Raw genomic sequence first — 126,365 nt, 5'->3', positions numbered from 1 at the left:
GAGCAAATATCTGGCCAAAGAAGTCATTAGCGTATATGTTATGGGATATATTTTGGATTGTATAAGCTAGATTGAGTTGCGCGCGTTTATATTGTATATGGCAGAGCGTAATGCATTCCCAGCGTCATATAGCGGCGCTCATCTTTGCGTGCGATCGTCTTTTATACTTTAAGTATCCGGAAAGAGTCGCTGGCGAGTCAAGCGAAACTGATTCCGCATGATGTGCAGTCGCAGAGCTTATTCGCAATCCTAACAGAAGTAAATACAGTAGTTAATATAAATTTTAAATTAATATATAAAGAGAAATCAGACTGTGATTCAAGATTGTTTTAATAATATTGTAACTTGTGAAAAAAAAGTTTATATAGATTTAATAAGATTTAATATAAATTTTATTAAAATTAAATAAGATACTAACATTTTAATAAAATTTATAAGAATTTATATAAGACTTTAATAAGAATTTTATGTAGATTAATATAAATATTTATTTTGTTTAATTTTTATAAAAACAATAAGACTATATAATACTTAATATAGATCTGTACATAATTAAAATTAAATATTTATAATTCTAATTAAAAACTGAGTTTTTATTAAAATCTTATTAGTATCTTATTTAATTTTAATAAAATTTATATTAATCTATGTTAAATCTATGTATAATTTTTTTTTACGGGAATAAATTGTTTTATATAATTATAAAAGCTTTAATTTGAGTAATCTAATTTTGTGTTGTTCATAATGGAGATATTATGTTTTAAATGTAAAAATAAATTTAATTTAATTGAATCTTTGATAGCACATATTAAGGGACGCACAATGGATCGAACAACGTTAAAATGCGGACATAGACCTCTCCCAAAAAATTTGTTTACATAAAATCCCTAACAGCAAATTTAATTAGTAAAAAGGTTATAGAATTATTATATCATCATTATTTTCAAAATTGTTATCAGATTCATATGAAAAATAACCTCGAATATTATGATTTATACAAAGACGGATTTTTGTCTAATTTCACGCTAGTATATTTCATACCACTTTAAATATTATGATATCAACTTTTTTCCAATTTATAGGATCTTTGTTAGCTTGAAAAAACTTTGTATCTCGATTAATGAAGGTATTAACGTTTGGCAATCGTTTTTACAATGTCATAATGAAAATCCTAAAATGTGAACTTTCTTTTAACGGTAACAGAAAGTTTTATAATATCTTGAACTTTGGCTGGTAATAATGGATTAAGAGCATAATCTATTTTATAAATTCATTAATTTTAGATGCTACTATCTGCTACTTTACAAAATAAGTAAAAAAATTATCCGACATAAGCCAGAGGGATATTGCGCCATAGGAGTAATTTTGCATCTTGTAAGTGTGTGCGCGACATGTCTCTCTCTCTCTCTCTGTGTGTGTGTGTGTGTGTGTGTGTGTGTGTTTGTGTGTGTGTTTGTGTGTGTGTGTGTGTGTGTGTGTGTGTGTGTGTGTGTGTGTGTGTGTGTGTGTGTGTGTGTGTGTGTGTGTGTGTGTGTGTGTGTGTGTGTGTGTGTGTGTGTGTGTGTGAGCGAGCAAGTGAGGCGCGTAATAAAGAATTTCGAGAATATAGGAAGTAACATTCACGTAAAATTTGTATAACAGCCACGAATTTCGTTTTACATCAATTATTAATTTCATCGGATCCTTTAATTTCTAGTTTAAGAACGAAAACATGTAAAAAGAAACAATAAGATTTGCTTCCCGAAACATTGGAACTTTTAATATAAACGTACACGCACATATACACGCACGCATGCACGCACACACACACACACACACGACACGCATGCATGTACACTAGAGAGGGTTTGGAGTCTCTAAATACTATAGGAGTGACGAACCGTGGGCTCCTTATCTCTACAGTGACACACACACAAACACACACACACACAAAAATGCAAAATCCGACTCCCCGTGATGCATATCGGGTAATGCTAATGGCGGTAGCAGCCCATACAAAAATTGTTGCTAAAGTTTATTGTTTAATATAATAATGCGAGCAATAATTATTTTAATCATCAAAATACATTTAAAAATACATTTTGTAATTACATATAATATTCACAATTGTAAAACGTTTGTTGTTGTATATATCGTTTCCAAAACAACGATGTCCGCACTTTACTATCTTTCGATCCACTGTGGGGCGGTGGGAAGTACATTTCCACTTAATTTTCTTTGGGTTTTTCAATATAACTGAGGTCTGTTACATCGTGTAATCATGAAATTAACTGTTCTATATTATACTTGTTACCCTAGTAGCAAAATACATTGGCAGTATATTGGCCATTATTGGCTAATATTGGTTAAATATTGGTTATATTGGGAATGCATTGGCCAATGTTTTTCCAATGTTTCCCAATGTAACGCCAATATTAGTTATAAAATATTGGCTCCAAATTAAAATGAAATTAATGTCCAATATGAAAAATCGATTGGTTCAATATTGGCCCAATGCTGAACCAATATTGAACCAATTAATATTTCTTCTTAGACAAATTGGCTAAATAAGATTAAACGTCAACTTTACAATATTGGATCAATATTGGGAATATTGTTTTTATATTAATTTGCAATATTGCGCCAATGTTTTTTGTTACTAGGGTAATGTTAGAACTATGTACTACTATACGAGTTACTATACATCAGCCATGCATTTCTCAATTGTTATCAAACAAACAATGACGAAAAATGCTCTTTTTTCACGATAAATTTGTTCTAGAAGATTCTTGAATGTAAATAAACTTCCAGACCATAATTTTAGATTCTACAGTGACGAACTAAGTCATATTAAGTTGAAGTTTCAGAAAGTATATTGTTAATATTTTGTATTCAACAAAATATGTTGCAAAAATGCTATTTCCCAATCAGCAAGCAATATTTTTTAAATATTTTTCAAATATTTATTTTTAATTATTTTTACATTATTAATGTTTATATATTGTGTACAAATGTACAAATAATATTTATTTAATATTTATTTAATATTTATTTTATATAAATTATTCATTTTAAATGATTTAGAAAAAATATTTATAAAATGTTTATTTAACGTTTATGTAATATTTAAAAATAATTAATTTTTTATTAAAAATAATAGTTTAAAAAAATTATTTACGCAATATTTATTTAATATTTATTTAATATTTATATTTCAATCATTAAGTATTTAAAATAATAATTTAGGACAAATCATCATTTCGATGTCGATTCGACGTCGAATTGATGTCGAATACATTATCATTTCTCGCTGGGGTGTGAAAACATACAATGCCAGCCATTGTAACTTATAGCGTCCATAATACATTTAACGCATGCGCAGAGAGGGCAAGTATCATGCTATACCTTTCACTCTCGCACAGATTTTGGACGCACTTGCAGTGCTGGCATTCCTCCTCCATGTATAATATACTCATAGAGCGCCGCTGCCTGTGTTTCGCCGCCCTCGCGTCTCGCCGCATCGCGCCTACACTCGCAACGATGGCCGCTACGCACATTCACGATTACTTGACAAAATTAGGAATTAACAAAGATAGGATAAATTAAAACCGTAATAAACTTCTGTGATTAAGAAAGTCGAAAGAGAGAAAGCCTAGAAACTTATGGAATCTACAAATAATTTAATTCCTATCGTAATTGTGAATAAGTATAAGTTAATAAAAGTTTTTCGTACATTTACGATAGATTCTTTCTTTTTCTTAAATATCTTATTTACAGTATCATACAATTCTAACTTTGTTTCTTATTAAATTGTATCGTACTGATAAATCCTTGATCAAAAATTGATACAAAACATTGATAAAAAATTACCACACGGAAAGAATTTTCTCTTAAAAATTACTCTAAAAATCGTAGTAATTGTAGGACAACGTAAACCTTAAAGAATTTTACTATACTTTTGACAAAATTTACTAAAATTTTAATAAAATTTGGCAAAATTTTGTAATTTTACTATACTTTTAACAAAATTTATATACTAAAACTTTGTCAAATTTTATTAAAATTTCACTAAATTTTAGTAAATTTTATTATAAGTATGGTAAAATTCTTCAAGGTTTACGTTGTCTCACAATTATCACGATTTTCAAGGTAATTTTTAAGAGAAAATTCTCTCCGTGCATAAATTCACGATTGATTCTCAAATTGACAATTTTATTTTATAAGTTTATTATAATATTTGCCGCATCGAATTCTCTCATCGTTTCTTATCGTTTTTTTTAATGTTAAATTAACGAAGGTTCATCACGATTAATATCTACGATTGATTCTTCATACATTCTCTTTTCGTAAATATTTAATTAGAAAATGACAAAATGCGTGATATATTATGTCCATATAATATGTTACACTCTTTGTTCATAACATGATAGAAAAATATCTCTTGATGTAACGATTTCACAATAGATTATGTCTTCTACAATAATTATGCTTAGAGATCGATGTTCAATATCAAGTATTGTTAATACAACGACGAATTTTTCTTTCATATCAATAGAGAACTTCGAGTTTTTTTTATCTTCAATTACATTACTAATTACGACAAATTTTCACTGATTTATTTAGAATAGATACCAACAAAAATACGAGAATCTAATTGATTTCTCTTTCGTAATCCATTACTTCTCTGAATAAAAAAAAAAGAATTTCAAGAAGTGATATCATTGTCTATCGTTCTCTTGTTTTCTATTAGGATAGTATATTTGTGATGATAGTATATTTGGATGATAGTATATTTATCATTGGAATATGAAAAAATATCTACGAAGACATCGTGTTTAATAGTTCTGTTGGAATCTATCGTAATTAATAATATATTAACGATAGAAGAAACTCTATGTTCTCTATCGTATAATTACGAAAAAAAACGCTTTGTTGTTAATAGTTGACATTAATATTAATTTCCAAGTATAATTATGGTAGAAATCGCATCGCATAATTTATCACGAAGCCGTCAGGCATGAGTACTTTTCTATCGTGTTAAGAAGAGTATTATGGACAAGTATTTTGTGCATTTTGTTATTTTCTAATAAGATACTTACGAAAAAAGAATGTATACAGAATCAGTCGTGATAGACGATCCGTTAATTTACCATTGTATAAAAAAAAGATAAGAGACGACGAATGAATTTGAGACGACAAATACAATAAAAACAAATTCTACAAATTCTACATTTACAAAGGACAACCGCGAATTTGCGATTGATAGCTTCCATTTGTCAGTATATTACAGTATTTGTAGCATCAAAAAGTACCCATAATTCGATTGAATATTGATTGAATATCGATAAAAAAAATTTGTACATGAAAACTTTGAACATTGATATCAGAGATACTATATAATGTAATCAAAAAATAAGGTAAATTTTTTATTTAAACTTCACGAGTACTATAAAATCATAAAATTATTTTTTTTTGTAGGTTGGTAGTACTGTCTTTGACATCTATGCAAAGTTTTATGTTAATATATTTAATTGCTGCAGAGCTACATGTGTTTTTGTAAACATACAAAAATGAGTTTTTCGATTTTTACTATGTTTAATTTTGTTGGTTCTTCGAGAACATTTCGCCAAAAACTCGACCCATATCGTTCCACAACCACCGTATTCGTCTGATTTAGCACCGTGCAACTTCTGGCTGTTCAACAAACTTAAAAGACTGCTCCGACACCGTTTCCATTCGATTGAAGAGATAAAAGCCAAATCAAAGAAAGTATTTAAGGCCATCCCGGAAAAAGACTGCTCTGACTGTTTCGAGGATTGGAAAAAACGTTGGCATAAGTGCATTGTGTCGGACGGGGAGTACTTTGAAGATGAAATTGATTTGGAAGAATAAATAAAGATTTTTCATTTTATAAACAAATTCACCTTATTTTTTGATCACAGTAGTACTTGAAGAGAAGATTATTGGAGTAAAATATGTGCACAACAAGATAGAGTCTGCCATTTTCCCCTACCATGTATGCCGCCAATGACTAGACTGTTGCAGCGCTATCGTTAGTCGTACGTTCTACGTGGTACAAGACGGACGCATAATGTGGAAGAGTACGACCGTCATCTTCCTTCTTGCTTACGGCGTAGCTCTTTTATTCCGGTAAGTTCTAATCATAAAATCATCTCTTATCAAACCAGAGTATTTACAGAATAAAACATTTTGATTGATGAAATTATGTTTCTTGCATCGAAATTATAGATAATTTACTTACAATCAGTGTAACTTAATCATAACAATTTAATATCGTAGGTCTAGTCTTATTGATAGACTCAACTTGCCTGAGACATTCTGAGGACCGGAAGAAAACAAGGGAGCCTCGAAGAAAGTACGACGTTTCAATATTAAAGTATCAAAATCGGTAAGTTTACGATAATTAAATGCTATTTATCTTTCAAGACAAGTGATACGCTTTCAATGTTGCATTGTATACCTTCAACTGACTCGTTATGTAAGATATTATTATGATGTTACGAACAAAAATGTGATTTATCTGGTTATAAATGCTAGTTTTATATCTTTAAATTTTTTAAATAATTATAAAGTATATGAAACACGTCTAAAACATTTCATCAAGTATGTATCTGTATAAACTTAAAATAAAATATTCATATAAATTTAATAAAATCTTAACTTAAAAATCTTAAAAAATTTGAACAAATTAAGCAATTTAGCAAATTTTAATTTGAAGAAATTGATTGTAAACGAGAAAAAGGATATATTCTAAAACTGTAATTTGAAATCATCAATAAATCTTTCGTAGAAAAATTGAAAGAGTAAACGAGGAACGCGCAATTATTCTCAACTAAAATACAGTTTCTTGAATAAGGTAATTCACGACCTAAATGAACGGTTGACAAAAAGAAGAGAGCTGGTGGAACCATTAAAAGATACTGCATGGACTTACGGCATTAGTACAACGTACTTGAAAGATGTTCTTGAATATTGGGCCACGAAATATAATTGGTCTGAACGGGAAGCGTTGCTCAATAAGTATCCTCAATACATGACCAATATACAAGGTAATAAATCTTTTTGTCGCGGTCTCCTCAAAGAGTCACGTAATTATTTTACGATAGTTGTGAAAGACTTGCGCAAAAACAAGTGGCAGCATCGCGTTCATTAAGTATCTTTTTAATTTTTAATTTAATTTAATTTTTTTCTTTTCTCGGCACTCGTTGTTTTTCTTTTGTCTATTATTAGCGGAGAAATATAATAAATACCGGTCCAGATAACTTGACTGCGGTCCAGATTGTAAATGTCCCGTTAGGGTATGTTAATACAAAAATGCAAATATTATCACACAAATTGATCTTTGTGCAAAAGAAACAATCGCTTGCATTTAATATGTTTATGTACTAATAAAATTTTATTTGCGAGATGCTAATTGAATAAATTAAATAAATTAATGTCTACAGGTCTGGACATACATTTTTATTATGTGAAGCCTCAAATCCCGCCGGAACGAAAAAACATAAAGATTTTTCCATTATTGATGGTTCACGGCTGGCCAGGATCCATAGTAGAATTCCAGAAAATTATTCCCATGTTAACGACACCGCGTTCCGATAGAGACTTTGTGTTTGAAGTAATCGCACCTTCACTTCCGGGATATGGATTCTCGCAAGCGGCCGTACGACCAGGATTGGCCACACCGCAGGTAAAGTTTATAGAAAAACGCTGAATAGTCTTATTTAAATAGCGTGTTGTATGTTGTAGCAAAACTATTTTACGCGTCAAAGACAATAAAGCGAGCGAAAAGAAAGAATATCCTAGCGCAACAAATAATTACTGCAAATTGTTTTGTTTGTTACACTTTCAGATAGCTGTTATATTCAAAAACCTCATGCTGCGACTAGGTTTTAACAAATTTTACGCCCAAGGCGGAGACTGGGGCTCACTCATTGTTACAGATATATCAAGTCTTTTTCCAGACAAGTACGTACCATTAATGACTTGCTTAATAATACAATGAGATTACACGTACATAAAGTATTAGAAGTAAAAAAGCAACGATTGTTTCTTTTCAGCATTCTTGGCATTCATACGAATATATGTGCGGTTATGACTACGTCCAGTATAGTGTGGAGTTTGATCGGTTTGATTTTTCCTTCACTTGTTGTCGAGAAAGAACATGTCGATGTATCCTTTGGGACATCACATGAGTCGACTGCTTGAGGAAAGTGGATACATGCATATGCAGTCTAGTAAACCAGATACTATAGGTATTTATATAAGAAAGAAAAGTTTCTTAAAAGAAAATCTTTTAATAGGAATCTGTGTTATTAATTTCTTCAAGCATCAAATTAACTTGAATTATGTAAAGTTAAATGTAAAGTTGTAAATTAGAATAATGCAGTGATATGCTAATATTATTTATGTATTTAAAATGTTTAAAATAATATGCGAGATAAACTTATCTGTTAAGTTAAGGGGGGCAAGTCATGTAACGCGCTGAAAATTGAGTGATATTTTGGAATTTTGTTTGAGAAAATTATACAACCAATTTTTTTTTAATTTTCAGGGTATGTCATTATAATATTGAACTACTAAAAAAATATTTTTTGACAGAAAAATAATATTTATTTTATAAATAATAATAATGTAAATCTAATGCGTCGACGTTGAAGTCACTTGTCGGCGTGCAATGTAGCGCTGCTTGTATTCATCTGAAACAAAAAACCAAATAGATTTCTTTTTTGTACGGTTTGCGTTATCGATTGAACATATTGTTAAAGAAAATAATGCAAAATTGTAAAAATGGCAACACGTAGAAAAAAAAGTATTGACTTTTACAAAAAATTTTCGTGTTAATTATGCAATAAAAATAATTTATTTAAATAATACAATTACAAATAAAGGTTCAATTTATGAGGAAAGTCTTTATCTAAATGTATGCACAAGGAGAACTTAATCGGATGAATAGTTTTTGAGTTCTTGCACGCCAATTTTAAAAAAGTAGTTTGGAGAAAAATGCGTTTAAAGTTCGAGTAACAAAATCGTGAAAAAATCATAATTTATTTTAACTTACCGCACTTTTTTGCTAATCTGCGATTCCAGGGCTATAGAGCAGATCTTCCTGTTTTTCGAACATTATTCTAACACAACCAGATTAACATTTATTACAGAGGGATCGAAAAACTGAGTTTCCGACTCATCTACACGAGTGCTCCGCCCAATTCGACCGTTCACTTTTCGACGAAAATAAGATAGAAGGAACTTTCAAATCGGTTTCTACTATTTTTTTCATATTTTACGAAAAATTTCCTATAAATTTAAGCAAGAAAAAAAATTGCTAAAAAATTTCGATTTACATAACTTGCCCCCCTTAAGGAAAATAAAAGTAATTGAAAAATATTTTTAAAGGAACCGCTGTGGCAGCCTCGCCAGTCGCATTAGCAGCATACCCACATAGAAATTGGCATCCAGTGGATGTCCAATGGACGTCCATTAAACCTCCATAGATCCATGGGACGTCTATGTCCATGGTGGAAGTTAGATGGACGTCCATTAGAGGTCTAGTAAACTTCCTTAGCTCCATTGGAGGTTTACCTCCATGGCGGAAGTTAGGTAGACGTCCATTAGGGATCCAGTAAACTTCCATGGCTCCATTGAAGGTTTACCTCCATGGCGGAAGTTAGACAGACGTCCATTAAAGATCCAGTAAACGTCCATGGCTCCATTGGAGGTTTACCTCCATGGTGGAAGTTAGATAGACATCCATTAGAGATCCATTAAACATCCATAGCTCCATTGAATGTTTTCTTCCATAGTGGAAGTTAGATGGATGTTTATTAGGGATCCACTAAACTTCCATAGCTCTATGGAACATTATTTCCATGATGGAAGTTAGACAGACGTCCATTAAGGATCCATTGAACTTCCATAGCTTTATGGAACATTTATTTTCATGGTAGAAGTTACCCAGACAACACGCTCGTCAGAATAAAAACTTTAAGAGGACTTTTTAAAGAAAACATTTAGATATCTTGGAAATAATGTCCAAATGGTAACATTTATCAGAGACGTCTACTAAGATAGGTCTTTGAGATATCTCATGGAAGAGTTTCATTTAAGTTTCTTGAAAATGTTATCCTTATGATATCACAGCTAAATGATATCAGCTTAATATCTCATAAAAGATATCACAATGCTGTCCGATTTTTGAGCCGTCCATGCGCGTCGTAATTGACTCAGAAATCAGACAACACTATAGCATCCTGAATGAGAGATCTATTTGATATTTAAAAAAATTATCATAAAGATAATGTTTTCAAAAATAACGGTTTGTCTACAATTACTGCGCACAAAAAAATGCACAAAATCTAAATTTATCATGTACTGAATACAAAAACAGAATAATAAACTATTTAATTTTTCTTAAAATATATGATCTATATGGTTAAAATTATCTAATTAACCATTTGAACGCTTCAAAGTATTAATGCTAAATAGATCGCAATTTCCATCAAATTATTAAGGTTATGGAAAAAGATAAATTTAACAATGAAATTAATAAGTAAATAAATTAGTGCTATTTATTTTTAATGTTTTGCAAAATTTAATTGCTTTTATAAAAAATAATATAATTGCGTCAGTTTATAACATATATGTATATCTAGACAATAACAACCCAGTGAACAGATTTTATAGCGGCAATATAACATGGAAGTTACATGTAATTTAACATTGTTATTCTTGTGATATGTAGGTGCTATATGACATGGAAATAACCTGTTACGTAATATTTGTTATACGCAAGTGATATAGCTGTTATACGTCGTTTTGGCGTTACAGTTATTCAACAAAAATTGTATAATCGTAACATACCACGTTCGTATCAATGTTATTACGGAACGATGCGTCGTAGTTGACTCAGAAATCAGACAACATTACAACATCCTGAATGATAGATCTATTTGATAATAAAAAAAATTATTATAAAGATAATGTTTTCAAAAATAACGGTTTATCTACAATTACTGCGCACAAAAAATGCACAAAATCGAAATTCATCATGTGCTGAACAAAAACAGAATAATAAATGTATACTATTCAATTTTTCTTAGAATTACGATCTATATAGTTAACCATCTAATTAATCATTTGAACGCTTCAAAGATTAGTGCTAAATAGATCGCAATTTCCATCAAATTATTAAGGTTATGGAAAAAGATAAATTTAACAATGAAATTAATAAGTAAATAAATTAATGCTATTTATTTTTAATATGTTTTGCAAAATTTAATTGCTTTTATAAAAAATAATATAGTTGCGTCAGTTTATAACATATAAGTATATGTAGACAATAACAAGTACCCATATCGATGAGTCAAATTGGCGTAGCAGGTAGAGTACAAGATTTGTCATCCTAAGGTCCCGGGTTCAAACCTAGCAGCGACAAGTAAGAATAAAATAAAAAATTACATAATTTAAATTTAATTAATTAATAAAACTTTGTCCTAAATTTAGTATGTACTGTTGATAAAAATAATTTAAAAGAAATAAAATTTTTATTTTAAATTTTTATTTTGTCAATCATCCATCGAGGCTCCGTGAAGCTTTTATTAATGATCCACGAAACGTCCGTAAGTCATCCATCGAAGTTCCGTGAAGCCTCTGTTAATGATCCACACAACGTCTAAGAGACCTCTTTGACGACCTCTATTGAAGGTCTAATAGACGTCCACAGTGCGGAACTGTGGATTTCTAATGGCTCTATATTGGACGTCTAATGGACGTCCACTGGAAGTTTAAACTTCCATGGCAGACGTCCATTAGACGTCTACTGGAGGTTTCATTTCTATGTGGGTATATTTTGGAAAAGTTTAGTACATGGACAAATCCAGAATATAGATTTCGTCCGGATGGCGGTCTCCTGGAGAAATACACTTTAGATGAGCTCTTGGATAATCTTATGGTTTATTGGGTTACCAATTCTCTTCCTACGAGTGTTCGACTTTATGCCGAGAGTTTCAGCACGACTCTCATGAAAAGCAAGATACACCAGTGTGTTTTTTAAATTGCAATTCTTACTTTTATAAGAATTTTTTATGTTTAAAAAAAAACAACAGTTTTTTTGTTTTATTTCCAACAATATATGTTTTCAGATTGCCTGTTGATGTGCCATCAGCGTGTGCGATATTTCCTTACGAGATATTTTATCAGTCAGAAAGTCTTCTTCGTGACAAATATACTAATCTGATACAATTTAATTATTTACCGCGCGGAGGTCACTTTGCTGCGTTTGAAGAACCGACTCTCTTAGCGGATGATATCTTCAAGTTTGTGTCCACGGTTGAAGATACCACTCAAGCAGAAATAGCAAGTCAATTCGACATCGATTCAACGTCGATTCAACTTGCATTTCCGACTGGGCAAGAAAAAAATAATGCCAAAAACATGCCAAACACGGAGAAGAAAATAAAAAAGCCTACAAAAATTTGAAAGAATATTTAGCCGTGCTATTTTATCTAACAATAAAATGTGAAGTAATAGACACTAGATTTTACATAAAAACAATGCAGTTTTGTAAAATATTAAAATTTTTTAAATAAAATGATTATTTTTCTAATACTTTGTTCTTTATTTGATGCTATTTTTGCGACATACGATTATATATTAAAATTTTTATTCCAAAAATTATTAATCTTTTTTAATCTATTAAAAGATAACACTTTCTAAGTGCAAAATTTCTTTGTCTTATTATTTATCAGAGTTCACAATAATATTTTTTCAAAAGAACATGCTCCTCTCTGTAAATATGTTTCTTCGTATCGTGACTCTTGAAAATTAAAGCTTTCCGATCCATTCACGGACGACCCTCGACAGGCGGCAGATAACAAAGGACCTCATAAGAACTCTGTAGAAGGAGCAGCGACAGACCCTCTTTAATTCCCAAACGTGACGCATGATGCGTGCAAGTGCGAGAAAAACGAATTATATGTATTGGACAGTTGTGTGACACTCGCAGGGACTTTAATCATGGTTAGCTTACTTTCGGTCACTGATAGTGACGAATATTGTATTTTATGATTAAAAGCTGTTTCAGTGAGTCACATTAAATTTATATTGACATTTCGTATTACCATCGCATATAAATATACAAAAATACTTTTGTATGTGTCTGTGTGCTTAATTTTGTACATATTAAAATTAATTAAAGCTTAACTAGTTCTCCGTTTTTTTTCCAAAACCTGTGGAATCACGGTCCATTCTTTAAAACGGCAAAAGGTGATATACTTTTACTATATTTTTTTTCTAATAAGATACAAAGACGAATGCACTATTCTTCTATTTCTGATGATAGCTTTGATGCGCATCATTTTCATCATACGGGCCGGTTCTTTCAACTTCTTGGTAAACTTACTCATCAGGTAAATACATACATATTTACCTGATAAGTAAATTTATCAAGAAGTTTACCAAAATTAATTGTAGTTTATTTCAAAATTTAGTTTCGATTCCATCGCTGAAAAATTTTTCGTGACTCACCAAAAATCTGCCAAAAAAAGATTAACCAATGGATCGCGTTCTACACTTTGGAAAGTCCTGCATTATGTATCTATGGCCTGTTTCCACCAACGTAGATTAACTTTAATCTCGGTTTAATTTACTTGTTATCTTATTCTAGTTCCAAAAATGAGAAAGAGATAAAAAGTAAGTTAATCCAAGATTAAAATTAATCTGCATTGGTAGAAATAGGCCTAAGACTGTATGTCTAAGAAAAAACAGATCGATCAATCATTGATTATTTGGGAACAATTCTCCAATGTGAAAGTATTAAAGTACCGATATTATGGTCTGGAATCTATATATATATTCAAATAAATATTTGTTGAAATTATTAAAATAGTCGAAACTTGAGCATGTTTGCCTACAACTCGAGAAAAATCATTAGCCTTCTACTGGCAAGCGTATAGAATGAAGAAAGAGTTCGAAAGAAAAAGGATGTTATATTTATACAATAGATAGTTTTACAAGATTGTACCCGGAGGGGTCAGGCAAAAGACCATTAAACGAAAGTTTGATCAGTTTGTCGCGGATTGCCGACGCGTGGTCTACAATCGGAGAACTTGATTGCGCGTTACTTAATAAATTGTTTCTCCGCTCGTGCTGCAATTTGTCATTGCTGTATTCGATATATTCTTACATATTCTTACGTAATTCACGATACAATTAAAGGGATCGATATCACCGACGGCATACCGTAAACATCGGGTAAACGGGAGATTTTATTTCACCTGACTGAAAATCGTTTGCGAAGCAAATACATTAGGAGCGTCCCAGATGCGCACAGTAATAAACGGACACAGCAGGCTGAGTGAAACGGACACAGTAACAAACGGACACAGACCAAACGGACACAGTAATAAACGGACACAGTAACAAACGGACACAGACCAAATGCGCACAGAGCGAAACGGGCACAGTGCGAAATGGACACAGTAACAAACGGACACAGACCAAATACGCACAGAGCGAAACGGACACAGTGCAAAACGGACACAGACCAAATGCGCACGGACCAAATGTGCACACTGCACATGCGCACACTGCACGTGCGCACGGACCAAATGCAATCCATGTACATTGCAAGCAGAGTAAAGTCCACTTAGGTTAGCGACTTGGACGGGGTGGGTGCGGGAGGGGGGCCCGAAGGCCCCCCTTGCACCCCCTCCGTGTGTGTGTGTGTGTGTGTGTGTGTGTGTGTGTGTGTGTGTGTGTGTGTGTGTGTGTGCGTGCGCGTGCAAAGCATTCACTGTATCACATGGGTTTGCGACTTTCCGTGTATGCATTTGGTCTGTGCAGTGTGCGCATTTGGTCTGTGTCCGTTTCGCTCTGTGCGCATTTGGTCTGTGTTTGTTTCGCATTGTGTCCATTTCGCTCTGTGCGCATTTGGTCTGTGTCCGTTTGTTACTGTGTCCGTTTCGCACTGTGTCCGTTTTGCACTGTGTCCGTTTATTACTGTGTTCGTTTGCTCTGTGTCCGTTTGTTACTGTGTCCGTTTCACTCAGCTTGCTGTGTCTGTTTATTACTATGCGCATCTGGGACTCACTCAATACGTTACGTATCATTTGCGGTTACGTGTGGTTTCTTTCTTTGTCAACGAGGGACATTTGGTTTTACCGCGTGTGAGTTGCGCAGCGATAAATTCTAGCCAACAGCGTGGGACAATCAGTTTGAAACAAGAGGGAACCGCGTCGACCACGTGACGGACACAAAGTGCAAGACGCCAGCGCACAGTAGGCCAGGAGACCAGAAAAAGTGCCAAAAGTCAAGATTTTGTCGGATTTTAATAAAACTTTATATACAGGGATTTTTGAGGTCGCTAATAACAAATATAATGTCAAAATTTAAAAATTCAAAATGGCGAATACAATATGGCGACCAAAATTAATAAAAATTGGTCCGTTTTAATATAAAACTGGATATACGGCGGTTTTGGAGGTTGCTAATAACAAATATGGTTTCAAAATCTAAAAATTCAAAATGACGGATCTAATATGGCGGACACAACATCTTTATCAAAAAATGTAAAAACATGGCAATTTTAATGCAAATTTTTTATTAGAAGTTTTCGAGGACGCTGATTACAAATATGCTCTTTAATTTTTTAAATAAAAAGAAACAAACAAAAAACAAATGGAGTCCGATAATGTTCTGCAACCTTCTCGCAGTAGATCTCAGAAACAATAGTTATGTAGGCTAATCGCGGGCAAATTTGATAAAATATTTAATTAAAATTTTTAATATCCTATTTTCATAGACATCCGACCACATTTGTTTATATTACAATAGACATTTTTTGCCACTTTGATTTTGTCATTTTGAGTTTAGAATTTAAATAGTAAATTTCTAATTAAAGACCTCAAAAACACTTGAGAAAAAATTTTTATCAAAAAACGACAAGTTTTTGCATTTTTGATCTGCTATTTTGAATTCACCATTTTAAATTTAAAAAATTGAATAACATGTTTGTAATCAGCGTCCTTAAAAATCTCCGATAAAAAACTTGCATTAAAATTGCCATGTTTTTGAATTTTTTATCTGTTATATTAGATCCGCCATTTTGAATTTTTAGATTTTAACATTAATCTACAAAATATATTACATATTATTCAACAATTCTGAATTAAACTTAATTTTAACATTAATATTGATATAGTACACAATGTGCAAAAATAAATTCTTTACATCTTACATGCGCGTACAGTCTCGAATTATTATAAAAATCCTCAAATTATGCAAAAACGGGCAAAAGTAGGCGTCATATTTTTAAAATACATACTTAAAAAAATTCAATACTACTCGATTAATGTTAATAACTGGCGGAGTTTAGGGGAGCCATAATTTGAAAATATGCGCAATCTATCAAATTTCAATAATAAATGAGTATAAAGATATACCATTTTTTAAATGCTTGCACTATTTATTTTAAACTCCATTATAATGATCTGTCTATATACAGGGTGTCCCAACGCACGTGGACCAATACTCGTAAAAAGGTAGAAGGGATCGAGATAAACATAAAGATCCAATATTGTCTTGGGTTAGGTATGCAAATAATCGAGATATTAATTTTTTGAATTGTGCAAAAAATTTTCAAAATAACTACTTTTGACTATCAATATTAAGACAGGACATTTGTCTGATCTTACCCATACAGCACAAAAGCTTGCAGCAACATTGCTGCAACGTTGCAACATTGCATATTGCGATGTAATGTTTCAGAGATATTGCAAAGACATTATTTTACAATATTACTTCAGCAATGATGCAGCAACATTTTAAAATATTATTAAAATAGTGAAAATAGATAAAATTAATATTCAATACAGTTTGAATAAATATATTACAGTAACTTTTCAAAAATAATGTAAAAGTGATCGTTCTATATTATTTAAAATTTTTCATCTATAGAGATACATGCATTCTGGAGTAGTTTTAATTTGTGTGTAAAACTATTATTATGTAGATTTGTGTATAACAAAGTACAAGGTTATTCAAAATTATTTTAAATAACTGTATTTTTTAATTTAACAAATACAGAGTGATTATAGTGACATCAACCAAACGATCATCCGATCAATTCATTCAGTTTTAAATAATTATATTTTGAATTTAACAACAGAGTGATTACGTCAACCAAAAGATAAATTTTGTAAGTTTTGTCTCTCTTATCTTATAATGTACTTATATAAAATAAAAGACAAAACTTGCAAAGTTTATCTTTTGGTTGAAGTTTTACTAATCACTCTGTATTTGTTAAATTCAAAATAGTTATTTAAAATCAGATGAATTATTTTGAATAATCTTTTTCTGAATAATATTGCATACATATTTTACTGCAATATTGCTACAATATTACGTAACAATATTCTAAAAGCGGACATTTTACCATTGCTGCAATCTTGCAGCAACCTTGCAGCAACATTTCACAACGTTTATGCAATATTGCAATCTTGCGTTGAAATGTTGCCACAATGTTGCTGCAATCTTTTTGTGCTGTATGGGTATTTCTGGAATAGACTTTTAGCCACTTTTTCTGGTCTCTTGGCCCACTGTGCAGCGCGGTGTAATCATTTCGTTCCGGTGATATGACAGGCGGGAGGATGGTAGCAGAAGGAGACCCAACGTCGTAAAAACGTCTTTAGAAAGTCCCGATTGGACGCGGACTTGATTGGACACAGTCCCGATTGCACACCATCCCGATCGGACATAATTCTGATTGGACACGGACTCGATTAGACACGGGCCCGATTGGACACCGACCCGTTTGCACACGGACCCGATTAAGCACCGACCCGATTGCACACGACCCGTTTGCACACGGACCCGATTGCACACCAACCCGTGTGCACATGGACCCGTTAGCACACGATACGATTTCGCATCGCAGAATAATGCAAAAACAACCTAGATAGCACAGAATTTAGCATAAATTTTTATAAATATTTTATAAAATTTATTTTTAAAAAATATTTTTTAAAAGATATATAATAATTTTTTATAAACCATTTAAAAATGATACAAAAATTATTATTAACAATATATAAAATATATTTTTTTAATGTACTGAAAAATATTTATGGTATATGAACTCGAAATATTTTTCATATTTTTTTATTATAATAGCAAAAATATTTATTTTTAATTTTATCATTTTAATATTATCATAAGTATTTATCATAATTTTTTTATACCTGGCAAACGCAGACATAAAAATATGTACAAAACATTTATTATAAACATTTTTTTTTTTTTATATATGTTTTATAGTCGCAAACCCATATGGTGCAGAAAACGCTTTGACACACACACACACACACACACACACACACACACACACACACACAGGGGAGGGAGTGCTTTGCCCCCTTTCACACCCACCACGTCCAAGTCTCCGCTAAATGTACTATCTGCAATGCGGAATCGTATTGTGTGCAAACGGGTCGGTGCGCAATCGTGTCCGTGTCCAATCGGGTCTGTGTCCAATCAAGTCCGTGTCCAATCGGGACTGTGTCCATTTGAGAAATACTACTGTATTCAATCGCTTATGTGCACAATCGGGACAGTCCCTTCGTTTGCACACAAATTTTGCAAAGGTGCCCGATTACCTACGTGCCCGATTGCCTACATCTCGATTGCCTACAGCTTCGTGTGCACACATGAAATATATCATGTGTGCAATGTGTATGCGCATAATAATGTTATGTGTGCAATGTGTATGAACGTATTAATATCATGTGTGCAATGTATATAAACGTATTAATATCATGTGTGCAATGTGCATATGCGCAATAATGTCACGTGTGCAATGTGTATAAGCGCAATAATATCATGTGTGCAATGTGTATGAACGTTTTAATATCATTTGTGCAATGTGATAATATTGTTTCTTTAGCTTATTTTTGCACTAATGTCATGTGTGCAATGTGTATGACACAATAATGTTATGTGTGCAATGTATATGTTGTGGTCAAACCCCGTTGCGCAGGCGTTACTAGAGGTTTGTTCTTTCCAGCTGCACTGGTACTGCACTAGTTCTGAACTAGAACTGGCAAACATGGCAGAAATTTCATGAGTGCAGGAACTCGGATAGGAGTGGAAAGAACGTTATAGTGCAAGAATCAATATGGAGCAATACGTGGTTTTTGACGCTTCCTCAGATGAAGAAGATTTTATTCTTCCTCCAGCACCATTATATGAAGAACCTGTCAGGGACGAAGAAAATGATAGTAATTTCTATTATTCTATAGTTAAATTCATTAAATATTGAAAAGATAAAAAATTTCCTAATCTAACCTAATAATCTAACAACCTAATAACTATATTTTAGTTTATGACGAGTTACAAATACTACATCCAGTTTTTGGACGACTTCAAAGGATACAGCATGTAAAAATATTGAATTATGTAGAAAATATTGTTAACAATTATGACAATATTGATTTTATTATGCACTTTCGTTTGTCAAGGGAAAAAACATACGAATTAATAAATAAATTTAGAATATCTGAAATATTTATTTCTTTGCAAGGTATGTATTTTATTGTATGTATTTGTATATAAAATATATCTTATGTATGTATGTATGCTATAACAAAAAAGGTTATTTTCAATATAAAAGAATTGACATTTTATTTTATATTTAGATGATGCTGGGCGACCTAATATAACAGCAGAGAAACATATATTGTGTTTCCTATGGTTCGTAGGTCATGAAAGTGCTTCTTATCGCGATGTAGCTGACCGATTTGGAGTAACAATAAGTACTTTGTACCACATAATAACTAGAGTAACAGATTTTATAATGTTACTAGCACCAAATGTTATTAAATACCCAACTTTAGCAGAAAAAGAAGAAACTGCAACATTTTATAGAGAAAGAAAAGGATTTCCTGGTATAATCGGTAATCATGTTTATATTTATTACTTGTATATCTTTAGATATTATGTACTCATATTTCCTTTCTTTTAAGGTGCTATTGATGGTTCGCATATTAGAATTGATAAACCAATAGAAAATCCAGAATCATACGTCAACCGAAAACAATATTTTTCTTTGCATATTCAAGGAACAGTGAATCATAAAATGCAGTTTATTGATGTTTTCATAGGATATCCTGGTTCTGTTCACGATGCACGAGTTTTTAAGAATTCACCATTGCGTAACGATCTACGTGAATTGTGTGCAGGTTATTTGAGAAATAATACTAATAACATATGTCAAAACTAATAAAATTGATATTAAAAATCGATCCTTTAATAAATTTTCTTTCAGATAACTATATTTTGCTTGGAGATAGCGCATATCCATGTTTGAAAGAATTAATTGTACCGTACAGAGACAATGGACATTTGTCACGTGCACAAAGAATTTTTAATCAAAAACTAAGTTCCTGTAGGGTAATTATTGAAAATGCTTTTGGATGTCTAAAACAACGTTTTCGACAACTATATTATTTTAAATTACGTGATATAGTACGCATGGTACGTGTAATACATGCGTGTTGCGTACTTCATAATATGACAAGTTTAGAAGATTTACAATATCTTGAAGAACCTATAAATGATCAGTATCCTGATATGGGAGCACAAAACGTATATATTAATATTAATGAAGCAGTACGAGACCATGATACTGGAGTACATATCCGAAATGAATTATGTCATTTATTATCAATAAATAATAATGAATAAAATTAAAGAAAAGCAATCGACTTTTTATGTCTTCCTTTATTTTATCTATTTTTTTTTAACACAAAGATATTTAATATAATTTAATAATTAATAGAAATGAATAAGATGCGCAATAAAAAATAAATAGAAAAACTAAGAAAACGTATAGTAGATACTGAAATACAATGTACAAAATAAAAGATTTATTAACTATTAATATTTTTTATAAAAGTAATTTGCATTTTGTTTAAAATAAGTGCTAAAAATATAAAATACTTATATTACTAATAAAATAAAAATACTTATTTTTAAAAATACTTTTCTTATTTTTAATAAAAATAAATAAAAAATAAAAATATAACGTTTAAATAAAATACAAATAATAAAATAAAAATGCAATTTTTTTAATGTCCAAGTAAAAAGAATTCTCTACTGTAACATAAACTATGCATCTGTAACTTGTACATTTATAATTTTATACTGTAATATAAATTGTACCTCTGCATCTAACATTTTTAACTTTTGCAATTTTATAACTGATTTTCTTGTTTATTTTCAAGAAAAATTTCTTTTAATAATCGATTTCTTTCTTCTCTTAATTGATTTGCCTTCATTAGTTGTTCCTCTATTTTTTCATTGATTCTTTATAAGTATTTCTCATCTCTTTATATTCCGTTATTAACTGTTGTTGTACTTCATTTTTTTTAGCCTTTTCTTGCTGAATATTATTTAAAAGTTGTTCCATTGTTTTGTGCCACATTTTTGAAGGTCTTGTCGTATTACTTATTTCTTTTCTTTGCCTATTATGTGATACTGTCTGCAACTTGTATATGTTATAAGTTATAACAATTATATTGATATCACTTATATTAATGAAGAAACTGTATTGCATGCTTACTTGATTTAAAGAGTTATTTTCAATGTTATTTATAGTTATATTCGAGATTTCTTCTCGAGAAGAGGATCCCCTTGGCGGAGGTTCGACATTTTCCGATATAGTGCTTGATGTTGTTGATTCGGTTTCCAAATTGACATCAATTTGATTTTCTGTAGTTTTGTAGTATGTGTATAATGAATAAAACAGTTACGTTATCTAAATATTTTACTAATTATATATTTATTATATATTTATATATTTCATTTAGACGTATAGAAATTATTATATTACTACCAAATAATTAATACTTTCTATATAAAACTTACAAAGATTTGTTAATTTGGACATCCTCTCGTAAAAGTAAGCTTTGCTTTCCAGATACTGCCAATGGACGGATGTTGTGCCTATGACCCATAAGTTCAGTTAACTGCCTACAAATATAATCAACGCATTATATTCCATATATAGTTTTTCATAAATTTTGAAATAAATAATTAATGTTAAATAATATGTATTTACGTTTCATATGGACATGATATGCGAGCTCTGCCTGTTTTATTATTATTTAAAATCATATTTTTGTAACTTCTTTCTAAAGATTTATACTTGTTTTCTACTTGTATAAGTGTAATATTATATCCATATCTTTGCATACTTTCGGTTATTTTTTGCCATAACATTTTCTTGGTTCTAATTTTTCTATTTACCAATAAATCACTTTTTTCTTTGTATAATTGCAAGAACAATTTTGTCGTTGCATCGTCCCAAAAAAATGTTTCTTTTTTATCTTCATTTATTTTATTACCATTGTTTTCTTCATTAGTATTATTTTCATTAATATAATTTTCATTATAATCATTAATGTTCTCATGACCATAATTTTCATCATTTTGTTGATCATTGGTATCATTTGTTGAGTTTATGTTTTCATGTAATTTAATAAATATTAATTGGTCATCAACAGTACATTGCAATGTATCGCAAGTAAAATCTATTTCCTTATATTTTAATAGAAATTGTACACCTTCTACAAAAGTATTGTATTATATTATATTAACATTTTTATCTTTTTATCCATAAATTTATAGTTATCCCTAATAGCCAAATGTTGACAGAATGTCGACAGACTGGCAACAAATTTGATTAGAAATGTTAGCAGACTGAACTCATCTGTTTCATTCTGTTAACATTTTGATGACAAAAATCCAGCAGACTCTGTTGTTTTGCAGCAGGGTCTGCTCGATTTCTGCTGCCAGTCTGCTGACATAGAACGTCAACAGATCCTGTTAGATTTCTGGTAGCAGTTTGTTGACATCGTTAGATATTAAAGAGTCTGTTTGAAGTCTGTCGCCTTTCTGGCATCAAGTCCTAACAACAGACTCTGCACATAATGTTTCTTCAGATTTGGCTATCAGGATACTGAATAGCTATTGATATTTACATAAACAATATCTGTTCATAATTTATATATTTAAATAATTTTAATATCTTTAGATTCACACGTAACATTTCCATTAATGTCTACTAAAATATTTCCACTTGCATCTCTTTTAATATATGAGTTTATTCCTTTTTCCATATTCGTAAATTTTTTTTAATACAAATAAACTTGAAATATACCTAAAAAATACAAATATTAAGTATGAATCAAACATACATTATATTTTCTCTTTTAGGTTACGTGTTACATATTTCAAATTTACCTCGTATTGTACTGCTTCGTACTGCTTTGCACGCTGTGCACTACCTCCAGACCTAGGGCAAGCAGTTCAGAGAACTCTTGCACTAAGTTCTACTGCACTGTTGAAAAGAACAGTGACTACTGACGTCATTTCTGCTAAAAAGAACGCTTTAGTGTACACTTTTTAAACTAGTACCAGAAGTTCAGATAGAAAGAACAAACCTTAGGATTGACTGGTCAATAACCGGAATAACCAAGCGTTTTGGTCAAAGCCCGAAATAGTTTTGTATTTCGGCCTTTGACCGATATGTTTTTAGTCCATCCTAGGAGTGACTAACATGGTTGGTCAAAGGTAGAAACTGAAAAAATAATTTCGGACTTTGACCAAAACGGTTGGTTATTTCGCGCATTAACCAGTCAATCCTAGGTATGATTACAATAACGCCGTCTAAGCCTGCTATGTGTCTTGCGGGTGTTCTAATCTGTCTGCTATTCGTGAGCGATTCACGGCACGAATGCATTGCTGTCTAGCACAAGCCATGCAAAAAATGCGCGAATTTCAAATGTCTATATGTATTTTTATAAGCATCTCATTTAGCGTGGAAAGTCGCAAACCCATGTGGTGCAGTGAATGCTTTGCACACACACACACACACACACACACACACACATACGGAAGGGTGCAAGGGGGGCTTTGGCCTCTCCTCCCGCACCCACCCCGTCCAAGTTGTTTACCTATGTGGACTTTAATTTGCTTGCAATGTACATGGATTGCCCATATATATTGCAAGCAAAGTAAAGTTCACATAAGTTAACGACTTGGACGGGGTGGGTGCAGGAGGGAAGTCGAAGGCCCCCCTTGCACCCCTCCCCCGTGTGTGTGTGTGTGTGTGTGTGCAAAGCATTCACTGCACCACATGGGTTTGCAACTTTCCACGCTAAACGAGATGCTCATAAAAATAATACATATAGATGTTATGGTCAAATTTCGTTGTGCGGGCGTTCCTTGGATTGACTTGTCAATGCGCGGAATAATCAAGCGGTTTGGTCAAAGCACGAAATAGTTTCGTATTTCGGTCTTTGATGATAGCGTTTTGATCAAAGTCCGAAGTGATTTTTTTCAGTTTCTAGCTTTGCCCAGCTATGTTAGTCACTCCTAGGGATGGACTAAAAACATATCAGTTAAAGACCGAAATACAAAACTATTTCGGGCTTTGACCAAAACGCTTGGTTATTCTGCGCATTGACCAGTCAATCCTAGGAACGCCCGTACAACGGTTTGACCATAACATATATGAACGTATTAATATCATGTATGCAATGTGCATGTGCGAAATAATGTCATGTGTGCAATGTGTATGAGCGAAATAATATCATGTGTGCAATGTGTCTGCGCGCAATATTGTCGTGTGTACAATGTGTATGGGCGCAATAATGTCATGTGTGCAATCCTACTTCTGTACCTTAATTATTTTCATGTGTGCAAACGAAGCTGTAGGCAATCGAGATTATAGGCAATCGGGAATGTAGGCAATCGAGCAGTTCTGCTAAATTTGTGTGCAAACGAAGCTGTAGGCAATTGGGATTGTAGGCAAGTGGGATCCCCTCATTTTATATTACGAAAAAAGTATATATGGTATGCACGTTACTTTACAAAAAATAAAGAAATTTTTATTTAAAACGTTTTGGTTGAAAGGTCTTTAGGCGCATCTATGGTATTCCAATTCTTTAGTTCGTCCAGAATCTTCACCAAGAATGGATTTCCACCTAAACGTTCAATTTCAGCCCTTGCAGTCGAGTCCAGTTCTTCAAGTACGTTTCTCGTGTATTTAAAAGAGCCAAATCTTTCCAATAATTTAATGCAATGACGTTTCATCTCAATATCCTTTGTGTGTTGTTTTAAAATATCTTATCAAGTATTGTTAAAGAAAGATATAAATTATAAATTGCAAATTTTTTAAAAAATATATAGAGTAATTAGTAATAAAATTTATTAATTATATAACAAATATTTTTGAAATATGTATCGAATAATGCCTATAAGAGCCAACACTAGATATTTGTGTACTCTCTAAATTTTATAGAGTGAAAATACTGCCACTATAATTTTTCAAGTAATTTTCTAATTCGAATAAGAATTAAAGTGCACTTTATAACAGTTTTACTTTTTTTGCGTAAACTTTAACTCTTATTAAAGTGAAAAATTATTGGAAAAAAATGTAGTAACAAAATTTTTCATTTTTTAAATAAAATTTAGATACTACAATAATTTATTTAGTAAACATTTTAATAGAATATAATGTAGTAATAAAGTAAATAAATATTTAAAAAAAATAAAAATAGCATTTAATAAAGGATACTTATTATTTGTTTATCTTCAGGATTGCTCATAATCGCATGAATAATTGGAAAGTTGAATTTTCCTTCGGTCAAATCTTCACAATAACCTTTATTTTCGGTGTACTGTAAAATAAAAAATAAATTTAGTTAATTCAAATTTATATTTTATTAGATCAAATATTATCGCTTACCTCACCGAGACATAAGTTGCAATTATCATCACGTATTTGAAAGTATAATCCCAAAGTAGTTATTAGCGATGAAAAATCTTCTTCACAAGTTGAAAACAATTTCATCAATCTTACCGCTAAGTTAAAAAGCCCACCACACTCTACAAAATTGATTAATATTTAAATTTTTCTACATAAATGATTTTCTCATACATATATGTAATAAATGTTTGTACTATGTAAATATTAATAATTACTTCTTATTATCATAGTCTTATAATCTTCCTCAGTTGGACAGATAAAATTATCTCTCCAATAAATATCCATTCCCTGACCTCTATGAAGCTCCAGCAGTTGTTCCATATATACTTTTGTTGCCTAATAATATTATTATACTATTACATTTTTTATTTCTTATTTATTTAACACATATATGTAATAAGTATTAACTTAAAGATGCATGATAACATTTCAAAATATTATCAAACATTTTAAATTTTTACAAATTATTCTATTATTACGTTTAAATATCTCTGTAAAATTGTAATTTTTTTGTCTTTTGGGCTCTGTGTATAACAAATAAAATTTAAAACACTCAAAAGTAATAGCTGGAGATATTGGTACTGTAAAAAAATAATGTGCGTCCTTGGAAAATTTAATTTTATAAACTTTAAAAAGAGATAATAAAAATTTTTATATGTCAATTCTTTATATTGTTATTTTTATTTTGCAATATATGAAAACATTACCAGACTCATAAAAAATCAATTTCAGTTTTATTAGTTTTTTAATAACTCAGATCAAAAGAACAGATAAGTAAAAAAAATATTAAAATATGACCAAGTTGTCATACTCGTCAAAATTATTTGTCAAAATAATAAACGTTGAAACATTAAATTTTATCAAATTTTAATGATTTCTTAATCACAGTAAACAAAAACTTTTTTTTTCAATTTTGTCTTGTTGCTAAAATAAATTTTATTGATTAGCTTCACATTTTTAAATACATACAACAAAATTAAAAGATGTACTAAGAAAAGAATTCATGATTTTCTCAATCAATCATTTATTGGTCTAACAATAACCCATATTATATATTTTTATAATAATAAGCATATTTATTATATACATAATCAAAAAACTATTTTCTAAAAATAAAAACCACATAAGAAAAAAAGAAATTAATAGAAGGTTATTTTTAAAAGATTTCAATCATTATTAAAAAATGACATAAGCTTATTAAAATGATGTCAAATTAATATTATTTTGACTTTTCTGTTCTACTTGAGAATATTTATCACTTGCAATGTTTCACTTACCATTGGATGTTGTAAATTTACAACTCGTTCCAAAGCAATAAATAATATGTAACTTGCAGCATTTAATGCACTAGCAATTCCGTAAACTGAATGTGCAACGGGAATACCTCTGCGCATGATAGAATGGTCTTGAATATCGTCAATCCTGCAAAAAAATTAAAAAAACTAATTAGGTAATTCTTAGAAAGCGATGCGGGGTAGGAGCGCGAAGCTAAATATCGTACGTTATCCGTTCCACTGCTTGCAAAATGTGGAGAATATTTCTGTTTAAATTAAAATTGTTTTTCAAGGAGTTACAATTCTTATATAATACAGAATTTATTATTACAAACAATTGGAAAAATGTGTAGAAAAGAGAAGGCAGTTATATAAACTAGAGGTAGAATTGTAAAGTTCATGATATTTCGTATACTTTATGTTGAATTTAGTGAAAATAGAATGTTATATTTATACAAAACGCCAAACTTACACAATGCTTGAATTGTGAAGCATATTTACTATATCATCGATCGCTTGGAGTTTCTCGTCTGATATTCTCAGCCAGTAATTGAAAGCCTTTATTAATTTCACTCTTATTTGTTTTCCAGGAACTTGAAGAATGTACCTGATTGGCTCTAACAGTTTCTGGACGAAGTTTTATTTACATTATTTCTAAATTTAATTTAAATCTAAATTTTAAATTGATAAAACATTAAACAAACATAAGTAAAATCGTTAGACTACGTAAAATTTCAAAACCGTTTTAAAACGTCTTCTTCGAGAATTTGGTCACACACCATACGATATTATAATAAATAACAAATAATATGTATTATTTTAAAACAAATAAAACAAAATAAAAGAAATATTTCTATGATACGTTTATGATACATATTTATAAATGTTGATTACTATTTTTAAAAATACTATATGAATATTTTCTATATATTTTATACTTATATAAGAGAATTATAAAATTTTTATTTAATATGAAATTAAAATATAAAAAACAGAGAAAGAGACCAAATATTTTATACAACATTTGTAAGTAAGTAAAGATAAATTGATATTATACGAATATTAAATATATTTTTACGATAAATATTTATAATAACCTTTATGATATGTTTAATGTACGATTATAAAGATATTTATATATAATTTAGGAAATATTTTAGTAAACATTTATAAAATATTTAAATAATTATTCTAAATACTTTGTAAAATTATTTGTAAAATTATGTGCTATTTGAGTAAGAGTAAAAATCAGGAATCCCAAAAATTAAATAAAGTAATCAAGACAATATAATTAACAAATGGATTTATTTAAAAATTTCAAAAATTTTCTAAATTTCCGAGACATTTAGATTCCAAGAATTTGAAATTTCTAATTTTGTAAAGTCGATAATGTATCAAGAGAATTGATAATAAACAATAATCCATAACATGACATTAGAAACATTTACTATTGTAAATTTATTTAAATAATTTACTCCTGTATTTCATTCAAATATTCTTATAATGTTGGCTTTGAATTAACATTATTCTATATATTTTTTATTTAATTTTTTAGAATTTAATTCCTGTAAAGTTTATTTTATCAAGTAAAAGATCTATATATGAAAAACAAATAGTGCGCGCTTACGCGCGCGCACATGTTTTTCTTTGAGAGAATAAAAAAATAATATACAGTAGTAAAAACTAACCTTATCTTCTTCTCTGATGCCACTCATGGAGTAATAAAAAGGATTCGACTTATTGGAGTTCATCGTATTAGTGATATCTACCTTCCGGAGAACTAAACGCAAGTTATATAACTGCTTCGAACAGTCAGAAATGCAAAATATGCGATGACGGCTGAAAGCCGGGTACAAGTTTCAATTGTGACGTCTGCAAGCGTCTGCTGCGGGAAACTGGAGCACAAACTTGTTTTTGTACATGCGGAGTAAAGCAAACGTTAGCAAATAGCTATCAGAAAATGTATTTAGATAACCAAGCGTGATATTGCATTTTGAGCAAACCAATGTATTGCATTTGTTGTTATAGATTTGCTATGCAATTGTTAACATTAAAATAAAACACATTACGAATTCAGCGACATGATTACTTATACATGCAATCAGTTGAGGACATTTAAAAAAGGAAACTGTCAGCGATAATGCTACATTATATTGTTTGCGATATAACAGCAACATGTCAACAACAAATAAATGATAACAAATTGATGTTGATACGTTACTATCAATTTTTCATTGTTAAAAATAGAATTCATATGGATTCAACCTAACAGACATAATGCTGTCTCACCTTATTCCGAGTTTGTCAAAATTATAAGTTGCTGCACGATTGTTGGCAACATAACTGAAACATCAAGACCATTTTGGCTGGGTATATATAGAAAAAAATAACTCACATTCTTGAGAAAATATATTATATTTTCTCAGGAATGTGAATTATTTTTTTCTATAAACTAAATTAAAATTAAAGGAATGCTGGAGTGACGAGCACATTTGATCGCGGTATTAAAATATGAATTAGTACATATACTGTTCATTCTTTAAAAAAATTCTGTATATTGCTCTAATCAGATGCAGATGACCATGGATATACCTACATACATATGCAATATTAGAATTTCAATTATGTGTATTATAATGTATTTGTGTATACCTACGCCCCAATCAGCAATAAAATGTTTAAAAAATGTTTTTAAAATATTTTAAAATGTTTTGAAAAACATTTTAAAAACGTTTTCAAAAACGTTAAAAATAATGGGATAAGCGCCCTTTTTTTGCGCGCCTTATTTTAATATTAAAATTAATGTTTTTTAAATGTTATAAAGACGTTTTTCTAAAGATTTAAAGAAAATGTTTTTTAAACGTTAAAGAAACATTTTATTAAAATTTGCAGAAAACAATTTTTAAACGTTAAAAAAACGTTTTTTAAGATTTGCAGAAAATGTTTATTAAACGCAAAAAATATGTATTTTAATGTTTGAAAAAATGATTTATAAATCATTAAAAAATATTTTTAAAAACATTTTTAAAATTATTTAAAAAACGTTTTTTTTTTATGTTTTTGAAAACTTTAAACATAATGGGATAAGCGCCCTTTTTCTTATTAAAAAAATGTTTCTTTTAACGTTAAAAAAATTGTTTTTTAAACGTTATAAAAACGTTTTTTTAGATTTGAAGAAAATGTTTTCCAAATATTAAAATAGCACATTGTGCGTCGCGCGCAAGATTTGGTTTTTCCGCTCGTGTGAGGTTTATTGGATGAACCGAAGGCAAGTACATACGATAATCATATGAGCGAAAAAATCATTTTGCGCAAGGCACACACCGTATTTTTTGCGAGAGACGTGCAAAAATTAGATTTTTGCAAATTCAATAGATAAAATATCGCCATTTTTGTGCGCTTATCATAAAAAATGTTTTTTTAACATTTGCAGAAAATTTTTTTGCACTATAAAAAATTTTTTTTTAATTTGTAGAATAAAATGCTTTTTAACTCTATATAGAATAATACATGGTGTGTCATGTGTGAAGAGTGTACCGCGCGGTTTTTCCACGAATGTACAGTTTGCCGTACAATCGAACCGACGCGAGTACGTCAATCACATGATCAGTGGAAAAGACATCTCGTTCAAGATACATATACCGTATTTTTCATAACTAATGCAAAAAAATCGCGATTTAGCGAGCTCGACTGACACGAAAAATCGTTTTTTTTTTGCGTACATGTTACAAAAAAGTTTTTATGTATATATACATATACGTAATGTAAGTGATAAATACTGGTACGCGAAAAAATTTTAAAAATTAAAAACTAAAATAATAATAATTAACATAGACAATTAATATACGTGATATACATATAATAAATGTCAAAAAATTATATTATTAATATAAAAATAATAAAATTTCAAGTTTCTAAATATTCAAACTATACTTACGGTAAAGATACTTGTTAATGCAAATATATGATGTATATTTCATACATATCAAGTTAACACATTTAAAAGTATGTATAATGAAACTTGTGTAATTAAAAAAGAAGTAATTCTTTAACTTATACAAAAAGGAGTGAAATTCCATCAAAAAATCTTAAAAAGGTAAAAAAAATACGCTAAGTACATAAACGCGTGCTTTCCAAAATAAATTTGAGATCAATGCAGTTAACCAAGTAGATTAAAAAAAAGACTTCAAAAAGTTTAATAAGCATCTATTTAAAAATTGTTTAAACAGGCTTGATGATTAAATGACTAAATGATTATCAACTAACGGGATTATAGTGAAGCAAAAACTTGGCGTACCCGGCTCGTTAAAACGCAATGACCCATCAATGTTATACAATATGAAAATTATTTGTACGAATAAAATAATAAAAAAATAATAATCTATGAAAAACTTTACAAAGTTAAAAAAGATATGTCAAGTATATAAACGCATTAAAAAATGGTTCTATTAAAAAATTATTTGAAAAATGGGAATATCAATAATAACATATAATGAAGCAAAAATTGACAAATAGTAAAACAATATCCGAGTCACATTAATTGCATTCTTGTATATATATTTATCAATATCAATAACATAGAGCTTTGGAAATTCAGAAAAAATACGAGTCGGGCACGCCAAGTTTTTGCTTCACTATAATCCCATTGGTTGATTTTAATCATTTAATCATTTAATCATTTAATTATCAAGCCTGTTTAAATAATTTTTAAATAGATGTTTATTGAACTTTTTTAAGTCTTTTTTAAATATACTTAGCTGACTGCATTAATCTCAAATTTATTTTGGAAAGCACGCGTTTATGTACTTGGCGTATCTTTTTTACCTTTTTAAGGTTTTTTGATGTTTAACATTACCTAAGATTAAAAATCTTATAGAAAAAAAAAAATTAGTTCTTTTAAAGAAACGGAAAAATTTTAAGTATTAGGTATATATATTATAATATCCGCGCAAAATTTATTATATTATAATATTTAATATAATAAATTGCGTGTAGAATGAGATGTTTCATTGATGCAATTTATCCATTAGTATTTTTAATTACGTTAATTTAATAACTTACTACTAAGTATTGAATATTTAAAAGGAATGTTATTTAAAAATATAATATATAGTCATGTATAGATTATTAAAACATACAAGTTAGTTTCTTAAGTACAACTAAATACCACATATAGATTATTTCTCAAGACATTATATATGCATATATGTAGAAAATAGATTTTTTAGTAACTAAATTTCAATAAGAGAAAGATTAGTATATTGTGTTTTTCAAATTACTTTACCGATTACGTACATTTTCATTATTTTCGATATGAAAAGTATATAAGATTAACTAAATCTTTATCTCTGTTGTCTCGATCCATATTGATAAATTAATATGGGAAAACTTTTGTTGTTATTAAAAATAAAATAATAATAATATATTACAGTATAATATGTTAAAACTTTCGTTAAATATTCTCTGTTGTATTAAGAAATGTTATATTAACATATGATTAAGAGAACTAGTTGAAAATGCAATAGCTATAATAACATTGTATTATTATAAATCATATTTTTACCAATTACATTTTGTTAAATAGCATAGAAAATACGAATATCTTTTCATAGTGTTGAAACTTGCATTATTTCTAGAAACATCTTTAGTTGTAGACGATATGGTTCGTATTTTATATGTGTAAATTTATAAAATTTTGAGTATTCTTAATATAAGGATTATTTTCTTTATGATGTTGTGTATAAAAATAATGATAATATGCATTGTGTATTATGAAATAATACACTATGTCTTACATAATTATATGTATTGGTTACTTTAAATGTTTTAAAAATGTCATGTCATGTAATGTCATTTTTTAATGTCTTTAAATGTCTTTTAATACTTTTTATGTTTATAAAATATATATATTATTAATTTAACGTTCTTATAACTGCAATAATACATATCATATGTATTAAAAAGTAGGGTACAAGGTGAGAGCAATTGATGCTCATATGACCCGCACGCATGTGGCACTTGCGTGTGCGAGTCATATGAACATCAATTGAGGACGCATCTGTCTAGCACCATGAGTTCACGCCGTGCAAATTATCCGCACGACATGCATACATCGTGAGCTCACATGCTTAGCGAGCATTTTGTTATCTGGGTTTCTACCATAGTAATTTTTTTTTTTTTAGCAACAACCGCCATTTATACGTCAGGTCAGGTACTTCTGGGACTACCCTTGTAATATGGATAGCCATATTATCCGCACTGGCTACTACTACCACCTTCTCCTCTAATAAAATTGCCATTAGATTTTTTATTATGATTTTAGTTTCTTTAGAGATATTTTAACTAAAAGTGAATTTGACAACTAAATTCCAGATAAAACTTAGTAGCGGCGTTTGTGCAGTGAAGTTTGCGTCATGCGGCACGATTCTTTATGTACTTATTTTACCCGCCGTCACCGCGTCGCTTGATCTCGCGTGTCCGCGCGCGACCGGCCAGTCCGACTTATTCAGTTATTCTCGAGTCTTTGCCTCTGTTGGTTGGAAATATTATGTTAAGCTGTGGCTCGGCGGCCTGAATCTTACACAAAAAAGGAAAAATTATAAAAAAGAGGGCTCTCATCACACGACGCAGTGGCCGGATACATATATATATTATAATATTCTATAAATTGTAAGTATAATATGCTAAAAATGCACCTAATAATTTATAATGTAATTTTTCTAATTGATTTGTGTGGGGGCTTGTATGGAGAGAATAAAATTTATTCTCCAAATTTGATTGATTTTATCGTAAAATTTAACATTTTCATTTCAAAGTATTTTTTTAAACATTACGCTACCATATTTTTTCACTGACAATGAGTTATGATAATTTGAAGTGAGTAGTGCATTCTAAGTAATCCTTTAACTTTGTTGAGCAGTGTAAATACCAATTTGACCAATATTGAAAATATAAATATTTTCAATATTTATATCATGGAGGGGAGCTACTAAATATAACTAATATCGATTAAAACCTAATTTATATTAGAATTGATTTGACAGAAATCAAAATTTGTTTTAGAAATAAATGCACTTTAGTCAATTGAAATCTCTCTTTTCTATCAGGATATACACGTAATTAATTGTCACTATAATGTTAAGGAAGTTACCACTACGGAACTGTATGTTAATTTATCTTGTTTGCATGCTGTTTTACAACTTTTCCATTTCGTAATTTTGAATGTTTGTTCTGTACATTAACTGTTCAGCTGTACTGATCGAGTTTTCATACCATACTTATCGTTTACTTATAATTTATACTTATACCTGAATCATACCACTTCACAATAAGTTTGCACATATAGCTCGGACAATTTAAACTACTTTTATTCCACAAATTAATTTATGAAAAAAATAAATTGTCTTTATTAACCCATTTCGGACCAAAATGCCACACTTTCTTCTCAACTTTCAACGCTCCATCTTTTGATGTAATCAACGTAGTAAACATTTTTTTAATATCATTTCCAAACACAAAAAGTCTCCTCTTTCAGATGTCGTCGTCAAAATTGATCTACGACGTCTTTGAAAAAAGTTACAGCTTATTTTTTTGAAAAAAAAGCCAATTCTTTTGTAAATTTTTTTCAAAAATGTCATATTTTGAGCTCAACAACAAATGGCCAGAACATCTCTACTATGGTAGAGAGTGTCATCTGTATCTGCTCTAAAAGACCTCATTGTGATTTTTCCAAAAATTCAATATGGCGACTTCAATATGGCGGCTCAAAGTTCAACAAATTCCAAAAAATCAATATTTCTTAGATTTTTTCGTGGTAATCTCATTTCATGGTGTACACACACACAGATAGATAAACAGACAGACAGACAGACACACACACACACACACACACACACACACACACACACACACACACACACACACACAATACAAATCCGAGCAACCTCCACGCCGGTGTATCTTGGGTGACGCTAATGCCGACGGTAGTGTCTCTGCATCAAAGATTATAAATTCTTAGGACTGACAATGATTTGACAATAATATCGGAATATTTATAATTTTCAAGCCTTTTATATGTGATGTCGATGAATTCTAGTCTTTTAGATTATATTTAATAAGATCAAAATGAAAAAATCTAAAAAATATCGATTTTTTGGAATTTGCTGAAATTTCAAGTCGCCATATTGAAGTTTCAAAAAAACCGCGATGAGATTTTTTAGAGCAGATACAGATGAAACTTTCTACCATAATAGAGATGTTCTGGCCATTTGTTTTCAAACTCAAAATATGGGATTTTTGAAAAAAATTTACGAAAAAATCGGTTCTTTTTTGAAAAAATAAGCTGTAACTTTTTTTTCAAAGACTTCGTAAGTCAATTTTAACGACGGCATCTGAAAGAGGAGGCTTTTTGCTCGAAAATGGTATTCAAAAAATTTTTACTAGGTTGATTACATCAAAAAATAGAGCGTTGAAAGTTGAGAATAAAATGTGGCATTTTGATCCGAAATGGGTTAATACATATACTTTTTTACAGATACATTGTTAGTTATAAAATCAATAGGTATTGGTTATAAAATCAATACATATTGAGTGTAAAAGAAGATTTGGTATTTTTATGTCAACGGAATGTCTTGCCATGGGTTATAGTAGAAGATATATTCATTAATGAAGTAATAAAAAGAATAAGTTTATATATTTGAATTTGCATAATTGAATATTAGTTAAGAAGTTAGACGTTAAATAATAAAAGTTAAGATGGTTCTCCGCTTACAATAAAGTTCAAAATTATAGCCCAGATAACAAATTGTGAGGGTTCACGTCACCCTCACGGTGTGATTATCACACGTGCGTGCAATGCCACAATCATATTGTTCTCACGATGTGATGGCGACACGTGTGTGTGCGTGAAAAGTGGCACTATGCAGTCACGCATGAGAAGGTATATGAGTGATCGAAAAAAGGTTTTACTGTACGATTGTACTTCCTTATGTATGATTGTATTTATCACAGTACAAAGGAAAACATTATTCGTACGGACTCATGTCATCCGCACAGTATGATATTCACACGTGTATGCAACAATGCAATCACGTTGTGTTTATTATGTGACGGGGTAGAAAATGGCACTGAACAGCCATATATGATCGATATATAGGGCTTGCTTTTATATAAAGTTTATATCAAAGCAATTTAGCCAATGATATATATATTTTTTAATAATATTAATAAATCGTTGGCTAGATTAAAAAACCTCATAATTCCATCGGACATCCGATGGAGTTCTAAAATTTGCTAATTTAGCTGACGATATTTATATTTAGATATTTATTACATTCATATTTATTTATTTATATTATACATACATACGCGCGCGCACGGTGTGTGTGTGTGTAAAATGAACATTTTGAACACTTTTGGGATTTTCATAATTTTTTTTCTATTATGCATTTTAATTTTATAAAATTATATTTGATTAATAATTTTTATTGTAATTTAATTTTAATTAGTTTTCTTAGTTTTAGAATATTCATATTTCAATTATTGAATCAGTATATACGTGTCATCGCTTTGAAAATTTTTTACAGTTTACAGTCGAAAAAGAACGTTGCTAAATTGATAAAAAATTAGGAAAAAAATAATAAGTTCCTTTTGACTATTGCAAAAAATTTTCAAAGCGGCACATAATGCATATAAATAATTGAAACATATTTATCCTGAAATTACAAAAACTAATTTAGATAAAATTAAAATTAAAATTATTCATACAATGTAATTAGAATAAAAATAATAAAAAATTTCAAAAATGTTCAAAATTATTATTTAGCTGGTGTGTAAAACCTCAATAAAATAAAAAATACAAACATTTTCAAAATGGTCATAATGTTAAAAGTTTCTTAAATTTTGATATTTTCAGAAAATTTGTAAAATGTGTAAATTTGTAAAGCTTTCAAGAAATATTGAACTTTGTTAATTTTGACATTTTTTTACATTTTACAATCTTTTAATTTTATATACATATAAAATAATCTAAATTTAAAAAAATTAATATTTTTCAATAATTAACTTTATAATTTCTTGAAATTATTTTGTTTATCTGTACTTACAATAAGAGAACGGTCGGGGCTGTTTCTCACCGATTTTGTTGGCCTTGGATATGTTGTAGAGCATCAAAAAAGGAAAAAAAAACCGTATTTTTTATCAGCTTATCTCGAGTTTTAGGGGTTGTTTTAACCTCTAGAAAAAAAAACAAAAATGAAAATTTGACATTTTTAAAAGAATTGAATACATCATTGCAAAGAGTAAAATACTATAAAATTTTTGTATAAAACATTTTTTCATATACCTCATATTTTAGAAAATGTTTGTTAAAAATGAAAAAATACGTTTTTTATAGGCGTTAAAATCCCTAAACCTCGAGATAAGCCGATAAAAAAATACGGGTCTCTGAACTTTTTTGATGCTCTACAATATATCCAATGCCCATCAAAGTCGGTAAGGGATAGCCCCGACCGTTCCCTTGTTAGTTACATAACCTATAAATAAGTATTATATTTATCTTCATTTTATATTTCTTTTTTTGTTTTTAACACAAAGTAATATATATTCAATAAATAATTTAATTCAATTTAATACACATAGTAGAAAAATAATTTGATTTTTAACTCAGCTATTTCCCGTTTCGTTTTAATAAAGATATCACTGGATTAAATATCGTTCACATTATTCTTATTTTTTAATAAGTCTGTAAGAATATATTACATTAGGTGAATATTCAGGAATATTCAAAATAACGCAATGATTAAATTTAACGATCTCTCTCTCTCTCTCTCTCTCTCTCTCTCTCTCTCTCTCTCTCTCTCTCTCTCTCTCTCTCTCTCTCTCTCTCTCTCTCTCTCTCTCTCTCTCTTGTGCAGGTAATCACAAATCAAATGAGTGTACAACAAATGAGAAGAAATGTGTAAATTGTATGTATAAAAACCAAACGTATAACTTGAAGATAAAAGATGACCATGATGCATTGAGCCCGGAATGTCCGACGTTCAAAAGAGTTTTACAAGAGGAAAAGAGAAGGGCCGGCTGGGAGGATGCAAAATAGCAACCACAGAAGGAAGAGGAACATATACTGTATACAAATGCGCAAAGTTTAATGGCACATAAGGACGAGATACACCATCAGATTATGAAAAAATTAAATCCGGCAGTTATTGCATTGTCGGAGTCAAGACTAATTGCGGAAATTGAAGACAGTGAAATAAGTGTACCGGGATACAGTGTGGTTAGATGCGACGCGGAAAATAGAAATACAGGGGGAGTTGCTCTGTATGTAAGAGATGATATCAAGTATGATATAGTAGTATTGAAAAAATTAGAAAGAATTGTGTGGTGCGTTGCAATAGAAGTGAAAGAGAAATTATTTAAAGGAGTGTTAATGGTAATATATCATTCACCGAGTGCGTCACATGGAGAGTTTATAGGATTCTTAGAGGAGATAGTAGAAGAATTAACGATAAAAGAAGAGTGTATAATATTAGGAGACTTTAATATAGATTGTATGACAGACTCTTATTATACAAATAAACTACTAACGACTATGCAAAGTCTAGGTATGAAGCAATATGTGGATAAACCAACGAGAGTTACCGAAAATAGTAAAACAATTATAGATCTAGTTTTTGCGAATAAAGATATAAATGTAGAAGTCAAGTACGAACCTAAGATAACGGATCATGCGTGGATAAAAGTCGTGATAACTACGAACAAGACTGTAAATAAATATAAAGAATTCAGTGGCAGGGATTATAGTAGATATAATGTGGATGAGCTTATTAAGCAAGTGGAGAGTAATTTAGAAAAAGGATATGATTTAGATATTAATGTAAGGGCAAAGAATTTAATTAATAGTATTGTAGATGCGCTAAACATCCTAGCACCTAAGAAAATTTTTAGAATACCGAAAATATGGGAAGGGAAAAAATGGTATTCAAAGGAAATAGAAGAGTTAGCGACTAGAAGAGATGAGGCTTATAGAAAAGCATTATACGATAGCACGGAACAAAACTGGCAACAATTTAAAATAGAAAGAAATGCAGTAGTTAATTTAATTAGAATAAAGAAAAAAGAATATTATGAAAATATGATTGATCATAATAGTAACAATCCCACAACTATGTGGAAATCATTAAAAGAAATTATTAGAGGAGGACCAATAGGCGCAAAAGTTGTAGGAAAAATAGATTTTGAAATATTAGACAATAATATAGAATGTGATATAGCTGATAAATTTAACTTATATTATATACAAAGTATTAAAGACATAATAAAATCTATAGATAAGAATTATACAACAAGCACAAATAAGAGAACTATTTATTGTATTGAAAAGAAGGGAGAGCTAAAAAAATTTGAGTCAATTACGACAGAACAAGTAAAAATAATTATTAGGGAATTACCAAAAAAGAAAGGCACAGAAGAAGGAATAACTAGCGATATATTAAAAACGGTGTCTTGTGTCATTGGAGAGGAATATTGTGATATAATAAATAAGTCATTGAGTGAGGGTTGTTTTTTGAAAGAGTGGAAAACATCCACGATAATTCCAATACCAAAAGTAGAGAAACCTAAGAAGGCAAGTAATTATAGGCCTATTAATATATTACCAATATATGAAAAAGTACTAGAGATAATAGTTAAAAAGCAAATTGAGGTCTACCTAGAAAGTAATAATATCATAACGGAACATCAGTCGGGCTTCAGAAAAAATTATTCGTGTGAAACAGCAATTCAAACAGTTATAGATGAATGGAAATTGATTATTAGTGAGAGACAAATAGTAGGAGTTATTTTTGTAGATCTTAAACGAGCTTTCGAGACAATTGATAGAGAAAGATTATTAGAGAAATTATACCAGTATGGTATTACAGGAACAGTTCTAGAATGGTTTAGGTCGTACTTAAAAGATAGAATGCAACAAGTTCAATTTAATGATAGATGGTCTAAAATAATGACTACGGAATACGGAGTGCCACAGGGTTCGGTATTGGGCCCATTGTTGTTTATAATATATATGAATGATATTGTTAACGTTTGCTCGGATATGTGTAATATAAAAATGTTTGCGGACGATACCTTAATATATGTAACAGGTGAGAGTAGTGCGGAAGTAGAGAGGAAATTGAATATTGCATTTAACGTAGTGGAGGAATGGATGAATATTAATAAACTGAAGATGAATTCGGGGAAAACAAAATATATGTTAGTTAGAGGGATAAGAAAAGAATTGAGAGGCAATACTACTGTGAGATGTTTGGATGGAAATGAGATTGAGCGTGTAGAAGTAATAAAGTACTTGGGTATAATTATAGATGATAGACTTAAATTTAGCGGTCACTGTGATTACATGCTAAAGAAAATAGGGAAGAAGATAAGTTTTTTAAATAGAATAGGGAACTTTATCTCGGCTTACACTAGATGTACGATATACAAGACAATAATAGCACCTCACTTTGAGTATTGTGCGACGCTACTATTAGATATGGGAGATACACAGTTAAGTAGGCTCCAAAAAGCGCAAAATAGAGCTATGAGAGTCATATTGCAATGTGACAGACGTACCAAAGTTAAATGTATGCACCAAGCGTTGCAATTTATGACCATAAGACAAAGGCTGTATTACAACACGTGCATATTTATTTTTAAGATTTTAAATAATATGATGTCGGAGCAATTTAGTAATAGACTTAGGGCGGGTTTATCAATGCTCAGCTAAGTTAAATTTGACTAATAGTTAAATACTAACTGTAAGCTATGTGTTTATCAAAGCGGAATAACTAACAGTTACGCATAAACTGTTGTTACAAACACTTTAACCAACAGTTTATGCGTAACTGTTAGTTATTCCGCTTTGATAAACACATAGCTTACAGTTAGTATTTAACTATTAGTCAAATTTAACTTAGCTGAGCATTGATAAATCCGCCCTTAGAATAGTAGAGGGTGAACGCGAAACTAGGCAGACAGGGGATATTGTTATTGAATTTCGAAAAACAAGAAGCGCGCAAAAAAGTTTATTTTATGAGGGTGTGTTAATGTATAACGCATTACCACCCGAAGTTAAACATTGCAATCGTTTAGAAATGTTTAAACGAATGCTAAAAGAGTTTGTTTTTAATGATGTAACATAAAATTGTATATGTATGTATTGAAAATAGCTGAGAAAGCTAATAAAAGATCAATCAATCAATCAAATCTCTCTCTCTCTCTCTCTCTCTCTCTCTCTCTCTCTCTCTCTCTCTCTCTCTCTCTCTCTCTCTCTCTCTCTCTCTCCTCTCTCTCTCCTCTCTCTCTCTCTCTCTCTCTCTCTCTCTCTCTCATCTCTACCTCTCCTCTCTCTCTACCCTCCTCCCTCTCTCTACCATCTCTCTACCTCTCTCTCTCTCTCTACCTCTCTTTCGCTCGCTCGTTCAAATAATGTTTATTATTTTTATTATTTTATTATTTAACACTCAAAGCTCATATTGCTCACACGCGTGAGTGCCGCATGTATGCGAGCGATATGAGTCTCAGTTAGAACACTCACATGAAGCTCCTATCGCCCGCACGCGTGCGGCACTCACGTGTGCCAGCGATATGAGTCTCAAAGGAGGACGCATCTGCATGGTGCTGTGCAGTTACACTGTGACGATTATTAAGCACGCGTGCAAGTACTGTGCAGTCACTGTGCAGACATTTTGTTATCTGGGAGCGAACTTCAACATGCATTTCCGTGCAGGCCTTTCTCTCCCCTTGCAAAGAAATTTTTTGTAGCAATTGTCACACACAAAAGTAACATCAGCGTGTACATATATACAAACACTAACATGATCGGACGGATGGAAAGCGCTGGCAATGTCGTACTCTTGTAACGTGTGGTGAGAGCTGCGCAGACGCACAAATCGCGTAATCTGTCAGCAATATGTTTCAAATATGTGCTTTAAATAGCAGATTCGCGAAAAAAAAAACTGCTTGACAGAAATGCTTTCGCTTTTGTCAGCGCACAACGTTGTCAAGTCTCCGCAATGGACATGTTTCTCGCGAGCGTTGAGGATTTCATTATATCATGAACTGTTATCTCTTGTAACTCGAAAATGGCACTGCTAGAAGTCTCTATTTTTTAGTATAAAATTCCGACTATAGCTTTTTACGTTATATTAGTTTTTCAAAAAAATTTTAAGAAGCGTTTAAAAGATATTGACAAAAATAACAGTCTTGCGATGATTTGACTGAAAGATTAGGTATAAGAGTCACAAACTTTGACGTCAAATATTTTAAAAACGAGATGGTAGAAGTCCCTAAAAGTTCATGAGTGCATGCATCGTAGTGTTCGGGATTTGATTTTCCCTTTCAAATTTACCGTCCCTTGAATTCGTCGCGCTTGCTGATGGCATGCTCAAAGCATGTCAATAAGATTTAGCGGACGAGCGGGGACACAATAATATCACGCCGGCCGTCTCGAACCGCAGTTGCTGAGCTTCATGCTCTTCGGTGGAGGACCGCGTGATCCTCTCGATGGAGGATCGCGTGGTCCTCCGCATATCAGCTGCGTGAGTGATCGCCACGCACTGTAAGCGTTTTGATCGGATGGTGTGGAGGCGCCCGACTTCCCGGAGCAATCCTCCGCAGCCAGTCTTGCGCTTGCTACCGCCCGCCAAGATCATTCTTCGCGCTTCGCGCAATTCTTTCAAGTTCCAAGCATTTACGATCCCGCGTTGTTTCTCTCTATATCGGGATCGCGAGTGACTATTTGCTGTGCGTCGAAACACATTGAAGTTCGCTTTTTCCATTAATCAATTATATGTTGTTATATTTTGCGCTTAATCGCGGACTGAGAGATCAAGCCGAGATATCGCCGGTACGACCATCCCATTAACCGGCTGACGACTTCGCGTTCGTGATTGCACGGCTGCCGCGCGACAAGATATCCGTCGATCGCGATCTCAAGATTTCCATCGCGAGAGCGTGCATCTCCACGCTAAACAAGATTTCCGACGCGCCTTTCTCTTCGGCAGCCTATCATCGTGCAAGAAAGATTTCCGATTGCTTACATCTCGTCGTCTTCGCATATGTCCGGATCTCACTCTCAGTTCCGCGCGCGCGCGCACTCTTTGTATTTGTCAAAGTGAGAAGTGAAACATACAATAAAGTTCTGTAAAGTTTTGACATGTAAGTGCGTCTTTTCTGATCCACCTCATCTAATCTCATCCTCTAGTGAATTTTCGAAGTCACACGACACGCACTCCGCGCTTAGTGCTGGGCGGTTCCGGCCTTCGCGCCGACATTCTCATACCACGGCGCTATCGCAATCATTTACTGGTCCTTCAAGCCGGATCGTGAGTGTGTGTTTAGTGCTATTTGAAATTGATGAGGTGCAACTCGCGCTCACATCATGTCGGAGATACTCTCCAATCAGTTGGTGCTGCAGCACTCGATCCAGAGAGCGCTGGATAACTTTAAAAGGCTTGGCAAAGGAAATCTGACGGCGGCAAAGATTTGCTCACGAATCGCTACTCTCAAGGACAATTGGCGCCCGTATCGAGAAAACCATGGGACTCTCCTGCAATCAATCCCGGATTCCACCCAGGCTTCTATAGAATATTTCGCCAAAGGTCACTTTAACAAGACTGAGGAGGCGTACAACCTGGGGTTGGACTACATGACGGAGTGCTTGAAGGAGCTCGAGCCGGTCGTGAGTCACAACCAATCAATCGAGAGCACACATTTTACAACATCTTCTGACGCGTCCGCGCTGTCTATCTTAAATTTGCCGACCATTCGATTGCCACCGTTCGACATCCTTATTAAGTTGGACCCCCCACCATCGCAAATCAAGTTCGCACTAAGTCAAAAATTTAGTGCTATTTAAATGCTAATTTAGTACCCTAGTCCGAATTTTGGTGCTCAAATTATTTAGCAGGAAACTGCTTTAAAAAGGGGGGAGTGTAACTTAATGGCAAGCTGGACTCCCCCCCCAGATAAAAAAATAAATATAGCGTGGTCGTATAAAAAAAACAACTACACAGAAAATTTAGTGCTAATTTGGTGCTCCAAAATAGCGCAGAATTTTTCGCTAAAATGTCATTATTTAAAAATACTAATAAATAATTAATCGGCAAACGCGCGCGCCGCGCTCTAAAGTCCGTTTTCTCATAAAAAAATTTGGTGCTCGCAAGATTATTATACTAAAATATTCCTCAGACATCGTACTATCAAAAAACACAAAGATCCGATTTTGGTGCTAACTGCATAATGCTGAAATTAATTTGTTTATCCCGCGAGCGCGCTCGACACGCTCTAAAGTGCGTCAGCTGACGAGGGAAATCGATATATTGATTTTTCTGAATAAAGCTCGCGTTCACACACGCGAGCTCGCACGTAACAATATGTTAAAGATTTTTGCTTGGGATATTTCTCTGTTTCGCTGCTGCGGAGAAACATTAAAGTTGAACAACTGATAAACGTGTAAGGCTACCGATTTCTTTGTGATGCCGCTGCCCCTTTTTGGCGCGACGTCGCGACGCGTCGGCTAGATGCAACGGAATTACGGCGGTGAAAACGAAAGAATAGCTAATTTTTTCGTTGGCTTCTCTTTTGTAAAATCTGTAAGTAGGCGGAGTTATAAGGATATAAGGACCATTTGCGATAGTCCTTCTTTCTCAGTTTGGTGTTGGACTCTGTAGCGTGTATTTCGTTCTTCCAGTTCGAAAATGATGAACCCGTCAACAAGTAATACGACAGGTAATATATGTCATGTATTAATAATGGTATTTCTCTCTCTCTAGCAGCTCTCTCGTCTCGTCTCTCTCAGCTATCTATCTCTAGGGGTCATCTCTAGCTGAGGCTCTCTCTCTCGCTCGAGCTAGCTCAAGAGGAGCGAGAGATTCAGAGTTCTCAATTCTGCGACCGATGCCACCCTCCACAAGATCCGAGGAACGATCCCTAACCGAACTCCCTCTCCCCATCCATTCTCCACCTCCCCCTCCCTCTCCTCTCCCTTTCCCTATCCCTCTCTCCCTCCTCTCCCTCCCTCCCTCCCTCCATCCCTCCCTCTTCCTCTCCCTCTCCCTCTCCCTCTCCCTCTACCTCTCCCTCTCCCCCCTCTCCCCCCTCTTTCTCTTTCTCTACGCGCGCGCGCGCGTGCGTGTGTGTGTGTGTGTGTTTCTCTCTCTTCCCTCTCTTTCTCACTGTTGATTTAATTAATTATTGAATACGTAAATACCGTGCATAAAAATATTAATAAAAATTCGAATGTAATTTTGAGCAATGAGCCAAATCGGATTTTGTATTTTGAAATTAATATAACCGTTTATTCAGATTTTAATATTATAAGAAACGTTTTGATCTACTTCAGACCATTCTCAATGCTATGTGTACAAAATAGCTAAAAGTAAATGTTAATATGATTAAGGATGTATATTAAAATTTCTTGGAAAGTTTTTTATTGTGAATAAGAAAAATCATTTTTCATAAGAAAATCATTTTTTTATTCTGATTGATGTCAACTTTTAGTTATATTAATTTCAACATTAAAAATCCGGTTTGGCTTGTAGCCTACAATTACATTTAAATTTTGATATAATTTGAGTTTTATTATCTTATTATTATTATTAGAATTTTAATATTAAATTAACGTGTACAAATAGACAGCAATTTAATTTTTGTTTCTCATTGTTTTTGCCTTATTATGTCTATAAGGAGTAAATTAATTAAAATGCATGATATTAAAATTCGATTTATAGAGCCAATGAATAAAAAAATTTGCATTCTGTTCGATTTTTGCACATTTCTTTTTGTATTGAATATTTTTTGCTTTTGACTAGATTAAATTATAATTTGGTTCTACTACACAATAAATGTAAAAATAACAGCATCATTACTGTAGAGAAGATTGTTAACACATATCTTGATAGCATACATTATATTATATATTATATAATTTGTGGACATGTGTCATATGCGCGTAAATGTGTGCGTAACGTTATGCGCATCATATCACAAGCGCGCGTGTGTGTGCATTTATATGATATATTAAATATAATGTGGGCAAACGGAACCATGTAAATAAACAAATTAGCTAATTATTAAATTATAATTTTAATTTCGTCAAAGACATTAATAAAAATATTAGTTAATATTAGTTAATATAATTATTATATAAAATATTGGATTTTACTTAATAGATTTTACATGGATAAAAAATTTATTTAAAAAATTGTTTAATAATTTCTTTGCATTTCTACATTTTATTTGAATTGCTTTATATTGTAGGCGTTTTAAAAAGACGTCCTGGTAGAGCCGCATTAAAGCGCTCTCGACAGAAGTGTAAAGATAGGCGTAAAAAGAGACAACTTTTAGGTCAAAGAAAACTATGTCGACGTGGTGTGCAGCAATCACAAACGTCAGGGCAACAAGAGTCAGGGCAGCAGCAAGAGTCAGAGCAGCAGCAAGAGTCAGGGCAACAGCAAGAATTAGGACAAGAGTCAGAGCAACAGCAAGCACAACAGCAGCAACAATTACAAAATGTAATAATATTATATATATATATATTCTTTTTAATATTAATAGGTAATTCAAAGGTAGTTAAAAAATTTTTTAATTTTTGATTCTTTTTTTTCTAATTTGAATAACTATTGTATGCAACAACAGCAGCAATCTTCACAACAGTCACAGCAGCGCATTATGGAAATACGCAATCAAATGATGATATTAAGACGGGAGCTTCAGCAGGAGCAGCAAAATGCAGGAAGTCCTTCTAATTATTATCGTGGACGCGGTGGTGGTCGTATTTATATTCGTGGCCGCGGTCGCGGTCGTGATCGTGGCGATACAATTATTATTTATCAAAAGGAGGCCAGTTTTTATTTTTAAACACTTATTTTTATGTAACAATTTATAAAATTAAAATTATTAAAATTTAACAATTTATAAAAATAAAATTATTATAATGTAATTGTATGTTTTTTATAAACATTTTAAAGTTTAGAGTAAAATTGTAAAAGCTGTTTCGTAAAAAGAAAAATATAATATATGAAACTTTTTACAAAAGATACAAACTAATATTTTTTAGAGCAAGAGATAGCCATATATTTTTATTCCCGTTATATATACTTGTAAAATTTTTTAGTTTTTTAGTTTTTTGTTTATACTTTCCTAATTTATTCTTGAAAATATGACTTAATAATTTGAGCTTATGTTAGACGGTCTATCATTTGTGGAAATTCATAGTATTATGATATTAATTAATAGGAAAGATAATAAAAAGGTATAAATATACACATTTATTTTATTTATTTGTATACTTTATTTTTCTTTTATACATTACAGAGTAAGCAAGTAAATTAATATGGCAGTTCCACGCTCCTATACAGTTATGCGCGAACGCTCAGTTATATATAAAAATATCTCTTGAAAATTGCTGATCACTGTGCAAATTATATAAATAATATAGATACACGTTATTTATATATTTAATAGAGAAATTATATATCAAATAATATCAAATATGACATAATATGCAAATAATTATATGCTCATTATATAAATTATAAATGTTGTTATAAATTGAAATTAATTTTTTAATATAAAAAGACTATTTATTATAAAATATTAAAATATATGTATAAAAATATTTACACTCGTAAAAATTATATTGCATACTACACTTACTTATATAAATAATTTTATATCAATAAAAACATGAAATATAAACGTGAAATATATAATTTAATAAATATATCATTTGAAAACTATATAAATAAATTTATAAAACACAATGATTTAGCCCTTTTCATTGAGAATATTTTCAATTATAAATGTTACTATAGGTTTTCTTATCCTGTCCAGATAATTATGATTGCATAGTAACTATTGCAGTTCACAATATGAATTTCACTTGTAAATATTACGCGAATGCTAATTCAACAAATAACCTTACAGAAACGTAATACTGGCAGTATTAAATTTGCCAGTAATTATTTTGAGTATTAAAAAAACACTGTTTTTAGTGTTAGCAACGATCCAAAAAACATTTTCGAAATCTGACTTAACTTTGTGATTTGAAGCTTGCTCTCTTTCCTTGGGACAAATATTATCTTCCCGAGAAGAAAAACTTAACGGAGCTTTTCTCCTGCTAGCGAGGCTTTTCGGCGGGCCTATATTAAGAAGAGCGCGGGTCGATAGTGTAAGATATTCACCCGAGGGCCCAAGAGAGGGCGTTACCGGCCCTGATAGCTGTGGCTGCTCCAGAGCGAAGGATGCTGCGCCTGTCAAAGCGGAGATGACGTAGAGTGACGGAAGAGAAGATTCGAGAAGCCAACGAGATTACGGAGCAGGATCCGGATCTCGGTGAACGCGCGAAAAGCAATCACTCTCGTTCGGGCGGTACAATAGATCGGACGTCAGTCCCGCGTGCGTGCGACCTAAAATAAAATAGAACTTGTAATACACATAGTGCAAATATACGTCGATTTATTTGTTATCCTCAATCTAGTGTCGTTTCTTGATTTCCCTGCCTTCGCCTCATCGAGCGGATTTATTACAGCCTACGTGTGAATGCGGCCAGGGACCGGTTAAGGGCACGTGTGCGCAGCGTGCTCCCGAGCCGGTGACACGGAGGAACGATCGAGCAATTCGGGCGAGCGGAGCCGGCCCGCCGCTGGAATCGAGTTGGAGTCGGGCGATACGCGGAACAGAGATTCGGAATCCTTTCCCCGCCAGGATTTCCACTAAGGACGCGGATCCTTGTAGTGAATAGAATTAAGAAAGAGAAAGAGAAAAATTCAAAGTCAGAACGGTCTTTCAAATTCAGAAGTGGGATACGGGACGCGCGAGCCGAGGGATCGAGCTGTGCCGTCGAAGTGAGAAGGATAAACGGAAACACCGGTCGCGCCGAGCAAAGAGCTACCGCGCCGGGTCCGGAATAAGAATAAAGCGTGCGAGCGATCCGCGGAGAAGAAACGCGAGCAACGTTCGGAACGCAACCCCGCGGCTCCAACGCCGCGCGAGGCAAACGGAGCGCGAGAAATAGCGAGAACACGAAGTGAGAGTGTGAGTGAGAAACAGAGAAATAAAAACATCGTCATGGCCACGAGATCCCGCTCGACGAAGGATTGGCTGAAAGCCATGCCGGTAGAACAACTGCAGAAGGAAGCACAGAGCTATGGGCTAGAAGTTGCCGCCGAAAAAGGGGCACTGGTCGAAGTTATCCTAGCTCACCTAGGAAAGAATGGCCCGATGGACCTGCCGAAGGAAGCACGAGGCACGTCAAAAGAGGTCACGGAACTTAGGAAGGGTCGAACGGCATCGAGTTCGTCCAACCCAGAGGAGGCTCCCCTGACTGTAGGGACCTCGCAGCAGGCGCTGAGCACGATAATGAATAGCGTAACGAGACAACAGCAGGAGATGTTGAAACAACAACAGGAGATGCTGCGGCAACAGCAGCAGTTTCAACTACAACAGCAGAACCAATTCTGCGAGGCGATGCAGAGATGTGCGGTCAGCAGCGGAAGGATCGACACGGCAGGAGACGCGACGCCGGAAAGATCGAGAACAGAAAGGGGCTCCCCGGAGCCCCTAGCACTGAGTACGGCGACGTTGTCCATAGGCAGCGTTCCGCCCACGGGCCAAGCCGCAAGTCCGATGGGAGGTAACGCGGTAAAGTGGCTGGCTACCCTGTTGCCCGAATTCAGTGGCTCGGAGGACGAGAACGTCAACGTCTGGATTCGGAGAGTGGATAAGGCCGCGCTGGTGCACGGAGCGACGGACGGAGTCACGCTCCTCGCCGCCGCTAGCAAACTTACAAAGTTCGCGAGGAAATGGTTTGAGGCGAAGGACGATGAGGTCCTAGAGTCGTGGTCCGGTCTGAAACAAGAAATGTTGAAGATGTTCGATCGGAGGACCCTAGTACACAAAATATTGCAGAAAGTAGAAGCTAGGAAGTGGAACATGGGCCGAGAGTCCTTTGAGCAGTATGCCATTGCGAAGTGCGCCATAATGCGCCAACTTGATTTTCCAGTACGAGAGCAGATTCATCTGTTGGTGAGTGGTATACCGATAGGCTCGCTGAGAGCGACGGCGCTGTCGGTGAAGCAAGATACGATCACTGGCTTCATAGACGAGGTCCGCCCGATCCTGAAGGCCAGTGCCGACACAAACAGAAGACAGCCGCCTCGGGCCCGCACAGGGCCCCTGAAGGACGAAAACAACTGTAAAAACTGCGGCAAGAAGGGGCACGTCCACCAGGAGTGCAGAGGTGAGCTCACCTGCTTCCTCTGTCGGCAGAAGGGGCATCGGGTGGCGGACTGCCCTAATGACAAAAGAAGCGGAAGCCAGCAATCAGCACGGAGGCAGCATCAGACGGCGCGGACGGCGGCAGGAGTATCGGAGAAGGCCACGACGGATGAGGTGGTTGCTGCCGTGGTTGAAGAGGCGACGTTGGAGCTGTCCGACCCGCTGGTACCGGTGACGCGTATCTGTAACGTAGAGAATTGTAAGTTAACGGCGCTCGTAGATACGGGTAGTCCCGTATCTTTTATCATGTTACAAAGATACGCGGATTTAGGGAAGTTCCAGGACCTCGAACCGGCCGACCGGAGGCTAAGAGGCTTAGGCGCGTTGCATACAAGAATTTCATTACAACCGTTAGGCGATCGGGAGTATGCGATTAAGCTGTACCTTTTAGATAATAAAGCGTTCAAAGCGGACGTTATATTAGGCCGTAAATTTTTTGCCGCTAAAAGGATCACCATGGTGCACCGGCTCCACGACGGTAGTCAGGACCGCCCGGGGTCCGTAACCGATTTATTCGCAGAGTTGCCCCTAGGCCTCGAGGACGATTCCGGCGAAGATTTCAAACGCAAGAATTAGAGATAGACTTTGATTTAGTTGCGAAACACAAATTAAGAACATTACTGGAGGAAATTCAGGCAATGGAGGTCCCCGGAGAGGAGGACGATTATTCGGTACAAGTCAGACTGAAGGACGATTCGATATACGCGTTTGCGCCGCGACGGTTTGCGTATGTCGAAAGAATTAAAATAAGAAAAATAACGGACGACCTCTTAAAAAGAGGCATCATTCAAGAGAGCGTGTCTCCGTACTGTGCGCGGGTGATACCTGTGAAAAAGAAAAGCGGTCAGATTAGATTATGCGTAGATTTGCGGCCCTTGAATGCGAGGATAGAAAAACAGAAGTTTCCGTTCCCGATAATTGAAGAGTGTCTGTCAAGAATGAACAATAAATCCGTTTTCACGTTGTTGGACGTAAAGGACAGCTTCCACCAAATAAAAGTGCACCCGAGTCACACGAAGTATTTCTCTTTCGCGACACCCGACGGGCAATTCGAGTATAGGCGGCTACCTTTCGGGTACTCTGAGGCCCCGGCCGAGTTCCAGAGACGAATATTGCAAATTCTGAACCCGCTGGTACGAACCGACCGCGTAATCATTTATATCGACGATATCCTCATCCCGTTGGAGACGATAAAGGAGAATTTGCATACGTTAAGAGAAGTACTTACGATACTAAAACAATATAGTTTTGATCTAAACTTTAAAAAGTGTCAGTTTCTTTGAGCAAGGGTAGAGTTCTTGGGCTACATTATTTCCGCGGCGGGAATTACGTTGAGTCCGGTACATACAGCCGCTATTAAAAATTTTAAGCAGCCGAGAAACGTACACGAGGTCCGGAGATTCCTTGGCCTCGCCAGTTATTTCCGGAAATTCATCCGTGATTTCGCTCAAAAGGCAGGCCCTTAGCAAAAGCTCCTGAAAAAGGACACTGAGTTTAGATTCGAGTCAGAGTGCGTGGAATCGTTCGAAAACTTGAAGAGAGAACTTACTTCGGCTCCAGTTATTGCGCTATATAACCCCAAGGCTGACACGGAGCTCCATACCGACGCAAGTCGCGAGGGGCTTGGTGCAATCCTGTTACAAAAACAAAATAGCAATAAATGGTGCCCGATCGCTTACTTCAGTTGTACCACAAATAGCGCGGAAAAAAACTACCACAGCTTCGAGCTGGAGATGCTCGCAATAGTAAAAGCAGTCGAACGATTCCACATTTACCTCTATGGTATCTCTTTCACGATCCTAACCGAATGTAACGCACTAGTATATGCAGTAACTAAAGCGAACTTAAATCAGCGGATAGCAAGGTGGACGCTATCGTTACAAAATTATAGTTATTTTAAATTAGCACACAGACCAGGGACAAAGATGTAGCACGTAAATGCATTAAGTAGGTGCGTAGGGTACGTTAATGCGTTACCGTTAGAACGCGAGTTGGAAGTGCGGCAACTTATCGACCCGCGGATTAGAGAAATCAGTAATGAGTTAGAGTTCAAAGAAAGTGAAAAGTTCGAGCTAATAGATGGCCTGGTATACAGAAAAGATGCGAGCGGACCTAAATTTGTTGTACCAGAGCCGATGGTGGCCAACGTGATTCGCGCCCACCACGATGATTTAGGGCATGTAGGGCTAGAGAAAACCCTAAAGGGAATCACTCAAACATACTGGTTCCCAACTTTACGTAAGAAGGTAGTTGACCACCTGGAAAATTGCCTTACGTGTTTAATGGTAAATGATGCCCCGAATCGGTTCGAGGGAGAAACGTCCGTATATCCAGCGGCCACGCGGGTGATGGATGTTCTTCACGTGGACCATTTCGGGCCCCTGAAAGAAACAAAGGACAATTTTAAACATATTTTAGTCGTGGTGGATGCGTGCTCACGCTTTACGTGGCTGTTTGCGTGCAAGACGACCTCAACGCGAGAGGTTATAGAGAAGCTCAACACAGTTGTTTATACGTTCGGAAAACCGATGGAATTTGTAACCGATCGTGGTACATGCTTTACATCGGCCGAATTTAACGAATATGTTGAAAAACAAAGAGTCGTACATAGGAAGGTCGCGGTAGCGTCCCCGTGGACGAACGGAATGGTTGAGAGGGTCAACCGGTTTCTTAAAAATACGCTAACGAAAATTGTAGACGCGCCAGATGAGTAGAAGGCAAATTTATCAATCATGCAATATATAATGAATAACTCGTTTCACAAAGTAATAAACACGACGCCCGCGAAAATCATGTTTGGTTGCGACCAGCGCTGCCACACTAATTTTCCCCTGACGCGGTTCGTGAGAGAATTAGCCAACATCGATATAGATCTAGATACGGAAAGGCAGTCGGCTAGAAACGCGTAGGTGGCCGCAACCAACCTTATAAAAGAATATAACCGCAAGTACCGGGATAATAACATGAAAAAACCAACTATCTATAAGACGGGGGATTACGTGCAAATAAGAGATACGACGGTAAAGCCCGGTGAAGGCGCGAAGCTCAAACCGAAGTACCGGGGTCCGTTCGTAATCCATAAGACGCTAGAGAACAACAAATACGTTGTTAAAGACATCCCAGGATTTAGTTATACCCAGAGGCCCTTGAACACGGTATTATCATGCGATAAAATCAAGCCCTGGGTGAAATTAAATCCTCCCGCACCTAGCGAACATTAATATAAACAGCGATACTTTGTGTATATAGCCTGTAAGCGCAATAGTATATAAGTTGTACATATGTGTAAATAAATCCCCATACAGAAAAATGTAAATTCCTAGGCACAGGCGAAAAAGGCGAACCTCGCTCGGAATCGTAACTGTGCAATTTCTTCAATCGTTGCTACTGCGAGACGCAGTGTAAGTCAGAAGGGCCGAGCTGTAAGATATTCACCCGGGGGCCCAAGAGAGGGCGTCACCGGCCCTGACAGCTGTGGCTGCTCCGGAGCGAAGGATGCTGCGCGCCTGTCAAAGCGGAGATGACGTAGAGTGACGGAAGAGAAGATTCGAGAAGCCAGCGAGATTACGGAGCAGAATCCGGATCTCGGTGAACGCGCGAAAAGCAATCACTCTCGTTCGGGCGGTACAATAAATCGGACGTCAGTCCCGCGTGCGTGCGACCTAAAATAAAATAGAACTTGTAATACACATAGTGCAAATATACGTCGATTCATTTGTTATTTTTAATCTAGTGTCGTTTCTTGATTTCCCTGCCTTCGCCTCATCAGGCGGATTTATTACAGCCTACGTGTGAGTGCGGCCAGGGACCGGTTAAGGGCACGTGTGTGCAGCGTGCTCCCGAGCCGGTGACACGGAGGAACGATCGAGCAATTCGGGCGAGCGGAGCCGGCCCGCCGCTGGAATCGAGTTGGAGTCGGGCGATACGCGGAACAGAGATTCGGAATCCTTTCCCCGCCGGGATTTCCACCAAGGACGCGGATCCTTGTAGTGAATAGAATTAAGGGAGAGAAAGAGAAAAATTCAAAGTCAGAACGGTCTTTCAATAGATAGATTCTCTCTTGATTGTAAGTATTAGACACGGGGACCATAATAAAGAGACTGCAAGACTGATACGTTTGACTTTGACATTGCCTACAGACATATTTACTTCTTTTGTTTCTCTTACTCAGGCCTACATTAATATTTTTAATACTCAAAATAAGTAATAAATACTGGTAAATTTAATACTGTCATGCTGTAAAAGTAATTTCTCAATAATAAATAAACAGAAAAAAATTGATAATAATGGCAGTTCACGATTTCACAAGATTATTCTGCGAACGCATTATCTTTTTGTTGCATTTTAAATATGCATTATATTTATTACTTGCTGTATGTGATCGATCGTTCACGCTCTTATATGATCATTGCGCGAACGCATTTATATTCTAACATATATACATTGGCAATGTACATAATTTTTAAAAATTATTATTTTATGTTATTATTTCATATATCGCTTATAACGAGAGAGATTTATGTAAAAAATTGTAAAGAATTATTTAATATTAACTTTTTCTAAAATTACTGTGCAATATATAAAATAATATGTGGACTAGAAAAATAATTATCATTTAAAATTTGTTCTGCATCTTTGCAATCATCATATTTTATCCATTTCTTACGTCGATAACTAATGGCAGTGTAGTGACCAATATCTTGATTCGTTGAATGCCTAGTTTGCTTTGTAGGTGATTTAAAATTAATTATTCCGGCGAGATTATTCATCCGTCATGAAAGAAAATTTGATTTTCTTTGGTATGTTTTAATTGAACAGCATATTGTTCTCCATCACCAGAAGTGGAATATATTTCCATTAAGATAAATCGTCCTGAAAATAAAAAAAAACATTTTGATTATTATAATTTTTTATATAATGTGAAAATAGCAATATAAAATATAATAAAAAAATACAATATACCTAAATTATTAATTAAAAAACCAGTAAATATGTTAAATACATTAATAAAGATTCTGTCAAAAGTTGAGACTATTTTTTGTAAAACTTTTTTTTAAGTAAAAGTTATTGAGTTATACAATCTTAAATTTATAATTAATAAATAAACTTGTTGTTTATTAAATTGTATTAATTTTAAAATCACTTAATTTAAATCTAGTTTTTAACAGAAAATTATATTGCAAATTGAATTTTTGCATCATGCACATATATATATATTTATTTTTAAAACATTCTCAATAAGCAATAATAAATTTCAAATATAATGAAATGTCTTCAAAATTAAATGACTTGAAAATTTATAATATATATTATACATTATTCTAAAATGCGTAATAATAAATATACTACATACCTATGTCAGAAATTGTCGTACTCTCTAATCCATTACAATTTGGTTGAATACAAGAACGAAATCCTTGAATTGTAATGTCCTTTTCGATTTCATTAATATTATTTCCTAATAATGCTTCCAGTGAAACTTACACTAATGGCAATGTTTGTAATTTCTCTGGACAACCCCTTTTTCACATTTGGATATTTCCTTGAATGATGGATATTTCTGAAACAAATTTCTACATAAAAAGCCAATTGATACTTCACAATTAATAAGGATACAATTGTTTGGCAATACTTTGCTTGGAAATATATCTTTTAAAATTTTCGCACGAAGTCTATACGATGATTTTTTTATACCACAAGATACCACTTCATTAACTAATTCAAAAAAATTAAAATCTGTTTCACTATGTACAAGAAGTTTAATAGCCTCTGTATCAAAATAAGCAGCAATAAATAATTGTAAAACACTGTCAAATGCACAAGTGTTTGTTAATGAATAACTATTCTTTTCAATTTTAACCGGTTTTAAAGATACATTATTTCCATTTCTCATTATTGGTATCTTATGTATATTAGTATCTAATAAAAATTCATTCTGTATACTACTCTTTTGTAAATATCTTCCTTTAGATTGGCAGTTCGCTGCAGCCAAACCCCTCCAATCTTCAACTTTCTTTGTTGCAATTATATCTTGAAGATTATTTAAGTTATGGCAGTCCATGCATAATTGTTCCTGTCCATATCCTTCCTCTTAAACTGGAATGGAACATCCTTCCAGTGCGTGGACAAATTTTTTGCACACATAACATGTATGTCCACCAGTTGGTTCGTGCCCGTTTTCACAAGCTGGACATTTTTTCTTGTTTCTTAAAATAATTTTCTTGATAATGTCATTATCAGCTTGAGTTGAACGAATATTTTCTTCTATTCTTTCCTACCTAGGGTCTTCAGTATTTGCAGTATTTACGTGTGCTATTTTTAAGCGACCGCTCATATAATTCACGTGCTCTATTACAAATTCATCTGCACGCATACGACTTTTTTCTGCATTTAACATAATATTTTTTATTATATTAAAGTCACTTTCTACGGAAGCACTGCTAGCAGGTATTCTATCATATCCAAATTTATCTCGATATACGCAAGACCATAAAGGTAGCAATTTAGCATCTTTCATAATATAATTTGCTAATTTGGGTAGGTAATGAGCATTTTCCCTGTCTCCCTCATTATCAGCCAGTAACATTTTGACTCTATCATTTATATTTTGTGCCCAATAACTCCACTTATTAAAATTGTTTTCTTTATCTTCTATATTATATTTTTTTATATTATCAGTGGTAACATCTTCCGAATCTTGTGTAAAAAGATTTTTCATTTTTATTTTGTACTCTTCACATACTGTTCTTTCATTTTCTCTTGTGTTATCTTCTGTTTCACTTTGACTAATAATTAAAATTCCTTTCAATATCTCAGCTGCACTCTCAATATCTCGACACAGAATTAATTGTCCTAATATATGTAGATAAAATTGTTTTATACGTGGATGTAAATCCTTTAAAAAGTTTGCATATTTTTTAATAAAATGTACTACATCAATACGTATGTAGCAAGCAGATAAATTATCTTCTTTACAGGCGTCTGCGTATTCGTCCAATGTAGAATAGTTAGTAAAACTTCGCACAGCAGCTGTTAATAAAGCACGTGAAAAATCACATACAACTTCACGTGGCCGTGATGCGCCGGATCGTATCCATTCCATCAGCCAATAATGAATGGCATTTGTATGGTGTCTTTCAGACAACATTTGTGTTACCGGAAATAGTCCACTTTTTTCGGAATTGACTACACAGTTATATAAGAATATATGTCTTTGATTTGTCAGATCTTTTAATTTTTTTAATAATACTTCCGGTTGCATCTATGTAAACACAAGCTGTCTCATCTAACGTGTATGTTCTATATACATCTAATTGGTAGTTAGACCAATAATGAACAAAGAATGGATTTAAGCCGATATTATGAATAATATTTTTTAATGGACCTAACTGCATAATTTCCAAAGCTTTTATTGGATCCTTATCAAAATAGCTTTTTTTTTCACGTCATGTTTGGCAACTCTTAAAACATTGGCATTAAATAAATGCGGAGGTTCAACATTATCATTATTTTGCATTAACTTTTTTGCCATTTCTACTCTATATTTCATTACACTTTTCCCTTTTAATTCATTCACAACAGCTTGTCTAACAGGATTTCTTAAAAATCGCTTTCCACAACGTCCTTCTTTTTCTCCTTCAATAAACTTACATTTTATTTTCGTAATTAGCTCATTCGTATTATCAATATTACATTTTATTAATGAGCCACATTTACATGAACCGTATGCGTATCCTGATTCTCCATTGCTGATTAATTTATGTTTTTTAAAATTAAATCCACATGACAGTTTTGCACGTTCCCAAATTTTTTCTGTAAATACTTGCTGCCACGTACCGGGTTGCAATACTGTATATTGTCGCGTTCCAGGAGGACGACCCTTTTCTTTTCGTCTGTATGTTTTATAACTTATCATAGCATTAAAATCAGCCTTTGCCATAGTTATAGTAAACGTTAACACACTATCGGCATTATTTACGAGCGTGTCAGAATTATTTATCATCAAATCATTTACTGTCGATTCATCTCTAGAAATACTAACAATGCTCGAAACATCTGGAATATCATGTTCAACTTCCCTTGGCTGATGAGACACAGAGGGACAGTCAGTTAATATATTTCTTACGTGATGTTTATTGCAAGTAAGAAATGTATACAAAGAAATTGGGGTCAACTGATTTTCTAATTCTTTTGCAATTGTTACCCAAATAGCATCATGTTTCGAAATAATTTTTTGACCGTCCACTATCAAGAGGTCTTTATATTTCATTAAAATATCGATTACAGTATGCTTATCTATATTTGCTGGTCTTCCACGTGCAGGCATGGTGATAATCCAAAGTTATTCCTTTGCCACAACTTATAAAATATTTCACACTCACGTACAAGATGTTATAACAATAAAATTAAATAACATATCACGTACGAAAAACGAAAAAAATATAAAAACAAAACTAAAAAAAATAGCGACTGACACTAAAACCGTACGAAACTAGAAAGCAAACGCGAAGAACGTGTTACTTCTACGGTTCTACCGTGGTCGCGCAGTAACTAAGTCACTAAACGTCGCATCGACGAAAACACCGGAAAAACAAAAGAATGTTTAAAGAAATTGCGAGAGTGAAAAGCAAGCAAAGTGCACCGCCACGCACACTACCTTACTTCCTCGTGCTTTGAGCACTGCCGCTCAACGCCTTGCGAATGCCGCCACTATGGCGGCATCGATCGCAAAGTTAACGACCGATTTGCTGGATCGATAACGATTAGTGAACGAACTATAACCGGTGCACGCATTCAGGGGATAAACAAATTAATTTCGGCAATATGCAGTTAGCATCAAAATCGGATCTTTGTGTTTTTTGATAATACGATGTCTGAGGAATAGTTTAGTATAATAATCTTGCGAACACCAAATTTTTTGACGATGGGGAAACGGACTTTAAAGCGCGCCGAGCGCGCTCGCGGGAAAAACAAATTAATTTTGGCATTATACAGTTAGCACCAAAATCGGATCTTTGTGTTTTTTGATAGTACGATGTCTGAGGAATATTTTAGGATAATAATCTTGCGAGCACAAAATTTTTTGTTGGGAAAACGGACTTTAGAGCGGCGCGCGCGTTCGCCGGATAAATTATTTATTAGTATTTTTGAATAATGACATTTTAGCGAAAAATTCTGCGCTATTTTGGAGCACCAAATTAGCACTAAATTTTCTGTGTAGTTGTTTTTTTTTATACAACCACGCTATATTTATGTTTTGATATGGGGAGGTCCAGCTTGCCATTAAGTTACACCCCCCCTTTTTTAAAGCAATTTCCTGCTAAACAATTTGAGCACCAAAATTCGGATTAGGGTACTAAATTAGCACCTAAATAGCACTAAATTTTTGACCTAGTGCAAACTTGATTTGCGATGGTGGGGGGTCCAACTTAATAGGGATCCGTTCGACGGCAACTACGCGGAATGGGAGACTTTCCGCGATCGTTTTACTTCGCTAATAATAAAGAATAAAGATATTATGGAGATTTGTCCGCATGCATTATCTTTCGTCGTCATTGAAAAGTACCGCGCTCGAATGTATTAGTAAGATTACAATTACTGCTAATAATTTTAATACTGCGTGGCAGACGCTAACGGCGTGATTCGAGAGTAAAAGACGAACGCTTTTGTTTCTTCTATCGACGTTGCTCGGCCTGTCGACTCTGACTCGTGAGTCCGCGTCCAATCTCCAATCGCAATGCGACAAAATGAATATCGCGCTCGCGTCCTTAGAAAAACTCAATCGCTCTGTGAGCGATCTATGGGATGACATGCTTGTCCATCTTATGTCGAATCGCTTGGATCCGATCACGCGTAAGGCGTGGACTCTCCATACGAGTGGCGTCGACGCGCCGCCAATTTACGAGGCGCTAAATCAATTCCTGACATATCGCATCCGCGCGTTGGAAGAGTGCTCGTTGAGTTCCACTACGAGGTCGTCGAAGTCTGCGGCGTCTTCGCGCGTTCACGTCGCTACCGCGCTCGACGGCGCAGCGTCGGCTTGTCCGTTGTGCAAGGCCCGTCATTATCTGAATGCATGTCCCGACTTTATATCAAAAAATGTAAATCAGCGACGCGAAATGGTAAAACGCTTCAAACGCTGCTTTAATTGTTTAAGCAGTCGCCACGCAGCTCCGGAATGCAATAGTAAATATAATTGTCGGTCATGCGCTCAGCGACATCATTCGATGCTGCCTAGTGACGCGGATTCGAGTTCTGACTCTAACGCCGTCGCCGTGCGCAAAGCGCTGCCTTCGACTTGTAACTCGAAAATGGCACTGCTAGGAGTCCCTATTTTTTAGTATAAGATTCCGACTATAGCTTTTTATGTTATATTAATTTTTCAAAAAAATTTTAAGAAGCGTTTAAAAGATATTGACAAAAATAATAGTCTTGCGATGATTTGACTGAAAGATTAGGTATAAAAGTCACAAACTTTGACGTCAAATATTTTAAAAACGAGATGGTAGAAGTCCCTAAAAGTTCATGAGTGCATACATCGTAGTCTCATTAAAATATAGTTCAATTTTCAGAACATTTCTAAGAAAATGATTTTTTCGGAGAACCACCTTAATAATTTTTGGGGATTTGAAGATAATGTTTTGCTGAATAAATGCAGTAATTTACAAGTTTTTGTATACATTTTACGAATTTAGAAACTTTTCTAGAATTTAAATATCTACCCAATAAACACTGTTCTGTAATTTTTATGTAACACTTACAAAACAAATGTTCGCTGTTCTGGTAATTGTTACGTTATTTTCAGATTGAGTTTTGGTCAAAATGTCAGCAACATTGCACCGAATGCGGGATGTAAATATGACCGAACAAAGTGACTTAATATTTATGTTAAAAATTACAAAACAAGAATGTTTTACGTTCCTATAACTGTTATGTCATTATTGCGTTATATTTACATCAAAATATCAGCAACATTGTACTGTATATAATGCATAACAAAATGACGTAACAGATACCTAAAATTATTTACATATTATATATAGCACAATGTTACTAATATTTTTATGAAATTTATTTTTGATTAATTATAAAGTAATCTAACTATAACAAATAAATGTTTTTTAATTTTAAACAAAATAAGTAATCATCAGTAATTTTTTATTGTAAAAATTGATGATTTCATTGAATTAAACTGACAGTGATTTAAAGCATAAAGTTATTGATGGTTTATTTTTATTGATTAAAATTGAGAAAGTTAATATATTACATTTATTTGAAAAAAAAACTTGTAACATTTATATATAGACTTACGGATATATATAAAATTAAATAAAGTTTGTTTTAATTTTATATTTTGATAGGTTGTTAAATAAAGTAGAGTATTATAAATACAAATTATATGCATGTTTTATTTGCTACTAAATATAATTTTGTTAATTATCATAAAATGCAATTACAATTAAATATTGCAACTTAAAATGTATCACAATTTGAGAACAAAACTTTTTAAACTTTTTAAACAAAAAACTTTGTAATAAATCCTTAATTAATAACAAATATAAAATTATTCTTTCCTTATTACTAATATAAACAAAACTAGTATAAACAAAAATATATTAAAATCTAATGCGAGTATAAATATACGATGGAAATAATGAAGAAATCGAGTCAGAAGTTCCATCGTTATGCATGGCTTAGCTCAAATTTAACACAATGCTATATATAATAGTATTGTTATATACAAGAAATACATAAAATAACTTTGAGAATTCTGAATAAAAAACGTAAATTGTGTTGTGATTTTAGAACATAAAAATTTCTAAATGTAACTTAAAATCGTTCTGTATAAAAAGAACACATTTGTAAAAAGTTTTGTTCATTATGGTTCATCAAAATGAAATATAACATAAAACAGTGTAAGAGAATACTAATGTGGCGGAACTTCGCTCGTTCCGGTGTGTTCGTTTCTTTCGCTTGGGATAGATCTTTCGCCAGTGAACTAGGCCGTAGTTGAAACAGAATATATATATTTATTCTTTGCTATACACTATGCACATATATACACTACTATGTTTTCGTATGTTCAAGTGGCCCTGATAAGGGCCGTCGTGAAAAAGACTTTAGGCCTTAGGCCTCCACCGTAATGGTGGTTTGGTGACTGTAACCCGGTATGCTGGTTCCTCGTTGTTGTTACAGTCGGTCACGCTCTTGGGCGGCGTAGCAGCGGGCTCCTCGACACGATGCCTTTTTACCCTGGACGGTCTTTCCTTCGATGGTCTCCGTTGTTTGGCCTTCTTCCGCTTTGGTCTGCCGGCCTGACTGCTGCGGTTGGTCTGCGTTCCACTCGTAGTGGTGGTTCCGAGGGCTGTCTGCGTCGCCTGATCTCTCTGGCAGTTGTCTGTGGTATCCGTCTGCGTGGCGACACTGCAGCTGTCCCTGGCGAGGTTCTCTAGCAGGTCCGGCAGTTGGTACCGTGGAGAGGTGTACCTCCAGATCCTCAGATCTCCCTCGGCTAGCAGTACACGAGGTGGCCGCGTGTTCCGGACTGGTGACAACGTGAGCGCCCGGAGTCTCCACTGCAGCTTCGTGGCTTCTTCCTGAGTAGTCGCCGTGGTAACTGTACTGGCGGTAAAGCGTAGTGCTTTCCGCTCGCAAAATTGACTATCTGCTTCAGAGCGCAAAGAGTGACTTTCCGGTTCACCGCTGCTCCTTATAAAGGCTGGTAACTGTCACTTTACTCTTGAGTAAGGAGGGCCTCTAGTGGTGAGCGTGCGTAACGCGTTTTTGGAAAGTAAGATCTCGGATTTCTTACTGTGCTTTTGTGGTAGCCTACTGTCAAGGAGCGCGTGGTCCTGTTTCTCTAACAATGTATTGTGGTGGCGTACTGTCAGGGGCGCGTTAGCCCTGACTCGCCACAGGACCCCCCTGGTTGTGGTTAGGCTCTGTGTTTCCTTAGCTTGGCTTGAATCGTACTGTAGGTCTTGACTCTCTTCCGCTTCTTGTCGTTACTTTAGCCTTGTTCGTTGTTTCCTCTTTTGTGATGGTTTGTTCTGAATTCTCTTCCTCGACATAGGCTGGTTTGAGTCTTTCTCTTGAGATGCTGGTAGGTTTGCCTCTTATCCTGACTGTAAACGTTTTCTCATTCCTTTGTAGGACTTCAAAGGGGCCTTCGTAGGGTGGTTGTAGCTTGCTTGTTGGTATGCCATGTCGTACGAATACTGTAGGTGTTGTTTCCAGGTCCTTGAAGGTGAATACGGTCCTCTTTCCGTGCCGTTTCACTTGTGGTCGTATGTTTCCCATTGTTCTTCTGAGTGTCTCGACGTATTCTGCGCTCGTATGTGTTGTGTTCTGTGTGTCTCCCAGGAATTCTCCTGGTAACCTTATTGTCTCTCCGTATACAAGCTCAGCAGGTGTTGCTCTTAGGTCCTCTTTCCATGCAGCACGTATCCCCATTAAGATGATTGGAATGATTTTTGTTCATTTTTGTGTCTCGTGACTCATGATAGATGCTTTGAGTTGTCTGTGGAGTCTCTCCACCATCCCATTTGCCGCTGGGTGATATGCTGACGTCCTCATGTGTTCTGTGCCTATAACTCGAGTTAATTGTTTGAATAGATCTGCTTCGAATTGTCGGCCCTGGTCGGTCGTGATGCTTCTTGGTGTGCCGAATTGTGTTATCCAGTGATTGATTAATGCTTGGGCCACTGTTTCTGCTGTTATGTCCTTGAGTGGTATTGCTTCCGGCCATCGTGTTGTCCTGTCTATTACCGTAAGACAGTAGCGTCGGTCTTCCGAGATTGGTAATGGTCCTACGATATCCACGTGGATGTGCTCAAATCTGCCTGTAGGTTTTTCGAAGTTCCCTATTGGTGGTAGGTTGTGTCTCGTTATTTTCGTTTTTTGGCATTGTATGCATTGTTTTGCCCATTGTCTGGTGTCTCTTTTTATGTTTGGCCACACATATCTTTCCGTCAGTAGTTTTATCGTCGTCTTGATTCCTGGATGTGCCAGTCCATGCAGTAGGCGGAACACTTGTTGTCTGTGTTGCTTCGTCACGAATGGTCTCTGGATCCGCTTGTGTCGCAGTATAGTTCTTTTGTGGTGCCAGGAATTGCTATCTTGGTGAGTTTTAATCCATTCTCTTTTTGCAATGCCTGCTGTAGTTCCTCGTCGGTCTCTTGGTTTGTTGCCAGCTCCTCGTAGTTTATTGGGGATTGTATGTTTTCCACCCGTGATAGTGCGTCGGCTATGATATTCTCTTCCCCTTTTATGTGCCGTATGTCCGTTGTGAATTGCCCTATGAACTCCAGTTGTCTCGCTTGTCTAGGGGAGCTGCGTGACGGATCTTGTGCAAAAGCATACGTGATGGGTTTATGGTCCGTGTAGATTACGAATTGCCTTCCCTCCAGCATGTGTCGGAAGTATTTTGTCGCTGTGTATATTGCGAGGAGTTCCCGATTGTATGGGCTGTACTTCTTCTGTGTGCTGTTGAGTTTCTTGCTCATGAAAGCAAGTGGTCGCCATCTTTCTCCTGACTGTTGCTGTAGTACTGCTCCTATAGCCGTGTCCGAGGCGTCTGTTACTAACCGTAGCTCGGCTATAGCGTCTGGGTGAGTTAATTCTGTGGCCTGTGCTAGACTTTCTTTGCATTTTACGAATGCTTGTTCCTTTTGCGGGTCCCATGGTACTGGTGTCTTCCCTTTCGTCTTGGGGCCCTTCAGGATGTCATTGAGTATGGCCTGCTCTTTTGACGCTCCAGGTATGAATTTTCTGTAGAAATTTATCATCCCCAGGAATTGTCTTAGTTGTTTCATTGTCGTCGGCCGCGGGAAGTCTCTCACCGCTTGTACCTTCTCTTCCGGCGGTCTGGTTCCCGTAGCTGTTATCCAGTAGCCTAAGAATTTCACTTCTGTAGCTCCAAGTGTGCACTTAGCGGGGTTTATCCGTATGCCGTATTCGCTTAGTCTGGTCAGTATTTGACGTAAGTGTTCTTTATGTTTTTCCGGAGTTCGTGATGCTATCAAGATGTCATCGATGTAGGCGTAGCAATAATCCAGTCCGTGCAGTACTTCGTTTATGAAGCGCTGAAATGTTTGAGCTGCGTTTCGGAGTCCAAATGGCATGTATTTGTACTCGAATAGCCCAAATGGTGTTGTAACTGCTGTTTTGGGGACGTCCTCTGGGTTGATTGGAATCTGATGATACGCTCGGATCAGGTCTATCGTCGAGAAAATCTTCTTTCCTCTTAATGTATGTGTGAAGTCTTCCAGATGTGGGATAGGATACCTGTCCGGTGTTGTTCTTGCGTTTAGCTTCCTGTAGTCTCCGCATGGTCTCCATGCACCTTCCCCTTTCGGTACCATGTGTAGGGGTGATGCTCATGGACTTTTTGATGGCTGGATTATTCCTTCGTTTAATAGCAACTCGAACTCTGCTTTGGCTGCTTGTAGCTTATCTGGTGCTAAGCGCCTTGGTCTGCATGCTTCCGGAGGTCCCGGTGTTGTCTGTATGAAATGTTGTGTATTATGCCTGCTTGTCTCAGTTTGGCTTGCTGGTTGAGTTGTGCTAGGAAATTCTGCTAGGAGGCGGTGGTATTCCGTTTCTTCCCTCAACGCTTTTACTGATATGCTTTCTGTCATCATCTTGTATCCTTTTATTTTTAGTTCTGTTTTTCCGTCGATCAGATCTCCGTTCCTCATGTCTGGTAACAGATGGTAGTAAGAAAGAAAATCTGCCCCCAGGATTGGCTGTGTGGTGTCTGCTACTATGAATCTCCACGCAAATGTCCGGCGCAGTCCTAGGTCTGGCTGTATGGTTACCGTACCGTAGGTTGGTATAATTGTTCCGTTTGCTGCGTAGAGTTGGTAATTGTTTGGCTGCCTCTGTTCATGGTATCTGCCTGCGGGGTAGATACTAACGTCCGACCCTGTATCCACTAGGTATCTTGTCTTCGTGGTTTGGTCTGTGACATAGAGGCGGCGCTTCTGTGGGCTCGTGTCATTGGCCGCTACTAATGACTGCCCTCGTCGTTTTTTGTAAATGTGCATGGTTGTGTGCACTTTTTAGCTTCGTTTCCAAATCGTCGATGGTAATAGCAGATCCCATTTTGCTCTATCGTTCTGCTTCTTGAGCGGCTTCGAGTCCGCTGTCGCTGCTTCATCATGGATCTTGCCATCCTGCTAACCTGGGTGGTTAAGGCGGCGACTTCCTTTCTCAACGCTTCGAGTTCGGTCTCTCCCTTTTGCGACTCTCGTCTTCTCTCTTCTCTCGGTGCTGTCGACGTGGCTAGTACTACTGCTTTTTGTCCTAGCTCGTGGATTCGGTCTGCTTGCTCTGCTACTTCGTCTAGCTCGTCCGTCGTCCGTGTTGCTAGTATGGCTTGCATTGGATGTAGTAGACGTCCTAGCCATAGTGTGCGCAGTAGTTCGCTACTCACTGTTGCTTCTGCTAGAGCCTTGAGGTATCTTAGGAATTGTGATGGCTTCCTATCTCCGATTTCCTCTCGTTCTAATAGTTGCCGCATCCTGTTATCTTGTGAGTCGGTGAGTCTTTGTATCAGCGCCTTCTTTAATGCCTCGTATTTCTCTGTCTCTGGCGGTTGGGTAATTATGTCCTTTACCTCTCGGGCCTGTTTTGGCTCCAACTTTGAGAGTGCGTAGGCGTACTTCTCCACATCTCTATTGATTTTGCACAGCGCAAACTGTCCCTCTAGTTGTGCGAACCATAGCTCGGGCTCGTCTGGCCAAAATGGTGGTAGTCGTATTGATATTTTGCTGGCCTGGCTTTCCTCTTGATTGTCCATGCCGAACGGGTTTAGCGTTACATCCTCCGGCCTGCTCATTCTTAAATGGCTTTCCTTCCCACGTCGGGGTCACCAGTTGTGGCGGAACTTCGCTCGTTCCGGTGTGTTCGTTTCTTTTGGTCGCTTGGGATAGGTCTTTCGCCAGTGAACTAGGCCGTAGTTGAAACAGAATATATATATTTATTCTTTGCTATACACTATGTACATATATACACTACTATGTTTTCGTATGTTCAAGTGGCCCTGATAAGGGCCGTCGTGAAAAAGACTTTAGGCCTTAGGCCTCCACCGTAATGGTGGTTTGGTGACTGTAACCCGGTATGCTGGTTCCTCGTTGTTGTTACAGTCGGTCACGCTCTTGGGCGGCGTAGCAGCGGGCTCCTCGACACGATGCCTTTTTACCCTGGACGGTTTTTCCTTCGATGGTCTCCGTTGTTTGGCCTTCTTCCGCTTTGGTCTGCCGGCCTGACTGCTGCGGTTGGTCTGCGTTCCACTCGTGGTGGTAGTTCCGAGGGCTGTCTGCGTCGCCTGATCTCTCTGGCAGTTGTCTGTGGTATCCGTCTGCGTGGCGACACTGCAGCTGTCCCTGGCGAGGTTCTCTAGCAGGTCCGGCAGTTGGTACCGTGGAGAGGTGTACCTCCAGATCCTCAGATCTCCCTCGGCTAGCAGTACACGAGGTGGCCGCGTGTTCCGGACTGGTGACAACGTGAGCGCCCGGAGTCTCCACTGCAGCTTCGTGGCTTCTTCCTGAGTAGTCGCCGTGGTAACTGTACTGGCGGTAAAGCGTAGTGCTTTCCGCTCGCAAAATTGACTATCTGCTTCAGAGCGCAAAGAGTGACTTTCCGGTTCACCGCTGCTCCTTATAAAGGCTGGTAACTGTCACATTACTCTTGAGTAAGGAGGGCCTCTAGTGGTGAGCGTGCGTAACGCGTTTTTGGAAAGTAAGATCTCGGATTTCTTACTGTGCTTTTGTGGTAGCCTACTGTCAAGGGGCGCGTGGTCCTGTTTCTCTAACAATGTATTGTGGTGGCGTACTGTCAGGGGCGCGTTAGCCCTGACTCGCCACAACTAATATAAAAAAATACTGACAATAAATTTTGAGCTTTAAAATTTCTCAGGCATCTAAATGGCATCTAATTTGTGGGTTTATTTCCTTGCTCGATGTCTTTTTGTTGTCTACTAAGCCTCTGGCCACCTTGACGAAACCATTCCTTTGTGATGTCTTCAAAGTCTTTGTTTGTGTTTTAACTTTGGTTTAGACATAATTATTATTTTACTTATCAACAAAAAATAGAAAATCAGATTTCAATTAGACAAAGATTGTGATATACATTATGTGTCGTATGCTCATGTTATCCTTTTCTCCTGAATAAAGATAAATTTAAGAAAGCTGATTTTCTGGAGAATAAACGATACAATTCAATCAATAAATAAAGTCATTAAGAGAAAGACGACTTGGCAGGTTTACCTCGTTTTGAGTGAAAATCTCTGCTTTACCAAAACACAAGTAATATGCAATAACACGAATACGAATTATATGTAATATGAATTTGGGGTATGTTTTTGAATCAACAACATCCTGAACTGCTAGCCATAGATATTTAATTAACTGCTCTATTGAATACGATAGGTATCATAACCTACCAAGTCGTCTGTAGCTTTAATAATTAATATTTCGCTTTCGCGGAGGAGAGCGACGTACTTACCAAAAAATATTTGCACATCCACACCTATCAGACCTTTCAGAATCACAATTTTCAGAGAAAATATATTGCACGTCCACGATTACTACCGTTTTCGGAGATTCTACAAAAACGTGGCGGCCGATGCCGAGCGAATGCGCGAGATATTGTTTTGGTGGCATAATTGCGCGCTTGCATGTATGTTTAGGCCAATCACAGTAAAACTATATCTAGTAAAGGCTTATTCATATAAACTTCATAATGCAAATGTATACAAAAATTAATTAATCATGCATTTAGTATGAAGAACGTAAACAATATAATATTTTTATATTAAGTATTTAATGATTTATTTTTCTAGGTTGGTATTCATAGTCGGGTCTTGTATTTAAGATTATTTTAAGTTCTGTCTTATGATGCCATCGGCCAATCACAGAGCCATATTAGCATCTTAAGACATTACTTGAGACGATCTTGAAATAATTACGTATATCATCCGATCTCGCGTTTCTTCCTAGGTATATATATATATATATATATATATATATATATATATATATATATAATTACAGTTTTTAATCCAGTTTTTTACACAGAGAAAGTATTAAATAATGTAAAAAATTATAGAAATGTTGAAATAAATTATTTAAAGAAAATGTTCAAGAATGAGTTGCAGTTATTATTTTTTTAAGATATAATAGTTACGTTATTTTTCTCAAACACTTAGGTACATCAATAAAGTCACGTATTATTTTCTTTTTAAAATAATATTACAGTTTTATCATTATAGTCATGTACATTGTTTTTACAGAACGCACGTTAACAATAATATTACATAAATATTACGTGTTTAATATTACATCTCAATTATGTTACTACAATTATGTAAGATTTATGAAGTTTTTAGAGTATGCACATTTATGTTTATTAAATTACATGAATATTACGTGTTTAATATTACATCTCAATTATGTTACTATAATTATGTAAGATTTATGAAGTTTTTAAGGTATGCACATTTATGTTCATTAAATTACATAAATATTACGTGTTTAATATTACATCTCAATTATGTTACTATAATTATGTAAGATTTATGAAGTTTTTAGGGTATGCACATTTATGTTTTGTAACGAACCGCGTTCCTAAGCGGCTAACAACGACCGCGAGGCCCGGCCGACCATCCGCCGGGCCAGGAAACGGGCCGAGAAACGGGCAAAAGCGCGCCATAAGCACTCCACGCCATCGAGATGACGAGCATCTCGGAGGCGCTTCGCCTCCCTCCTCTCGAATCAGCATCCCGGAGATGTAACCGAGAGGAGGCCGAGGAATTCCAAAAACTCCCGAGTCGCTGCCGGGGACCATATATAAGGCCGCCCGGCAGCGACAAACTCCACTTCTCGTTATCCCGTCCGATACGTTCCGACGAGAAGACAAGCCCTACGAGCCAGCAAAACGGTGGAGTGTTCTCCGTCATCGCCGAGAGTTCTCGGCCTAGCTCGCCTGACTTCCTTCCTTGCTAAGCAGACAACGGGGGTAGAGCGTGCTCTGTCTCCGCCGAGAGCTCTCGGCAGCTAGCAAGGATCCTTCTCGACCGCATCCTCACGGCCCGGTAAACGGCACGGAGTGTTCTCCGTCTCCCCCCGAGAGTACTCGGGGCCGACGCCGTTCCAGAAAACCAAGCCGCCGTTCGAAGAATTGCCGTAGCAATTCATAGAAAAACGTCGGGGCGCGAGACACCCGGTTCCACACCGCGCGCCCGCCGGCCACCGAGCCCGAACGTCGGGCTCACTACACGCGCCGCCCGCCTCACCGCGCACCGCCGACATCCCGCCATACCGGACAGCTGATCGGCCCGCTGTCACGCGCTCCGTCCCTGATCACCGGGAAAACATCGCTATACATAGCCCGATCATTGTATATACTTCATTCGCGTTGTACATATCCGTAACCGTCATTGTATTATAATAAAATAATAAAACTGTATCGTCTAAACTATCCATTGCATTTCTGCTGTTTCTGAGCCTTTTTCGCCCTGGCCTTTATTGTTCCGACGAGCTAAGATTTCCGCGCGAAAACGGTCGTTACAGTTTATTAAATTACATAAATATTACATGTTTAATATTACATCTCAATTATGTTACTATAATTATGTAAGATTTATGAAGTTTTTAGGGTATGCACATTTATGTTCATTAAATTACATAAATATTACGTAACAAAGTTATGCCAATATTACATAACAATCTAATATAACAATTACAGACTTATTACGTTAATGACATAACTAATACGTCGTAGTTTCGTTACACTGATCTGTAATAAATATGTATAGTGTGTTATGAAATTGATATATAAATGATCCATACAGTGTTTATTGGGTACATTAATATAGGTTTACAATGTGGATTTTATGCCAAGAACAAAAAAAATTTTAATTTAAATTTTTTTAAACATTTCTTATACCAATATGATCAATATCCAAAGTTATCAAAAAAGTCGTGATAATATTTGCTTAATATAAAAACTTTACACTAGTTATGAAATTGAAATCTCAAATCATACACGAAAAAACAACATTGTTTTTAGAATTAAACTTGACCATACTTAATTTTGTACAAAAAAGTTTATGCAAAAATTTATTTACGCACGTGTCATTAATATTGTTACGTGCGCTGCCCGGTATACTCTTCTACCGCGAGTCAGTTGTCGGATCGGCGATATCGATCGGCGGCGGCGGTCAGCTATTGAGAGCCGGGCAAAGGGAGTAAATAAGAATAAATAAATAGTTGTAAGGGAACTGCGAGCTAGATCGAACGTGTCTGTCATCTTTCAAATAAAGACGCTTGATTATTCAAGTTCGAAAAAGAGTGTTTTTTTTTCCGCGGGCGCGCGCGTTACAATATAATAGTAACATATTGATGTAAATTGTACCTTAATATCATAAATCGTATAAGTATCTGTTTAATCAGTAAATTTAAGTTTAAAATTCTCTTAAAGTTAGTACCTTAACATTGTTATTTTTAATTGTTGCATGAACATTGTTTTTATTTTAAACAAGACGTAAACATACGCTTATTCTTATCTTTTTGTCTAAATAAAGGCAGATATATATTTAAATTCAATTAAAGTCAAAATAACTTTGGTGCAATCAGACCTTAATTTTTTAAACTGATTATATTTTCAATCCTTTAACTGTTTTACTTATTAAATTTTGTTAATTAATCCTTAGTTATAATTTTTAATATTAATAAGATAAAATTTTTCCGTTTTTTAAAAGAACTAATATTTTTTCTTCTATAAAATTTTTAATCTTAGGTAATGTTAAATATTGTTTTCATGTCTGCAGCAACTGTTGTCATAATAAATAAAGTCATATGACTTTAAAAACAAAGAACAATAATTTTATTAACTGTAATTTAAAAGAAAAATTTTAAAATATTTCTATTAAAGTTAAAAGGGTTGAGTAATTAGTTAAAAAGTTAAATAATAAAGTTAAGAAATAAATAACTATTAACTTAATTTTAAATAAGTTAATTTTTATTTTTAATTTATTTTTTATATATAAATTTTAATTTATTAATTTTTAATTAAAAATGTACTTATGTAAAAAAAAATAATTAAAAAGAGAGAAAAACCTTCCTCTATAAAGAACAATTCTTTATTATTTTATATAAATTTAATATACAAATAAAATATTAAATTTATTTAATAATCTATATAATGTTTTGTTTTGTCTTTTAAAATAAATTAATTTCTAAAAAAGATTATGACATTTTAATTTCACATAAATAATGCTTTTTAAAATTTTAATTCAACTTAATTTAACATTATTTAATTTTAACGCAATTTTTAATGTAACTAAATTTTTAATTCAATTTTACAAGCCATTTACTTTAACTTAATCCTTAAAGGGCACATTTCTTGTATTGAACATAAAGGTCACACAAAGGTCAAATTAACCCAGGCACTGTGAGACTTTTGAGTGCAATGAAAGAACGCACTTTTTCGGACTGTAAAAATGCATGTATGTTCTTCAACTGTTCAAAATAAAGGAAGAATGCCCAGTAAACACTGATTCGTAACATTTATGTGATCATTATCGGAAAAAGAGAGAGGGAACATACACATAATGGTTTCGTATAAAATAACATTACTTTTACGTATATGAAGTCACATTTACGTATAAAATAACGTTACTTTTACGTATAAGCTGACTTTTACGTATAAATTAACGTAAAATGCTCGTATAAAATTACGTATTAGAAAGATTCTTCTTGTAACTATTATGTCGTTTTTACTTTATTTTTCTTAAAAAGGATTTCTTACCAAAGCTAAAATTTAGCCATAACAGCTAAGATGTGTCTTTAAAACGTAATAAAAAATACATATGCCCCGAAAGCTCACTATGATAACATAGATTGATCCGGTTTCTGTCACCGTGGGTGGTCTGTTTATGTAGCCTTTGGAGTGTAAATTGCATTAGGAGAAAGATGCCGCGTGCGTCGTCTAGCGGCAATCCGCGAACTACATACTTTTTAAATTTATATAATATAGAATAAGTTCTAATCGGCTGATATGTAAATAGATTTTACCTGGTTCAAGTAGAATGTTATTGATTTTAATAGATTGCGTATATACTAACTACAAAACTATTTTACTAAATGCAGTATGTAAACTAAAAAGATATAATAATTACAAGAGGCTATAATCAAAATTTCCGCATAATTGTAAATTATTTATTATTTAACAAATTATTATTTTTATTTTTATTTAATAAAATTATATTTCTTCTTATGCTTAGTAAATAATTAATAAGTAATAATAGTAACAGTGGGAAGTCCAGAATGGATTACAGTGATTCACGTGGCACGGAAGGTGTTAAAGATATATGATGTCGTAATAACATTATCACATTTATGCTACATTAACAAAACTTTTATGTTAAGCTCATTGAAGTCATCAAAGATACATAATTGTTACGTATTAAACATGATGTCACAATAACATTATCACATTTATGCTGAATTTACAAAATTTTTATATTACGCTCATTGACGTCATTAAAATTACGTAATTGTTATGTATTAAACATGATGTCACAATAACATTATTACATTTATGCTGCATTTACGAAATTTTTATGTTACGCTCATTGACGTTATCAAAATTATGTAATTGTTATGTATTAAACATGATGGTGCAATAACATTACAATAGTAACATCACATTTACGAAACATTAACATTTGGCTTATTGACGTCAACAAAATTATGTAAATGTTACGTAACTATGCAACGAAAAAGTGACAACACAGACATACGTAACAGTTATAGTCTCGTTATGTCAATGACATACTTGTCACATTATTAGTTCGTTGTGCTGGTCTGTAACATTTATGTGCAATATGTTTTATAAATGTTCCATAAATGCTCACAGCGTGTTCATTGGGTGATTAACATCTCAAAGTACGGATTTTGGACTTTTAAGGAGGGCAAGTCATGTAACGCGCTGAAAATTGAGTGATTTTTTGGAATTTTGTTTGAGGAAATTTTACAACCCATTTTTTTGAAATTTTCAGGGTATGTTATTGTAATATTGAATTATTAAAAAAATATTTTTTGACAGAAAAATAATATGTATTTTATAAATAATAATAATGTAAATCTAATGCGTCGACGTTGAAGTCACTTGTCGGCGTGCAATGTAGCGCTACTTGTATTCATCTGAAACAAAAACAGCCAGGTTAACATTTATTACAGACGGATCGAAAGACTGAGTTTCCAACTCGTCTACATGAGTGCTCCGCCCAATTCGACCGTTCACTTTTCGACGAAAATAACATAGAAGGAACTCTCAAATCGGTTTCTACTATTTTTTTTCATATTCTACGGAAAATTTCCTATAAATTTAAGCAAGAAAAAAAAATTGCTAAAAAATTTCGATTTACATGACTTGCCCCCCTTAAATAAAAAAACTTTCCTACGCTAATTATTTATTTTTTACATTTTTTTTAAAGGCTTTACTTATCAATAATAAACGAATTTTACATCGACGAGGATGTTTATAAAATTCAAGGTGAAAAAAATAAAGAAAAAGTGGAAGACGGTAATATTGGGTACGATAATGTAGAAGAACACAATAATACATCAAACTCTTCAGAAGATAAGAATTACAAAGTATTACAAAACCTTGCAGATATGTAGATGATATTAAAAAATACATTTTTAGCAAAAAAATTTAAAGCATAAACAAGGAAATTTACTGCTTTAAACATTACGTGAGTTTTCTTTCAACCTGCTTTGCCTACCCAAGGATACGAGAAAGTTATTAAAAACTCCAACTACTGTCGCTACTACGCAAGTTCAATAAATACTTGGAGGAGAGTACCTGCATATGGGGTTAAAATGCACACTTAAAAAAAGTGCAAAATCTTCCTGAAGATATGTTGCCTGATACTGTTGAAATAGATTTTAGTATCGACGGTGCTAAAATGCACAGAAGTGACACAGATCAATTTTGGCCTATTCAATATCGGATTTTGAATTTAACTGATAAAAACCCTAATAGCGGGTGTGTTCAAAAGAAAACAAAAACCATCAAATGCATTTAATTTTTTGTTCAGTTTATTCAAGAAATTGTGGATATACGTGAAGAAGGTGGAATCTTCATACGCAATTGACAGCTTCCGTTGAATGTCCGGTGTTTTATTGCCAATGCACCTGCAAAAGCGTTTGGTTAACTTATTATGGGCACACATCATCAAACGAGAAATTTCAAAATGCAAAGTTCAAGGTCATTGTTGCGAAAAACCTGGTTTTCGAGGAGCGATGATTTTTCCAAGAATTCGACATTCATCAAGAACGGATGTGAAGAGTACCGTGATATGATAGACGAAGATTATTACAAAGGCCAAAGTCCATTATCTCCGGTGTTGGGATTAGTCACGCAAGTTCCTTTCGAAAGCTTATACCTTGTGTATATAGAAAATGTTAAAAAAGTTTTCTCTGCTCATATTCACAGGAAGTGTGGACTTTCAAAATTGAACGTAAGACAACTGGATATTCTTGATTCGATAATGACAGCATCATATTGTCCCACGGAATTTAATTGCCGCCCAAATAAATTGTCCATGTTCCATCACTTCAAAGATACTGAATTTAGACAACTGCTACTATATATTGTTCCGGCTGTTCTGCAAAATGTTTTTAGTGAAGAATATTATTGCCATTTTATGTTGCTGCATTGCGTAATACGCCTTCTCAATTTTGAAAACGTGACTGAAGAAATGTACTCATTCTGCCAAGAAGTTTTGGAGACCTACGTCAATATGTGTAAGCAACTATACGGAAAACAGTTTTTTTCATACAATGTACATGGCCTTTTGCACATAGTCGACGATGTAGGCAATTAGGTTCTTTGGAAACGTTCCCCAGTGAGAAACGATAATGAATTCGACATCAATTTGACGTCGAATTGATGTCGATTCGATGTACTATTTCTCACTGGGTCAGTGCATTTTGCTACGAGAACAACATGCCGGAATTTCGAAAATATATTCGAAAATCGCTCTTTTGTTGAAACCTTATGCAGAAAGTCCTCTAGTAGAACACATCCCTGTTTGCCTTTGCCAGCAATTTCGGAAGCTGCAAGTTGGAAAAATTACATTTTCAACATCCATGCAACATTGCACTCTCCTTCAAAATTTTAATGTCTGCTTAATAATGAACAAATGGAAAACATTGTACAAATGGAAAGAAATATTTTCTTCATTGTTTAAAAATTTCGTACACAGATTGCTTTATATGATATCGGACTGACTTCCGATTGTGTGGGAATATACAATTGCTTAAATCTGTCACGGCAGTCGAGCAGTCAACTTAATCGATGTCAAAAGCAAAATGTACAGGATACCGAAGTGGAGTAGTGTAGAAGGCTAAGAAGAGTGCGTTTTTGCAAATGAGGATCTGCAAATGAGGTACTTACACCCCTAATAGTACCTCAATATTAAATTCAAGAAATTCTGAAGACAATACAATTATACCGACTACTTTTCCAAAAATAAAAAACAATCCACATAGAAATTCTTTGTATTATTCACATTTTATTTCTTTTTGTGTGCAATGTTTATTTAAATAAAGAGCAATATTATTACTTTCAACAAAAAACATGAGATTAATATTTGTTAAAAATACAATGCAGTTTTAAATCACTAAATTTTGTTGTTCATCGAAATCATAGCAACATGGAGAAAAAGGTAGAAAAAAAGAAAAAAGTTTTCAAAATTTCGAGCACTGGGGTAGAGTCCTAAAACCTTCAAAAAACTGACATCTTTGGACGATGAGTCTAAACGTCCAAAGAAAAAATCTGAAAGTAGCCAATGCATGAAACACATGAAGCAGGAAATTGACCAACTACGACTGATGGGCAAAAAGTTTAAGAATACCGGAGGTGACAAAAAATATGTTAATGCGTCAGATAGTGTTGATTCAAAAGTTATCTTGTGTGAAAAAACGTAAATAGATCATGATAGTATATTAATTATTAAACGTATTTATTTATTAATAATCATTTCAATTTAACTGTAAACTTTAACATTAAGGGGATGCTGGACTGCCTCTCAAACTTGATCGAGGTCAATAATGTAGAGTCATTCGTGCACATTATTAATGAGATTTCGTATATATTTCTTTTATAGATTAAAAAAATCTTTTCCAGAATTAAAATACACGTATTAATATTAATCTGTGAATTAAACTAGTGCTCTGTTTCTATCCTCGGACCGCCTCGTACCGGTTCCTCACTCACACATATATACGAAATTTTTTCTGAGGCTTTTTTCTTATACTAAAGCTTCTAGCTCATTTCTGCAAGCATTTTATTATTCTTTCATATAATAAAATTAGTGCGTAGTACTAGTTATTTGTACTTACAAAATTTTTAAAACTTATGTGTTGCAAATGAAAGATACGAGACGACTGCACAAAAGTATAATTTACTAACTTTTTTTGTTTTTGACATGAAATTATAGGGAGGCACTATTTGTTATTGTCTATACTTTAATTCTAGAGAAGAATTTTTAATTATATGAAATCAGTAAAAAAATAGGCCTAATTAAAAATAATAACGTTCAATCGGTAAAATAGACGACTCCAGCATCCCCTTAAATAAACAAAAATAAAATTTGAAGTTTTAACTTGATAAGCGGCAATGTAATATAAATATAAAATAAAAGCAATAAATACTTTATAAACATACTTATTTATTTTAGTAACAATTTTATTCATGTTTTTTTTTTATATTTTTTGTTCAAGAAAAAAATATTGTCTGTTCCAGATGAGCCCTCTTCCGGATTAGATTCTCCAATTTTTAAGCGCAGTATGGATATATCCCTTAATTCTCCAAAAGAGACGAATCTAACTTATCCTACCTCTTCGAAAGTTAACAGTGCTGCCCCGATTATTGATACGATAGACTCACGCAACTCAAATGAAATCCTTGAGAGATTAATGTGAGTAACATATGGAAATATTTTAAATGTGTTAAATTCAGCCTTTTATGTGAATAATCAATTGTAAAAGTAATATATTATATCTATGAATTTCGCATTACTGTTCTGTGATGTGGTTATTACATTCCTTTTTATACTACACTGTAAAGGAGTTGTGGTTTTCTTTACATCTATGATTAACGAGTAATTCTTTTGTATCCAAACCTTTTTCGGAATCAGGACCTTGAGCTTTACGCTGATTGTAATTTTAATATTTGTATAATACTTACACACAGAAAAAAATGTAATATAGCTAATAACATATGTGATTGCGGGCTGCCAACTACATAGAATATTCAATACAATAATATTTACTATTAATGCAAGTACAATGTTGATACTGCTGTTACGTCCGGCCGATTTTCCTCGTCGGCCGTCACGAAATTGACAAGAATCGCGCCCCGCGATGACGCGTCACCATAGCACTCTCGGTGCCGGGCCCGGGCGATCACGCGCTACAAGCATGCGGCCCGCGCTATGCCGACACGCATGCGTTAATTAGAAAACGATAATTCTTAACAAACCACATTAGATATCGCAAAAACGCAAAAAGGGGAGTGATTCTCCACCTAGCCGGCTCCCTCCTGAGACGCCTCAATTCCGAATCATCCATAGCAATCGCGTAAAACAATTAATTAATCCAAATCATTAATTACTTCTCAGACGAAAATCAAACTTACGCTCCCGCTGGCGCCGGTGCATCGACACTCGCGCGGGAACATTTGGAATAGGACAGCAAGGGCCGGACGCCCTTAATTAACTCTTAATTAAGTAAGAAATCGAGTTCGAACACGAGGAGGAGCACGCTGTACCTCCGTGGTACAGGAAACTCTTATCCTCAACTCCGTTTATAAAAACTCAATTGCGGAATGCGGCAAATTAAAAGAAGTGGGCGATAGTTGCGCGCCCTGCGACTATAAAATATATGAATGGGAGGGCGAGGATTCATCTAACGACCCTAAAGTCAATCACGACAATTGGTTAATTGTCGAATTAGGTGACAGGCGTTAGATGATTTATTGCTCTCCTTTCCGCGCTCTTCACCCCCGAAGGCCCTCACTTCGCGAGTATATAAACCGCGATTTTCGGGCAAAAATCGAGATTTTGCCTCTTCCTCTCGCGCCGAAAGGCTGTAAGAGTCATTCCGCGATTTTAGAACTTAGAATATTTTCGCATATCGGATTCTCGAACTTAAAATATTTTCACGTATCCGATTCTCGAACTTAGAATATTTTCGCGTATGTGATTCTCGAACTTAGAATATTTTCGCGCTATCAACTTTCGAACTTAGAATATTTTCGCATATCAAATATTCGAACTTAGAATATTATTGTGATTTAAATATTGAGTATCTTTCGTAAGTTTAGAGTCTTTAATTCGGTTTACTTTCGCTTTATCATTCAAACTTACGAAAAAGATAGGAGGTGGCAACTTCTCCCTCGCGCTACTAATTAGTTTTCTTTCTTCTCTATTATAGATCGCAACGAGCGATCCCAGCGAGCGACGCGCGTGTGAAATCTATCGGTGCGACGTCAGCGTACGTGCGCGCATTGCCTATCGACTCGAGCAACTTAATTGTGAAGGTGAGAGTTCTCTCTCTTTTTTTTAATCTTTAGTTATTAAAATTAGTGCAATTAAGACTAGTGACTTCTTTTCTTCTTTTTTGTGTTTTTTTCCCTTTTTTGTCATTCCGAGTCGCGAAATCGTGTGTGCAGGTCAATCGGTGGTGCTTCGGTAACTCTTAATAATTCCCAGCATAGATAGTGAGAGTGGTTAACCATGGCTCAGAGTTGCAGTTCTGCAAGGAGCTCAGCGGCCCCCCGTCACTCGCTGAGGGAGCGCTTTCGGCGTTCCAGGGAGGAGGGGGGAGAACGTCACTCGCTGAGAGAGCGCGGGCGGCGTTAAAACGCGGGAGGAGGGATAGTGAGCGGCATAGAGAGAGAGGAGAGAAGAGAGGAATAAAGGATATGAGATAGCAGAGATTAGAGATAGCTAGAAGAGCAGAGAGCTCTCTCTATCTCTATGCTAGTATCTCTCTCTCTGCTCTCTCTCTCTCCTCTCTCTCTCTCTCTCTCTTCTCTCTTCTCTCTCTCTCTCTCTCTCTCTCCTCTCTCTCTCTCTCTCTCTCGATCTCTCTCTCTCTCTCTCTCTCTCTCTCTCTCTCTCTCTCTCTCTCTCTCTCTCTCTCTCTCTGTCGCAATCTCCATCCTATCGAGGACGACTAGCCAACGGTGCGGGAAGGTGCGCGCTGGGAAGCGTGTATCCTTCCCCGTTAACCGCCCCTGCAGAGTCGTAAGACTTTAGCGTGGGCGCGGGGTTGTCGATGCGCTATATGCGGTCCGACTTTTCCGACAGCACCGGAGCGGACACCGAAGACGATGCCGCTATTAAACCAAACGCCTCCACCCAAGTTCATGGGGCGAGATATATATCCCTCGATCCTTTTTCTATCCTCGCCGATAGGCGATCCAGCGACCGGCGTATAACAAGTGAAGCACCGCCGTCCGACTACCCGAATATTAAAATTTCCCACGAAACTAAGTTCTAATTTAAAAGAGAGAAATCTATTAATAAGAGAAATGGCATTTCCCGTATTCAGATGGGAAGGTCACGCCGGGATGGGCGATGGGCGCGACTGAGAAGGCTCGTCGAACTATTAAAAGCGGGGACGGGGACCAACGGGCCACTCTCCCGAGGGCCTTCGGCAGGCCCGTCACTAGAGCCGCCCTCGCCCCCGTACACGTCGGTGACCCGGTTCAGCGCGGCTGCGGGCCTGAGCAATCGCCAGCGGAGAACGCATTCGACTTCTCCAGGCCCATAATAGTCCGCCTGGAGGCTATTTATCCTGGAACCCCCCTCTCTACTAGGATAACCCTACTAGGGCCGAATTAATTTAAAATAAATTGATCTCTCTAAAAAAAAATAGTTTCTATTCACATATTATTCCTTTTCTGCCTGCACCTACACAACCTCTCTCCGTTTCCACTCGGCGGAGTAGAGTAATAAATTATCGGAATTAATAAAAATCACAATTCGCGATCCTTGACCTCGCCGGACGTAACACTGCAATAGCATATATTATTGTATTGAGTATATCTGTAATTGGCAACCCGTAATAACATATCTTATTGAATATATTACTTTTTTTTCAGTGCAGTAATATTTTAATTATTGTAAAATTTGTAGGGTACTAGAAAAACAAATGAATGCACTACTTGAAGGGCATAAGCAATTAATGCAGCAAGGTCAACAAATATTGAAGGAAGTGTTACTGCATCAGAAAACAGTAGGCGAAGTAAATGTAACAAAAAGCTTTTACGAACCGCTCGAAGGCTTTCCGCTCAATACGCTAGACCAATTCGATGAAATGGAAAGCGACTCCCAAAAAAGTGCGCGTAAGAAAATGGTGAGTAGCTTAATTATTAATGACTCCATTGCATCTACAATACCTACCATAATTTCTCAATATATGATTGAAATGTATGGATCACACTTTATAATTTCAATGTCCTTTTTCAGCGTTATAAAACAGATATAATACAACTCGATTTATTGTATTCTCTTATTATTCTTATATTACATGTATAATGAATTACATGTATAATGAAATACATATTTATTAGTTACTTGAATTTGACTTAGGTACAATATTGAAATATACTTTATTTATTATTTCAGTATCATCATTTGAAAAGTTTAGGAGGCTCCAAATTGCGTGACTTCTTACATTCCTCTTTAAAGGAGATTATGACCGACGAGTTGGTCAATAAGTTTACGTGGTCTGGTGGTGCTGAGTCAAGAAATTTTGGCGATACAAAAATTGCCAATATACTATATCGTAAGACATTTTTAAATATAATTTACAATTCATTGTTGCAAAAATTCCCCTACAATTTCTATTGAAAAATTGCATCTTTTATTAATAATTAACATTTAATTTTTATTTGTTTATATCAAATGGCAAATAACTGAAGTTGTGCCAAAATGTTTTTTATTGTTTAACTCTTTAAAATCTCCCGTAGAAGAAAAGTATGCAAAAATTACTACACCAAAAATTGTATATCTTTGTGTATAAGTTTCTGCAGTTTTTACAGATTTTTGTACAATATTTTCGCTTTCAGAATTTTTCTGCAGAAAATTTTGCAGAATTTTATGCAACTTTTTTTAAACGCAAAAAACTTTAGAAAACTTTACATAAAATTCTGCAGAATCTGTAATGTTTTTTAAAGTTTTTTGTGTTCCAAAAAAACCAATTTAAAAATCTGTAAGAACTGCAGAAATGTATGCAATTTTTTGTGCAGTAATTTTTGCATAATTTTTTCCTACTAGCTACAGTAAGAATTTTTATACGGTTTTCTCACTTCTGTTTTTCGTTGATTTTTGTAAACAAACAAAAAAGGAACTAAGAAAACCAACTACAAAATTTATTGGTAAATTAGCCTTGTAGGGTAAATTTACAAATATTTATTTTTATCTTTCAGTTGCAGCTCAAAATTGTCTGTTCTTTAAAGGGCCAGAGAGCAAAATGGAATTTAAAATGGACATGCAGGAGGTTTTACGTGCGGCAAAGCAGAGAATCCGTAATAGAATTAAAAAAAATGCATTTGTAACAGAAGAACAGGATCCCAAAGATGATGGAACTGATGATGATCAAGAGTATATGTCCGAGGAGATGACCGAATACGAATCGGATAATTAAATGTGTTTATCTATTATTATGTTTAGTATTATTATTTTATTTAGTATAATATATTGTTTCATATTTATGTATCAACAGTGAAAATTTGAAGAAGTATTTCAAAATTACTATGAGAATTGATTAAAAAATTTACGGTAAACATGCCGAATAGGGAATCCAGCCCCAATGACCTTGACCTTGACATATTGTCAAGATTACAACTCTGAGTAATGTATAAAAGGTTTTAGCCGTTGTTCATTGTTTATTAAAAAGTTATAAACACAAGAAGTTTTATCAACTATGTTACATGTAATTTTCCAAAACTACATGTTTATAAAAATCACGTTTTTTATAAAAAGTCGTGAAGTTATATGGTATAAAGAACGCGTGGGCGGAGGAGGGGCTTCGCCTCTTCTCTGCACTCCCACCCCGTAATTTTTCTTAACTCTAACCCAACCAATTTCATGTCACTATTTAGTTAATGCGGAAACATTGAAATCGAAAAACGTGGATTTTGTTTGGCGTGGAAAATCGCAAACCCATGTGGTACAGTACAAGCGTGGATGCAGTTTATTTTACATAAAGCACTGCTATCATGTATCGTATTTATGAAACTTTAATCAAGTAAAGTAGATCTTGTTTTACAGGTTTATATTTATGTTCATAGAACAATGAGCAATAGTTAAAACTTTTTAAACATTACTCAGGGTCATGATCTTGACAACATGCAAACATAAATCTAAACCTAAACCTAAACCTGTGTGATAGATATAAACCCAAATTCTACCCTATTTCACTAAAGTTTCATAAATACGATACATGATATCAATACATTACGTAAAGTAAACGACGTCCGCGCTTGTACTGTACCACAGGGACAGTCCCGATTGGACACAGTTCCGATTGGACACGGACTCGATTGCACACAAACCTGATTGCACACCGACTCGATTGCGCACCGACCCATTTGCATACGGACTCGATTGCGCGTCGACCTGTTTGCACACGGACCCGATTGCGCACTGACCCATTTGCACACGAACCCGATTGCACACGATACGATTCCGCATTGCAGTATATGGGTTAACGATTTGGATGGGGTGGGTGCGGAAGGGTGGCCTAAGGCCCCCTTTCGCACCCCCCCGGTGCGCGCGCGCGCGCGCGCGCGCGTGTGTGTGTGTGTGTGTCGATAATCCTAGAATATTTTATCAGTTGAATCTTGAATCAAGAAAAGTTGCGTAATGTTCAAAGATGACGTGAGAAATGATTAAGCTCAAATGTACATACATTTTATAATTAAAACATTTAACTGTTTCTAAATTAGTAAATACATACAATTGTACGAATAAATTATAATATATATCATAATACATTATTTAATACAATAACATATGCTGTTAAGTATCTATCAGATAGCACATGGACGTCCATTGAACGTTTATTGGACGTCTGAGCTTGGACATCCATTTACTGCTTTCGGCAAAGCAAATCTGAGACGTCGGAGTGCTCTCTTACCTCATTCTATCTTTGTTCAATTTCAGTAAATAACAAAGACAGAATGTGTTAACAGAGCCGCCAGACGCCTCAGATTTGCTTTACCAAACGTATTAAGTAACCGAATAAAATCCGACGAACGTTCAATAAACGTCTTATGGGCGCTCGTTTTTTTTCACAACATCATATGTCTATTGAATATCCAAAAAAGAATTTGAAATGAACTTAAAAAGATTTCAAAGGAATATAATTTTTAGTGCCCTAGTATTTGTAATTATTGCTGAAATTAATGTTCAAAAAATATAAAGCAGAAGATTATGAGCAATAATAAATTTGAAATGCAGAATCAAATTATATATTTTTTATATGAAACATAATATAACATAATAAATCAAATTAATATCTTAAATTATTGTAATTATACAATCAGCAAAGCGATATTTTCTACGTTATTGCTGATATGGTTGCTGCTCACTGCTTGACACTTGATGCGTCCTGTCTGAGCCTTTAGCCTTGTGTCCACAATGCTAGAGCTCGATCTGAAAAACGTGTACATAGCTATAATAAACTTGCCGCTTTTCCGTAAAAGTTGCAAATTGATTGGCTATACAAATTCCTCGGTCAAAAAACTTGGACCAAGTTCTAGCGTGGACACAAAAAGTTTTACTTGGTTTATGACGTCTTAAGACAGTACTTATGACTGTTTTAGTAATTAAAAATCGACAATATAAATACGGGCCCAAAGCCGAATATCCTGTGGACGTTTAAATATTTGCCATTAATAGATGTCCGAAATTGAACATACGATAGACCTTCGTTTCATGTCCATGGACGTGTGGACGTAAAATGAACACACAATATCACGTCTATAAGAAGTAAAAAATTTTGTGTTTTCTTGTTAAAAAATATCCTGGTTAAAACTTTATGTCAAAATTTAACATATTTGCTTGTTATTTTAATATATTGCTGTTGTATTAATTCAAGTAAAGTGTTAAATTGTTAGAATAACTAAAAAAAAGGTCCAGAAGTTTGCGCATGATCCCGTGTTGCGCGCAGAGAACCGTAATGTACGGTTCTCTGCGAGTGAAAAGATTCGCTAAAGTGAGATAATAACATTTCTCAAAAAGATTCGACGCTTTCCGACTGTACCTATAAATACACCGATATCCAATACCTATTTTGTTTCAACGAATATTCTCACTCATTCATACCCTGTGATCGACACGGGATCATACACGAAATTCCGAACTCTAGTTATACTAGTTTATATAATAAAATTTTATATTATAATAATAAAACATATTAATCTTTTCAAAAGATAAAAATACAAAATTTCTCTTTTTCTATGTTACATGTTTGCTCGATCAATTTTTATTGTGTTACTAGTATGCACGTGTTACGTTACGTTAGATATCTATTTTAAACTTAAATCTATATGTAATAATAAACTTATGTTAAGGCACAAAAAAAATTTGATAATATTAAACGTTACATTTTTACTGTTATGTACAGATTTATATAGGTGTTACACTTAGTTTTGAGAATGGAAATCAGATGTATTAATGCTGTAAATAAGTAAATTTCTTATTGCATTCGTTGTCAAAGTTCTTGCATTTGTGGACATAATCTAACAGTTGCAAAATAATTGTTATAAAAATATTTATTATTTATAATCTGATATGACTTTAAGATTGTCTTATGTTTGTCTTTAGATACAATTTTATTAACTACAAAGGTTATTTAATTATAAATTTAAGAAAATCTTAAATACAAGATCAAACTATACATATCAGCCTTTCGTATTAAACTATTGGCTGCTGTGCGCCAATATGAGGCTGCTATGCGCCTGTAAAAAACGATTGTCAGGAAGCAAGAAATAAAGGACATAATATTGAGCTAGTAAATATATAAGTATTTTAATACAAATAAATTACAAATATTACAAATAAATATTTTAATACAAATAAATATTCTACTACAAAAACTTGGCGCCGAATAATTTGCCAGCTCTCTTTCTTTTTCTTTTGTGCGTGCATCTGAATGTGTGTGTGTGTGTGTGTGTGTGTGTGTGTGTGTGTGTGTGTGTGTGTGTGTGTGTGTGTGTGTGTGTGTGTGTGTGTGTGTACATGCGTAAGTATACATGTGTAAGTAAGCTATAAAAATATATATATATTTGTTTTACTCTATTTCAGGAATTCACAAGTGGATAATATAAATGATGATATAAATAATGATATAAATAATAATATGAATGATGATAATATGAATGCTGATATACAATCAGCAAAATTTTTAGAGTGAGTAACTTAATAATATGCATTGCATATTTTGACAATTCCCAGCAAACACAGAACATGTTGTAATATTGCTGTAATGTTGCTACAATGTTATAACATTGCCGCAATGTTGCTGCTATATTCCAGGGTTGGGAAGTAACGCGTTACTTGTAACGCCGTTACCGTTTTCGTTACATTTTTTTGGTAACGCTCGTTACTTTTTTATGTCTGTAACGGTAACGGTAACGTCGTTACATTTTTACAGTAACGGTAACGAATTCAGCCGTTACTTTTATCGTTACTTTAGTTCCCTATATCTTTTATATCTGTTCAATAGATCGCGTACTGGTCGCGCGCATTATTCTTAATGGATAATTAATTCTTAATTGGATAAAAATATTCCGATATAGGGCGCTGGAAGTCAATGCCACATGAGAATGCCCTGTTGAAATATCTTGTTAATGCGATGCGTAAACCTTTTATTTTGAGATTTAAAAGACTGTAGATAGTCGTCTTCAATACGCAAATACATACAATATGTATAACCTATCTGCTAGATTATAGGTTACGTGCAATAAATGCAATTATAAAATATTTATTTCCATATTTTATAATATATATTTTAAATATATGTTTGAAAAATATTCTCTACCTTATATAGGCTGCATTCCGATAGTCACTGCTAGTATTAAAAGTCTAAAAGTCTATAGTATATGTATATGAAACTGAACTATAGATTTTCAATACTGGTAATGAATATTGGAATGCTTATATAACATTAATTTTTAAAAACAAAGTTTATTAATAATTTTTGACAAAATGACATTTGTGAATTACAATATAAATTCTTATAAAGATAAGTATATTAAAAAAATAAAGATATTAATATAAAAAATTAGAATAATTATTAATTGAGTTTAATATAAAAAAGCTTGCTATATATTAGAAACTAGTTTAAAGTTTTAAGTTTTAATATTGATTATTAAATAATGTAATTTTATAATTTAACATTTTACTTTAGCATTTCAAAAAAGTAACGAAAAAAGTAACAAATCGTTACTTTCTAAGTAACGGTAACGGTAACGCGTTACTTTTTAAAATAAGTAACGAGTAACGGTAACGAGTTACTTTTTACAAAAAGTAACGGTAACGGTAACGCGTTACTTTTTTAAGGTAACGTTCCCAACCCTGCTATATTCTGTGTTTGCTGGGTTCCTTATTTATCAATATTTTTTCTTATTAAATAACGACATTTTTAAGCAATAAAGATGTTTAACAATTTAGATTTTTTCTTATAGATCCAATCAATCACCGCACAGGTTTTTCCGTAATGCGTTACATTACGTTAAGTACTTTATAAACCCTGTTACGACCAGCGGACTTAACGTTTTTCCCTATCGCTGACCCTTCTTAGAAAAAATGCTAAATAAGAGAAATTATATTCTGACGGTTGATAATAGTAAGAATGTTTGCATAGGATTGCTCTATTGTCACAAGTTTGTGAGATATAGCGATAATTTAAAATTTTATTTTTAAAGAACAACAAATAAATAAATCAAAAGTACAGCCATCAAACGAGGACTCTAGTTTTCATCCATAAATAATTTCTAAAAACGACCGTCAGATATGATTTAATTCTTTTTAAAGTCTAAAGGAATGTTGAATTTAAAATAAAAAATATCGTAACAACTATTTTTATTACCGGTCCGTGCTCAACAATGCCTTAGATCGATACCTAAGTAAAGACAGAAAAAAAAGGAAATATCGAAACTTGAAAAGGAAAATATTTGAAATATATCAGACAAAGAATTTCCGGAACTATAAAATTTATTACTCAAGCAAAAACGCGGTTTGGATTGAAATAACAGACCGAAGGCGCAACTTTCTACAAATAGTTTACAGACAAATATAACAATAAATTCCTTTTTTTTGTGTGTCGCCTGTCCCTTAGATAAGAAAATGAAAATTGTAAACCTCCCACTTCTGTACTCAAAAGTAATTCGGGCGGAGACCAGGAAAGATGAACCAGCGATTGGTCATCTAAGCAACGAGTAACCTAAATGAATTTTCCAATAGACAAGCTCCAAATTTGGTGGCTTTGGAAGAGCCTACCAATCCAAAAATGAAACCGCCTACACCCCAACCCTTCCTTTCGGAAAACTTCCTATATAATCGCGATCCCAAAGACCGCGAGCAGCTCTTCTTTTACCTTATATCGGGAAACCAGTGTGCGCTACAAGTCAGAAAATTCATCAAATTATATTTACGGGTCGGAGTTCGTACTGCATTTTTTGCATCGAGTTCCGCTGAACATCCAGTGCCGAACATTAAGTGTTAATCATTCAATTCCGAACATTACCAAACGGAAGGTGAAGTGAGTGCACTTGGGCTTACCACTCTCCAGTCCCACCAGCCTTGAACCTGACTTGCTGCAGCCAGCAGAGAGCCGTCCGCTAATCCTCAAGCCAGGAATTTCACCCTCAGCCAAAACCGTCTCAACAAGTAGTAAGTCTGAATAAGTTAACCTTCTACCTCTAAATTCCCATTGTTTAAACTTTAACTTAAATTGTAGTGGTTAATCAATCCACCTACAAAATCAATCGATCAAACGAAAGACGGAATCGTCGGAGGAGAACCAGGCGGGCACAACTTCTTTTAAACTCACCGCGACTTAACGCACACCTACACACATCTGAGGCTCCCGTGTGCGAATCTTAGTCACACACACACCTACACACATCTGAGGCTCCCGTGTGCGAATCTCAGACACACGCACACCTACACGAACCAGTATGTGTATCTCAAGCTCGCTCTCCCTCCCCTCATCCTTTTCCATCATACTCGCCAATTAGTTCCCCAGAACCTGAAAATATTCCATCTCCACCTTCTCCTGCACCATCCATAGAAATAATAGACGAATTAGATCGAGTCTCACCCCGGCCGCGTTTTTATCATTATGACGGTATTCAGACGTCGTTGATTGAACTGTTAGAACAATTTCCGTTAAAAATAGACCCCTCACTCCAACATTACCGGGATTTTGCAATTAACCCGGATGCAATAGATCTAGAAATTCTTCTAGATATCCTTCCCGCACTCGCTCCCTCAGATCCCATCCCAATGTTCACTCCTCATTACTATAATCCTTTTGCCGTTCCTACAGATTTTTTTTATAACTTCTTTCCTCCATCTACCGTTATTATAGAAGAGCTTGTATAAAGAATCGTAATAAATTATTTTTAAAAAATGACATGATAAAAATCATCTTTTCCCTTTCTCTCCGAATCACTTTTTTTTTAATTAATCAAACAGTAACTCTATTATAAAATACATATATATATATATATACACACACACACATGATACACTTATTTTTAAAATCGAACTTATGTCAAAGATACAACGACTTCAGCTCTATTTGTAATTTTAAAACTAGAATAAATATTGTTAATTTTTAACTAATGCCATTGTTTATTTAACGACCTCCCCTCATTCCGAACAAGGATAGCACCAGGTCCGATCCCGAGTTAAAGCGATTCAATTCGTTGACTCGAAACTTGGACCAACGGACGTACGATTTGAAACGGGTTATAGCGGGCCCTATTGGCACGTTGACCTACATTTTCGAGTCACAAACAGTACGTTCGACCCGAGGCACCTACCCTCTCTCTTACGTGCCTTTGGGAATGGTAAGTCTCGTTACGTCCTTCTCTGCCTTAACCATTCTTCCCGAAATATCCTTCTCTCCAAATAAAAGAATGAAATCCTACAAGGCTGGACGTAACATAACTTTGTACTTAAAATTAAACTTAATTCAAAGAAATTCTTAACATAAGTTCTTAAGTTCTTGCGTTAAGAATTTCTTTGTGGTTAATTTAAGTTAAATTTTAAGTACAAGCTTAGGTTTATATAAAGTACTTAACGTAACGTAATGTGTTACGGAAGAGCTTGTGTGGTGATTCTTAGCAAATAATGTAGGACTTTCTAATTTCTTTAAATGCAAAATATACAAAATATATATTAAAAGAATAATCGCTTTTAAATATTATATCTTGTATATATTACATTAAAAAATTTTGTAACAGAACTCTATTATATTTATAACTATATTATTTGTATTTACAGAGGTGAAGAGAATCCTGAGAGAGATACAAGTAATAAAGTGTCCAAAAAAAGATGAAATAATATCTCTTTATAATGTTTGGTTTTTTTAATAAAATTTTTATTGTGCTATTTGATTTCAAGAAAAACAATTTCAAGAAAATAATATTTTCACGTAAAAAGTTTAGTTACTATAAGAAATCAAACAGAATGGCTCTCGAAGAATGATTTTACATCACAGAAAAGTTGGAAAAAATTTTTATACTTTGTTAAAGCTACAAGAACACACAAAGATACTACATTCCGTGAAATGAAAAGAATAAAAAAGCAAAAAAATACCGTTAAAAATTTACTAAAAACACTTCAAGAAAAGGAGTTATTATCAAATCAAGCAAAAAAAATGTTAAAAGTAAAAACTTAAATTTACATTAAATTATATGTATTGAAAATATCAGGGTTGGATAGCAACTAGTTAAATAGTTGAAAGTTATTAATAAAGTTAAAAAGTTAATAACTTTTAATTTAATTTAGTTAATTTAAATAATTTAATTTTTAACTTTAATTAGTTATTTTTAAACTCATAAACTTTAATTTATTAACTTTTTTCTTAAATTAAAAATTTAGTTAAAAAATATATTAACTTACCCAATCCTGGAAAGTATACAAGATCAGTTATATTGTAATTGTAAATATATCAAAGCCCGAAATGTGGATTCTTAGGATATTTACTACTATAAATATATTTTAGTATATAAATAGATATAGAATTGTAGATATACTAGAACTTAATACATAATCTGTACCTATTTTTGTTTTATTTTTTGAAAATCAGTAATCTTGCATTTTGAGATCAGCAGATCTTTAATTCGTGAAAATATTAATTTGCACTTCAGACTTTGATCGTTAAATACTGTACTTTTTGTGTTTTAAAAATGAAATATGTTAATTGTTTTTATTTTTATAATCTTTTTTAGAGTAACCTTTCGCCTCATGTTGGTTGTTTGTTGGAGGAGTTAATAAAAAATAAGAAGAATAAAAAATTTCCGTTTGAGTTAAGGAACTTTGCTTTAACTCTTTATTTTTATTCACCAAGTGCATATTTATATGCACAAAATTATTTCTTGAAAAGATTACCGCATCCATTATTTTTGCGTAAATGGCTCTTATCAGTTAGTTATAAACCTGGAATTTCTCAAGAAGCATTAAGTGTTTTGAATCGTCTAATAACAAAAGCCGAAACAAAAAATAAGAAACTTTATTTTAATTTAACTTTTGATGAAATGGCAATACGTAAACGTGTCAAATGGGATGAAAAAGAAATTCATGGATACATAGATTTAGGCATGCAGAATACTGACAATTTAAAAGACAATAACAATAATATGTTACAAGCATCAAATGCTTTTGTCTTTATGTTAACGTGTATAAATCAAAATTTTAAAATTCCAATTGCGTATTACTTAATAAATAGTTTAACAAGTTTGAAAAAAAAAACATTCTAGATAACATTTTACATACTTTATACAATTTTAATACAGATGTCATAAATATAACGTTCGATGGTGCGTCCTCTAATATTTATATGATGAGGAATTTTGGAGTTAATCTTTTTGAAAACAACTTCAAGACATATATTCAAAATCCTTACACAAAAAGAAATCTATATGTTATGTTGAATGCGTGTCATATGCTTAAGTTAATACGCAATGTACTTGTGGATTATTTAATTACAAATGATCAAGGAAATATTATTAATTGGCAATATATTTGTAAATTAGTTAAACTTCAAGAAGAACAAGGTTTACACGCTGCAACCAAATTACGTAAAAGACATATAAATTTTCAAAATGAGAAGATGAAAGTTAATTTTGCAGCTCAAACATTAAATTTTAGCACATCTAAAGCATTACAATTTTGTGAACAAGATTTAAAGCTTCGTCAGTTTACTAGTGCATTTGGTACTAACCGATTTTGTCAAATATTTAATGACGTTTTTGATTTGCTAAATTCAAAAAATTTATACAATAAAAATCCAACTAAACACGGTATAACAAATACAAATTTTGAACAAATAAAAGTAAAAGTAAATGCATATGTTACATCCCGAGTAAAAAATAGTTAGGGAAATCCTTATGTAGCATATGAGAATTTAATAAAGATGCCATAAAAAGGGCTACCTTAATATTACCACATCAGGGTCTTATAAGGTATTATTAAGAATGCCTTAAACTTACTGAGTAAGATTTTGTTATGGAAAACTAACAAGGGCCTTACAAGGTGTTATTAAGGATGCCTTAGCTTTATTAAGTAAGATTTTGTTACGAAAAGCTAATAAGGGCCTTACAAGGTACTATTAAGGATGCCTTAAATTTATTAAATAAGATTTTGTTACGAAAAGCTAATAAGGGCTTTACAAGGTACTATTAAGGATGCCTTAAATTTACTAAATAAGATTTGGTTACGAAAAGCTAATAAGGACAAGTTGCGATATCGAAAAAATGTTAATGCAGTTCTTGGCAATAATTTTTGTAACAATTAGTTGCAAAAAAAATTTTTTTTACAATTTGTTATAAACAAATTAACAAATAATTATCCTAGCCTGAAATAAACCACGACGGAAACATGTATAATATGTCCATGTTTATAACAAATAATATAATGTTTATAATATATATGTTCCTTGTTTATAACAAATTATTTAAAAAATTTTTTGCAACTAATTTTTGTTGCAAAAATTCGTTTTTTTAATCAAAACGGTCGTTTTTTAAGTTATTCCAAATGCTATTTTTTGTATGTGAAAATTAATAAAAAAATTTGTTAATTAATATTTATTTATAAAAATATAATTTAACTAAACATGTTTCATCTTTTTAACATCTATTAAATTGATCTACAACACGTATGTATAACATATAAATATCCACAAACATCAATGGTTCATGGATCAACTCGAGGTGTCAGTTCCTGTACGATCTTAAAAGTCAAGCAGCGTTCAAGGTGGTTCGCAGATGGATGGGTGACCGTTTTTTTGATTGCAGAAAATGCTGTAATAATGACCGAATCAGGCATGCCAGATTTGACGTTTGGTCCTGATTTGGATATGGTATACATAATATAACCCCTAAATTTTTATTTTTATTACATCCCTTATCAGAACCAATTAGGGGTTGCCTTATAAGGCCCTGTTAATATTTGTTTATAGGGCCCTGATAATTTTTCCTTTAAGGTGCTTTTAAACCATTTGTTTCACTTCCTTTTCAGGCCCTACTTATATATCCTTACTAGGACCTGATTAATTTTAAGGAAGCTTTATCAGAGCCTTATCGGTGCCCTATTATATTTTCTACTCGGGATATATTAAAAATTTAAAAATAAATAATGTTAACATTTTACAAACTACCCAATAAACATTCGGATGACTTTTAGAGGACTTGTAAGTTATCTTTTTTAAGAGCTCTTTAAGATGTCCATAAAGTTGTCAATTTGACATCTTTTTGATCACCTTTGAAAGATGACTTTTTTGACGTATTAAAAAGTGATTTTTAAAGACATCTTTTGTAAGTTGTCTTCAAGTTGTCCAATTACAGAACTTCAAGACATCAATTAAAGAACTTTCGAGTGAGTTTTCCGAACGCGCGCGCCTCTCATCGATTTGAGAGAGAGTACTGCACAATTAACATAACCTAGAAAAAATATATATATAAATGCACAGTCATCAAACTTAATATCAACTTGGTACATACGTGGGATATTCATTTGTTAATAATTATATATTAATTTAATAATATATAATGTTGAAAAGAAAGGGTGTCGAAGGCGGAATAAAAAAACACATCAAAAAAATTAGTAAGTATAATATATTGTTTAATATTTGCTCCAATGTACGATACGTATGGTGTATAATGTATTTTTAATGTAATTTTAATTAATATTTTGTGCATGAATTTTATTAATATTTTGGTTTGTACATAATCTATTTTATATAGCATATAAATAATATAACAACTATACAACACTTATAATATATTAATTTAATTTTGATTTTAACACAAATAATCATTTAAAATAAAGTTACGTAGTTTTTTAATACAATCTTGCAGAATTTTTAATACGTAATGCATAATAATTTTTAATTATTTCACATTTTACTATACTATATTATTTTACTTAGAGTACTTACCATTAATATACTGCTAAACAAGCCTATGCAAAACTAAATGACTATATTAACATTAAATCTCATAAAAAAGTGGCACAGTATTTCAATTTTTCTTATTGAACAGAATTTATAATTAAACAAGTGTACATTATAACCTAAATTTTCGTTTCACAATTTTTTCTCAATTAGGCACTAAAATCTAATTTTCGAAACTCGACACTGTTTGTTTTCGTCGTCTACTAGTCATCTGATGAATACGAATTTCGTAGGTACAAACCCCAGATAGCACACGGACGTCCTTAGGACGTCCTCAGGGCGTCCAGGACGGACTTTGTGGATATCCTGAGGACATCCTGATTTTATCCCGGAACGTCCTCAAGACATCCTGAGGAATAGCAAACGAGCGCCACATTTTAGTCCTCAGGACATCCTGAGGACAGTCCATCGGACATCCTGAGGACAGTCCATCGGATGTTCTGAGGATACCATAGGATTTCCTCAGGACATCCTCAGGAATAGCAAACAATGACCACTTTTTGTCAAATTTTTTAGATTTTTTTTTTAGGATTTTTGATAAATGTATCGATTTTTTATAAGAATTGAAACGTTTCTCAGAAAAATTTAAAAAATAAAAAATTCCGATTAATTTAGAAAATTTTTTTAATATTTTTAAGTATTTTAAACAGTTTTTGAGAATTGAAAAAAAACTTTAACAAAAAGTTCAAATTATTTCTACGATAATTTTGTAAGAGGAAGAAGACTCATACATGTTTCAGCGACAGTTGTACCTGTTAAAGCATGTTTAACTTCTGTACCCGAGAAAACAGTCACCCACCCAAGTATCAACCGTCGCCGACGATGCTTGACTTCGAAGACCATACGCTTCCTAACGCTTCGTGATGATCCATGAGTATTTCTTGTTTATGCATACATATTTGTTATAGATCATTACAGTAGATGTTGTCAGAAAAATGAAACATATATAGTTAACTTATATTTTTATAAATAAATATAAAGTTTTACAGTTTTTTAAAATCATTTTTACATATGCGCGCGAAATAGCATGTGGAATAACTTATTTAAAAAACTGTTTTTGCGCCGTTTGTATAAAATAAAATAAAAAAATTATTTAATATCATCTTTTATAATTTTTTAGTATTGCTAATATGCCATATTGTTTCAATAAATGTAGACATTCAATCTGACTTTGAAGTCAACATTTTTACACATTTGATTTTGCAATACATTCTAGAAATACGTACGATATTCAAAGATTTCTCACTTGCTATATTAATTTACCCGTCTTTTTCAAAAATTACTATACGTCCAGGATGTCCCTGAATACTATTTTAGGATGTCCTGAGAACTTTCGTAGGATGTCCTGAGGACTCTCTTAGGACGTCCTGAGGACTTTCAGAATATCATATTCTTAGAACATTCTGGGCTATCTAAAATGTCTGGTATTTATACAGTCATTATATTTAGTTTATTGTCAGACATTTTGTAGCTAATGAAACTCTTTATACAATATTTTAAGAATAACGTTTTCAGCTAGAATACATATATCCTCAGGACATCCCAAGGATGTCCTCAAGACATGAGTAAAATTTCAATTTATATTAATACTATTACAGAATTTAACATTCTAAACTTACTTTAAAAGTCAAATTTATACATAAAATATTTACAATAATACAACTATTATATCCTGACAAGATCCCAGGACATCCCGGGACATATTCAGGATGATCCTGAGGACGTCCTGTGCTATCTGGGACTGTAGATCTTTTACATTAAGCAAACGTTATTGTTATGATGTGACAGCAAATTAACAATTTTTTCTCGTTTTTGGAGGAAATTCCACTCCACAGACTGATAGCAATGCGTATTCTTTTATTCTAGAGAAGAATTTTCAAATCTATAAAAGAAATAAAAAAATATTGTTAAATAAAAATTGCTATCTTTTTGTTGGTAAAACAGACAACTCCAGCATCCCCTTAACGACAGTTATTCTTTTCTCAGTGACGGATACCCCCACCACCGTTTTTTTACCTCATTAGCAGTCTATTCTAATAAGTCTATGACTGAAGCCTTCCCGTTTTCATCATTGCGTCAATCTATAGACACTCGCAGCAACACTCTATGGGAGAAAGTACCGCGGACATTCGAACGTTCTCAGAATGTACTTTGTTAATCGCAGTATGTAATGCGATTGTTCTAAGAATATACGCAATATACGTTTGCGATATTCTCAGAACGTTCTCAGAATCTCCGTGTGCTATTAGGGATGGAATATTCTTGTAATTTTTTGAATAATTTTATTGTCAAATATAAATTTAAAATAATAATATAAAATAATAACCATTTTAGATTGGTCAAAAATATATATTTATCTTTTTTTTTACTTTGCCGAAAACGTAACAAAAAACAGATGACAAAAAGATATCCGTTTTATGTTGTCTTTTTCGACTTACCGAAAAGATGTCTTGCTGACGTCTCTTGGTTTTGACAAAAAGATAACTTAAAAATGTCAACTTTTCGTCATCTTTCCCGTATGTAAAGGAACTATTGAGAACTATTAAGAACTATTCAAATTTTTATAGTTACTATTTAATTTCTGTAGTAACTTGAATAGCAACTATTGTTGGCTACGTGCACAAATAGTAATTGAATAGTAACTACAATTGTTGGGGAATAGTTCTGAATAGTAATTATTCATGACTATGTAACCGAAGAGTAATTGAAAAGTAACTACGACTATTGGTGAATAATTTCAAATAGTAACTAATCGTAACTACGTAACTGAACAACAATTGAATAGTAACTACGACTATTGGCGCATAGTTCCAAATAACTATTTACAACTACCTAACTAAACAGTAATTGAAGAGTAACTACATGAATAGTAACTATTTGTGAGTAATATTACTAATGATTTGATAATAATTGTAAATCCGAACACACGATATTTTTCTATATTTGGCTTCAAAATATTTCAAACACACGACACATGCCACACACACACACGCGCGCATATATACTCTGTAAATTATAAGATTTACTTATTTATGGTAGAATTAATAAATATTGGATTACGATTTATGTATTTTTACAATTATAAAAATTTTAATTATAAAAATTGTACATTTTGCAAAACGTATATATACACATATTACACATGTCTATTATAATAAATTTGTTTGGTGTGTCTGTCTGTTTGTTCGCTGCGTAACTCGAAAGCGGCACAATAACATTTACAAATTATTTTTACATCACCATCTTCACTATGAGCTAACCTCGAGCTGTATTAAATTTGAATCCACTAAGACAGTGCCATCCCTTGAGATGGCTTCGCTTTCTTGTTTACAATATTTACATATTCTAATATAATATATTAATGTATAATAAACTACAGGACAAAATTAAAGGAACAAAAGTTTGAAGTAGCGCCATGTTCGTAAAAGTTGAGCAATAAATCTGAATCTTTTATATGATATAGCCCAAAGTGTTGACTTGACCCCTGCAAAATCTCCCCGCTGTGGGTCCAGTAGTTTCAGAGTTATGCCCCTCGAAGCAACTTTCGGTCAAAAACAACAGTTGCAAAGTTGTAACTTGGAAAATACAGAATCTGATGCGAGAAACGAACCAGAAAAATTCGGAAATGGGCTAAGCCGGTTCTGTAGGTGTCGCTCAGAGTGTCCCTGGTGCACCCCTATCACTTTTCAACCCTGATTCGCAATCCCTTAAGACTGATAGTGGTGACACCGTTTTGCGTCCGTCCAACCGAGGACAACTCTCTAGCACGGCTCGGTTTTAAAACTGTTACATGTCGAAGGTCTCACCTTTCTATGACCCTTACCACCTCGCGAGGGTGAGTTTGACAACCACTCCTAACACTAATCAGCACCCTTCCTATCCCGCGAGGGTAGGTTAGGCAACCACCCCTAACACTAATTAGTACCCGCAGGTGCTTTTATGCGTCCGGAAAATTCGGAAATGGCCCGAATCGCACCTGTAGAAGTCTCTGGCACTCCTTTCTAACCACGCATGAAATCCACTCCTTTTAATCTCTACGTGCTACTCTTTCAGTCGGACAGCGAGTTACAGTTGCGCTAGGTTACAGGTGATCGCTTCAAGGCACGACTTGCATTCGAGATAAAAAAAATCCTTGTTTTCTCTAGCCATTTTCTTTTTATCTTCTCTTTCTGTATTAGGTTTTCTTCTCTTCCATGATTTTCCCTATATGCATTTTTCTTTGCTTTCATGCCTCTTCCAGCTGACTCTTCATCTGCATTCTGTTTGTTCCTGATTGCTCTTTTCGTTTCCCTTAAAAAACGCATTTCTTTTCCAAGGTTTTGCTGTCCCACAAGCAACACAAGAAACAAAAAAGCCTTTAAAAGAATGAAAAGAAAATGGCTGGAGAGAACAAGGATTTTTTTTATCTAGAATGCAAGTCGTGCCCTGAAGCGATCATCTGTAGCCTAGCGCAACCGCGACTCGCTGTCCGACTAAAGGAGTAGCAGGTAAAGATTAAAAGGTGTGAATTTCGTGCGTGGTTAGGAAAAAGTGCCTCTACAGGTGCGATTCGGCCCATTTCCGAATTTTAAGGACGCATGAAAACACCTGCGGGTGCTAATTAGTGTTAGGGGTGATTGCCCAATCTACCGCGGTGAGACCTTCGACATGTAACGGTTTTAAAGCCGAGCCGTGCTAGAAAGTTGTCCTTGGTTGGACGGACGTGACGCAAAACGGTGTCACCACTATCAGTCTTAAGGAGTTGCGAATCAGGGTTGAAAAGGGATAGGGGTGCACCAGGGACACTCTGAGCAACACCTACAGAACCGGCTTAACCCATTTCCGAATTTTTCTGGTTCGTTTTTCTCATCAGATTGTCCTGTACTTTCCAAGTTACAACTTTGCAACTGTTGTTTTTGACCAAAAGTTGCTTCGAGGGGCATAACTCTGAAACTACTGGACCCACAGCGGGAAGATTTTGCAGGGGTCAAATCAACACTTTGGGCTATATCATATAAAAGATTCAGATTTATTGCTCAACTTTTACGAACATGGCGCTACTTCAAACTTTTGTTCCTTTAATTTTGTCCTGTAGTTTATATTATATATTATATTATTATTATTATTTAATATACAGGGTGTAACAAAAATTCCTAACACAAAATACACGAGATTCTTTGTATAAAAGTGAGTAAAAAATGTTTTGTGACTAAAAAATGAGCTATTAAGAAAACTACAAAATTTCAAGTAGTAAATTCGAACATTACTATTCATTACTATTGACATACGCCTATAGTTATTATTCATTTTAATAGTAAACTATTGAAGATTCCAATAGTAATGAATAGTAAACACCTACAGTTAATATTTACACCAATAGTAAACTATTAACGATTCCATTAGTTATAAATGGTAAATGCCTATAGTTACTATTCATTTTAATAGTAAACTATTGACGATTCCAATAGTAATGTCTGAATTTACTACTTGAAATTTTAAATAGTTCTCTTAATAGTTTTGAATAGTTATTTTTCAATAGTTTTTAATAGTTTCTTTCCGTACGGGTTTAGTCTTAGGTGTTGTCTGGGTTAAGAAATAATTTTATTGTAAAAAAAATACACAAGATATAAAAAATGATTTATAATGTATTAAAAAAATAATATTATTGTTATTGGAATACATACAATATCTAAAATTAAATAGATAATACATTACAAATTATATTAATACATATAAACTTAATACAATATATAAATCTAATGGATATACATATTTTATAATATTAATTAGACAATTACATAAGATATAATTACGGAATACATACTGGAACAAATTATTCGCGAGTATATAGCATCTCTTGCTCATTGTTGTTATATAATTATACTAGGTTAGGTGAATTGTGACTGCATGTGATGCTTTGAGTTTATACTCAAAGATGTGATGTATGCAGATGTTCAAATTGTCTGCCGTATTGAATACGTCATTTTATGCATGCGTTTTGACATGTCCTCTGAAGGATAGAAGTATAGACTTCCGTTTTCTCTTTTCTTCTAATGAGGAAGGCGTATCCAGGTATATAAGATCTATGTTTAATTGTATTTACTGAATTAAAAATCTTTCTCCAGAATTAAAGTGTAGATGATAACAAAGTCGGGCCGTGATGATTTTGTAGGAAAAACGACAAAAAAACAAATTTAAAATTGTCGGCTTTTGGCGTCGACTCGTAACAAAATATGTCTGATGTAAAAATTGTTGACCTTATACGCACAAATTAAGCCTGAGCCCAAGTGAAGCAAACATTTAAAAACAATACTGTACTTTCAGATTGAGCATAGACGTTTCTAATAAAAAAATTTAATGAGTGCGAAAATTTCGTATTTAAAAAGTGTAATCTGAAAAATTTTTTTAAATTCTTGATATAAAATTCAATTCATAATAAGCTGATATTAATACATAAACTTTAATTCTGGAAAAACATTTCCAAATCTATAAAAGAAATACATACAAAATTTTTTAATAATATGCACGAATGATTCTACATAGTCTACATTATTTACCTTAATCAAGCAAGATCCTTATATTTAAACTTCCTCCAGTTAATTTTAATGGCCGCTTTGTCTTATTCAAGAGAACTTACTCAATTAGTGCAATATTATATTATATTATACTATTAGTACAATATTATAGCAATATCATACACTGGAAAATTACAAAATACAACAATAGTGTAAATAAAACTGACATTTAATTGAATTTATTTCTTCCTTTATTTATTTAAATTGTCCCATTTCCTAGTTGAAGTAAATTTCAAATAAAACACTTAAAAGCGTTGGGAACTGCTGGTTACAAAATTGAAATATAATTCGAAGTGCAAAGGGCAAGACAATATTAAACTTTTATGTTCATTTCGATTCCTTCTACTTTTTCACAAGCGTTGTCCAGTATGTTTTGGGACACCCTGTATATGTGTGTGCGTGAAGTAAGAGCTTTTTCGCCGGCGCGAAGCGCGGGCAAAAAAGCTAGTATAATATATACATATATATAGTATAATATATACATATATATAGTATATGTACACGTGCATATATATTATTTTAATTATTAATGTGTATCTATAAATGCATATAATATGCATGTCAATTTTCTTCATTTTTATACACAATGCAATTGTCATTTCTTGGAATTTAAATTATTTTTAAATACTTATTTGCATTTTTTGGCGATTGGAACAAATTTTATACGATGCGGATGTACAGAGTGTAGCAATATATCAACTTCCAATCGTAAGTCCTTTAAATAATCCTCGGGTTCCAAATAAAAATTGTGAATCAAAAAAGCTATCATCGCTTTCATTTCCAGCAAAGCAAATCGTTGACCTACAATTTAAATATACCTCAATCCATTTGAAAAGATAAAAAGACATTAAACAACATAAATAAATATTTTACCAAGGCAATTACGTGGTCCAGCACTGAATGGTATATAAGAATAAGGATGACGTTTTTGGAAATTTTCAGGTAAAAATCTATCTGGATTAAATATTTCTGGATTTGGCCAAAAATTAGGATCTCTATGAACATCACGTATATTAAGATGTACTAGTGTTTTGGCAGGTATTAAATATGAGTCTGTAAAGAACATCTTATACAAATATAATATACATACAAATTAAATTCATTATAAATATTTAGAAATTATTTTTTATCATGTTAATATATATTTGTGTGTGTGTGTGTGTGTGTGTGTGTGTGTGTGTGTGTGTGTGTGTGTGTGTGTGCGCGCGCGCGCGCGCGCGCGCTGGGTTTGTAATATACATAAAAATAGATGTAACAAATCAAACAGTTTCATACTTAATTGTATCTTTTCCGAAGTAACTCGTGTTATAAAATAAATACTCGGATATAAACGTAACGATTCTTTTATACATCTCTCTAAATAGTGTAGATCTTGCAACGATTTCATGGTAAGTTTTCCTTGATTTTCTTGCATAATAGCATCGACTTCTTTTCTGACACAATCCTGTATCAATGTTAATTATTATAAAAAACCTTCTTTAATTACTCTGATGTTTTATTTATTTCACATATAGAAATAAAATTGTAAAATTTTTAGGAAACGTTTTTAATAATAAATAGAGTTCACTACATGGAATCATGCATGCGTATGCAAACAATAAAAAACTTGCTATTGTATTCCTATTACTTTTATTAAAATAATTATAGTATTGTGATTAAAAGAAAAAATTTCTTTAATTTGATATGTTTATTCTCCTCTCCCGACATTTCCTTGATGATAACTCAATAACTCATTAAAAAAGACTTATTTAGTTATATACGAGGGGCATTTAAGTTAAACCGGAACTTTTGAATTTTTAAAATAATAGAAGATATTTAGAAGAGTGGAAACGACTTATATTTCTCAATATAATCCTTCTATACACTAATGCATTTATCTCAGCGTTTTATTTGAATCAACAAGATAGAGATTTCTTTGTACTACATCGAAGCCTCGACAGCCTATTTTACTTCGTCATCATTGCTGAAATTCGAAGAATTTCTTTGAGAGTCCAAGTAGGTAAAATTGCATGTTCACGAAAACGACTGCAATTGACTTCGATTTACTTTCAAATTGTTTTACATTAGTGTGTCTTAAAATCGTTTACACTGTTCAAATATTTTACTGCAGCTAAGAATTCCATTACCATACTAGGCTTGAAAGCTTCTAAAGTCTAGAGTCTAAATTTCACATAGTTTTTTATGTCTTCATTCACAAGAAATTGTATCACATGGTGTTCCATTTTTCCACTCACAGATTTGTATACTATCAAGCGTACACTATTTTGTTTATCAAGCAATTCCTGTTATTTTGCGACATGCAGCGTATGCAGTAGCAGATACAGTAGTGGATATTAAAACTTTCGGCACACGATACGATTTTTCATGCTAGATCGCATACGAGACGTCTTACTATGTATCCTCATTGGCTTACGATTGGTGACATAATCATCCGAGCCAATCAGGACACGTATTAAGATGCCTCGTATGCAATCTAGCATGAAAAATCGTATCGGGTGTCGTAGGCTTTATATCTTATAAGCATAATTAATAGCATATAATATGTTAGAAATTTATGCTTATAAGATAAAAAATTTCGGTTTAACTTGAATTCCTTTTGTATAAAATAATTATTTAATCTCTTCTTTTATAATGCTGAATATAGATAATAAGTACCTGAATATCTTTATGTTCGGCCAGGAGTGATAAAGCAAAGGCCATAGCTACTGATGTAGTATCGTAACCCTGTAATCATACTTTTTGCATACATCTAAATAATGTATTATTAAAAAAAAGAAAAAAGTTGGTATACCCCAAAAATAAAAACGTCGACTTCCTCTCTTATATCGGAATCAGTTAAAAAACCTTCTTCAGATGCCAATATTAAAAGATCCAATATAGCGAGCTGCTTTTTCTCCACTGAATTGAATTATATAAATAGATACTAATATAAATCATAAATATATATACATATATACAAATATTAACTATTGCATAATTTTGATTTGCGTTACTTTAATTAAACAACATTAAATTTAAATTATCTTACAAATATTAAATAAGTTTAACTGACGGTAATATTATGATTGTATAAATATGATTATAATATAAAAACAGTAATACTTCGATTTTTCAATGCAACAATTTTTTATATTTTAAGAAATTGAATTTAAAATATAGCTTTAAATCGTACTACGTACTTCCAATAGTTTCTGCATCAACTGTCCCTTCGCTAAGATTCTTCAAATATTGTCCATGATGTTTATGATAAATTTTTCTTTCTGCAATAATCTACACATATCCAATATCGGTTCTCATTTTGTTAATTGAGTAGTACTAAAGACGTTTTATTCAACATTTATAAATTGTCTTATTATTTTTTTATACAAAAATTAGAATTTTCTCTTCCTTAACTTATTTGTATTCTTTATACACAATAAAATATTTGTAAAAGTATTTAAGATGAGATATTTACATACTTTTTCAGTAAATCCGTGTAATATCTTCAAAATTTTCCTTTGTTCTCTGCCTTTTGGCGTCAACGAGAATATCCAATCGTTATATAACCATGGTCTCAATACCCTAAGTTATAATTATATAAAGTTATGCATATGAACCTTGATAATAATGCATCAGTTTTTTTTACTGGCATGTTGCTAGCCATATGTATGTATTGTTACCAAGAACTACAGCAACTAAGTTCATATTTGTTGGTAAATTGATACCATCATGACTAACAATTTGGATAGCAACTGCCAATAATTTGAAATGATTAAAATTTGTGTTGCTGTCGTTATATTGTCATTATAACACAATAGGACTACGCAATAATACAATATTATCAACAACGTAAGATTTGGTACTGCCATCATTAACTGCTAATAATATATTTATATGTATGGTCAAACCCCGTTGCGCACGCGTTTCTAGGATTGACTGGTCAATGCGCGGAATAACCAAACGTTTTGGTGAAAGCCCGAAATAGTTTTGTATTTCGGCCTTTAACTGATATGTTTTTAGTCCATCCTAAGAGTGACTAACATGGCTGGTCAAAGTTAGAAACTGAAAAAATTACTTCGGACTTTGATCAAAACGCTTGGTTGTTTATACCGCGCATTGACCAGTCAATCCTAGGTATGATTACAATAATGCCGTCTAAGTTCGCTATGCACCTTGCGCGTGTTCTAATCTGTCTACTATCCGTGAGCAATTCACGGCACGAATGCGTTGCAAGTTATTACGCGTCCAGCAAGCAGCAGTTACGTGGAAAGTCGCAAATCCATGTGGTGCAGTGAATGCTTTGCACACACACACACACACACACACACACACACACACACACACACGGGGGGGGGGGCAAAAGAGCCTTTGCACCCCCAATGTATATGGGCAATCCATGTATATTGCAAGCAAAGTAAAGTCCATATAGGTTAACGACTTAAACGGGTGGGTGCGGAAGGGGGGCCAAAGGCTGTGTGTACGTGTGTGCAAAGCATTCACTGCACCACATGGGTTTGCAACTTTTCACGCAAAACGAGATGCATCCTAGGAGTGACTAACATGGCTGGTCAAAGTTACCAAAGGTTTGTCTACTTTATATTTCAAATTACACAACTACAAGAATAAAGTAAAACTTACTTTATGTTAACAATAAAAATATTATTAAAAAATTATGGCTTTATTTTTTAAAGTCTGAATTAAGCCACACTTAGGATTGATTAGTCAAAGACCAAAGATTTTTTTCTTTTCTAACTTTGACCAGCTATATGTTAGTCATTCCTAGGATGGACTAAAAACATATCAGTCAAAGGCCGAAATACAAAACTATTTCGGGTTTTGGCCAAAACGCTTGGTTATTCCGCGCATTGACCAGTCTATCCTCTAGGAACGCTAGTGTTAGGGGTTTTGACAATAACATATACAATGTTGCTTTGATTTGAAATCGTTGAAAACAAGTATACACCTAAGTTACCAGCAAAATAACACAAGCACACAAAAAAAGTGGTTGGTCCGGTAGACTAGACTAGTCAAGTATTTTGACCCGTTGAATCCAAGGTCAGAATTGCAAAGTTAGCTTATTTTTTCTAACCTCAAAAAAAAATTTTTTAATGTTGATTTGGTAAACTTGACTAGTCAATTCTTATATATTATGACCAGCTAAATCCGAATCCAAAGTCAGAATAGCTAAATTGGCTCATTTTTTCCTAACCTCAAAACATAAAAACAGTTTGGGTTACAAATGTATAATCTAGAGCATGCAAGCTTGCGTAACCACATTACCCGGGGAAAATTCAATACGTATGACAAGTCTGATGAGCTTCTGTGAATGAATAGCATAGAAAATTTGCTCCCTTCTTCTATTATGTCTAACTCTTTTATTCTCGAATGTTTTATGCAACGGCTTTCTTTTACATTTCTTTCCTTTTACAGAGACATCTCGTTTAAGCGTCCAGCAGAAGTCAGCCATCATATTTACCACTTGTCTTGATATCGATGCTCCGTCTCCTTGATGAAATCTTTCTCCCTGTTCTTCATTATAATTACCTAGATTTTCTGGGAAGTAGTCGATATAAGAATCCAAGGAATGCAACTTAAGATTAAGCAACATATACTCTTACGGAAAGAATTAAACTACAGTCAATAAAAATTACAGTTGTGTAATTTTTACAGGACTCAGTAGTTATCACAGAAAGGATCACAATAATCTGTAATTATTACACGCTGTTGTGACTACAGTGCAGTGCGTGAAATTCCCGCAATACGGAATACACGTTTAGCCCATGAAGTGTGTAATTCACTATACGTATAATCCACTACATGTGTAATATACTACACGTGTAATCCACTACATATGTAGTATACTACACATGTAATCTACAAAAAATGTAATATACTACTACACGCGTGTAATGCATTAAACGTGTAATGCCACCAACAATCCATAAAATTTGAAATAGTGAGTCTTATCATATAAATTATTTCCATAAGTATTGTTTGAAATTTATTAGATTTATTGTATTACTTTCTAATCACATTGGATGTACCGGTCATTAACAATGTACAAATTTCATGAACATAATTTTTAAATAAATAATTTTTCCACTATTTTACATTATATATTTTTTTCTATGTATAATTATACTTTACAGACTATTATTCTGTAATCTCGGCAATATATTATAGGCTAGATATTACAGGTTATTTTTCTGTAATTCAAGCGTGTAGTGCAAAAATATTACAGAATATTACAATACTTCAACCTGTAATTTCTTATACTTTTATGTAGTTCCTGTAATATAATTTTCTGAAAGCTTTGAATAAAAAAGGTAAATGCTACCAGTATTTACAAGAAAAATTTCCTAACATTTCTGATGCAAAATTGCGAGGAGTTTTCGATGGACCTCAAATACGTAAAATGTTAAGAGACGACAATTTTGTCACCAAAATGAATAAAGACGAAAAAGCAGCATGCCTGAGTTTCAAAGGTGTCACAGAAAATTTTTTAGGAAACTACAAAAGTCAGCATTACAGAAAAAGGGTGGCGGAAATGATGGAGAACTATAGAAAATTAGGTTGCTTAATGAATCTTAAGTTGCATTTCTTGGATTCTCACATCGACTACTTCCCAGAAAATCTACGTGATTATAGTGAAGAACAGAGAGAAAGATTTCATCAGGACATCAAAGAGATGGAGAATCGATATCAAGACAAGTGGAATGTGAACATAATGGTTGATTTCTACTGGACGCTCAAATGAGATGTCTCCGTGAAAGGGAAGAAACGTAAGAGAACCTTGTCAAAAGTCAAGATTACAGAGAAAGAGTAGCAAAAATGGTAGAGAACTATGAAAAACTATATTGCTTAATAAATCTTAAGTTATAAATTCGTTGATCCTCATATCGACTACCCTTACGGAAAAAACACTAAAAATAGAACTTAAAAAAATACTCAAATTGAGTATAATTTGGGACAAGGGGTAAACACTCAATTCAGTGTAAACACTCAACTTGAGTGTTTACTCTTTAATTTACTTTTAATTAGAGTGTTATTACTCTCAACTTAAATGTTAGCCATCTAATTGAGTGTTAATTTCAATGTTAATCCTAAATTTAAGAATAACACTGAAAATAACACTCAATTAGATGGCAAACATCCAAGTTGAAAGTAATACTCAAATTAATACTCAAAACCAGCTGAACACTCTATAGTTGAATGTTTTGGTTGAACTTGCTTTTCTTGCTTTTGTTTTTATTTAACATTTCCTAATCCAATGTTTGAGAGTGCACACTCAATATTAAGTGTATACCTTCAACCAATAGATGTTGAGTGTAGATCCCCAACGTTTCAGTGTTCACACTTTATGTTGGAAGTATACACTCATTTATTGAGTGTCATCCAAATGTTGAGAGTATACTTTTAAATATTCAATATTTAAATCCAAACTTTGGTATAAACATTCAATCATTGGATGTACACACTCAATGTTCGGGTATAAACACACAATCTTTAATTTAAATACTCAAGATTCGAGCGTATACACCTAAATTTGGGAGTAAACTCCCAAAATACTCGATTTTGGGAGTTTACTCCCAAATTTATTACACTCAATTTTGAGTGTAAACTCTCAAAATTAGAATGTTTTTTCCGTAAGGGTACTTCCCAGAAGATCTAGGTGATTATAATGAGGAACAGGAAGAAACGTTTCATCGGAACATCAAGGAGATGGAGCATCGATATCAAGGCAAGTGGGACGTGAACATGGTGGCTGATTTTACAGGACGTTCAAACTACATATCTCTGTGAAAAGGAAGAAACGTAAGAAAAAGCCATTGCACAGAATCTTCGAGAATAAAAACATTAGATATAATAAAAAAAGGAAGTAAATTTTCTACGCTATTTATTCACAGAAGCTCAGACTCGTCATACGTATTGAATTTTCCCCGAGTAATGTGGTCACGCATGCTTGAACGCTCTAAATTATACATTTTGTGACCCAAACTGTTTTTACAAGATGTTTTTTTGAGGTTTAAGAAAAAATGAGCAAATTCAGTAATTCTGACCTTGGATTCGGATTCAGCGGGCCAAAATACATAAAAATAGATTAATCTGCTCCGCCGGACCAACATTAAAAAAAAATTTTTTTTGTGATTAAAAAAATTACTAACTTTGCAATTCTGACCTTGGATTTGGATTTAGCGGGTCAAAATACATTAGGATTGACTAGTCTGGTCTGCTGGACCAACCATTTTTTTTGTGTGCCTGCCCGTGGGAAAAAATATGCAAAAATTACTGCACAAAAAAATGCATATCTTTGTGCATGGATTTCTGCAGTTTTTATAGACTTTTATATAAAGTTTTCGCCTTCAGAATTTTTCTGTTGAAGAATTTTACATTTTGTAATTTTTTCTAAAGGCAAAAAACTTCAAAAAACATTATATAAAATTCTGTAAAATATTCTGCAGAAATATTTTAATGGCGAAAACTACAAAAATCTGTAAAAATTGCCGAAATTCATGTACAAAAATATACAATTTTTTATGCAGTAATTTTTGCATAATTTTTTCCTACGTCTGTGTAATCGTAGATTTATGCAATTATGCTGACTTTTTTATACTTAGACATTTAAAAGTTATATTATTTTATAAAAAATGTCTGTCTTATATAATTATCTGTACATACATATGTAAATAACAAAAAAAAAGCATGTTATACTTATAAGAAAAAATAATTAACCCCGATAGGAAAATTTTGCAAATATTGGACAATAATATCATTAAAGAATGCGCTAAGATGATTCGCCATAATGCAACAGTCTTGTCAGAATATGATTTTTAAATAATATTTATTAAAGATTAGATAAATATTGAAACATAAATATTTTGCAATTAGTTCAACATTTAAAATTATCACATTATAATCTTCAATATTTGCGCAATATAATGCAGCAATAATACAATAATAATGCGCAATATTTACAGCTTTTAATTTTCAATATTTAATTTAAAATTAATATCAAAAAGTATTACAATGAATTTAACAAATATCGCTTATTCACTAGACATTTAATAAAGTTTTAAAAAAGGGCACTCTTTGTCTGACAGATTAGTTGCGTCCGTTGGAGAGTTAAGTATCTCATTGATAGTAATAGCGATCAGTAACTCTTAAATCATTCCTACATTATAATGCACAAATATTAAAACATGCAATATTACACATTTCATATATGTTTCAATATTTGTGCATCATAATTTAGAAATAATTGGAAAATAATTTGAGTCTTTTGTGCACAATTATATTTCTAAATGTTTTAAACATGTTACGACTGAAATATTTTTTTTAATTATTGCACAATTTATTTCTAAATTTAATTTTGCAAATGTGCTGTTAAAATGATTCACCATATCGCTATTGTTATGCCAACATATCATTTTAAAATTTAATTGCGCAAACATTTATTAATGTTTTATAAAAACTTAATGTTTCTACATCTATTTTCTCAACTATGACCTCATAATGACGGATTATAAATCTTTTACAATTATTTTGTCATACAATTTTATAAATCTTTTCCTATCGGGGAATGTACTAAAGAATATGTAGCACAATCTATTGACATTTACTAATTTAAACTAAAAATTTTTATTTGAAAGACGATATACAGAATGTCTAAAAACATGTGGGTCAACGCTCCTAAAAAGGTAGAAGGGATCGAGATAAACATAAAAGTCCAATATTGTCTTGAGTTAGGTCTTGGGTTAGATCTTAGGTCATGTCCACCAATAATCGAGGAATTAATTTTTTAAATTATACAAATGAGAGCGCGCCGAAGGAAGAGCTCGACCGCTCATAACACAGAAGAAAAAATTTGTCGTGAATGTATGATAAGCTTTTATTAATTTACTGTTCACAATTACAATAGAAATTAATTAGATTTGCAGATTCCATACGTTAATATCTCAATTATTGGTGAACTTAACCCAAGACCATACCCAATGAGCACATAATATTTTATAAACGTTTTTTAAATATTTATTGTTAATTATTTTTACATTATTAGCGTTTATTGTACAAATAATATTTATTTAATATTTATTAAACACGTGTTGTATATTAATTATTTATTTCAAATAATAAATTAGAAAAAATATTTATAAAATGTTAATTTAACGTTGATTTAATATTTATAAATTATTAATTTTTTATTAAAAATAATGATTTAAGAAAATTATTTAAGTAATATTTATTTAATATTTATGTAATAATTTACATTTAAAAAATTAATTTAAACCCTATTTTAAAAAATATTTATTTAATATTGGTTTAATATTTATGTTACAATAATTAATTATTTAAAATAATAATTTATGACAAATATTTATGTAATATTTAATTGATGTTTTTATAATATCAACGTAATATTTTAATAAATTGTTTAAAATAATATTTACGTAACATTTATTTAATGTTAAGTTATAATTATTTCACATTTAAAAAGTTTGAAATATTATTTAAAAAAATATTTTACTCCTGGTTAAGAAGCTTCACTAATTATGAAGTGTAAATCAAATATAAAGGAACAGCGAATCTATATAATGAGAGTGTTAAAAGCATTATATAAATGAAACCTCTAAAAAACACCACAAATTGAAACATCGGAACATAAAAAAAGTAGAGATTAAGATATATATTGCACTTATCGAAACAATATGACATATTATTATACAAAATACAAAAATGACAATATACAAAAATAATAAAAATGACATCTAGTTTTTATTTTTTTACAAACAGAGCAAAAATAGATCTTTTCATAAGTTATTCCATATGCAGCTGTTTCACATATGTAAAAATCAGTAAAAAAACTGTAAAATTTTATGTTTAATTATAAAAATATAAATTAACTATACATGTTTCATTCTTCTGACAACATCTATTAAAATAATCTATATTCTATAACAAATATGTATGCATAAACATGAAGTATTCATGGATCATCACGAAGTGTTGCGTACGATCTTCGAAGTCAAGCAACTTCGACGGTGGTTAACAATTGGATGACCGTTTTCTCGGGCGTATAAATTAAACATGTTCTAACAGATACGACTAGCTAGGCTAAAACATGCATGGTCTACTCTCCTAAATTATCGTAGAAATTAAGCAATGCTAAACTGGTGAGGTTGAATTTATGAAAATAATTGAATAATGCAACCAATTTTTTGCTCTTAAAACCTTAAGCAAATGTTTAGTAAATATTAAAAAAAAATTTGTTTAAACGTTAAATAAATGTTTATTAAATAATAAAAGAATATTTTTTAAATGTAAAATAAACATTTTTTTCATGAGAAAAAGGGGACTTATCCTATTGTTTAAATGTTTTTTAAAATGTTTTAAAAATGTTTCTCAATTAAAAAAATTATTTTTCAAACATCATTGTGCTCATTGGACTTTTATGTTTATCTCGATCACTTCTATCTTTTTACGAGTGTTAACCCACATGTTTTGGAACACCTTGTATATCTACATTTATTTTAATTTTTGGTACATTATATTATTATAATATTATGTTATTATAATATTCCAATATTTAACATAATATTAATTAAACTTTTTAAAAATTTTAAAAGATCTTTACATTAAAGTGTACTATAGATCAATTATAGACTGTTAATGCCGGCATTAATATTTTATATAGTAATAAGTATAATTATTTATCATCAAGTAATTTTTCTATATTAATTACCTATAAATAAGAAGCTCACCCATTCGGTGAACTGCTTTTCGATATTGTTGCTGGAGTGAACCCATTCCTCGAAGAGAAGTCCCCATGGCTGTTTCTAAAAAAATTATATTGTTATAATGTATTCATATACTTTAAAAATATCTTCGTATAAATTTGATAATTTTAATATATAGTATTCATATTTTGCATACAAAATTTATATTGTTTTTTACTATTTTTTTTGTACTATTCAAGATAAAATTTTTGTATAAATATACTAGAATATAGTACCACATATTATATTTAATGTATGTTCACTAATAAATGGTATTAATTCTTTTGTAATGACACCTCCTGCACTCTCCAAAGACTTTGTCATGTTTTCGCTCTCTTTAATTAAAATCTCAGTAAATTGCTTTAATATTTTAAAATGAAATGTGGGTGTTAATAGCTTTCGTCGTGATTGCCATTTGGAGCCTAAAACAAAAGTATATAATAAGAGATAGTGTATAATACTATCAAACTTAAACATAATATTGTTATTATAATTTAAAAATTTGTTTTTTCACAAGCATATAATAAAAATATGCAATCAAATACAGACACAAATAATGTATTATATCAAAACATAAAGATAATACATACTCTTTTGTATTTAATGTAATCTATAAAAATCGAAAGTAATTCTACACACAATCACTTAAGCTTGAATATACATATATTTTTCTTGTCTTAAGTGTAAAAATTTTAAGGGATTGTAACGCGAACAGACCTATAGAGAGTTGTACAATTGTTGTACCCTTTTACGCTCAACAATGATTCTGCAAAGAAAACATAAAAGAGAAAAACACTTTACAAAAATGAATTTTATAATTATAAATGATTTAAAACAAAATAATTGAGCGTAAAACAGTATAGTAATCGTAACTCCTATAAATCTGTTTGTGTTGCAATCCCCTAAAATTTTTATACTTAAGACGAGAGAAATATATATTCAAGCATTCGAAAAATATTATCTAAAATTGATGTTATGTCAAATGATAACTTTTATCTATATATATGTATCTATGTATATATTACCTGTACTGAGAAGAAGACCCGTACCAAACCAAGGACTTAATTTGTCATAAATCATACCCTTGTCAATGTGTTTTGTATTATTGAGTATTATCTAAAAAATTGTAAAAAATATTAAGTTAAACTGTTTTTAACTTAATCTCATTAATATAGATAATTAATCAATGAAAGTATCTTAAATGATTTACTGGTTAATATATAACTATTATAGATATATGTATATACAGGGTATTTGAAAAAATTTATGCAATTTTTATAAACAGATAGAGCACATTAAACTGAACAGAAAAATCCTTTACCGTTTTTCCATGTTCGCAATAGTTAACGAATTATTGATTACACAGGTACAGAAAAAAGTGGTATTTCTTATTGCAATTAGGAAAAAATAAACTAATTCAACAATTCTGACCTTGGATTTAAATTTAGCGAGTCAAAATATATAAGGATTAATTAGTTTGGTCCGCCGAACCAACCACTTTTTTGTGTAATCAACAACTTTTTAACTATTGCGAAAATTGCAAAATGGTAAAGGACTTTTCTGTTCAGTTTAATGCGCTCTACCTGTTTCTAAAGATTGCATAAATCTTTACCAAACACCTTGTATATATAATGTATACAAAGCTTATTTTTTAAATTTTATTACCTCCAGATCATTGGGGTGACGAATAGATACCATAGTTATAAAAATAGTCCATACTTTAAAAATAGGATAATACTGGTCACTTAAATTAAATAAAATTTTCCAGATATCCTCTGAAAGAAATGCAAGTACGTAAATAACAAAATTAACGTATCATTTATTTTACTTCTCGTAAACAGACAACAATGACCGGAGAAATTGTTTGTTTTGCAGCTTACGAATTTGAACTCAAATTGTGTACTAAGTAAACGTTTATAATGAGATATCAACTATAAACAATTTTCAAATTAAGTTATACGTACTTGAGATCGGGAAAATTACGTGATTTTCAAAAATTTTTTTACCGTTTTAATAAATATTTAATATAATTCACAAAACACTTGACAGTAGTACATATGTGATCTATGATTTTATCATAGATCACATAAGTACTCTAATATAAAAACGATGACATATCCATAAGTCCACAACATTTAGCACAACCCGCTTGTCCTAAGCCGAGCATTCTCATTGTAAAAATAAATTTTCTATTTACTTCGTACGAATGGTTGATATACTTGCACGAAGAAATGTTTTGCTGCTCACACTTATCACACATAATCCCAATTTTGAAGCCTAATCCTTGTGTATTTGTTAGTGCAAATTTAATATTGCCGCCACATGTTTTGCAGTTTACAAACTGTGAAAGAGCCGAAAAAATACTTGTATAAAATTCAAAATTCTGTATTCGACCAAATAATCAAGCGGCACGGTTACCTCCCTACTAAGCCTCATTTTCTTTCGAGACGCACTGAAACTATTCTCGTCAGTCTCTGCGGTTTTTGGATTAAAAAATTGTTTCCTTTTCTTTGGTCTTGATTTATGTGATTTTGTAGATGCTCTGTCCTCACGTGTAACTTTGTGATGATCCCCGGCCATAATTATAATAGTTAAAAAAGCGGCAAAAACTTAGTAAATGCAGAGAAATAAACTGATCGTAACGAACTTCCGATGTTGCACGTTTAAGTGTCTCGTACACAACTGGTCCAAAACACACTAATACAAATGTACTTGAATACATGCTCATGTATCTCAAGCGATACAATAGAACGTTACCTGGAGAGGGAAAGGCACCGTATCACCTATGTTACTAAGCGGCAGCTGCGCGCTGTGACTCGAGTAACGCTCTCTAAACGCTTATAACTTTTGAACGTGTGCTTTGATTCTTATGTAATTTTGAGAAATATTCTTAAGATGATGTACATTAAGAAAATGCAATAAAAAAATCAATTTTTTTTACCTACCTGAGTAAGTATAACCTCTTAAGCCCATGTTTTATTTTTGAGAAATAAGGAGTTAAAATTGAATTAAAATAAAATTTAAAAAAAAGTAAAATTGATTCTGATAGTTTTATCTGCTATAAGTTATAGATGTTGGTACACTGGGCATGTTATTGCTGAACATGTATGTATTTACATGTATGTTATAACTTTTGTATAAAACATTTTCAAAGATCTTGTATTCCTGGTGAGATATAACGTTGATTAAAATAAATCACCGTATATGTATATATATATATAATACATATACATTTACATATATTTATACACACACACACACATATTTTTTTATGTTTGTGTGTATATGTTTACATATAATTATATTTTTACTATTGATTCAAAGCAATCATGTGACAAGTCTGTTTACTTATTTTATGCCCGTTTTTCTTCAACTTTAAATCCTTATTTCTCGAAAATGGAAAATTTGAAAATTGTGGTTAGTATTTCTTTATAAAAGTTTACTTAGCACACAATTTGGGTTTAAATTCGTAAACTGCAAAACGGCCAAATTTTGGATTGTTTTTTCGTTCATTCTTTTAAAAAGAGTATAACTTTGTCAAAAATAATAATTAAAAAATTTTCCAACGTATTTTGTATCCCAAAGTCTCTATTTTTTCGATCAAAATTTTAGTAAACGACTGATTATTAATTTTTTACAAAACTACACAAATACAAATATAGAAACGTCAAATCTAATTTTTTTAAATAAACTTTACGTATTTTGTAAATTAAAAATTGCACGCAAATGTGGTTTACAGTTTCCAGAAGCATAAATCATTACCTTTAATTTGCATATCTTTTAAACGTTCCTGAGTCAATGTTTTAATCCTACTTTTTGTCACAATTAGATCTTTTGGGCTCTTAGTCAATAAAATCGGCGTAATATGTTAGAAAGTTGACAACAGATTTAACTTACCTCGTGAACGTAGACCTAGCAATAAATTACCAATAATTGGATAACCTGGTGGTCCTGGTATTTTATTGATTAAATCTTTATTTGATCCATATTGCACGTAATACACAAAATACATTATGAAAACAACTAACAATATAATAATAAACATTTTCGTCAACTATTCTAACAACTATTTCAATCAGTACAGTTTTTTATTTGTGTAGGAGCCGAGTTCTTTTTTTTTCAAATTTAGCCGTTCAATTTTCAAAGCCGTCAAATTTTTCATAAGCATACGGAAATAATTCGCGATCACAAGATAAAAAATAAAAAAAAAATATAAAGGATATATGAAATAAAAATGGATTTGGAATACAAAGATGGTTGATTACTTTAACAACTTTCAAAAATAATTTTAGTATGAAGTGCACCTATACGTATTCGCGCCTAACGAAAACTTCAAGAGCTCTGATAGTAAGGGCAATGTCAAGAAGTCTATTTAAATCCTTTGCGTCCACAGAGACCAAGTAGTAGGGAGACAGTAAAGCATCTTAGCTACCTTTGGAAAGCATATTAGAATACCTTCTCTCCTTCATTCACACGATGTATAGAGGTGGAGATTCGCAATACTTGTTTTTCAAAGAGTTTTGGAATGTAGCCTTCAACATCCGGTTCAATAAACTTCGGTGAGCAGATTATATTTAGAAACTTATCTAAAAAATGTAATCTTATATAAAAAGGTTTGTTCTTGGTAGCTGCACTGCTGTACTGGTGCAATAAGTTAGAATGAGAAAAAATATATTTGTCTTATTCTAACTTGTTGCATCAGTTCAGTAGTGCAGCGACAAAGAACAGGCCTAAAGTGTCTTTCGGATGGATGCTGTGTACATAACACGTACGGCGCTTTGTATGTGTGGGTGATCGCCACGCGCCGGACGCCGAAGGACACCATTTCTGTCGGTGCGTGTATACCAGTGTCGTGCCCAATATTGTTTCTGATCCACCTTGGCCAGGTTGTTGACCCAGATTGGCCCGAGTCCAAAAACGATATATAGCAGTATAGTTAGTAATAGGCCGTTTCTAACTACGGGGCTCCGAGTGGTGAGCAGGTGTGCAGGGGGGACTTATAGGCGGGGGATATGACGACGCGGATCAGGGCGGTGCAGGAATTGCTGACGCAGGATTTTTGGGTCTGCGAACTGGGAGCGCGAGAGGGGGAATCGGTTCGCGACCGCGATCGCGACCGCCGCCGTCGCCGCCGCCACCGCCGCGATGCTCGCGCTCTCCCTTTATTGCAAATTTTTCTCTCTCGCCCGTACGCGATATCCAATTGTACAGTTTTATCATTCCGGCTCTTTCTCTTTTATTCGTTGCGTTCTTTCTTACGCGGTCACCCATTTACATACATGCCGCTCGCCGCCGCCGCCACCGCCGCCACCGTCAGGTTCACGTTTCGTAGGCACGTTTCGTAACAGTCCCCGGGAACAGCTGAATGAAAGAGAGAGCGCAGATATAAGAATATGAGAGAAAGAGGGAAAGGATAGTACTGCGATGAGTGAGAGTTAGAGCAAGAGCATACAAAGTATGAGAGAGAACGATGATAACATTGTGGAGAACGCAAGCAAGAGAACGCGAGTATAAGACAGAATATGAAAGAGAAAATAAGGGTATGAAAGAGCGAGAGAGTGGGAGCGCACGGGAATACAAGAGAAAGAAGAAGAGGATAGTATGATGTGTGAGAGTTGGAGCGAGAGCGCGCAAAGTATGATAGAGAACGATGATTTTATAATAATCATTTAAAGAGCGCAATAACGGAATGAAGAACAATACGCGTACATGCAAACAGTCTAAACTATTTATCGAGGAATGAAGTATTCACTCACCGGGAAAGCAGCCCCATGTCTCAGTCCAGGAACTAGTCCATAACAGAACAAAAACTACACTAAGCTACCACTACATTAAAACTGCTAACTACACTGAACTGCTAAAAAACTACTATAACACTAAAACTACTAAAATTACTATCATAATTGTAAAATTAATGTTAGAGAAAGTCATTCCTCCCCCTCCTCGGGGAATTATCTCCCTGATTATCCTCCTCGGCGTCTGAGGATACACCCATGCACTCCAGCAGATTAAGGACCGCTGGAGTTTGGAAAACCTCGTGGGGATCAAACCCCAAAAAATCCGACTTATCTTCCTCCCCGCTGGAATCTTCACTGTATTCTTCTTCATTCTCAATATTCTCGCGGAGATTGGAAAACTCATGCATCACGTCCCCCGCATTTTCTACAGCGTCCACAACTGCTACATGGCCCGGAATGGGCGACGCAGGGGGTGACAGAATATGGTCCCGCATAATTGCCAAGTTTTTTTTTTGCACGACGCACACCGTAAAAAAACAGCGGACGACTAACATAGAGAATCAGCCCGACAGTCGTAAGAGAGCTTAAAAAAGCTGACATATCAAAGTAATAGACCTCAGAGAAAGCGGAATCACATATCTCAATCACGAAACGAAAGTCCACCTTAATCACCACTTATACCTCAAGGACTACAAAGCAACTCACAATATCGAGTAGAAAATTAATAGTTTTCGCAACCCTTTCTTTAAAGTTTTCTTATTTATTTAAATAATAAATATATAGGAATATATAGGAATGAGTATAATAATAAACATAATATAATATATGAATATAATATAATATAACATAATATAATATATGAATATAATACATAGGCATATACATCCATGACCCGTCGTCATCGCCACCCACTGACCACCGCGTTGTTCGTTCTCACTCTCACCCTCATGCAATCTCTATTTTACATACGGTTAGATAGAAGTATGAGATGAAGCATGATAGAGAACGCGAACAAGAGAAGAGTGAGTAAGAGAGAACATGAATAAATACGGTTTTATTTTATAATATTTATTTTATTTCCGTTGGTGCGAGGGCGTGACATCATGCAGATCGGAGAGGTCTTGTGGCACATCATTCTTATTTTCAAATTATATTATATTTATATTTTTGAAATGTTTAATTGTAAAATAAAATTAATCTAGTCAAATTCGGTCGACCGACCGCAAACGCGCATCGAAATGAGATCGCCGCCCATATGAGAACTATAACAAAAACATTTACAAGGATTAAATTATAAATACTTACAATTTACTGCGTATTTCTTAGTAGTTGGAACAATCCTATAGGTCTCCTAAATCATTATCCTCATAAATTAGTAGTAAGAACAATCCCATAGGCCTCCTAAATCATATCATATGATGACGTCGGCCACCAATTTCTTTGTGAAAACTCGTGGTACAATTCAGACCGCATGTCTGAAGAGATGAAATTGTAAACGGATTACCATTTATATCAATGCAATTATTATTGCAGCGTATATGTCGTTGGCGCGAATTCCGTAAGCAATTAGTTTGCATGGTACGGCGAATATTTGTGTTTTAAACGTTTTTATGAAGAATATCATTATTGTACAAATTATAATCCGTAATTTACAAAATAGTTAAATATATCCGCATTATGTAAATCAGAAAGTTAGACAAGGTTATCAGTGCATTATATAGATTTACGTCATTTAATATTAAAGTAGAGTTTTAATATCTTGTTTATTGATTTGCCAAATTATCCACTGAAGTAATAAATGTATGAATGTTATTATTATAATAAAATAATAAATAACGTTTATTGTTATTATGATTTATACACTCTAAAAAATATTAGTGTGAAATTTCACCATACCCATGTAATTAAATAATTCGGTGTGAATTTTAACACCGAAATTGTAGAGAATTTTTCACACCGACATGATGTGAAAACAAAGCAATAGACGTCAACGTTTCACACTGCGGTGTGAAACGTTGACGCCTATTGCTTTGTTTTCACATCATGCGGTGTGAAAACGCGACACGCAACTGCCAGCAACCAATCGCTACAGCGTTTAGGTTATCGTACCAGTTATTAATCCGTGTTTACGCCATCCGTCATAATTACTAATATAAATAGGAAATCCGGGAAAAGTATAAAAGACTTCACAGTCTTTTGTTGTTTTAAGTTATAATAGTGTTTGTGACAAAATTGTGTATTATTGAAAAAGATAACTCACGCAGCTCGACAATATGCTCGTCAAGGTAAAGTACCATAACCTGAAGAAATTCGTCCACTTAGATACAAGTGATTCAGCGGAAGAATTCATTGTTAGAGATAAAGTTATGTGTTTTAAGCAACAAATATATCAGAAACGTAGCAAGCAGAATCTTCTCGTGATATGCATCAGTTTGCATTCAACGTACAGCAGAAATGTCTCTCGGCGTAAAAATTGGGGATCGCGCCGGTGTTGCATCTTTCGCTAACACGGCATGCTAAAAAAAAAATAGAATTATAATGAGTGAGAAGACGTCATACCGATTCGCCGGTGTCCGTTTTACTCGTACTTAAGTGAGAGACGTCATTAGTATCGAGTGCGAGTGAACCAGATATTGAACACCGGCAAATCGTTATCATGTTTTCTCACTCATCATAACTCTATCTTTCTCGAGCGTGCAGCGTTGGTAAAGGATGCAATACCGACGCGATCCCCAATTTTTTTGTTTCTCCTCGTCTCCACTTTACCGCGCATCTAGTAACACCTAGTATGGCGCTTCGTGTGGTAGGTAATCTCCGTGCTGGATTCCGAAGGACGTTTCTGTCGGTGCGCGTATATACATACATGTTCATTGCAGTTATGTATCTATGTTTACTGGAAAAATATTTTATAATAAATTATTTTTCTCTTTACTTTTACTAGTACGCAACAAATTTATGACAGAAATAAAAGACGAAAAAATAAAATTTCAAGATTCAGATGAGACTGAAATAGACTCTGACGATCTGATAGAGTATATATTACAAAAGCAGTCTGACAGCTTTATTTTGAATATTGTTACAGAAACTTCAGCTGCTTCCGGTAAGTCCGTTATAAACCTGGTAATATATTATATATAATTGTGTACATTCAGAAAATATATTTTCAAAAATTTTGTGCTAATGCATTAGGATCTATGGTGCAGTATTCAACAACAGCAATAGATTCATTGTTTGCCAGTACATCATCTGCTTGTGACAACATTATATTACCTATTGAACAGTATCTGGAAAATACTAAAGAGAATGTTTCTGCCAGTACATTTGCTTATGACGACGTTAACATTTCTGTATTACCTATTGAACAATATCTAAAACCTGCTACAGAGAATGTTTCTGCCCGTACATCATCTGCTTGTAATAACATTTGTACATCACCTGATGAACAGAATCTCAAAACTGCTAAAGAGAACACTTTTCTGCTGAGATCCAAAAAGTACTTCAATAGACAACATATTAATTTGCAGTAATATAAGATTACTTTAGAAATAATTTAAATAAAAATAAAAATAAAAATTAATGCATATGTAGTTGTGTTTTGATGATACCATACAATATTTTTATACAGGTAGTTAACAAAACTTTGAATGAAACAGCAATTGGACGCAATCTGTTAAAAGAATATGAAGTAAGTGCTACTCTAAAACCTGAATCTCGTCGAGCTTTAGTTAGATTGATTATTGGACATATTCAAGAACAGCATGGGTAAATAATCTTTCTCGTGAATCTTTCGGGTACATTATATAATAATTTATACTTTATTTTTTCTCTTTTATGCAGAATAATCCCAAGTAAAAACGTTAAAATTTTTTATGCAAAAGGCATAGTGCAAACATTTCCAACATTACGGGATCCCAGCACTGCAGTAAGTATAAAAAGTTATGTATAAAATTTTGCTTGAAAGAATAAGGATTTTTTTTCTATACATGCACACATATATACATATACACACACACAGGAGCTATTCTACAATTCTAAAGACAGAAGCGGTTATTTGACCTGGCGCCTTCGTACAGTAGATCCTTACCATGTACCAAAAAAAGCCAAGAGAGAAATAACTATCTAATAGCAGCCCTGAAAATCCGAGAATTCCTGACAGTCAGATAAATGAAAATCAAGAAAAGCAAATTGTTAAGTGGCTAAAAAATGCATCTTCAACGACACAATTGGCTGACATTGAAATTAGAATGAGACAATCATTAAAATATCGACGTATTATAATACTAGATCCAAAAATCTCCAAAAGTATACTTACAAAATTTCCACGATTTTTAGATACGCCAGGTTTGGTAAACTTTTTTTTTAATTTTAGTTTAGAATTAAATAAAAGCAATATAAGTTGTTCACTTATTATTTTTTTAGATACAAAAAGATTTTGAAGCTCTAATGCCAGAACATGCGTCCAAATTAATTGAAAACTGGCAGGAATTTGAAACTAGAATAATTAAAGTATCTGAGACCACAATAAAAAATAAGAATAAAGATATTGCATGTAAGTATTTAATAATGCACAGAATTACGAACTTTTATTGTTTTTCATTGATGTTGTGAAGCGCAATGTATAATATATGTTTATTGGCAGTATGGGACAAAACTATACAAACACTATTTTTACTTCTGCATCTTCTACCACCAACAGCTAAAGGAAAAAAAACGTCGAATTGTGCAACTGTAGATGTGGCAATGTCACGTCTTATATCGTTTCATCAGGTAACAAAATAAATTAATAATTGTTTGCTTGTTATTGTTCAGAACTAATATCGTAACCTTGCAGATATGTATTTGTACATATATTCGACGTTGCATATATTTTATACTTTAGATTGGTCTTCCACTGCCATCCGAACAAGAACTTACAAAAATCAATTTACAACCATTTCTACTAGAAGTGGGTTCTAATCAACAAGCAATCAGCATTTTTTATGTGGTCTTTGATGGAAAGCTTTTGCCATGTCCTCCTCACACGTCAAGTATTAGCTCCTTTGACACTCTATTTAAAACTCATTATGTATTTGGCTGTAAATATGAAGAATCATTAGAAATATTCTGGAAATTTGTGCAGATGATATTCTATGATATTGATGTTCATAATCATAGTTTTACTCCAACAATGCGTGAAGTACGTACTCGTATTTTTAATATAATTATTGAATAATAAACATGGAAAGATATTTTTGTAGCATATGCAAGAAGAAAAACTTTAATATTCAAAAATTAGTGTGGCATTTACGCAACAGACATTCTATGCATCTATATGGGAAAAATAATCTTTCTTGTGGACAACCGGGTTGTACATTAAAATTTTTTACTTTTACTGGTTTAAAAAAACATTTGAAAATTGCTCACAGTAATTTTAATCTTCATACAGCAGATTGGGTTAAAAGTCAAAATAACATTAATCTAAATATACATGAAAATGAAAATAATAATATAAATATGCAATGTGAAAATGAAAATGCCTGTAACAATACTTTACAAGAAAACTGTGAAATTGATATAGCACTCGTTTCTCAAACTCCTAAAATTAATAAAGTTAATTGTACTACTGATTTAATTCTTACTAGTGTAAAATTGAAAAGTATTACTTGTAATTTCGTATCACAATTAATTGCATTGGGTATGACTGATAATTCTATGAACTCTGTAATCAATGCAAGTACAGAATTAATCATAGTGATTGCCAACAGTGTAAATGCTCTTCTTCAGTGTGGTCAAGTAGATCATGTGCAAAATCATCTAAAAGATGTATGCGGTGTATTCGAAAGCATTAATTCATCTTATAAAAAAAAAAAATTTTTTTCAAAAAGAAATGGGAGTAGTACCTGTAATTGAAATAAATGTTGGTACAAAAGCTGTTACAAGATTTGATAGAAATACAGGTGCGAGCAAAGTTGTTTTAATGCCAAGAACGTTTATTTATGTATCAATTATAGATTCTTTAAAATTTCTGCTAGAGAACGAAACTTTGAGAAGTTTCATAGTAAATCCACAATCTATAAATAAGAAATATTTTACAAATTACACTGATGGTTTACATTGTATGTCACACGATTTATTTTTTAAAGATAATCAGTCTTTAAAAATAATGATTTACTATGATGATTTTCATGTTGAAAATGCCCTAGGAAGTAAAAAGAATAAACATAAACTTGGAGCAATTTATTTTCAGCTAAAAAATATACCTCCTGTTTTTAATTCTCAACAACAACATATTCATTTAGTTAGTTTGTTTCATGCTAAAATTGTGAAGGAGTTTGGTTTTGATGTAATACTGCGCCCACTAATCCGTGATTTAAAAACATTGGAATCTTCTGGAATACATATTGAAGGAATAAATATACCTGTCAAAGGTACTATTATTGCCGTCAGTCACGACAATCTTGGTGCAAACTCTTTGTATGGTTATACCGAAAGTTTTAATTCTACATATTACTGCAGATTTTGTTACTGTACCAAGAATGAATGTAAAATTATTACCACAGAAACCGATAAGACAGTTCAACTTAGAACTCGTGCTTCGTATATAAGTGATATGCAAAAATTGGATAATGGAACGACGATTAGCAAAGGGTTAAAGCGTCGTTGTGCTTTGAATGATCTTACATATTTTCATGTAACAGAGTGTCCTAGTGTAGATTGCATGCATGATATTTTAGAAGGCTCTTTGTAACTAGTCATTAAACTTCTTGTCAGTACGTTAATTAAGGAATATAATATAAGTCTTGAAGAAGTAAATGCTCGTATCGATCCATATCCTTATGGATATTTAGAACAATGCAATAAACCGTGTGCTATAAAACTTGATATGAAAAGTATAAATATTGGACAAAAAGCGTCTCAGGCTTGGTGTCTTGGACGCTTTTTACCATTAATTTTGTGCAATGACACTTATATTGATGAAAGAAGCAAAGATTTGTGGCATGTACTTACATCCTTTCTAGAAATAATGAGTATAATTTTTTCTCCAAAAATCACTGTCTCTTTGACGTATTATTTGCAAGAATTAATATCTCAGCATTGGGAATTATTTAACAAAATATTTCCAGGGAATATTATACGAAAACAACACTT

At 33.3% G+C, this 126,365-nt stretch overlaps 10 protein-coding genes and 1 pseudogene across 21 annotated transcripts; 7 read left to right on the top strand and 4 right to left on the bottom strand.

The window, feature by feature from the left end:
• The first annotated feature begins 5,690 nt into the window (after nucleotides 1-5,690).
• Nucleotides 5,691-12,601, top strand: LOC105832468 (annotated as a pseudogene).
• Nucleotides 12,602-18,983: 6,382 nt separating this feature from the next.
• Nucleotides 18,984-20,751, top strand: LOC118644144 (putative nuclease HARBI1). The gene is made up of 5 exons (XM_036288160.1): nucleotides 18,984-19,268; nucleotides 19,370-19,570; nucleotides 19,686-19,943; nucleotides 20,013-20,228; nucleotides 20,315-20,751. Exons 1-5 carry the CDS (start codon nucleotides 19,166-19,168, stop codon nucleotides 20,731-20,733), a joined length of 1,197 nt encoding a protein of 398 aa, XP_036144053.1. The 5' UTR covers nucleotides 18,984-19,165; the 3' UTR covers nucleotides 20,734-20,751.
• Nucleotides 20,752-21,311: 560 nt separating this feature from the next.
• Nucleotides 21,312-23,897, bottom strand: LOC118645993 (trihelix transcription factor GT-2-like). Of its 4 annotated transcripts, XR_004963625.1 has the most exons (6): nucleotides 23,293-23,897; nucleotides 23,031-23,209; nucleotides 22,109-22,616; nucleotides 21,916-22,020; nucleotides 21,611-21,759; nucleotides 21,312-21,535 (listed from the first exon to the last, which is right to left on the bottom strand). XR_004963625.1 is itself a non-coding variant. In XM_036288170.1 (4 exons), exons 1-3 carry the CDS (start codon nucleotides 22,267-22,269, stop codon nucleotides 21,747-21,749), a joined length of 279 nt encoding a protein of 92 aa, XP_036144063.1. In that variant the 5' UTR covers nucleotides 22,270-22,622; the 3' UTR covers nucleotides 21,312-21,535; nucleotides 21,611-21,746. The 4 variants fall into 4 exon arrangements, 1 of the variants encoding a protein (XP_036144063.1); XR_004963624.1 differs by having other exon boundaries at nucleotides 22,109-23,209; XR_004963626.1 differs by lacking the exon at nucleotides 23,031-23,209.
• Nucleotides 23,898-24,889: 992 nt separating this feature from the next.
• LOC105833122 (geranylgeranyl pyrophosphate synthase-like) lies at nucleotides 24,890-29,155 on the bottom strand. Of its 2 annotated transcripts, XM_036288162.1 has the most exons (7): nucleotides 28,785-29,155; nucleotides 27,569-27,723; nucleotides 27,100-27,244; nucleotides 26,038-26,158; nucleotides 25,802-25,941; nucleotides 25,631-25,733; nucleotides 24,890-25,178 (listed from the first exon to the last, which is right to left on the bottom strand). In XM_036288162.1, exons 1-7 carry the CDS (start codon nucleotides 28,845-28,847, stop codon nucleotides 24,946-24,948), a joined length of 960 nt encoding a protein of 319 aa, XP_036144055.1. In that variant the 5' UTR covers nucleotides 28,848-29,155; the 3' UTR covers nucleotides 24,890-24,945. The 2 variants fall into 2 exon arrangements, with proteins under 2 accessions (XP_036144055.1, XP_012530040.1); XM_012674586.3 differs by lacking the exon at nucleotides 24,890-25,178 and having other exon boundaries at nucleotides 25,637-25,733; nucleotides 25,807-25,941; nucleotides 28,785-29,040.
• A 3,891-nt stretch (nucleotides 29,156-33,046) lies between these two features.
• Nucleotides 33,047-84,894, top strand: LOC105831393. Of its 3 annotated transcripts, XM_036288165.1 has the most exons (6): nucleotides 33,047-33,765; nucleotides 78,235-78,409; nucleotides 81,635-81,854; nucleotides 82,127-82,286; nucleotides 82,930-83,149; nucleotides 83,226-84,894. In XM_036288165.1, the coding sequence occupies exons 2-5, from the start codon at nucleotides 78,279-78,281 to the stop codon at nucleotides 83,145-83,147; spliced, it is 729 nt and encodes a 242-aa protein (XP_036144058.1). In that variant the 5' UTR covers nucleotides 33,047-33,765; nucleotides 78,235-78,278; the 3' UTR covers nucleotides 83,148-83,149; nucleotides 83,226-84,894. The 3 variants fall into 3 exon arrangements, with proteins under 3 accessions (XP_036144058.1, XP_036144056.1, XP_036144057.1); XM_036288163.1 differs by having other exon boundaries at nucleotides 33,048-33,765; nucleotides 82,930-83,251; XM_036288164.1 differs by lacking the exon at nucleotides 33,047-33,765 and adding an exon at nucleotides 43,689-43,816 and having other exon boundaries at nucleotides 82,930-83,251.
• LOC118645991 lies at nucleotides 40,304-41,289 on the top strand. The gene is made up of 2 exons (XM_036288166.1): nucleotides 40,304-40,836; nucleotides 41,078-41,289. Exons 1-2 carry the CDS (start codon nucleotides 40,322-40,324, stop codon nucleotides 41,274-41,276), a joined length of 714 nt encoding a protein of 237 aa, XP_036144059.1. The 5' UTR covers nucleotides 40,304-40,321; the 3' UTR covers nucleotides 41,277-41,289.
• On the top strand, nucleotides 44,464-47,026 carry LOC118645992 (TNF receptor-associated factor family protein DDB_G0272348-like). Of its 2 annotated transcripts, XM_036288169.1 has the most exons (4): nucleotides 44,464-44,729; nucleotides 44,828-44,865; nucleotides 46,483-46,649; nucleotides 46,774-47,026. In XM_036288169.1, exons 2-4 carry the CDS (start codon nucleotides 44,835-44,837, stop codon nucleotides 46,993-46,995), a joined length of 420 nt encoding a protein of 139 aa, XP_036144062.1. In that variant the 5' UTR covers nucleotides 44,464-44,729; nucleotides 44,828-44,834; the 3' UTR covers nucleotides 46,996-47,026. The 2 variants fall into 2 exon arrangements, with proteins under 2 accessions (XP_036144062.1, XP_036144061.1); XM_036288168.1 differs by having other exon boundaries at nucleotides 44,464-44,865.
• Nucleotides 66,425-67,255, bottom strand: LOC118646148. Its single transcript, XM_036288465.1, has one exon. It carries the CDS (start codon nucleotides 67,253-67,255, stop codon nucleotides 66,425-66,427), a length of 831 nt encoding a protein of 276 aa, XP_036144358.1.
• A 15,992-nt stretch (nucleotides 84,895-100,886) lies between the features above and the next one.
• Nucleotides 100,887-117,467, bottom strand: LOC105834062 (cytochrome P450 4C1). 3 transcript variants are annotated; one of them, XM_036288408.1, is made up of 13 exons: nucleotides 115,918-117,467; nucleotides 115,697-115,840; nucleotides 115,165-115,274; nucleotides 114,525-114,615; nucleotides 113,736-113,921; nucleotides 113,466-113,559; nucleotides 105,205-105,307; nucleotides 104,926-105,016; nucleotides 104,538-104,644; nucleotides 104,402-104,470; nucleotides 103,022-103,190; nucleotides 102,620-102,799; nucleotides 100,887-102,547 (listed from the first exon to the last, which is right to left on the bottom strand). In XM_036288408.1, exons 3-13 carry the CDS (start codon nucleotides 115,195-115,197, stop codon nucleotides 102,375-102,377), a joined length of 1,296 nt encoding a protein of 431 aa, XP_036144301.1. In that variant the 5' UTR covers nucleotides 115,198-115,274; nucleotides 115,697-115,840; nucleotides 115,918-117,467; the 3' UTR covers nucleotides 100,887-102,374. The 3 variants fall into 3 exon arrangements, with proteins under 3 accessions (XP_036144301.1, XP_036144300.1, XP_036144302.1); XM_036288407.1 differs by having other exon boundaries at nucleotides 115,697-117,467; XM_036288409.1 differs by having other exon boundaries at nucleotides 115,747-117,467.
• A 2,613-nt stretch (nucleotides 117,468-120,080) lies between these two features.
• On the top strand, nucleotides 120,081-123,057 carry LOC118646196. 3 transcript variants are annotated; one of them, XM_036288575.1, is made up of 3 exons: nucleotides 120,081-122,337; nucleotides 122,427-122,730; nucleotides 122,863-123,057. In XM_036288575.1, the coding sequence occupies exons 1-3, from the start codon at nucleotides 122,124-122,126 to the stop codon at nucleotides 122,864-122,866; spliced, it is 522 nt and encodes a 173-aa protein (XP_036144468.1). In that variant the 5' UTR covers nucleotides 120,081-122,123; the 3' UTR covers nucleotides 122,867-123,057. The 3 variants fall into 3 exon arrangements, with proteins under 3 accessions (XP_036144468.1, XP_036144469.1, XP_036144467.1); XM_036288576.1 differs by lacking the exon at nucleotides 122,863-123,057 and having other exon boundaries at nucleotides 120,081-121,522; nucleotides 122,179-122,337; nucleotides 122,427-122,837; XM_036288574.1 differs by lacking the exon at nucleotides 122,863-123,057 and having other exon boundaries at nucleotides 122,427-122,837.
• On the top strand, nucleotides 122,869-126,029 carry LOC118646198. The gene is made up of 5 exons (XM_036288577.1): nucleotides 122,869-122,999; nucleotides 123,075-123,159; nucleotides 123,657-123,786; nucleotides 123,877-124,004; nucleotides 124,117-126,029. The coding sequence occupies exons 3-5, from the start codon at nucleotides 123,681-123,683 to the stop codon at nucleotides 124,447-124,449; spliced, it is 567 nt and encodes a 188-aa protein (XP_036144470.1). The 5' UTR covers nucleotides 122,869-122,999; nucleotides 123,075-123,159; nucleotides 123,657-123,680; the 3' UTR covers nucleotides 124,450-126,029.
• The last annotated feature ends 336 nt before the right edge of the window (nucleotides 126,030-126,365 follow it).

Source organism: Monomorium pharaonis, chromosome 6, assembly GCF_013373865.1.
Source record: "Monomorium pharaonis isolate MP-MQ-018 chromosome 6, ASM1337386v2, whole genome shotgun sequence".
NCBI classification, from domain to species: Eukaryota; Metazoa; Arthropoda; class Insecta; order Hymenoptera; family Formicidae; genus Monomorium; species Monomorium pharaonis.
This window is presented reverse-complemented; position numbering and strand designations above follow the sequence as displayed.

Excerpts from the sequence above, each read along its gene's own strand:
- LOC118646198 (XM_036288577.1), top strand. The coding sequence starts at position 123,681 with ATGCCAGAACATGCGTCCAAATTAATTGAAAACTGGCAGGAATTTGAA. Across the intron at positions 123,787-123,876 it reads TAAGAATAAAGATATTGCAT|TATGGGACAAAACTATACAA; the intron begins GTAAGTATTTAA and ends GTTTATTGGCAG. Across the intron at positions 124,005-124,116 it reads GTCTTATATCGTTTCATCAG|ATTGGTCTTCCACTGCCATC; the intron begins GTAACAAAATAA and ends TTTATACTTTAG.
- LOC118646196 (XM_036288574.1), top strand. The coding sequence starts at position 122,124 with ATGTTTACTGGAAAAATATTTTATAATAAATTATTTTTCTCTTTACTT. Across the intron at positions 122,338-122,426 it reads AGAAACTTCAGCTGCTTCCG|GATCTATGGTGCAGTATTCA; the intron begins GTAAGTCCGTTA and ends CTAATGCATTAG.
- LOC105834062 (XM_036288407.1), bottom strand. The coding sequence starts at position 115,197 with ATGGTATCTATTCGTCACCCCAATGATCTGGAG. Across the intron at positions 113,560-113,735 it reads TACATTAAATATAATATGTG|AAACAGCCATGGGGACTTCT; the intron begins GTACTATATTCT and ends TAATTTTTTTAG. Across the intron at positions 105,017-105,204 it reads TACACGGATTTACTGAAAAA|ATTATTGCAGAAAGAAAAAT; the intron begins GTATGTAAATAT and ends GGATATGTGTAG.
- LOC118645992 (XM_036288169.1), top strand. The coding sequence starts at position 44,835 with ATGATGAACCCGTCAACAAGTAATACGACAG. Across the intron at positions 44,866-46,482 it reads GTCAACAAGTAATACGACAG|GTCAAAGAAAACTATGTCGA; the intron begins GTAATATATGTC and ends GACAACTTTTAG. Across the intron at positions 46,650-46,773 it reads AGCAGCAACAATTACAAAAT|CAGCAATCTTCACAACAGTC; the intron begins GTAATAATATTA and ends ATGCAACAACAG.
- LOC118646148 (XM_036288465.1), bottom strand. The coding sequence starts at position 67,255 with ATGAGCAGGCCGGAGGATGTAACGCTAAACCCGTTCGGCATGGACAAT.
- LOC105833122 (XM_036288162.1), bottom strand. The coding sequence starts at position 28,847 with ATGAACTCCAATAAGTCGAATCCTTTTTATTACTCCATGAGTGGCATC. Across the intron at positions 27,245-27,568 it reads CTTCACAATTCAAGCATTGT|GATTGACGATATTCAAGACC; the intron begins GTAAGTTTGGCG and ends ATTTTTTTGCAG. Across the intron at positions 26,159-27,099 it reads TAAATTTACAACATCCAATG|GCAACAAAAGTATATATGGA; the intron begins GTAAGTGAAACA and ends TAATATTATTAG.
- LOC105831393 (XM_036288165.1), top strand. The coding sequence starts at position 78,279 with ATGGATATATCCCTTAATTCTCCAAAAGAGACGAATCTAACTTATCCT. Across the intron at positions 78,410-81,634 it reads GAAATCCTTGAGAGATTAAT|GGTACTAGAAAAACAAATGA; the intron begins GTGAGTAACATA and ends TAAAATTTGTAG. Across the intron at positions 82,287-82,929 it reads AATTGCCAATATACTATATC|TTGCAGCTCAAAATTGTCTG; the intron begins GTAAGACATTTT and ends TTTATCTTTCAG.
- LOC118645991 (XM_036288166.1), top strand. The coding sequence starts at position 40,322 with ATGAATTCGGGGAAAACAAAATATATGTTAGTTAGAGGGATAAGAAAA. Across the intron at positions 40,837-41,077 it reads CAATTTAGTAATAGACTTAG|AATAGTAGAGGGTGAACGCG; the intron begins GGCGGGTTTATC and ends ATCCGCCCTTAG.
- LOC118645993 (XM_036288170.1), bottom strand. The coding sequence starts at position 22,269 with ATGTTATGGCAAAAAATAACCGAAAGTATGCAAAGATATGGATATAAT. Across the intron at positions 22,021-22,108 it reads ATATCATGTCCATATGAAAC|GCAGTTAACTGAACTTATGG; the intron begins GTAAATACATAT and ends TTATATTTGTAG.
- LOC118644144 (XM_036288160.1), top strand. The coding sequence starts at position 19,166 with ATGGAGCAATACGTGGTTTTTGACGCTTCCTCAGATGAAGAAGATTTT. Across the intron at positions 19,269-19,369 it reads CAGGGACGAAGAAAATGATA|TTTATGACGAGTTACAAATA; the intron begins GTAATTTCTATT and ends ACTATATTTTAG. Across the intron at positions 19,944-20,012 it reads AGGATTTCCTGGTATAATCG|GTGCTATTGATGGTTCGCAT; the intron begins GTAATCATGTTT and ends CTTTCTTTTAAG.